Raw genomic sequence first — 113,219 nt, 5'->3', positions numbered from 1 at the left:
AAAAATAAATTGAAGAAAAATATTCAAATTACTTTTCAGTGAATTCTTTTCCTATGAATCAAAGTCTTCAGTAATTTTGGATGATTTAAAAAAAAAATTGAAGAAAAAATTTAAATTACTTTCCAATAAATTCTGTTCTTATGAATCAAAACATTCATTAATTTTGGATGCATTTTGGATCTAAAAATAAATTGAAGAAAAATATTCAAATTACTTTTCAGTGAATTCTTTTCCTATGAATCAAAGTCTTCAGTAATTTTGGATGATTTAAAAAAAAATTGAAAAAAAATATTCAAATTACTTTTCAGTGAATTCTTTTCCTATGAACCAAAACATTCATTAATTTTGGATGAATTTTGGATCTTAAAAAAAAAATTGAAGAAAAATATTCAAATTACTTTCCAACGAATTCTTTTTCTATGAATCAAAATATTCATTATTTTTGGATGTTCTCAACAAAAAAATTGAAGAAAAATATTAAAATTACTTTCCAATAAATTCTATTCTTATGAATCAAAACATTCATTAATTTTGGATGAATTTCGGATCAAAAAAAAAGTTAAGAAAAATATTCAAATTTCTTTCCAACGAATTCTTTTCTTATGAATCTTCTTTTTGAAGGTTTTAAAAAAATTGAAGAAAAATATTAAAATTACTTTCCAGTGAATTCTTTTCTTATAAGTCAAAGTATTTATAAATTATTGGAAGATTTAAAAAAAAAAAATAAAAAAAAATTAAAATTACTTTCCAATAAATTCTGTTCTTATAAATCAAAACATTCATTAATTTTGGATGAATTTCGGATCAGAAAAAAATTGAAGAAAAATATTAAAATTACTTTCCAGGGAATTATTTTATTATGAAACAAAAAATTCATAAATTAATTTTTTAAATTCTTAAAAAAAAATTAAAAAATATATTAAAATTCTCTTTTGAATTTTTTTATGAATCAAAACATTCATTAATTTTGGATAAATTTTAAATCTAAAAAAAAAAATTAAGAAAAATTGTAAACTTCTCTTTCCACTAAATTCATTCTCCATTCAAAGTATTCTTTTGTTGATATCTTCATTATTAGATTTTTTAATGTGAAAAAATTATTCTAATTCAATCACTTTTAGTAATCATAAGTATCCAGTGATATTCTAAACTAAAATAGGCTTTCATTTATTTCTGTGTATGTCGATTATTTATAATTGAATTATAATTTATCTATCCCACATCTAAACTATTTGTATTTAGTCATCTGTTAAAACAAAGATATTTAGTATATGTATATTAATTAATGGCATTTATAAATAGTAATTATTATTATTTTTGTTTGTTTTTAATTAATGCCCCAAAGCCTAAAAGAACATACCTTATATGAATTATTAAAGAAAAATATATGTATTTTTGTAAACCAAGAAAAAAAATAAAAATGAATAAAAAATTATAAAATAATTAAACAATGGGTGTATAATTTTTTTTTTTTCGTATACCTCTTCAAAGTATGCCGGACAGGGTTTTAAGTCCTGGAAGAATTTTAAATACAGGAACATTCGTTTTTTTTTTTTAATTGCCACAAATTTATAACCAAGATCCTCAAAACCCTGATTCTGTATTTTTATTTATTCTTTACTTTCATGTATTTATTTATTACCAGAAAGTACTCGCAACTTCGTCAGCGAAAAGTCAATCTTAAATATTTTAGATTCGTTCCATAAATTTGAGTTAGGCCTTTTTAGTACTCAAAAGACACAAATCGTTCAGTTTGACCAAATTTTTTAATTAAAACTTCATACATCGTGGTACATTTTGAGACTCCCAAGCAAAGAATAATAGGAAAATGTTTACCTCGTACACAAAAAGTCTCCAAAATATCTTTCATTTTGAAGTTTGCCGAGGAGGATATTGACAAAACCATTGCACAATGGACTCACGTACAATTCTTCTGGCCAAAACGATTTCAACGTTTCTATATGTCAACCTTAGAAAGCAACAGAGACCCTAATATCAAATTTCAGCTCTTGAATTTCCCCCATTAACAAATTTAGTATCATTTGATACAATTATGGTACGCGTATTCAAAACCAGCTTCCTCTCTCGACCACAGACACCAAGAATGACATCCATATCAAATTTAAGAATTCTAGCTCTATCCCTTAGCCCAATTCAAAACTTTTCGAACAATTATAGTACGCATTTTCAAAACAATCACCATACCTCAACCCCAGATACCAACAGTGACCTCAATATCAAATTTCAGGATTTCAGCTCTTTGATTTCCCCCCTTAAACAATTTAATACCATTTAGTACAATTATACTACGCATATCCAAATCTATCTCTTTCTCTTTGCCATATACACCAACAAATTTCGGAATTTAAGTTCTATCCCTTCACCCAATACCCGATTGAGTACCACTTAGTATTTTTCGTTCAATTGTTGTACACATTTCTAAACCCATCACCAAATCTAAGAATTTGAGGATTTCAGGTCTATTCCTGCTCCCAATACCAACATTTAGTACCATTTAGTACTTTACCTACAATTTCCGAAACCACCTCACATTTCCAGATACCAACAGACACATTTATATCAAATTTCAGGACTTTTGCTCCATCCCCTCCCCCAATACCCAATTGAGTACCACTTAGTATTTTTTGAACAAATAACCACAAACTCAAATATTGGCATCTATATCAAATTTCAGGACTTCAGCTCTATTCTTCCACACAATATCAAATTTAGTACTTTTCCTACAATTATTGTACGTATTTCCAAAATCACCTCCATATCTCAATTTAAGATACCAACAAGGACCTTAATATCAAATTTGAGGATTTCAAATCACTTCACTTCACTCAATACATTATTCAATACCATTTAGTACATTTATAGTACACATTTCCAAAACCACCTCTATATCTTTACCACACACATCAACAGTGATATCTATACAATCTTTAGGATTTTAGCTCTATTTCTTTACCCAACACAAATTTTAGCGCTATTTAGTACATTTCGTACAATTACAGTACACATTTCCAAGACCACCTCCATATCATAATTCCAGATATCAAATTTCAGGATCTCAGCCCCATCCCTTCACCCAATACCAAATTTAGTACTATTCAGTACATTTCGCACAAATATAGGACGCAATTCCAAACCACCTCCAAATCACAAACACAGATACTATCAGTAATCTAAATATCAAATTTAAGAATTATACCTCTATCCCTTCACCCAATACTAAATATAGTACCATCCAGTACTTTTCGTGCCTACACATTTTCGAAACCACCTCTATATGCCAAGGCAACACATAGAGCGACCCTAATACAAAATTTCGAACTACAAGTTTTATCTGTTCATCCAATATTGAAAATTGAATCAAATATAGTACTATTTAGTACTTTTCGTGCTCTTGTGGTACACATTTTCAAAACCACCTCTGTATCACAAAGGTGACCCCAATAAAAAAATTTCAAAATGCCATCTCCATCCGTTGCCCCTAAAGGAAACTGTTACAAATTTTATTACCATTAAGGACAATTCGCACAATTTTGAGAATTTTATCTAAGTCCCTTCACCCAATACCAAACATAGTAACATTTAGTACTTTTAGTACAAATATAGTACACATCTCCAAAAACATCTTCATGTATCAAACTTTCTTTCCAACCTTGATTCTCCTACCAAATCTCAAGACCACTATCGGTTCACATTATACCAAATAGTACCATTTTAAAATTTAAGTACCATTTTAGAACTTTTCGTAACCTTAAAGTTCGAACTTCTTAATACGTCTGTAGTACATCTATCCTGCAATACATCGGTGACACTTATAGCTAATTTCCGATTTCTAGCTCATTTCCTTTGTTAAATACAAAGTATTTAAATTTTAGTACTTTTCGTACTCTTTAAGTACGAATTTCCAAAAAACCAAGGCTTATCACATGCCTACTCATCAAGACTGACCCCCGTGCAAAATTTCAAAATTCTAGCTTCACTCTTTATACCCTACACCACAAGGTGGTCAGGGTATTATGTCTTTGTGCATTTGTTTGTAACAGGCAAAAGGAAACGAGATAGACCCATAGTTCATTTTGATGATCTGCATAGAATCACATTCTGAGTCGATTTATGCATGTCCGTCCGTCCGTCCGTCCGTCCGCCTGTCCGTCTGTCCATTTTTTTGTAAACAAAGTACAGTTCGCATTTATTGTCCTATCCAGACGAAATTTTGCACAAATCATTTGTTTGGCCCAAGAACGAACCCTATTGAAATTGGATAATCGGTCAAAATTTAGATATAGCTCCCATACATATCTTCGTCCGATTTGCCTTTTATTGTGCACCAAACGTGTAATATCAGTCCAAATAGTATGGAATTTTGCACGTACGATCAGATTGGACCTCAAAATAAGTATGCCAAATTTGATCGAAATCGGTTCAGATATAGCTATAGCTCCCATATATATTGTTCATCCGATTTGTTATTTTTGTCCTCCGCAGCCGTAATATGCACTCTGTAACAACAATATTTGGGAAAATATATCAAATACAGCTCAGAAATACATTTGCTAAATTTTATCGAGATCGGTTCAGATTTGGATATAGCTCCCATATATAATTTCGCCCGATTTACCTTTGATTGTGCATCAAACGTGTAATATTTGCCCAAATGGGATGAAATTTGGCACTTATGGCCGAATTGTCAAGTCGATTTTTCAACACAGATATGTTAAATATCGTAGTTGTTACGAAATATGCAGGTCTAATCCCATGTTTATTGTTCTTAAAAATTGCCCAAAATTTTGCACTTTTCAAAATTTTCAAATTTTTTAGTTTAATTTTTTAAGTTTAAATTACTTAAAATTTTAAAATATTTTTAAATTTCCAAACTCTTCCTTATTTCCCACAACATTTTTTTTCTATTTAGTTTGGAAAAGTTGTTTCTATCTCTACCAAATTCTTTTCTCATTGAGAAATCCAAATTCCCAAGCTGATATGGGATCTTTAATGGTTTGCATTCAAAAAATTAACCATTTAATGGGGGTAAAGCAACCTTAAGGCACAGGTATGCATTAGTAGTGAAAAGAGACTTTCTCGCCTTGCAAAATAGAGAGAGAATACGTGCGATTTGTTTATACTTTTTCGTTCGTGGCTACCCATAGGTGGGGTAAAGTAAACTGCATTAACCGTTATTTCTCTTATTTCCATTTATTTGTTAAACTCTTATGCATTAAAATACTCATATTAACTAATTTTGAACAAGATTCTCATAGTGAGTATATAACTGTTATTACTCTCCATATTTTAATTACCGTAAATTCTCACATTTCGTGAGTGTAATTATTCACTAAGCAAATGGAAATATCAGTAACGCCCGCCACCTTTAGACGACTGCCGATCGTATTTGTGTCAAGTTGTGGTGGTGCAACGGTTATTGACACACTGTCAAGGTCATTCGTTCCTCAATCGCTAATAACTGAAGCTTGTAAATAATAAAAATACCGTTAGTCAAACTAAGGCAAGAGAAACGTGAGATCTATTCGAAAGCTTTTTTCGGTAAAAAAAAGCACCTACCGTTGAAGGGAAAACAATATTTTCATAAAAGTTATTATAACGAAATTTTTTGCCTTCAAATAAAATAAAGCGGAGCGTATTAATAACCAACCATGGCTAATCTAGGCAATAAACTAATGGATCGCGATAAACATTTATTATTTGCCGCATTTTTATTAATGGGTAAGTTTAATTTTTTCTTTTTTTATAACCTACGCCATATGATGGAGGGTATAAATAGTCACTTTGTAGTTTCGTTCATCAGGTCTTCACAAAAAATATACCTATCTTTGATACAAAAAAAATAATAGATCATTCTATATATGGAAAGTGTTTTGAAAGGAATTTCTGCATTTTATGAACGCAGGTCGTAAAAGTTTAATAATGATTTCTTGTTAGGTTAAGAAAGTTATCGGTTTTACAAAATGATCTTGCCCTTGAATGTTTAAACTGAAAACATTTCTTTATAAATGCATATTTCCATTAATAAAATTTGAATTTCGTAAAATTGAAATCGATTTTGATTTTTCTTTTTAATGGACTTAGGTCATTTTGTACGTTATTCTAAAAATATCTTGTTTACATTACACGTGTAATATACCGGTTTGTTTACTTTCCAAGCAGACATGAGCACTATAACCATCGTCTCTCCCTCTCTCTCTTTCTTCCAAAAACAATGCTCACGTGTTTCCTGCGACGACAGTCTACAAAGGGCACAAACATCAGAAACAACAAGTACAACCCCCATTTAAAAAACAATGCTTTGTCGACAGTGATGCCAACTAGGCGTTTTTATACCCTAAAACACATAGTGGTAAGGGTATTATGTTTTTGTGCATTTATTTGTAACCTTGAGAAGGAAGCGAGGTGGACCCATAGTTACTTTTGAGGATCTTCATAGAATCAATTTCTGAGTCGATTTACGCTTGTCAGTCCGGCAGTCCATGTATTTTTATGAACAAAATGCAGATCTAATTTATTGTCCAATTGAGATGAAATTTTCCAAATAATATTTGGACGAATACAAGGACGAACCCTATTGAAATTGGCGAACATCGGTCCAAGTTTAGATATAGATCCCATATATATCTTAACAGATTTGGGGTTAATTGTGCACCAAATGGCCAATATCAGCCCAAATGACCTGATTTTGGCATCTTCAACGGAAATCAGTCTAGAAGTAAGTACTTAAAATTTTTGTGAAAATCGGTTCAAATATAACTATAGCTACCATATATATGTTTCATCCGATTTGGTGTTTAAGTGCCACACATGCGTAATATGCACTTCCTAAAATTAATATTCGGTACCAGAGATCAGATATAGCCCACAAATGCCTCTGTGAAATTTCATCGAGATCACATCAGATTTGGATATAGCTGCCATATATACCTTTATCCGATATCAGGTTTATTGTGCACAAAATGGCCAATGTTAGCCTAAAATGAACTAAATTTTGGCACTTCCGACGGAATTCAGCCCAGAAAAAAGTACTTCAAATTTTGGTGAAAATCGGTTCAAATATAGCTATAGCGCTCTTATATATGTTTCATCCGATTTGGTGTCCATCACATGCCTAGTATGCACAAAGCAAGATTAATATTCGTTACCAGAAATACCTCTGTTAAATTTTATCGAGATCGGAACAGATTTGGATATAGCTCCCATATATACTTTTATCCGATATCAGGTTTATTGTACACCAAATGGCTAATATCAGCTCAAATGGACTGCATTTTGGAACTTCCGACGGATTTCAGCCCAGAAGAAAGTAGTTGAATTGAATATATTTTTTCATATTTAACCGAATTTTTCCATTTGGTGTAACTCGGCTCGGATTAACTATTGCTTTAATAAATATTTTTAAATATAATTCTTGTCGAGGTCGTATCATGCACTAGAGGTACAGATTCGATTCACACTCCAATTTGGCAGACAAGCCAAAAACAATTTTGAAAACAACGGGCAGAATTGTGAGTTTCTTCCGCTTTTAAGACGAAACCTTGTCCTATTAATACCATAGTATGGACGGTATATTAAATCTGTCATTCCATTTGTAACACCTCGAAATATAAATTTAAGGCCCAACAATATTCTTGATTAGCATTTAATTCTTTGTAGATTAAGCGATGTATGTCCGTCTATGTAAATCACTCTAGTTTTCAAACGAAATGATGTAGGTTGATACAATTTTACTCAGTCGCTCCGCAGGACTTTTGGTATTGAAAATGGGCCATATAGGTCCACGTTTTGGTATAGCTCCCATATAACTGTTCCCATTATGTAAAAAACATTCTTGCATAGAACTATCAATATAGGTCTAACTTGTGATATAGTCCCAATAGAACTGTACCTCCAGATAATCGGTATTTTGATGATTTGTCACACCTTTATCGGAAATGTTTCAAATTTGGAGTTTGAAGATTCTAATAGGTACTAAAACCTGTAATAGGAAATCTCTCAAACAGACCACGTCTTCGTATAGGTCACATACTCGTATGACGGTACCTCCCTATGATTGCTATTTCAGTGACTTTAACGACATTATTTATTGGAACTGTTTCATATTTCATATTTGAAGTTCGTAATGGTTACTACAGTCTATGACATAAAATTGCCTATGCGGGCATAGGTCTTCGTATAGCCCCCTTATAACTCCACCACTCTAAATTCGGTATTTAGATGATTTTAGCGATATTATTTACTAGAATTGTTTTAAGTTTAGTATTTTACTTTCCTATCGGATACTATACACAGTAACCTAACCTATACTTCAGAATAAGGTATCAGAATTTTGGCTGATTTATTCTTTGCCTCAAAACTGGCCCTTACTATCCGGTAAGGTGAAAAAAGTTGTGTCTATCAAAAAACAATACTGCAAAAAATTATCATAAGCCAAAAATCGACAATTCAATATCGATTTTTCACCAATGTAGGACAGGTGTTTACTCTCTATGTTTTTTGGCAGAGCCTAGAATAAATACAATTTGTACAAAATTACAATGATAAGTAGCCATTAAAAATATATATTTATTCTGCTGTGGAAGAAGTGGATTGAGGATTACAATCATCTAAATTCAGTCATACAACTCAAGCATTTATGGAGACAACTTTTTGTATGAAAGTTAATTTTTATGAAAAAGAAAGTAAAATGTCAAATTATATCCGGAACCTATACAGATATTGTTAAATTATCAGAACTCGAGAGGGTTCTTCTCTAATACTAAATTATATTTTAGTTCATTGAAAAAGAATTAACAATGGTATCAATTTCTTCATAACACCTAAAATCTGGCGGTGGCTAGATTTATGATACATGGATCTACCTTTATTTTTAATGGGATAAAATTCAGGATCCGGAATATCAAATTAAGGGCAATTTCGTTGAGAAGACGGGCGGTATTATTTAATGGCGGTAACACCTGGATTGATGTTACCAATTTTTTTTTGAATAAAGAAAAGAAGTAAAAAGAAAATTTTCCACAAAAACATAAATAACCAAATAACTTTATATGGGCTTCCTATATCAATTTCTTTGGTTATGTTCGTTATTTAAATTGAGGGACGGACATGGTTTTGCTGATCAAGAATACTAATTCTTTTTTGGATCTAAAATTATTGTTTTAATAAATTATGTCCTCCATTGTATAATAGAGAATGAAAAAACACAGTCAATTTAATTGATTTTTGTAAGTGTGACAGTAGTGAGTACGACTTTCTATAGTTGCGGATTGACATCACTGCATAAACACTATAGTGCTCTCTCGTAGATAGATGAGAGAACAAAACGTCTACCATCTCTCTTATAAGTTTTTAAATAAAAACTGCTACTGACGATGGAGGCTCGAATGGCAATAGAAACAACAAAGAAGGAAATAGAAAACAAAACAAAAAACATTACACACAGTCTTTCTTTAGTTACTGTATTCATTGTTTTCATGTTTTGGTGTGTATTTCATAGAGTAGTGATGTGTTTTCTATTTTTTGAAGTTCACAATGAACTCAAGTGAAATCAGGCACAAAATTAGTAATAATTGAAGACGATATTATTAAAAACATATTAAATGAAATAATTGATTACGGTATACAAAGCACCAGAGTTTTGGAAATTGTTGCTGAAAAGTCCATTCAAATACGTGCGGAGAAAATGTCAGCCAAAAGGCAACAATAACCATTGTCATGGGGCATGACTGACGACAACTGGCTGGCATTACAGTGAGGAACAAAAGAAAGTGTATAGTGGTGTATAATTGATTTCTGTGTATGACGTTCGTCCCAAATCTTACGTGTCAAGTTTTAATTTAAATCTGCATTTAAAGTTGTCTACCAATAATTTTCTAATGAAATCAAAATTGGACTACACCTCTGAAATGTTGCGGCTCAAGCCATTAAATGGTTTTCCACGTAAGTACCTCCAAGGCGTTGCTAACAACCATAAGTAAAGGACATAACTTAGTCGGGGTTTAATATAAGATGACCTACAGCACTATATCTATTTAGTAGAGCCAAAAGTAACAAATGTATTATAAATTTTGTGAAGTTAAATTTGAATAAAAAACAGCAAGGAAAAGTCAAGAGTCGGGCGGGCCAGACTATATGATACCCTACACCACTATGCGTATTTAGTAGAGCTCCCGTAACAAAAAAGTTTATTGGGAATTTATGTGAATTAGGTTATACCAACTATGAACCTTATTTGAATGCGTATCATGGTTTTAGAGTGGTCACAATTTGGGAACTATATCCAAATCTGAATCGATTTTCAACTAATTTGTCGGAGGCTTTTGTTCAGGATGCGTAATATAACAGTACGTTTACATATAAAGGGGTTAACCCACTGGATTTCGGATTAAACTTGTCATATCCATTACTTAAAGTAGGTTAACCCTACAAAAAGCTATAACATAAACATAGCATAACTTCGATAAGAATTATATTAAAAAATATTTATTGCAGAAATAGATATACCGGACCGAGTTTTGAGCAAATGGAAAAATTCGGTTGAATATGAAAAAATCTATCAAATTTGGCCTGATATTAAATATATGGGGCACAATAACCGTAAAAACTGATGAATATGTGTATCGAAGGTACATAAAAATCTCAACTGATCTCGATAAAATTTGACGGAGGTATTTCTAACGATATATGGTACCAAATATCATTGTTGCCAAATGCATATAACGAATGTGATCTGATACCAAATATCATTCTCGTGGAGTGCATATTACGAATGTGTGGGACTTAAACACCAAATCGTATGAAACTTATATGGGAGCTATAGCTAAATATGAATCTGTTATTACCAAATTTGATGTACTTGCTTCTAAGCTATATTCGGTCGGATGTGTCAAAATTCAGGTCATTTGGACTGATATTGGCCATTTGGTGGGCAATTAACCCGAAATCGGTTGAAGATATATATGGGAGCTATATCCAAAACCGGACCGATCTTGATGAAATTCAACAGAGGTATATCTGGGCTGTATCTGATATCTGGTACCAAATATCTTAGTTTTCTTTTGTATACTAGGAATGTGAGGAACTTAAAACTCCAAACCGGATGCACCAATTTTCACCAAATTTGAAGCACTTGTTTCTAGGATGAATTCAGTCGGATGAGCCAATATTCAGTTCATTTGGGCTGAGATTAGCTATTTGGTGCACAATAAACCTGATATCGAATACAGATATATATGGGAGCTATATCCAAATCTGATCCGATCCAATCTTGCTTTGGACTGATATTGTCCATTTGGTGGACAATTAACCCGAAATCGGTTGAAGATATATATGGATAAAGATATCTGAACCGATCCTGAAAACATTTTAGGAACTTATTTCTGAGCTGAATCTGATATCTGGTACCAAATATCATTCTTGTGGAGTGCATATTACACATGTGAGGCACTTAAAACCCCAAATCGGATGAAACATATGTATATATGGGAGCTATAGCTACATCTGAACCAATTTTTACCAAAATTTGAAGTACTTGCTTCTAGGATAAATTTCGTCGAGTGTGCCAAAAATGTAGGTCATTTGGACTGATATTAGCAATTTGTTGCACAATAAACCTGATATCGGATGCAGATATATATGGGTGCTATATCCAAATCTGTTCCATTCTCGATAAAACTTAAGGCACTTATTTCTGATCTGTATCTGATATCTGGTACCAAATATCATTGTTTTCGAATGCATTTTACGCATGTGAGGGACTTTAAACTCCAAACCGGATGAAATATATATATGAGAGCTATTGCTATATCTGAACCGGTATACGGGGTCAGCGTAAAATTCTAAGTCGATAAGCGATGTCTGTCTGACAGTAGGCAGGTTAAGTTCATAAATGTTTCATATGGATCCACGTTTTCGAATAACCCCCTATACAATAATATTTCCTAATATTCGTTAATTTGATTATTTAAGCGACACCGGAATTGTTTCAAAATTCGTATTCGAAGTTTGAAATCGGCACTACAACCTATGACAGAATAGTCTACATATAACGGTGCCTCCCTTTATTCGGTATTTTAATGATTTCAACGATATTATTGGCCGGAATTGTTTCAAATTTCGTACTTGAAAGTCTTATTGGATACTACAGCCTATAATTGTGTAAGCACGTCCACGTCTTTGTATAGCTCCCATATAACGGTATCTCCCGATATTTGGTATTTTAATGATTTTAGTGACACTCGTCACCGGAATTGTTTTAAATTTCATATTTGAAGTTCGGAATCAGTACTACAGCCTATGGCTGAAATTACTTACGCAAGTCCACGTCTTTGTATAGCTCCTCTATAACGGTTTTCATTTAAGCCGTATTTTTCGAGGGATTTTTTTTAAAACTTTTCAAGGTTCTTCCAAATGGTGCAGGATATTAAATGTTCGGCCCTGCCGAATTGTTTATTAATTTTTTTATAACATCTCGAGTACCGGAAAATTTGACCTATATATTAATATATATATATATATATATATATATATATATATATATATATATATATATATATATATATATATATATATATATATATATATATATATATATATATATATATATATATATGTCATAGGGAAGCTTATGAAAAAGTCTATCCCGTTAGTGATAGGGCTATCTTACCTACCACGATCCTTTTTCTCAAAAAAATATTTTTTTTTAAATGTCAAAATAACACCTCTTATTGGAAACACTTAAACAAAACTAATGTGAGGGCACATAGGCAGCATGGAATAATGGCTAGGCATAATAATGTCAAATTATAAGTGGAAATGACGGCAGGATTCGAATGCAGTTCTGGTATCCCTTTATGATATGTCTCAAAATATGTCATGCGAAGTACCACACCTTATGTGGCGTTTCCACTGCACTTGATTCGCTCTCTATTCGTTGTTTGACCCTTAACTATGAAAAAACTACCTAATTCTTCACACAAAATTTGCTGAGCGAACACTCATATTTGTACGTTGTTCAAATCAAATCACTCTCAGAACAACGAAAAAATATGTCCCATCCCTAACAAATGAGAGCATTTATCGAAAAATTATGAATGAAAGCTACAATGTTGAATGGCGTATGTACATTCAAACGAAAGTACATTTTGCTTTCTCTCTCATTCGTGGTACGCATTTTGTCCACGAGTTGAAATTTCCACAGAAAACTGCAAACAAAAGAGGCAATATTTTCAAAATGTTTGTATCGACAGAAAAAATTTTTGACAAGTGTCTCTCCAGCAGAATTTAAAAATAGAAAAATACAAAAATATGTTCAAAATGTCAATATTTACACAAAAAGTTGAAAACATCAATGAAAATTGTAAAATTAATGATATCATTATTCTTTGGAAGAAAAACAATAATTTCTTCCATTCATATTAGTGAGAATTTTATGTATTTTTGTATAAATTGCCATTCAAATCAACAAACAAAATTTGTGAAAAATGGAATTATTTTACTATGAATTACGAATCGTGCCGTATGAACGGGTTAATTCGTGTACCTAATTCTGAGAGCGAACAACGTTGTTCGGTTTCCAATGGAAACATGCTATTAAAGCCTAAAATATCGGAAATTGTGTTATCCAATACATAAAATAATGTTATCTCTCTCTAGGTATAATAATCAGATATATAGTTATCAGTCTCTTTAAATGCATGATATATTCATTACAAGGTACGGAAAACAGATTGAATATAAAAAAGCCAACTCTGTAGCTAGAGTCCTGGAATCGCAAACATGTAGGAACAAATTTTTATTTTGAAAGGGATCAGAGAACTTTTACATGCCAAAATACCCAGTATTTGCTGATCTAAAAGATAATTCGGCCGAGCGGAATAACATGAGTATGGGTTGGAAAGCCAATGGGAAGCAGTAAAAATATTCATGAGGCAGAAGAAAAATTCTTTTAAAACGCTAATTAACATCCAGTAGGCGTACAATAACCTTTCTATAGCTTCTATGTGTGTCTTTAAAACCCTAATGAAAAATACTTCCATTGAAATTATTTCAAGTTAAAGGTCAAGTGACTTGGGTTCCTTTGCATTGCAACTAACGATATTTGCGGTCACTTGCACCTTGTCGATTTTATGCCCATTCGCCTAGTCACTTGTATGGGATATAATTTAATAAAATCTTTACCCACATACACACAGAATATAACATCCACGTTTTATGTTTTCTACCTCTCTTTTTTCAGCATTATTGCATTCTCTCAATGCTGCTACCACCGTCAAATTTCCAAAATTAGTCAATGAAACAGCTGAGGCATCGAATGTCTCACGTTATGAATACACAGTCGATGGTAGGGCGGCCACCGCCAGTCGTTTGGGTGCAGCTGGAAAGGACATTGCGACACATCTCAATATGTCGACAAGGAGCGGCGAAAGTGCAACAAATCTTACAGCTTTAACCTGGGCTCATGCTGTCAATAGCCAAAAGGAGCTAACGGATGCATTGCAGAGTAAGTAAAAGAAAATGTGATAAGCGAGAATGTGTCGAAAATTCTAAAAAAGTGAAAACTATAAAAGTGTAATATGTTGTGGTATTAATTAGTGGCGTATTCTTAAAATTGAAAAGTGGAATATAACAAGTACAATTGTATCAGTCAGTTTTGCCGATAGATGTATACCCCCATCCTTGAGTTATGATTATTCAAACTGCTGACACCTATGGGGGAGCTTCCGAAGCAGTTGGCCAATATAAATCAATTCGCTCTTCCCGTTTTTTGAGCTTCATGGATACTCAACATTTTGAACCTTTGTAGGGGAGGTACCAGAGGGAGTGAACCGATCTTCACACCAGACTTTGGTTTAATAACAAGTAAAAATGCTGTAAGTTGGCCGGGCCGAACTTACCCTCCCTCCACCATTTGGAACGAATTTGGCAATTTTCAAAAAAATAAAATCAGTTGAAAATTCCGTTAACATCTTAAAAATGCTGAATAAAGCCGTTATACGACGATGTGGATCTGCATAGGCAAGTTTTGCCATAATCCATTACAATATACAAATGTGAAACTTAAAAAAATCGGTTAATAATGAAGCTAAAATCGTCATAATACCGAATATCGGGAGGTGCCGTTATCTGGGAGCCACAAAAAGTCGTTGGTCTGCACAGACAGTTTTCTGTCATAGGCTGTAGTATCCATTACGAACTTAAAATACCAAATTTGACACAATTTCGGTGAATAATGCCGCTAAAATAATCAAAGTACCGAATATCAGGGGGTTCCGTTTTATGGGGGCTATACGAAGACGTGGACCTGCACAGACAATTTTCTGTCTTAGGCTGTAGTATCCATTAGGAACTTCAAATACCAAATTAGAAACAATTCGGGTGAATAATGTCGCTAAAATCATCAAAATACCGAATATCGGGAGGTGCCGTTACATGGGGCCTATACCAAAACGTGGACCTACAATGGCCCATATGGTTGAAGACATAAAAATTTCCTGGTATCGAAAGCATTTCTGGATGGATGTTTGAAACCACAGAGTTAGAGACAAACTCTATGTCAAGTTTTTCTCAACGTTGGTGGCAGAGCCTCTCTCTCTTCCAAAATCTGAAAAACTCTTGAATAGTTTCAGGTGACTATTTCGAATTTTCTATCACGACTAGGATTCACTCTCTCACTTATTTGCGTGGAATCCCAGTCAATTAATTTCTAGCAAATTTTACCGAACTCTTATAGCCTCGGAGTGTTCTTAATCGCTCCGGTTGGAAGATTGACTCATAGATCTCCTTCTGGAGAACTTTAGAGTTCCCTTTAAGAGTTTCAGTCCCTGAGTCCGACTCTATAGGAGACGGTAATGTTAGGCACCCTTTCGCTTAGATAACCTAGGTTAGGTTAAAGGACGCGCAACCTGTTGGCAATCGTTTCACTCGGTTGGTCTATTGTGTTCATCCTAATGAAGAAAGTGGAAGAAAGAAAAGAATGGTGGAAAAAAGTGAAGATATTACTGGTAGGAGTTATAGTTATAAGGATGATCCGCGGCGGGACATCTTGTCGTGTCGCCTTTAGCCACTTCTGGCTAATTGAAGAATTACTATAGGGTCAGTGTTAGAGAATGAAGGCAAATCATGTGACACTTGTTCCCCCACCAACCTGTGTCTCACGGTAATGAGTGCTGGATAGTGGCGGAGTAAATGTTCGATCGTCTTAATTCTTCTTTGTATTGACAGATTCTACAGTAGTCAATAACGTCGATTTCGAGGTCATTGCCCTCAGCTTACAGTGACCTGTGATGATACCCACACACAAGTTTTAAATCAGGTTTCGACAAGGATAGTAGCGACATTGTTGTCTTCTCCGAAAGTGTGGGCCAGATTCTTTTGGAGATGTTGCCTCCCCTTTCGTCCAGCCAATTTCGTTGAATTCTCCCATTTCGTCCAGCCAATTTTGTTGAATTCTGTCAGAGTAGTGTCTATGAATTAGCTGTAGAAAGTGGCACAGAGGTGGTTCGACCGAGTTCTCAACTTCAATGATACCTGATTCGGACCCTTGTATATCAGTCTTGTTGCCTGGAATATTATAGTGACCAGAAACCCAACAGAGCTTGTGTCTTGCCGTTGGGGGATGGAATAATCGGCTATACCGACACGAGACCTTCCCACCCATGTATATGGGCAGATCTCTTCGTCGGCAGCAGACATGGGGCGACACTTTTAAAATTTCTTCGAATTCGCGAACTACCTTCAAGTTCTTTTTGATGTACTTGATTTTTTAGATGTTGCCTCCTTGGTTCGATTCTCTCGATTGCCTCTTGCCGCTGGAGGATTGATTGACTCATCAGCTTAATTTCACGTATGACTCTCCTCGACCTATTCACCCCCATTCGATGAAGTGAATAAAAAAAATACTGCTATGCATTATACCCATATTGTCCACCCACCCGTATAATATCATCAAACCCTCTTGAACGAAGGACATGGCCAACCGGTCTCCAATATCAATTGGTCGATTTATTGACAAACTTAAAATTAACATTGGAATAAATTTGACTTGAACTTTAAATTGAATAACAATGGACTAACTGATTGAAAGACGTATGTCTATCAGATTTTCAGTGGAATCAATGGATTCTAACTTGGTGATCAAAAGTAAAAATTAACTTAGTTTTTTCTAACTTCATATTCTATTCTTTAAGTAGGCGATATAAATTCATAATTAAATTTACTTTCCACATAATTTAGGTGACATTGATATGATTGAGGCTGATATAGTTATGGGCAAGATTAATAATACCGGTCCGGATATGCCTGTGATGGCTCATCCTCCCGCCAATAGCTCCGATATATCCCTGGATTCATTTCTACAACAAATCAAAATTTACAATGATGAGAATGCAGAGAAAATGAAGGGAGTGAAATTGGACTTTAAGTCGATTGAGGTATTTGAGGGGGCCCTGAAGACACTGGAGGCAAAAATACCCGAGGTGAGTAACACAATTTGCAAACAACACTCATTCTTATTCCCAATTCATATTCATCTTTCTTCCCCTAAGATGACTTATCCCATATGGCTGAATGCGGATATCATTAGTGGACCGGTAAATCAAAACAATACCATACCCGTGGATCCGCAACGTTTTTTTGCTGGCTCATCACAATTCCCTCAAGCCGTGCTATCGATTGGATGGACAACACGATGGTCTTCGGATTACAATAACGGCTCGTATACACACCAAGAAATAGATGCAATGGTGGTGGCTATTAGAACCAATAATGTCACCGAAACGGGACAGCCAATAACATTCCCGGTAAGGGCTGGCATTGCTGCCAATAGCCAGGAAGAATTGCACCATTTAGTGAAAGCTGTCAATGGCACGAATAACAGCACTCTGACCATATGGTCATCTCAAAATGATTACGTAGATGTTGCCAAGCTACGAGAATTGATTTTTTCATTTGGCTTTGATCGTGTATACTTAGATGTACCCGAAGAGCTGTCAAGTCAATTGAATTTGGGACGAACGGAGAATGGTGGTGGTGGAAATGATGGTAATGGTGGTTCAGGTAATGGTGCCGCTACGAGCAGCCCGGCGTTGACGTCTTTGGTGAATTTCAGTTTAATTAGTGCTGGTCTTTATTTGTTTAGTTTGTATTGGGATAAAATTCGTCTCTAAAGTTCGAAGACGGAACTATGATATGAATTTAACGACGTGACTAATCTACCTACTCTATGACGATTTTTAATGACAATATGTGTATGTAATAAAAATTAATTTAAAAAAACTAAATTTGCATCGCATTTAATGACATTAAAATTTTTTAGAATATCAGCCGATCGAATGATAAGGTAAACAGGTCACATTCACAATATAATGGGGTTAAACAAATGTAACTATAGAACTATCGAAATCAAGAAAATTGGCTATGTAGATCCGAATAAAATTGAATGATTTGGTCAATGGTTGGATTAAATCCATTGCAAATTTCAGATCATAAAATTAGCTTCGAAATAGAAAGTAGGAAATAAATTCCAAATGTTTGGTAATCATGTGGCGTTACAATACCTGAAATATCTGAAGCCTTTTTCAGACGAAGATTCTTGTGCTCTGCAATCTGATCTAATCCCAGTCGATTGTCTACCGTTTGATGAGACTGCTAAACCACCAATAAGCTATAATGTCAACTGCTTCAAAAAGTCTGTCATCGAAGAAGCTGGAAAAAAAGGTCACTTTGAAACCGTTTGCAGGATTTCTAAGGAACATCTGGTCGCTAATCCCTTCTATCATTTAGTAGGTCTAATTTAAGAATTGCGCTAAGCATACTGACTGGCCACTGCAACATTAGATTTCTAACCTCAAGATGGGAAAACAATGTTCCCAACTACTATAAACTAAGTGAAGTGAAGTCCCTTATCCAACAAAAACATAGGCCATTTGGCAGGTGAGAGAAAAATTTCCGACATTTAGAGGTAAAACCGATATGGAGATATCACACCAACTTGGGAACTCCCTGTTTCACTCTACGGGCTTTGGACTTCTTTTTCCGGAATTCAACGTACGACTGGCGCCCACACATGTAGTAGATTATCCAATGTTTCAAACTTAGCCGGTAGGTTGCACTCCTTTATCAGTGTGGCGAGATTGACGGTATCAAAAGCCTTTGATTGGTCAAAGACTACTAACACTGTTCTATGATACGGCTAGTTCAGGCTGAGTCCTCGAATGATATGTGTGGATATGGCGTGGAATGCTGTTGTGAATAGAATCCATTTTGATGGTCGGCAACTGCATAGCTTCCTCTATTGATGGAGTGGAGTAAAGCTTCAAGTCTTCGCTGCAGGCGCAACATCGAAATGGGCCGTGTGATTCGTCTTTGCTGGTATCCTTGCATAGCTACAGTAGCAGGACATCGCTGCCTATTTTCAAGCTTCGAAAGCTATGTGAGTGGTTACCGACAGGTTGAGGACTTAAGTGAGATAATTGACTCGGTTTTAACATTACACTGACTTAGCGTTTCGGATGACATTCGCAACTACACCCATTGTAAATTGTGTTGGTATCTCCCCGACGGAAAGATACGACGTAGTAATCTTCGCTTCGACCTATCGCTCTAGGTTGCTCGAAAAATTGTCGATTAAAATGCCACTGATATTTTACCATCCTTTATCTCAGGGTTCGAAGGCGCTTAAACCGTTACCCATCGCTTCCAATGTTGCAAAACTTCAGATGGTCTAGCCCCTTATTCTCTTATGATGCTACAACTGAGTTCAACTGTCAATTCACTGATCCTGAGATCAGAAGGGCTGGAACGACTGCAGCTTTGACGATGCCTCGGAAAATTGTTTCTGTAACTCGAGCATCAGAAGGTTACAGCTATAAATCGGCGGGATATAGACATTAGGTACTTGTAACTCGGTAGGTCCATTCCTGACTGCTACCCCAAACATTCCACGTATGGGTCGCCAGAGGCTAGATCAAGCGAGCTAGACCTGTATTCAATAGAATGGTGTAACAGGAACACTAATTCCCCACCTCCGCTTCTGGTGTGATCCTTCCTCAGTACGTTGTAACCATAGCAACGTTGTAGGCTGCAATTTTCATTCAGCTTGGTTTCATAAATTCCACTATCTCATTAATTTTGCCTCGGAGTCGGTTGAAATTGAATTGAAAGAACGATGCACAATTTCGATTTGGGACAGCAACATGTGGCGTTAGAGTTCCATACTCCGACGACGCCTCTGATGAGGACGACATAATCCCTTCCGCTATAGTCTCACAAACGCCTTAGTCCGGAACAGTTCTTAAAGAGCAGCCATTCTCTACATCCATTACATCGCGCCGAAACAGATCTGTGGTGGATGACGCTCAGACACACCGAGCAAAGTACGGGATTTTCCACAATCCCGGCACGGAGCAATAAAATCCGGAGCAAGCATTCCGGGATATACTGCTCCCAATGCTGACAGCAGCCGCTGGTCGAAACTGGAATGTTGCTGTTTCAGGTCAATCCAGTATCGTAGAACCCGCTGCTGTGGGATTGTGGCTGCAATTGTCATTAAGATTGGTATCCTCTACCACTACGATTAAAATATTCCTCCGATTTATTCCACTATCCTATCTATTTTGCCCCGGAGTCCGTTTCAACTAAATGCAAGAACGATGCACAATCCGAATTTGGAACAGCAACATTCGGGAGACTACATTGGAGTTCCGTGCTCCGACGAAGACTCAGATGAGGACGACGGAAGTGTGGACTCGAGAAACCTGAGTTTGGAAAGCTTTTAACAACAACACAATTGAACTAGTATTGGATACAATTATTGGACAAATTTAAAATAATAAATAACTTTAAATGCAAATATGTCAAAATTTCCTTTTCAATGTCCAATAGAGCCCAAGTGTTTCAAGTCCATTATTGATTTTCAATGTAGTTTCGTTAATCATATTTATTATTTAAAAAAATAAATTCCTTTGGGTTATTGTTGTGTATACAAATTATAAACAGTGTTAAAAATTAGTAACTTAATATGACTTATATTAAACTTTTATAAATAAAAGCCAGTTTATACAGATCAATAAAATGAGGAAAACGATAATATTAATATGACTAAAGTTTAACTTTTGCTTAGAAGCACCAGTATATTTTGTTGGAAGCAATTTTCAAGGGCTTTCTAATGTTAGTAGAAATTTAGGAAAAAGGAAATTAAAATAGGTAATACCATTTTAGACAAATTTCCGTCACAGCAAACCAAAAGTTAGGTAACAAATTTGGCAGCCGAAAACTCAATTAAAACTGTACAAAAATCGAAAATTAAACGGGGACCATAAGGATCTCCTGGTTTGTTTTTAGACGACTAAACCAAAATTTAATAATTACTTTATGGAGGAGCTTCAAAGCCAATGTATACCAGATTTAAAAAATGCATAAAGAGAGCAAAATTAAAAATATCTGAACTTATTGTAAGGTTAGTGAATACGAAATAATACGTAATGGTGGATGCTCTAAATCAACATCTCGGAATTCATGGGTAAAGGATAAAATATAAAAACTAAACACTGTAGCAATAACCCATTCTGAGATCGAGCTGATGACATGGAAATACCAACCGCCATCCGAGGGATACCTTTTGTTTGGGAAATAAATTGAATCATTTTTTTAAAAAAATGTAGAAAATAAAAATAGAATTTATTCCAACTTACCACTTTCTGGGATTTGAGCCTTTGAAGAGAATATGCGACATAATGCCGGTTACGGCCAGCAGTATAAATAGAATCGTGCAACACACAGACATACCCAATCTTAAATGGGCATTCGGCTTGGTGCCGGCTATTGGATAGATCATGTACGAAATCAATGCCTGCATCCAAAAGTATAGAGTGCCAAAGCCGAAGCAACAGAATGCACCAATGAAATGGACCACTCGAACATTGGTCTCCTGGAAGTTGCCCACAATGCTAATGCCCAGGCATGAGATAAAACCAAACCACACCGCTATACGATTATAGCGTAACAAATTATTACCCAAATCAGGATGGTGTTCAAAGAGTTGTAATATTTGGCGATAACGTATATAGATTGTAATGCCCACTGAAAAAAAAAACAATATTTTCACAATTAGTTGTTAATGAATCATGGCACCATAAAATTTTCGAGGGGAATCCCACTCCACCCGCATACTCACATAATACACTGCCAATATTTATCATTTGTCCAAATACACAACTCTCCGGTGAATAGGTGGCCGCATCACTGATATAGGGTACGGTGGGTACAACATGACCTTGCACTACTGCCGCTATGTAACTGCAAAAAAAAAAAGAACCGAAAAATATGTTAACAACAATTTACTAATTTTTCAGTATCCATTAAAAAACAACAACAAAAAACCACAACGCAAAAAAGTCAATCATCATCCTCCCATTCGTGAAACACCAAAACTTACGTTCCCAGAAACGTAACTTGAAATATTAGAAAAACAGCAACTGGTATCAAATAAACTTTAGACATTTCTTATCCTGGCCCCGCGATGCGATAAGAAATAAAAAAACTATCCGCTGCAGTTTGTTACTCTATCGCCGATTTACAACAAATAAAATAATTAAATTTCTTGCAAATGCAGCTCTTTGTTTATGTTTGTTTTCTATTTTACCCCTTCAGGGAGAGAGCGATAGAGAGAATGAGATTTGTTTCATTTGTCAGTGCTGTCAATTTGGCGTTATTTTTAAAATGGTTGTTAGTGGGTGACGGAGTGCAACGTACGTAATGGTAACTTAAGGAACGTATACGTTACACAATTACAATTTACGTTCTATTTTCAAAATTAATCTGTTAGCCGGCATACAAGTAATTCTATGGAAAAACATTTCATGAAATTAAAGTAATTTCATAAAATAAATGACATTAAACTGTTAGGAAAACACTTTGTATAAAATAATTTGATTTAAATGTCTTTTTTTAATAAATTTGTACTTTGGTAATTTAAACCAGTAAAGAAAAGTCAAAAGTCGTGCGAGGCCGGCTATATGATACCCTACACCACTGTGCATATTTAGTAGAGCTCCCGCAACAAAATAATTTATTTGAAGTATATCGCACCACCCATCAACATTTGGCTTTAGAGCAGTTATAGTTTGGTTTCAGGGTGAACTAATATATGGGAGGCATATCCTGAAATCCTGTTAAAATTATTCCACTGACAGCTCATTATATTGTTTATAAGCATACAAAAGCATTTTCGTGAGAATTTTTCAGAAAAAAGGTAATTTTTGATGGAATTCAAGCGTGATAGTGCGATTTCTTTATATTTGTCTGGAAAGCCACAAGTGGCTATCGCTAAAGCACTCCAGCATTTAAATGTGAATAAATCTTTTGTGTCTCGTACCATCGCTCGTTATCGTGTTACTGGAAGCGTAGACCGATGTCAAGGAAGTAGACGGAAGAAAACAGAAACATCAGCAGAAATGGTTCGAAAAGTAAAGAAGTGACTTGATCGAAACCCGCGTCGCAGAGGCCGAATAATGGCTCGTGAGCTGAACATAACGCAAGATTTCATTTGGCAAATATTGAAAAATGAGCTCGGGGTTAAGCCATTGAAATTCCAAAAAGTTCAAGAACTTACATCGCAACAGAAAGAAAATAGACTCAAAAGAGCTAAAGAGTAGCTTCGCTTGGCCGAAAGTGGTGAACGGCCGAATTAGGTTTTCTCCGATGAGAAACATTCGTTGTCCAGCAGTTTATAAACAAAATGATGATCGTCTTTACTTGCCAAAGAGGTTAGCTGAAGATGTGCACCTTCGGTTGGCCACCAGAAATCAAGCACCGGCCATGGTGATGGTGTGGGCCGCCATAACAACCGATGGTCGCTCTCCGCTCGTATTAATCGACCGTGGCATCAGAAAAAATGCCGAATATTATCGCGGAAATATTCTGGAGGGTGTATTAAAGCCTTGGGCATGCAAACATTTTGGCAGCAGACCTTGGACCTTCCAACAGGACTCAGCACCATCGCACTCAGCACGCGCCACCCAAGAGTGGTTACAAAATGAGGTTCCTCGCTTCCTTTCCAGCTCACAATGACTACCAAAATCTCCGGATACCAATCCGTTGGACTATTGTGTCTTGAGTATTTTGGAAAGCAAGGTTGGTACTAAAAAATACCAAAGTGTCGTTCACCTCAAGCATGCGCTTCGCCGGGAATGGATCAAAATACCGCAGAGCAACATTCGGGCAGCGTGTAACGGTTTCATTGGCCGTTTGAAGGCCATAATTCCTGCCAAAGGTGACCAATTCCAATAAATCTAAATTTATTCTAAAATTTTATGCTATTTCCGATATTTTTTGCTTTCATTCAAAAATTTTTTTGAAAAAATGTAAAAATTATGGCGTTTGACTTTGTTGCAGTTTTTTTTATCTCACCCTGTATATATGTGAGCTATAGCTAGATCTGAATCGATTTTCTCCAAATTACATATACTTGCTTCTAGACTGAATTCGGTCGGATGTACTAAAATTCAGGACTTGTTACAATCCCTGATATGGCGGCGCTAGAATGGACCATCCGACTGGCTTGCGTGCTCAGGGCCTCGGTTCTCAACCATCCATATCTAACACCTCAGGGCGAACATACATTTTTCTTTGAAGAGACAAACAAACAACATAAATAAAATTTAGAAGCAAGATAACTGTTTTGATAAAGGGATATTGAGATTTTTATCCCTACATTCGCCCGCCCTTCCATGGTTTCCAAGTCTCCACTTTAAAATTTACTGGAAACCCCACAAGACACTCACACTCACCTCATCACCTTACTCCAAGGGAAACCCCCCCGCTTACTAACAGATCACCACATATTTCTTTCACGAACCAAACATTAAAACATTTATTTTATAAAAGGTTTCTTAAAACTAATTTCGTTTTTTTCTAATTGTTTAATCTTTCTCTTTTTTTTTTTTTAACGGAATATCTAACACCAGTTTAGCGAGAGACTATTGCTTTTTATTCACGCAAATTTTATTACCAAATGCCTACCCTAAGAGAGCTCGCTTAAGATGGTTATTCCTGGGCCAAAATGAACAATTCTAATACCCGACCTCTCTGAAATCGCACACAAACTTGTGATTACTATCCTGGCGTTAAAAATCCTTACAGTTGAAATCACTTAAACTCTAGGACATACACAAAGACAACACAATTTTAACACTAAATACATATACGTTGTTTAATGGTTAATTAATTATTAAAATTTAGGCTTGTTTGACAATTGCATCTTAATTGATGTCTTTTTTTAAAAACATTAAAATTTTCTTCTTTTCTTGTTTTGCAGGAAACCGCCGACGCACTCTTAGCCCCTTTGTTATATATCTTATAAAATTCAAATTCTAAGGGTTACCTTGCGCTCCAGCCTTGAATGTGTGGCAATTGGTAATACCTTAACCCCGATGCACACTGACTAATCCAAACCAACGCACAGGTATCGTAGTGACTGGCAATTGGTGGATAAGGCTGACACTACCGGCACTTCAATTTTTCTATAGAAAGGATGATGATGCGGGTGATGCTTCCTAGTAATTTGCTGCCACAACCCCAAAATTACGGTAGAAATACTGGGTGAAAGACGAATCACTGGCCCCACTTCTGGAATACCTGAGGCCAGTAATGTTGGTGATTATGTTCAGGAAATTCTATGGCACAACAAACTTGGTAAGTAATATTCATTAATTTTTCCCATGATTTCAACAACTTACTTTGGTCGTTATTCCCATAAAATAAATATAAAAACAAACAACAACCAACTGTCTTTTCATTTAAAAATTGCGGCACAAACACTTTCAAATTACTTCCACTTCAAAGTTTAAGCCGGCACTCAATGGCGGTTACTGCACAAATCAACCCGCTCTTTGCTGCATCGTGCCTTTTATAGGACATTGAAATTTCCACCATTTTCCCCAACTTTCCACGACATTTTTGATAACATACACATCTAAGAACCAATATTACTTTGTTTACATCTACATTGACGATACTACCCTCACTAAATGGCCGACTATCAGCGTTGATAAAACCAGTACTGAATTTTACACTGAACAATAACCCATTTCGCTTTGATATGGCAACGCTTGCCGTTTCCCCTTTCCATTCAGTTTTTCGATTCACATGATGCACAAGTGCATCCAACATGTTAATACAATTTCCTACGTCTTTTCTGGTATTGCCCGCAGCGCAATTCTTTTCCGGGTATGTATTTATTCCCTTAATAATAATAGTATTTTTTCTCTTTTTTTTTGGTGCGCCGCCACTAACTTTGAACATCGCCGCCCTCAACTGACCCGCCCACAAAACATCGACCATTGCTGAGGATATTTCGCAAGGGACGATGTGCGTGACACCAATTTCCTAACGTGGGGAACTCCCACACCCTGGAGTCTCCATGCCGGGCCTGGATTCTATAAAAAAAGGTAAATTTCATATTGCATTAGGGATAACTCATTCACCTTATCGCATACATTGTAGTACACACATACTACGCTGCCAGTATTTACGACAGCGAACCCTATCGGTACTAATAAGCTTTGATTGGCAATGCGAACATATCTTCCTGAATGAATGGAGAAGAAGAAGGAGAATTATTTTTTTCTTTTACATTCGTTTCGATTGATCGAAACATATTTAACCTCATTTTAAAATATTTATAACTTACTGTTTTCTTCTCGTAATATTTTCAGATTTATTCTCCTTAGGAGACTTTTGGCCTTATATTGGTTGCGTAAGTATAAATGCCATTCATTACTAGTTTTTAAATACTTGTATAAACATTTCTTTGTTACAGGTATGGATGTTGGAGGTCAGTCCGTCCACGGACACACACAAGTTAACATTATTTATTCTTGCCACCAATGATCGAATTTGCTGCTACAAGGGCGTGTGTGCTTTCCACATTTCATGATCGCCACACCCAAAGGAGATCAGCCCACGAAACAGGATGCCGATTCTTTGTTGTGGATGTGTTATGGTTTTTTTCGTGTGTTACAATATGCAGTCTATCCGTTTAGTAATGCCCTTATTATACCCTCAGCCATATGATTAGTTTCCGGACATTTGGCACGATAACTCTCGAAAGGTATATCCGATTTCGTCCAAACTTGGTACATCGTAATATTATTATCAAACTTAGATCAAGACGGGCAATATCGGTCCACTCCTTCTAGTACCTCCCTCACATAGGGTCACATCACCCCTATTAATGGAATCAAGTAAGCGGAACTTATCAAACTTGATGAATGTTTCTCTCAACCAGGTGTTTGATGTGAATAAGGCATTTATCGGACCACTCCGGGTACCTCCAAATTTCAAATTTTGATTACCAATTATTTGATTTTCTTTGACATTTACAGGTCCCAATGTTCGTACCAGTATCTGGCAAAGTGGAAAATTATGGCATATCTTTTATAAAAAGCAGGAAGAAGTACATGTAGTCCAAATCTGGCGTGTTATAATATTTATATCAGAATAAGCTATGGAATGAGCAATATTGCTTGACACTTTCGGAACGTCCCTCATAATTGGTCAGCATACTAGAAGGACCATCCTGAGCTGAGGGTATATATCAGTCGGCAAAACCAACAAGGCGATACTCCCGTGGACACAACCTTTTCTTTATTTTGATTGCCGAGAAAAAAAAAAACAGACGATGTATCCCACATAGCCCAAGGAAATTCTTCGGGTAAGTTATACCTTTGTAGATGATAATAAATTATGACACGGACCGGAATTCTTCAAAAAGATTGGAAATAATGCACCGCCAAGAGGTTAATGAACCAAGATGCAAAAGCATTTCACCACCCCAACAGGGATATCTTCATACCAAGAATTAGGGAAAAGTGCAATATTGGGTACAGAGTTTGTGGAAGAAAAGGAATGAAATAATGAAAGTTTTTAAAAAAATGTGTTTTAATTTCTGATACCTTATCACTTAGCCATTTCAAAAAAAAAAGAATGTTTGCCCACTTAGTGGGAAATCCTTTCCAATGCTGTTGAGGCATTCACAAACAGTGCCCATATAATTCAAATGAATTGTTTAAATTATACCCAACTTAAGTTTTTATATTGGTTTGTTCTGCATTTCCGCATAAAAAATATGGTGTACTAGTGATATCTATGGGGAAGGTGAGGAAAGTTGATACTATTTTCATTTCAAATTATACAATTTACATATCGACTATCTCGCTCATTACTTCAAAATTCGATCGAGTCGTACTGTATCGTCGATATAGGGCATCTTTTAAAGAAGGCCAATCCTTCACTACACCGGTCTTAATCTGTAACCAGTACCACTCATAAGCGCTGCCCGAGAGTAAAGACTGGAACTCGGCAAAGATTTCTTCCCATGACACCCTGTATTGGTTTTTTAGGTATTCGAGTCGAAACACGAAATCTTCAACAGACATGCCAGACTGATTACCATCGAATCTCAACTTGAATTTCTCAACTTTACTTGTTCTATCCAAATTGGGACCGTGATTTGCAAACATCATATTATTCGGTTGCATCTCTGGATGTCTGTTGGTTTCGATTATGGGAGGTGGATTTGGAAACGAAAATGGGATATTGTTAGGTTGATTGTTCAGAGCGTTTGTGCCAATATTCAAATTCTTTACTATGTCTCCTAATTTCCCAATGGCTTCATACACTTTTTTCATTTCCATTCCTATACACTCCTGCACTAGTGGCCTTAAATTTATTTCAGCATTGGTTACTCCGGCATCTACCATTTCCCTTAAAACATTGTTCATATCGTCATTAGCTGGCGTGGAACTATGAGAAGAACTAGTCGGGTTACCATTAGGAAGCATATTGTAAGTATTCGAATTGGGGTTAGGAGTAGCGTTAATAGTCTGGGACATATCAATTATAGATGGATTATTAACAGGAGGTGGATTTACCATTGTGCCAATCTTATCCTTTTTCCTATATTTCGGCAATGTTTGCACCGATATTCTACTAGCATCAAAGGACGCCGTGCGGTTTCTTTTGCTTCGACGATTTGTTTCAAATAAGTTTTCTTCACTCATTGGCAAATGCTTACGATTCTACCAATCTTTGAATGAAAACTTTGAATTCTTTTACGTTTTCCAATAATATTGTTTACAAAAAATTAATAAAAAAGACGAAAATTATACTTTACAAAAAAAATAATATATCTATATATGAAGTTATCAAGAATTTAGTCACACTAAAAAAAAAACAATTTCTAATTTCAAACAGAACAATTTCTAACGTCTAGGGGTTCTCCTTGCGATGGGTTGTGAGGTGTGTGTCTAAATAATTATATATATATATATATATATTTTTTTTTTTTAAATGTCCTTTCGGTTATCAAAACAGTTAAATACGAACACTAACAAAACACATATTTTTTTGAATTTTTCTTTCGACTGTGTCTTTACGGCAATTTCCCTTCTGTCTGAAAGAAAAAAGATCTCGTAAACGGGAGAACAACCAACATCTGCTTTTGTTCACATACACGTTGTCCATTTCCCCTAGTCGAAATTCCTAACTATTGCAGCTACTTATTAGAATCAAAACACAAAAGACAGGTCATTCACAATACATTCATTGTTACACACTAGACGAACAAGTTATTGCATCGACCGTTCTTATTATTATGGAAGTATTATACTAAATATCCTATTTTACCTTAAAACTAATATTGCACATTAACATGTTTTCAATAACAAAAACATGGCTCAATATCAGTCAGGTCCCAGGATATTGCTATAATACTTATTACTATTACTTTTCCCTATGGTCTATTTTTATTGCACGTAGGTGGTATTGCACAAAAATTATCCTATCTCAGTTCTAAATGAACTTAATTTTTTTTTATTTTGGGCGCCATCTGTTACAATCCCTGATATGGCGGCGCTAGAATGGACCATCCGACTGGCTTGCGTGCTCAGGGCCTCGGTTCTCAACCATCCATATCTAACACCTCAGGGCGAACATACATTTTTCTTTGAAGAGACAAACAAACAACATAAATAAAATTTAGAAGCAAGATAACTGTTTTGATAAAGGGATATTGAGATTTTTATCCCTACATTCGCCCGCCCTTCCATGGTTTCCAAGTCTCCACTTTAAAATTTACTGGAAACCCCACAAGACACTCACACTCACCTCATCACCTTACTCCAAGGGAAACCCCCCCGCTTACTAACAGATCACCACATATTTCTTTCACGAACCAAACATTAAAACATTTATTTTATAAAAGGTTTCTTAAAACTAATTTCGTTTTTGTTGAGAATTGAATCAAATATTGTACTTTAGCATAAAACACTTTGTCCAATATTATTAACATAATCTTAATAGGCTTTGATATCAATATGTTTGTTGTCAAATATGTATTCTCAGTTTTTTCAGTTCAATAAACGAATTCAATTATAACAGGTTATGGGCCTTAGTCACGTTTGAAAAAAATATTCGGCAAAACAAAATAGATACATTTTTTAATATTGAAAACTAGTGACGTTTGTGAAAAAAAATTAAAATGGCTGGTAATAACATAGCTTTTCCGCTAGAAAGATTGCGTGGACGCGAAAACTTTGATGTTTGGAAGAGGCAAGCGCAATCATATCTGGTCATTAAAGGGTGCTGGAAGGCATGTGTTGATAATACCGCTGATGCTGAATTGAATGCGAGAGCTTTAGCCGAGATAACATTGATGATTGAACCAGACAATTACGGCCACATTGCAACTTCAACTACCGCGAAAAATGCCTGGAGTGCATTGATGAATGCGTACGAAGATACGGGCCTTACCAGAAAAGTTGAATTGCTGAAGCAATTTGTGAACATCAAGCTACAGAACTATGGATCCATTCAGGAATACGTCAATGACATCGTTATAGTGGCTATTAAAGTGAAAAATGCTGGCTTAAACATTGACGATGAGTTGACTGCATCTCTAATGTTAGCTGGATTAACGGATGACTTTAAACCGCTTGTGATGGCCGTGGAAAATACCAAGGAGAAATTGACGGTGGATAAGGTGAAGAATGTTCTACTTCAAGATGCGAAATTCGATCGAGCTCCAGAAAAAGAATCGGCGTTACAATCTAAAGGTATCAAGAAAGGTAAGAAGCAAATCAAATGCTACAATTGCAGTGGACTTGGACACATCTCAAGAAATTGTCCCAGCAAATTGAAGCCAAATGACAATGGAGCTACAAGGAAGCATGAAAAGAAGTCGGATGTTTTATTTGCTACAACTACCGATGTGAGCGCGTGTGCAAAAGCTACGGAATCCACTTCAAGTTCAGATTGTTTAAATGCCTGGTACGTTGATAGTGGAGCAAGCAACCACATGACGAATGAGAAGAACCACATGTACAACATCCGTGATGTTTTTAATAAAAAGGTGATTATTGCGAATAAGCATGAACTCGTAGTGGACTCCATTGGATATGTTGATATTGAAGTTGGCTCTGGAAAAAATAAGAGATGTGTTACAATCAAAGACGTGGAGTATGTTCCAGATTTGTGTACCAACTTACTCTCCGTTCGACAAATGGCTAAGAATGGAAAAAGGGTGACTTTTGAAGGTGAAAAATGCCGCATTTCTGATAAAAATGGACGTGTTATAGCAACGGCAACTGCGCAGAATCAATTGTACCGGTTAGAATGCAATTCGAAAGAGGAAAAGGGTAAAGCTTTTACCATGGCCAATGATTTCAATTTGTGGCACCGAAGGATGGGGCATATCTGTAATGCGAAACTGGGTGATGTCAAGAGCGCAAATGTTGGCATAAATTTTGGCAAAGAATGTTCTGAACCATGTGTTGTCTGCGTGAAGGGAAAGCAAACCCGAAAAGTGAGTAGAGAAGTCGGTACTCAAGCCAAAGAGCTATTGGAAATTATTCATTCGGATGTTGTTGGTCCACTAAAAGAAAGTTCGTTCTCGGGAGCTCGTTTTTTGTTGACATTTGTGGATGACTACTCAAGAAAACTGTTTGTCTATCCAATCAAGAAAAAGTCTGAGGTATTTCCGAAATTTTTAGAATTCAAGGCTTTAGTGGAAAACCAGTGTTCTAAAAAAATCAAGATTCTACGATCGGATAATGGGGGTGAGTACACCGGCAAACATTTTTCTGAATTCTTGGAAAAAAGTGGAATAATACATCAAAAAACATGTCCATATACACCCGAGCAAAATGGTGTAGCCGAGCGAATAAATAGGACGATTATAGAAAGGGTAAGATGTATGCTTATCGACAGTGGATTAGATCAACGTTTTTGGGCAGAAGCTGCTTCTACCGCATCGTACTTGATAAATAGAGTGCCATGCCGAGGAAATGAAGGATGTCCCGAAGAACTATGGTCGGGTCGAAAACCAAATTTGAAGCATCTTAGAGTCTTCGGATGTCCAGCTTTGGTCCATGTACCAAAACAACGAAGATCTAAAATTGATCCAAAGTCATTAGAATGTATCATGGTTGGATACAGCACGGAAAGTAAAGCGTATCGATTATTTGATCCAAGTGATCAAAAAATAATTGTTAGCCGTGACGTGGTATTTCTTGAAAATGTTCACTCAAACATTGAAACGCCATCTTCTAATCTGTACAATCCTTTGCTAATTCAATCTCCAGATGAAGAAATGGATAATGTTTTGAACCAAACAGTGAATAATGTATCAACGAATATGGAGTCAACCGAATTGGATGGCAATAATGTAATTCAAAATGAGCCTCGTAGTGATTCTGAAACTGATAGTGAGTTTTTGGATCCAGAATGTTTTGATAACAATGGCTATGTGGACCCAAATGATGAAGAATGGGAACCAAATCAATGTAATTCACGACCAATACCAACGTCTGAAAATATTAGAAGATCAGAAAGGATAGCAAACCGTAATCAACGATCAACGGCATTTTCTGCAATAGAATATGTTTCTTCAGACCCCCAGACTATAAAACAGGCAATGTCGTCTGAAGATTCTGAACATTGGAAAAAAGCCATGCAAGATGAAATGAATTCTTTGAAAGTCAATAATACTTGGACTTTGGTTCAACTTCCTGAAGGATGCAAAGCTCTGAAGTCAAAATGGGTGTTCAAGACCAAGCAAGATTCCAATGGAAACACGTTGCGATGGAAAGCAAGACTAGTCGCAAAGGGATTTACACAGACTGAAGGTATCGATTATATGGAAACATTCTCTCCAGTTGTTCGGTATGAATCAATAAGGTATTTAGCAGCATTGGCAGCAAAATATGACATGAAGATTCATCAGATGGATGCCGTTAGCGCTTATTTAAACGGGATTTTAAAAGAAACCATATATATGGAACAACCCGAAGGTTTCCGTGATGCTTCTAATAAAGTCTGTAAGCTTAACAGATCCATATACGGCTTGAAACAATCTGGGAGAGTATGGAATGAAACCATAAACAAGGAACTTATCGATATGGGTTTTGTACAAGGAGAAGTGGATCAATGCGTATATTCAAAGGTGACAGATGAAAAGAAGATTTATATTGCAATATACGTAGATGATGTAATTATATTCTCCAATGACGAAAACGAAATAAATTCTGTCAAGAATACACTTTCAAGAACATTTAAAATGAAAGACATGGGGGAAGTGTCTAATGTTCTTGGTATGACAATATCCCGAACTGAAGATGGAATCAAAATTGATCAGTCTAAGTACATATCAGATGTATTGACACGTTTCGGAATGAATGACTGTAACCCTTCCTCAACTCCAATGGACTATAATAAGAAGTTATACGAAAGTATGTCCCCTAAAACCGAAGTTGAAAAGGAAAAAATGTCGAAAACACCGTATATGGAAGCTATTGGGTGCTTGTTGTACGCTGCTCAGGTTTCGCGCCCTGATATATACTATGCTGTGAATATCCTGAGCCGATTCGGAATAAATCCTGGTAGAGCGCATTGGGAAGCTGTAAAAAGAATAATGCGTTATCTCAAAGGAACTATAGAACAAGGGCTCATCTATAAGAAAAATTTAGAAGAAGATATTACCGGCTATTGCGATGCAGATTGGGCTGGAAGTTTGGACGACCGCCATTCGACAACTGGTTATGTCTTTATTTTTCAATCAGCAGCAATATCCTGGTCCACAAAAAGACAAAAAACGGTGGCACTATCTTCAACGGAAGCTGAGTTCATGGCAATAACTGCAGCTATACAGGAGTCTGTTTGGTTGAAACGACTAGAAAAAGAACTCAATCCCAACAACAATGTCAACATGGTTTTGTATTGTGATAACAAAGGAGCTATACAAGTGGCTACAAATAACAAGTATTCGTCAAGGACAAAGCATGTGGATATTAAAGCCAAATTTATCAAACAGAAAATTGACAACAATGAAATATCTTTGAAGTATCTTTCAACAAAAGAAATGGTTGCTGACGTTTTTACCAAGGCAGTAACTCCACAGAAGTTGGAATATTTTAAAGGAGTTTTTGGCATTGCTTAGTTTCCAACTTGTATTGTTTTGTAATTATAATGTAAGAAATATTTAATTCAGGTAGAGTGTTGAGAATTGAATCAAATATTGTACTTTAGCATAAAACACTTTGTCCAATATTATTAACATAATCTTAATAGGCTTTGATATCAATATGTTTGTTGTCAAATATGTATTCTCAGTTTTTTCAGTTCAATAAACGAATTCAATTATAACAGTTTTTTTCTAATTGTTTAATCTTTCTCTTTTTTTTTTTTTAACGGAATATCTAACACCAGTTTAGCGAGAGACTATTGCTTTTTATTCACGCAAATTTTATTACCAAATGCCTACCCTAAGAGAGCTCGCTTAAGATGGTTATTCCTGGGCCAAAATGAACAATTCTAATACCCGACCTCTCTGAAATCGCACACAAACTTGTGATTACTATCCTGGCGTTAAAAATCCTTACAGTTGAAATCACTTAAACTCTAGGACATACACAAAGACAACACAATTTTAACACTAAATACATATACGTTGTTTAATGGTTAATTAATTATTAAAATTTAGGCTTGTTTGACAATTGCATCTTAATTGATGTCTTTTTTTAAAAACATTAAAATTTTCTTCTTTTCTTGTTTTGCAGGAAACCGCCGACGCACTCTTAGCCCCTTTGTTATATATCTTATAAAATTCAAATTCTAAGGGTTACCTTGCGCTCCAGCCTTGAATGTGTGGCAATTGGTAATACCTTAACCCCGATGCACACTGACTAATCCAAACCAACGCACAGGTATCGTAGTGACTGGCAATTGGTGGATAAGGCTGACACTACCGGCACTTCAATTTTTCTATAGAAAGGATGATGATGCGGGTGATGCTTCCTAGTAATTTGCTGCCACAACCCCAAAATTACGGTAGAAATACTGGGTGAAAGACGAATCACTGGCCCCACTTCTGGAATACCTGAGGCCAGTAATGTTGGTGATTATGTTCAGGAAATTCTATGGCACAACAAACTTGGTAAGTAATATTCATTAATTTTTCCCATGATTTCAACAACTTACTTTGGTCGTTATTCCCATAAAATAAATATAAAAACAAACAACAACCAACTGTCTTTTCATTTAAAAATTGCGGCACAAACACTTTCAAATTACTTCCACTTCAAAGTTTAAGCCGGCACTCAATGGCGGTTACTGCACAAATCAACCCGCTCTTTGCTGCATCGTGCCTTTTATAGGACATTGAAATTTCCACCATTTTCCCCAACTTTCCACGACATTTTTGATAACATACACATCTAAGAACCAATATTACTTTGTTTACATCTACATTGACGATACTACCCTCACTAAATGGCCGACTATCAGCGTTGATAAAACCAGTACTGAATTTTACACTGAACAATAACCCATTTCGCTTTGATATGGCAACGCTTGCCGTTTCCCCTTTCCATTCAGTTTTTCGATTCACATGATGCACAAGTGCATCCAACATGTTAATACAATTTCCTACGTCTTTTCTGGTATTGCCCGCAGCGCAATTCTTTTCCGGGTATGTATTTATTCCCTTAATAATAATAGTATTTTTTCTCTTTTTTTTTGGTGCGCCGCCACTAACTTTGAACATCGCCGCCCTCAACTGACCCGCCCACGCAACAGACTTTAGGACTGATATTAGCCATTTGGTTTATAATTAACCCGAAATCGGTTGAAGATATATATGGGACCTATATCCAAATCTGAACCGATCTTAATAAAATTTGGCAGAGATATTTCTGGGCTGTATCTAGTAACTGGTACCAAAGATCATTGTTGTGGAATGCATATTACGCTTGTGAGGGACTTTGAACTACAAATCGAGGGACTTAAAACCCCAAATCGGATGAAACATATACAGGGTTGCCTATATTCGACGGACCCATCTGGCAACGCCATAACTTTTGACAGAGATGTCACATCGCGTAATGACATACCGCGTTTGAAGCGTCAGTCCAAGCAGGTTTTTACCATGAGCGCTCTGAAATAGTTGAAATTCACATTCAACAGAAAAAGTCAATAGTGAAAACTCAACGTGCTTTTAAAACATTAAAAAATGTGAGAAGTGCGCCTTCTAAGGGACCGTAAATAAGCAAACTTGCCGTTTTTTATGCCACTGAAAATCCTCAGGATTTTCGCATAACAAAACATGGGTCCGTCGAATATGGGCAACCCTGTATATGGGAGCTATAGCTATATCTGAACCGATTTTCTCCAAATTTGATTTACTTGCTTGTGATTGAATTCGGTGGGATGTACCAAAATAGAGAAATCGGTTGAAGGTATGTGGGAGCTTTATCTAAATCTGATCCGATTATTATTTTTTACACGAACTTCTATCTGTTTTACCCGAAGATCTGTCTATGGTATACATTTCAAACACAGACTCCAACATAATTGTATTTTTTCCCATTTTCTTCGGAATTTAACACCTTTTTCTGGTTGCGCCTCTACTTGCACGTTTACGTTGCATTTACGTGTACGTAAACGGTACGTACGCATGTTACTAGTTTCACTAATCACGATTTGATTTTGCAAAAACAATTGTTGAATTTGCATTAGCGGCTGATGATGGGTGATAGGAGAACTCGAATTGTCATTCAAAGATAAATAAACGTTGGTTGGCTGCTGAAAAGAATACACGTATAGCCGGGAGAGAGGCTAGTGAACCCTACAACATACCAGACGTGCTGTTTTAAGTTTCTATTAAAAATTATTTAAAAAAAGTTAGAATCATAAGAAAAAGACCTCCAAATTGCATAATTTTGCAATGGAGGATCCCGATTCTCTTCCCCCCGACATGGAGTTTGATGTCACGGAAGAGATCGCATCAACCTCCAAACAATTGCCGGCTTTTGCAAACTCCACTAGTATGCAAGAAAACAAGACAAAACAGAACGAACGCAAGAGACTGCGCCTAGAAAGTGCAATATCATCAATAAATGTATCGGATCTGGCTGAGAAATTAACCAACTACAACCCGCAGGACCAAAACAAATTTGGCATTTTGGGGGCATTGGCAGACATTGACATTTCCACACCTGTCAGCAATCCGACCACAACCAAAATCAATGTTCCTCCAAAACCAAAAATCTCTTGGTGCCCACCGATTTTTACATACAATGTCAACATAAACTCTCTAGTAGAGTCATTACGTGCCGCATCCCCACAGTGCAATTTTAAAATTAAAAATATAAATAAAAACAAAAGTAACTTGTACTTTGCAGATTCTAAAGTTCATGCCTCAATGATGGATCTTTTAAAGTCAAAAAATATTCAGTCATACTCTTTCACACCCAAGGATCAAAAGCAGACATCCCTGATAATCCGAAACCTCTTCTCTCTAACTGAACCAGAAGCAATTAAAAACGAACTAGATCAGTTAGTTCCTGAAACAGTGGCCAGTGTCTCAAAATTTAGAACACCGACATCAATTAAAAACAACACTGATACGGGTCTTTTCTTAGTTTGCTTATTGCCAGGAAAGAAGTTTGGCGAAATTTCACATATTCGCCAACTGCAATACCAATCCATAATCTGGGAGAAACCCAAAAAAAGGGATACCTTTGTCCAATGCCGAAGATGTCAAGGGCACGGACATATAGCACGTAATTGCAATTGCTCTTACAGATGCGTTAAATGTAAAGACAAACATCTTCCTGGAGAATGTAAACGGTCCAAGACAGACACCTCGGAACCTTACTGTGTTAATTGCGAAAAAACAGGTCATCCCGCCAACTGGCGAGGATGTCCCTCCTATAAAAAATATGCCTCCGACAGGAAAAAAAAGATGGCAGTAGCATTAGAAAACAGAGCTCTAGCTCAAAACAATGTATCAAAAGCATTAAACACATCCAAATATTCACCGGAAAAAACTTTTTCAAACTTATTTAAAAGTGTCACATCTATTCCCCAAGATTCAACCAAAAAACCACAAATAATTCAAGACTTCCTTAAGCTAGCAAATCTTTTTTTGGAACCTGAAGAGCTGACCTTAGAGCAAGAAATTCAAATATTCCTAACAGAATATAAAAACTTGTCAAAAACCGAAGCAAAAAAACAATTTTTAATGCTTCTTAATAAAGTTAAATTGAATTATGGACCATAGATCACTAAAATTTCTTACTTTCAATGTACGATCCCTTGTGGATAGAAGTCGACAAATAGAATTAAAAAACACACTACTTCACAATAACATCGATATAGCATTCATCCAGGAATGTCATCTCAGATCCAACATGCGTGTCAAAATAAGTGGATACACTTTTGTCTACGATAATTCTCCCACTGGAGTTGCAATTTTCATCAAGGACTCAATTCAATTCAAGAGAGTTTCCGTTCCGGCCACTGGCATTAATACGACACTTATAGAAATCTCATCTAACAATTCAACAAAAAAATACCTTCTGGGATCGGTATATATCCCGTGCAGTTATCCTGTACAGCGCCTCGATCTTGATCTGAATACATTACTTCAGTTATCTAGCAACTTTGATGGTTTCATCTTTGGAGGGGACTTAAACTCCAAAAGTCCAACATGGGGCGACTCCTACGAAAACTCAAATGGAAGAGTCTTGAGGTCCTGGTTATCAGATAATTCCATGGATGTCATCAGGATATGCGATACTAGCCCATCGTATCCAAGTGGTACCTCTTACCTGGATCATTTCCTACTCAGCAACCATTTAATCAACAGTAGAAATCCTAACTATTCTATATCCACTAGACCCACTTTCTCGGATCATTTCCCCATTAAGTTAGACCTAAAACTAGATCATTTAAACATCGATTTGACGCCTCCGCAATTCTTCACATCTTATAAAAACACTAATTGGCATAACTTTCGTCAGGACATAGACGTTATCTCACGTCAAATAATGCCTTCCATCAATAGGAACCTGACCAATGACGAGATTGATACCACTCTAAACGATTTTAAGAGTCATTTTTCCAACATCCATGAAATACACTCCGAAAAATTTAAAATAGAGGATAGGAGCCTACCATACTCGGACAAAATCAAGAAAATCCTACAAATTAAACATCAATGGCAACGAAATCTCAAAAAAATCTTCCATCGTTCAGGCAACAGGACAAGCCGTGAGTACTCCATTCTTTCTAATCAAATTCAGCTCTTGAAAATAATAATAAAGGAGCTAGTCAAAATAGAAACAGCCCAAATATTTAATGATAGATTGAAAAAAATCAAACCTAGTCCGTCCGCCTTTAAAGAAATATACCGATTTACAGGAAGCAATAAATCATCTTTCTGCCGTCAGATCAACCATGCTAACAACACTATTACAAACAGTAACGAGATTGCAGATCATTTTAAGAATTTTTATTCCACCATATTTGAAGGCTCAACAACACTTCCTGCCTCAGATGAGCATAATTCTACGCTATTAACATGTATCAACTCAACATCAACTCATATATATTCATTCGATGAAAATTTTAATTCTCTCCACAATCCAGACACATACCACTTTACTTCATCTGAAAATATAAAAAACATTATTTTCAACATCAATTCAAAAAAATCTAGCGGCCCTGATGAAATCTCAAACTTTATAATCAAGAGATTTCCAGAATCCACAATTAATTTACTCACGTGCCTTTTCAATAATTGCATTAACAACGGATACTTTCCCAAACAATGGAAAGTTGCCAAAATCATACCCATCAAGAAGAAAACAACAAATTGCAACGTTGATGACTTTCGCCCAATTTCCCTTTTGTCAAATATTGGTAAAATACTGGAAGTAGTGCTGAAAGAAAAATTAAACAATGAATTAACTATTGATCCAATATCAAACTACCAATTTGGCTTCAAATCTGGACATTCCACTCAGCACGCACTTCTCAAGTTTCATAACGACGTAACAACAAACTTAAGGAGTCAATCATGCACAGTTGCAATATCATTGGATATACAAAAAGCGTTTGACTCAGTGTCTCACCTCGGTATTTTGTTCAAATTAATTCAACTTGGAGTAGATCCATTTATTATAAAAATGCTAAAGAGTTTCTTCACTTCTCGTAAATTTATGGTTCAGATCCGGAATACATCATCATCCTTGGGCCATGTAAATAGCGGCGTTCCTCAAGGTAGTATCTTGGCACCATACCTTTTTAACCTGTTTCTTCATGACTTTCCACACATGTATCAACATTCCAAAGCAATCCTGTATGCAGATGATTGCATAATCTACGCACATAATCCTTCGCCAGCCATTGCCCTGAGTGTTGCTTCAGAACACCTACACATAATCAACAACTTTTATAAACAATGGGGTATTAAAATAAATGCCGCTAAATCGGTAGCCATATGCATACGTAATGCGTCGGGCAAATGCCCACGAAAAGTTGTACCAGAAAGCAAGCAATTAAAATTGTCTTTAGAAGGAGTAGAAATTCCTTTCAGCACATCCTTAAAGTACCTTGGTGTAACATTCAATCATCTCCTAAAATTCAACGACCATGCTCGTTCCATCATGCAAAAAGTTAAAGGTATATTAGCGAGTTTTTCAAACATCCTTAACAGCAATTATTTACCTCAAAACACCAAGCTGCTCCTATATAAGGTGGCAATTAGATCTATCCTAACATACGCATTTCCAATCTGGTTTCCTATTTCCCCAATAGTTGCCAACGAATTGGAAATCCTGGAAAGAAAGGTCTTAAGAAAATGCACAAACAAATATTATCAATCTCATCACAAAAAATTCTCCAATACTTACATATACAAAATCTCTAATGTTGTGCCATTTTGTAAGTACGCCCAACAACTTCAAAGGAAGTTTGTAGAGAAATTGGCTACTCACGAAAACCATATTGTAAGCGAAATCCACGAAATCGAGAAAAATATATCCTGGTCAGATTCGTCATATCTGTCTACCGTGGGTATTCTCAACGAACCTACTGAAGATGTCGCAGATGACTATACCTTACCACGCTTCTACATTAAATCAGTACCTGGAACCCACAGAGGTTAATCAGTAAAATTAGTTAATTATAATAATTCATTATTTGTTACAAAATATATACACTTTTACTTTTAAGCAGCCTATACTGTAGATCTCTCTTTATGAGAATTCGATTTATTAGCTGAGAACTTACTGTGATATTCAAAGAATAAGAAATTTTTATGTATAATTACACATTCTGTGTAAGAGCACTGACTGTCACTCCGTTTTGATGTCATATTTTGTTAACTAGTTTTAAGATTTTGTTAATTATTTATTTATTATACACAGTCATTAGCACTGTTAGTTACAGTTGAGGCCGGGAGCAAGCCTTATATACTTCATTCATTGTTTACATTTTGTGTAATGATTTCACAATTCGCATGTAGCATATTATACACTTTCATTGTACGTTAGAATAAGACAACAATAGTTCTAACAGTCTCAATTCATGTTAATCGTTCACTTTGTATTTAAATGTACCATCGAAAAGAAGAAGACTCAATAAAGTAACTTACTTACTTACTTACTTACTTGGTTGGCTGCTGTCACACATGCTTTGCTTGGTGTGTTCGGTATCGATTTTCTTTTATTTTTGTGCGGTGGCTGGCAGTCTGTGCGTTAACTGGTGGTTATAAAATGTAATTTGCAACATGTAAACAAGAAGCTATAAATAAGTGATTCAACTAAATATAGAAACAAGTGAAGAAATTGCGTGAAGAAAATCTTAAAAAAATCTTACTTAACAAAGAATAAAATCAAAAATTAAATGTCAAGAACGACTACAAAATAAATAAGTGTGCTTTGAATTTAAAGCCAAATACAAAATTAGCCGACATAACAAAAAATAATCCCAACACAACTCGCAAATATTGTTGCATTAATTGCAAGTGGGTGTTTTTCTATTCCATTCTGTTTTTTTTGCCACAAAACCAATTAAAATTTCAATGTCAACAAATCCCCCAAAAGAATCAACCAACCAACCTTCCCATCAAATTTGTTGCAAAGCCTAAAAAAGAATCAATCAAAGGAAATTATCTGTGTGTATTCAGTGAAGTGTGAGAGGGGTAAGTGCAGTAAATAATGCAATCAATGAAAGAGTTGCTGCTGAGGAGGAGCAAGGGCAGGGGTTTACGTGGTCAACAACAAATGCGTGATGAGCAATAATCAAATGAAGATAAATAAGTTATCGAAATGTGAACAATTCTTGGGCATCAAAGCAAAGGCAGCGTAGCATGTGTTTGTTGTTATTGATTGGTGAGCATGGTAATAAAGAGAGAGAGAGAAACAAATTTTGGGGGGCTTCAACAGCGAGAGAGTTTGTTTTGATGCCGGTAAAGCCAGTGTGGTCAATTTGGTGATAGTTTGAACGTCAATCACAGCTGTTAACAATGGGTTAGGGAGCGCTTTTCCAATAAAACCGAAAGAAAATATAAAAATATATAAAAAATAATAAGTGAAGCAATTAACAGGCACTTGTTTGTTGTTGTGAAAAAAATAATACAAGAGAATAATTGAGATGGTTCATTCACATAAAAAATATGAGGTGTCCATTTGCCAATTTCTAGAGGAGCGCTTAAAAGAGGTGAAAATAAAAAAACAATTAAATTAAACTCACTTCTTTCCGGCAAACTTAATACCCGTGAATTGGGCCATACGAGAAATGTCGGTAAGAAGAAGTGTTGTCAATGTGGCTATTTTTTATACCCTCCACCATTCTATGAAACTCCTCGAAATATTCATAATAGACCCTACAAAGTATATATATTCTGGATCAACGTACAATTCTAAGATGACCTAGCAATATCCGTCTGTCTGACTGTCTGTTGTAACGAATTGAGAAAGAAGTCGAAAATTTTGCATACATGCATAGTTTACCATTAGGCAGGTTAACTTCGTAAATGAGCCACGTTTTCGTATAGGCCTCATATAACGGTACCTTCCGATATTCGGTATTTTCATAATTTTTTGCGACATTATTTACCGGAATTATTTCAAATTTAATATTTAAAGTTCGTAATGGGTACTACAGCCTATGACAAACATTTTTGTATGCAGATTCACGTCTTCGTATAGCCCCCATAAAACGATACCTGCCGATATTCCGTATTTTGATGATTTCAACAACATTATTCACTGGAATCCTTTCAAATTTCGTATTGGAAGATCTTGATGGGTACTACAACCTATGGCAAACATGTTTGTATGCAGGTGAACGTCTTCGTATAGTCCCAATATAATTGTAGCTCTCGATATTCAGTATTTTCATGATTTTATCGAGATTATTTACCGGAATCATTTCAAACTTCGACATGGAAAATCTTAATGGGTACTACAACCTATGGCAAAATTTTTTGTATGCAGGTTAACGTCTTCGTATAGTTCCAATATAATTGTACCTCCCTATATTCGGTATTTTCATGATTTTAGCGACATTATTTACCGGAATCGTTTCGAATTTTATATTTGAAAATCTTAAATCTTTAATCTAAATTTTTTTTCAGAATGGAAGCAAACAAGTAAAAAAGCAGCTAAGTTCGGCCGGGTTTTGGCATTTGTACCCTCCACCAAACGGAGGGAAGTTAAAAAATTAAAAAAAAAAATCCATCGAAAAATACCTATCAAATCAAAACCTTTATAGGGAGGTTATACGAAGAATTGGTGCTGGATAAGTAATTTTTGGCATAGACTGTAGTAACAATTCCGAAATTCAAATACGAAAATTGACTTAATTCCGGTGAATAATCAAAATACCGAAGAAAAGGAGGTACAGTTGTATGGGGGCGATATATAAAGACGTGGACCAGCATAGACAGTTTTCCGTTATAGGCTGTAGTACCCATTTCAAACTTCAAATGCGAAATTTGACGCAATTCCGGTGTCGGGAAAATCCTGGAAATAACGAATATTCCGGATATGGATCTATATAGTATAGACAATTCTCTTCCAGGAGGTAAAGTACTCAAAGGGAACTCCTTGTGTGGATTTTCAGACAATTCCATTGAAAAATGTGGCTTAAATCATCAAAATACCGAATATCGGGGGGCACTATTGTATGGGGGCTATACGATATCTTGGACCTATGTAGAAAATTCTATTTGGGGGCGTAAAGTACTGACAGGGGCATAATTAAATTAAAAAATGCGTCTGAAATCATCAATATACCCTCCAAACTATGTACGGTTGAGGGTATAAAAAATAAGAGATTCGTGTATCGGCGCTTTGAAAAATTATATTGCAGAGTAGTCTTATTAGAGAGAGAAAACCAAGGCAAGTTATGCTTGATCATTTTAAAACTTTTATTACAGATACCCCGATTACAACGAATTATTTTTTTCGTGGGGAAATATACGATTATTCGTAAACATATCCGGGTCAAACCGAACCGATAAAAATAACCCCACTATATGATTACATTTCCAAAACTTTCGAATTTAACCCACATTGTATAAATTAACTGGATAAAACACGTATTTTTTATGCGTACTTTCGGGCCGAATAACCGGGTATGTACCCAAGTACAATTACTTTGCCGTAGTCTGGTTAAAAATGCATACCTGTGATTCTTTTAAGATTTAGATTAAAGACTGCTTGAAATCCTTGCATTAAAGATTATTTTGGCCGAAATTGTAGTAAAATCCTCAAAAAGGATTGAGACATTCAAAAAAATAGTGGCCATAAGGTATGTTCAAATACCATTAAAGAATTTGGCTACAATCTTTACATTACCGATTATAAAGAGGTACGTTTATATGGGGGCTATACAAATCCGTGGACCTGTAAAAACCACATCCTGTCCAATAGATTGAAATCCACTAAGAAGCTCTAATATTAAATTACAACCAATTCCGTTTTCAAAATTGGCTACAGTCGTCAAAATAATATCGGATATCGGGAGGTACCACAATATCGAATATCGGGAGGTACCATTCTATGGGGCTATATGAAATCGTGGGCCGATATAACCCAATTCCAATCTAATAAAAATTGCAGGCTAACATAGGCATGACTAACATTTTAGTCATATAGGTCGATCTCTTCGAAGTTGGAAGAAATGGTCGATAATCTGGCCCACAAATAATTGTCAACATCGGTTAAATTTCTGGAATAGTCCCATACAACGCTCCTCCAACTGAATTCTGCTCAATTTTATGGTTTGGGTTCGTAAGAATAGAATATGAAAAAGGTTCTAGCATAAAATTACTCTGTGACATTACTTGCTGCTAGATCTACTAGTGTTGACATAATCTCATCTCTCCTGTTTCGAATTGCCCTTCACCTGCATGCGATAGCGTTTGTTCTGTTTTGCTTTGTGTGTGTGTGTCTCTAGTGACCATAACAACAATTAGTTGGGATGTCACTCAAATTCCGGCACCAAACCCCACCAAGCATCCCCACTACATCTTGCTGGTCACTCTAGTAAAAGGGGGACTTCGTAGTGGCAAAATGCATTTTTATTGAATGAAAATTCTCTTCGCTCTGCTTTATGACCAAAAACATGCTATTGGCATCAACTACAGAAGGATGACCTCTTTATTTATTTTTTTTTTTTGAAATTACTAAACTGTTGAGAAATTATTTCAAGTATTTTATTCAAGATATGTGTCGATCGATAATGACAATTGTGTGCTACGTATCGGTCGCCTTGTTAAGTGGGCGGTAATTGCATGTGTATTAATTAATTAATTATTGCAAGACAGAGGGGTATGGGTAAATGTTACGGGTATAAAATGCAATAAATTTATTACAGAAAGTAAGAGGGAATAGAGATTTGTCAGACGAAACCTTATTAAAATGGAACTTTTAGGGACTTTACGGAAAGCCAGCTGTCTGTTGTAGGACAATTGATGAAATGTTCAATCGAGTCTGAAATTCGAATGTAAGGCCACGTCTACAATGAAAACTCCATCATGATCCATTTGCCGAATACATTTTTCACGATTTAGGTGTTAAATGCAAATATTTATTTATTTGTACTGTAACATGACTCTACCTACACTCATCGACTTAATAATCCATTATCGGATTATAACCTACACCACAAGTTGGTCAAGTATTTATGTCTTTGTGCATTCCATCCATATGAAATTTTGTTTGGGTTATTTGTTTTACCCAAGGACGAATCTTTTTGGAATTGGAGATAATCGGTCAAAATTTAGATATAGCTCCCATATATATCTTCGTCCGATTTACATTTATTGTGCACTAAACGTGTAATATTAGCAAAAATGGGATGGAATTTGGCACTTTCGACCAAATTGAGCCTAGAAACAAGTATGTTAAATTTGGTAAAAATCGATTCAGATAAAGCTATAGTTCCCATATATATTTTTCATGCGATCTGTTATATTTTTATTTGTGATATGAAGCTGTACTAAGTATGCAAAGGGTATCTTAAATGATTTTAATACTTTCTTTACTGGTTTTATATTATTAACTGGCCTTTTTCTATTAATAATTCGTCCTTTTTCTATTAATCTTAAATATTTAGGTCGCAATTCGTTAGACCCAACTGTACCAACATAATTATATTTGTTCGCCAACATTACCCGAAATTGGGTGCCATGTGTTGCTGCTTTTGTTTATTGTTCCCAAGATTGCATCATGTCTGATGAATATGCCAATACATCAGCATAAATTGGCAAGGTAGATACTTCGCAACTGTAATTGGAATCAATTCAAGGCTATATTTAAATGTTGTATTCAAATGACATGGAATTAATTGAATTTATTTGCTCCTTTACGTTGAGAATTTATGATAATATCTCTTTAATTTGATCTTTATGTTCCATAATAGCCCTACGTGCCATTTTGACCGATATTTAGCCTGAAAGTGTAAAGCTTCGATAATGCATTTCACATGCAACTGGGTACTACATCCATATCAAACCTATCAATCTTTAGTTTTTTTCTTTCGGCTTCAAAGAACTGATATTACTTAAAAGTAGAAAAATAAGTTTTATAGGATTGAAACTAAGAGGCGGAGTTGAAATTCAAGCACATAGCAAAAATGTTCTTGAATTTTTAACGGTTTCGTCTTTGCATTAAAACTGGAAAAATTTTCACAGTTTTTTAAAGAATTTTAACCGTTAAGAAGAACCTTTCATGTTCATGCGGCGCAGTTATTTAGTTATGAGATCTTAGGTATGTTTTCGTAGCTGTTAATTTGTTCGAACCTGACTCTTTTGACCTTGAAGTTGAAGTTTTATGGATTGTTAGGATCACAATTTTCGTTCTGTATAACAAGAGCTATAGTCTTCTTAATCTTGTTAAAATCAAAATTCTAAATGGTTTGCATGATATGAGACAGTCAAAACGATTTATTTGATATCAAGGCCCCTTACATTTTTAAACGCCAGCAAAGTCGTTGGGGTAGGGAAAAATGGCGAGACACCTGTCATCTCCTTTTTGGACTTCTATCATGCTGCGAAGTGTAGAGCATAGTGTAATTTTACCAATATTTTTTTAGTATTTAGAGAGCAAAACCATCCTACAAGTCTGACGATAAAAAATCAACTCCCATCACCGTAACTGTTTTGAAAAGTTGACTCTGTCAAACAGCCACTATTTTAAAAATTGTCCTCATCAGTCAAGAACAATTTTTAATGGTATTCCAAATCATGTTCATCCATTCCGCTCCACCATACTGTTGCAACTTCGTCATTCCGTTTGTAACTCCTCCATATACTCATGTCAGACCCAACAAAGTTCTTATATTGTTGATCAGCGATGTATGTCTGTCTGTTATAATCGGGAGATATCGTTATATGTACCTTTATACGCGATTACCTTCATACGCGACATATTAACAAAATAAATTACGACATTTGAAATAATTCCGGTAAAAAAAATCAAATCTTCAAAATACCAACTATTGGGAGGTACCGTTTTATGGGGACTATACCAAAACGTGGACCTATACATACAATGTTTCGCAACACGAACTAGGACCCATTCTGGCCCACAAATACAATTTTTAAGACAAATCAGTAAAAAATGTGGTAAAAACCATCAAAATACCGAATATCGAATGTATGGGGGCTATACCAAATCGTGGACCCACACATGCAATGTTTCGCCACAGGAGCTGGAACCCATTATGACCAACAAATACCAATTTTTAGACAAATCCGTGAAAAAATGTGGCAAAAATAATCAAAATACCGACTATCGGGAGGTACGGGGGGCTATACTAAAACGTGGACCTATACATGCAATGTTTTGCCACACACACAGGAACGCGTTATGACCTACAAATACCGATTTTCAGACAAATCCGTGAAAAAATGTGGCATAAATCATCAAAATACCCAATATGGGAGGACTATACCAGAACGTGGACCGATATATCTCATTTTCAATACCAACCATCCACAATAAAAATTGCTCTGCTAAATTTTCTTCGTCAAATAATGAGGGTTGTATCGCGATTTCAACAGACAGATGGACAGACGGACATCGTTAAATCCACTTAGAATTTTATGCTGATTATGAATATATATATACATTATGGGGTCTACGACGAATATTTAAGGTTGTTACAAACGGAATGACAAAGTTAATATACCCTCCTTTCCAAGGTGGTGGGTATAAAAATCGGGTATGAAGGTCCTCACCTTCGTTTAGCCCCCATATATCTCCCTATATTGGGTATTTTGATGATTTTAGCGGTAGTACTCGTATTCACCAGCATTGCTCAAATTTCGTAAATTAAGTTTGTAATGGGTTCTACAGCCTATGACAAAAGACTACTTATCAAGGAAATCGTCGTCGTAAAGCCTTTTTTAGGGGTTTCATTTGAGATGTATTTTTTTTACATTTTTTTTTAAATTTTCATGTTCTTTCAAAATGGTGGAGGACATTGAAAGTCGGGCCCGACCGAACTTAGCTGCTTTTTTACTTATGACATTAGAGACATTAAAAACTGGAATTTTTTTAAATTTCGTATTTAAAGTTCGTAATGTGTACTACAGCCTATGATTTACGTATGCAGGTCCACACCTTCGTTGTTTTAATGATTTTAGAGACATTATTCACCGGAATTGTTTATATTTTATATATTTTAAGTTCGCAATACATCAACCTATTGCTAAAAATGCCCATGCTTTGTATACCTGTCATACAACGGTACCTACTGTTGCGGTATTTTGTGACATTATTCAATGGAATTGTTTTTAATTTCGTATTTGAAAGTCCTGGTGGGTACTACAGCCTATGACAAAAAATTGCATATATGTATCCCCGTCTTTGTGTAGCCCTCATACAACGGTTTTCATTTAAACGGTATTTTTCGGCGAAATTTTCTTTCATTCATATAATTTTACAAGTTCCTTCCAAATGCTGGAGGGTAATATAGTTGGACCCGGCCGAACTTAGCTGCTTTTTAACCTGTTATTCTTTATGTCACTAACTTGATCCAAAAATTTATCAATTTCATATTGCAGTCTGACTAGGTTTTTCCTAAGGAAGAACTTCATTAAACTTCGATCGAGTTCGGAGACGTGCAATAAATTAATTTTGCAAATAAAATGATCAACATAATAAGCGAAGGAAACGCTCCATACAAATTACACTTGCCACATCGTAACGTTAAGATAAGACTCAGATCCATTTATGTATCAGTAAATTATTTAACATCTCTCATCAAAGTTCGCACATTACAATATATTGGTCTGTTTTAAGGATGCACAGCTACACGGGAGTCGGAAGCTGTGTCTCTAAAAGACTTCTTTTGTGTTCTTCCTGGGAAGATTAAAGAAGGGATGAAAAGAAAGCAAAGATATAGGATGTAGAGATGATGCAAAGAAAGGGGATGTAGAGATGTGTTTTGACTTGGGTTATGTGCCCAGCCAGGGATTTTTACTAACGTTATATAGTTTAAAATTGGGATATGTAATTAAATCAAAGCTCAGATTTGCTTGTTTTTAGTGGCGAGTGAAACTGAAGAGGTCGCATTTATTATTTGATTGAGATGAAATTTTCCAAAAAATATTTGTTTGGCCCAAGGACGAACCCTATTTAAATTGATGAGAATCGGTTCAAATTTAGATATAGCTCCCATATATATCTTGAACCAATTTCGGCTTAATTGTGCACCAAATGGCCAAAATCTGCCCAATTTATTAAATTTAGGGAAAATCGGTTCAGATATATCTGTAGCTCTCATATATATGTTTCATCCAATTTGGTGTTTAGGTCCCTCACATTCGTGATATGCACTCCACAAGAACGATATTTGACAACACATATCTTTTGAGCTCGGAAATACCTTTGCTAAATTTTATCGACATCGGCTTAGATTTTTAAATAGCTCCCATACATATCCTTTATCCGATTTCAGGTTTATTATTCAAATTACGGCTAATATCAGCCCAAATGTAGTGAATGCCGGGACGTAAGTTTCCATGTGGTGGAACTCGGCTCCGATATATTTATATTTTTTATTAATACAATACTTCTCGAAGTAGTATCATGCACTATACAGCAATTTTATTTGGTATAAAAGATAAAAATGTCTCCGAGAAATTTGGTGATAATCGATTCAGAATTGGATATGCTGGCCTGATATTACTTCCCTCTGAAACCAAATTATAACTGCTCTAAAGGCAAAGGTTGGTAGGTGGTATGATCTACTTCAAATAAATTCTTTTATTACGGGAGGTCTACTAAGTATACATAATGGTGTAGGGTATCATATAGTCGACCCCGTCCAACTTTTGACTTTTCCTTACTGATTTTTGATCCTGTCATTTTATCCTGTATGTGATATTCGTATTTTTTGTAGAATGATATTTCATCACTCTTGATTTAAAAAAGATCTCCAAGTTATAAATTGAAAAAAAAAAAAAACATATTCAGACTCCTCTGAATCTCTTTATACATTTCCCTCTGAAAGATAAACTACAAGACGCCAATTCTTGTTGATCGTCTCATTCTTTTAATTTTTAGCCAATTTAGTTTTTCACTTCGAAAACAACAAAATTTTGTGATCGAAGGCAATGCTAACTAGACATATCGATCGTTGATGTTTAGAATAGATAAACATAGAAGAGATCGGCAGAAAATCGTAATTGATTTGCATCTTCGATACGATGCATCACAGGAAGGAACAATAACAAACGTGTCTGTCCCATAAGTCCCCCTTTTGTCTAGGAGGCATGCGTTCGCGCGCTCTCACTCTTCTCACATTCATTTAGAGAATCCGAATCTAACAAAAGAGACGGAATAAAAATTCGAAAAGAATTAAATCTTGGGGCTGTGCCACATTTAAAATAGATTGATTCAGTTGCATTTGCATTTTTTAACATTTCGGTTGTGTCACAGCGAAAAGACGACGGGACGACGGTGAAAAAATTTTCGAATGAAAAATTGCGATACGAAAAATAACTAAATTTCATATTTATACTGTGTTTCGAATTCTTGCGAGCGAACGACCAATGTTTTGGAATTTATGTTTACGAATTTTCAGAAAAAAATCTCTAATTGAATGAATTGAAAAACAGAAGATAAAGAAAAATTTATTTAAAATAAAAATAAAATTTTCAACATTTATTTTGGTAGAAAACTAAATTGAAAGTGGAGCAAAGTGAATTGAAAGATAATGGCCCCGATAAGTGAAAAAAGAATGTCAAACCAAGCACAGCAACAACAAGGCGACATTATAATACCAACAACACCAACAATGCAATTGAGTCATCAACAGCAGCAACACCACCACCAGCAGCAGCATCACCATAATCATCATCACCATCACCACCAGAGCAGTCACCATCATCACCACCACCATGCCAAGGAGAATGCCTCTGCGGCTGCAGCGTTACGCAGCAATGGCATAGTTGTGGCCAGCCCCAATGTCAAGGGTTTGGAAATAAAAGATTTTCATGAATCTTGGCTGGAGGAGATGGAAGTGTACAAGGATATGATGCAGGGTCAGAAGCAGAAACATGTGCCGCCACCTCAATTGCTTGGTTCGCACAATCATGCCCATACACCGCAAGGCTGCCAAATAGATGTTGTGGCGGTTAATACTCATCATCATCACCATCAGAATCAACAACAACACAATTCAAGTGCCAATAAAATGTCGTCACATCCGATGGCATCAACAAATACAACTGCATCCAACAACAACAAGTCAACATCGTCTGAGACAAATACAACAGCCACCAGTGGCCGTGCAAATATTGTTACCAATGGAAATGTCAAACGTCGAAATGTGAGCGACAACAAAAACACGAGAGTGAAAGTAACCCCAACATTGGCAGCATCTGCTGACACAGCGACAAAGCATGCGAAATCTCAAGCATCCGGTGGACATCAGGTAAGTTGTGTGACTATTTTAGATATTGCATTTATGTTTATTGTTGAAGGATTACGGAATGTTGTTATTGTTTTTTGATTGTTTAATTTTAAAATAACCCAATTTGTTAGAGATGTTTACCAGATCTTGGAAATTAATTCATTTCCCCACACAGAAACTCATCCTTAAACGACCTTTTAGATATTGACGGTTAAAGAAAGTTGAATATTATAATTGTGCATAGAAAACCTAGGGGTCTTCCTCTGTCCATAGAAGACCTACAGACCTTCTTCTGTCCATAAAATAACCCCAGGTCTTTTACTGTCCATGGTAGATCTGGGGGTCTTTTACTGCTCATAGGATACCCATAGGTCTTTTACTGTCCATAAAAGACTCTAAGGTATTCTACTTCCAAAATAGACCGAGAAGAAGGCCAAGAGTAGACCTAGAGATCCATAGAAAGTCTATAGCCGTTTTATTGTCCATGGAAGATCTAAAGGTCTTCTATTGTCCATAAAAGGTCAAGAGGGCCCTATTGTCCATTGAAGACCTAGAGATCTTCTATTGTGCATAGAAGGCCCTCAAGTCTTCTTCTGTCCATAGAAGGCCTAGAGATCTTTTACTGTCCATAAAAGATATACACAGATGACCTAGAGGTCCATAAAAGACCCTCAGGTTCTACTGTCCAAAAGAGACCGAGAGGTTTTCTACTATCCATAGAAGACTCAGATGTATTTTGAGGTCCGTGGAAGTCCTAGAGGACTATAGAAGACCCAAGATCCTACTTTCCATTGAAGGCCAAGAGTAAACCTAGAGGTCGATAGAAGGTGTAGAGGTCTACTATTGCTCATAAGAGGTCATCTATTGTCCACAGATTTATGTTGTCCATAAAAAGCCTAGAAGTATTCTACTATCCATAGTCCACAGAAGACCAAGAGGTCTTATACTATACCTAGAGGACCTAGAGGTTTCTACTGGCTATAGATAGCACAGACGTCTTCTACTGGCTATAGAAGACCTAGAGGTCTTCTATTGCCTATAGAAGGCCTGGCTACAAAAGCCGAGATGTCTTTTTATACCCCCCACCATACTATGGAGGGTATATTAACTTTGTCATTCCGTTTGTAACTCCTCGAAATACTCATGTCAGACCCAACAAAATATATATATTCTTGATCAGCGTAAAATTCTAAGTCGATTTAGCGATGTCCGTCTGTCTGTTGTAATCACGCTATCTTTCGAATGAATTGAGATAGATGGCTAAAATTTTGCACACATGTTTATTTTTCCAGTAGGCAGGTTAAGTTCGTAAATGGGCCATGTAGGTCCACGTTTTCATATAGCTCCCATATAACGGTAACCCCCCTATATTCGGTATTTTGATGATTTTAGCGACGTTATTCACTGAAATTGTTTCAAATTTGGTATTTGAAGTTCCAACTGGATACTACACCTTAAGACTGAAAATTGTCTGTGCAGGTCCACGTCTTCGTATAGCCCCATATAACGGCACCTCGCTATGTTCGGTATTTTGATGATTTTAGCGACATTATTAACCGGAATTGTTTAAAATTTGGTATTGTCGGTGCGGGTCCAGTTTCGAATTTGAATATGGCAATGGCTTATGACAAACAATGCATATGTATGTCCACGTCGTATAGACCCCAATATAACGGCTATATTCGGTATTTTTAAAATTTTAACAGAATTTTTTAAGGATTTTATTTTTTGAAAATTTCCAAATTCGTTGCAAATGGTGGAGGGTATTAAAAGTTCGGCCCGGCCGAATTTACTGCTTTTTAACTTGTTTTAGTTATAGAAGACCAAGAGGTCTTCCGCTGGCTATAGAAGACCTAGAGGTCTTCCACTGGCTATAGAAGACCTAGAGGTCTTCTATTGGCTATAGAAGAACTAGAGGTCTTCTATTGGCTGTGGAATATCTAGAGTTCTTCTATTGGCTATAGAACACCTAGAGGTCTTCTACTGGCTATAGAACACCTAGAGGTCTACTGGCCATAGGAGACCTAAGTTAGTATTTCATAGAAGGGCTGCAGGAATTCGATCTAGTGTGACCCTTATTGGAACCCTCCGAATGCTTTTATCTGAATATTTATGCCCTGCACCGCATAGTGGTAAGGGTATTATGTCTTTGTGCATTTGTTTGTAACATGGAGAAGTAAGTGAGATAAACCAATAGTTACTTTTGAGGATCTTCATAGAATCACTTTCTGAGTCGATTTATGCATGTCTGCCCGTCCATCCATCCATGCATTTTTGTGAACAAAATGCAGGTCGCATTTATTATCGAATTGAGATGACATTTTCCAAACAATATTTGTTTGGCTCAATGACGAACCCTTTTGAAATTGGTTATGATCGAATCAGATTTAGATATAGCTCCCATATACCTTCAACCGATTTCGCGTTAATTGTGCACTACATGGCCAATATCAGTCCAAATGACCTGAATTTTGGCACATCCGACCGAATTCAGTCTAGAAGCAAGTACATCAGATTTGGAGAAAATCGGTTTAGATATAGCTATAGCTCCCATATATATGTTTTATCCGATTTTGGGTTTTAAGTCCCACACATTCGTAATATGCACTCCATAAGAATGATATTTGGTACCAGATATTTTATAGAGCTCGGAAATACCTCTGCCAAATTTTATCAAGATCGGTTCAGATTTGTATATAGCTTCTTCAACCGATTTCGGGTTAATTGCCCACCAAATGGCCAATATCAGTCCAAATGACCTGAATTTCGGCACAACCGACCGAATCTGTATTCTAGAAGCAAGTACTTCAAATTTGGAGAGAATCGCTTCAGATATAGCTTCAGCTCCCATATATATGTTTCATCCGATTTGGCCTTTAAGTCCCTCACAATCGTAATATACATTCGATACCAATTATACTTGGTACCAGATATCTTATAGAGCGCAGAAAATTTAGTGAAAATCGGTTCAGAATTGGATATGCTTCACATATATTAGTTCCTTCCAAAAAAAATTATAACTGCCCTAAGGCTAAATGTTGATAGGTGGTATGATCCACTTCTACTATATATGCACTGTGGTGTAGGCCATAACATAGTCGACCTTCCCCGACAATTGACTTTTCCTTACTGGTTCTCGTTTTAGGTTGAATCTAGACTTTGGAAAAAGCATCCCTTGAGTCTCTAAAGACGACAGAAAACATGTACCTAATATCCCATTGAGAAGGAATTTTTATAGATAAGTTAGGGAGCATCTTTGAAGTCCTAAAACTGTATCAAATAAAACAACACAAATTTATCCCAAACTAATCTCGAATTGTGATTAACATTTTCCCAATAATTGTACGTTTTTCTTTATTTAACGTTTCCCACATGGACCTGCCTGTTGATTGAATCGCTGCCAAAAAACACACACACCCACCCATACAAACACCACCCCTCATGTGCATAATTGTTCCTACTCGTTTTGCTTTTACTAATCATCTAAAGTTGCAATTAAAGAGACCACGAGAAGAAACGCCTACGAAAAAGGCGGGAAGTGGCAAAATTTCCTCCCCAAACGCCAATAACTCTAGTCATCCTAATGCCAAGCGTTCGGGTCACAGTACAAACGATACATCGAATGCCGTTCCTACATCCGCGGTCATGGCCAAACCAAATGCCAATGCCAACACTGCTCCACAAAGTCCTAGTAAAGTAAAAAATGTAATGACGGGATCAAATTCTAAAGTCACAACTGCTGAAAACACTGTTAGTAATAAGAATAGCTTAAATGCTGCAACTGCTTATACACCCGCCAACGCTGCCATGCCTTCATCTCCTTTTCCATCCGCATCGTTAACCCCGAGTCCCAAGAATAATGCCAAAATCATTGTCAATCAATTCCATGCCAGTAGCCTGCTTAATGGTCAGCAATTGGAGGAAAAAGAGAAAATACTAACCCTGAATGGCTTGAAACCCAGCAAAGCCACTGCAGCATCTGCTTATGAGGCCAGCTTTTATGCAGCCAATTATTTGAATGCTGATAAGGCACACAATAACATTTCTAATGGTATGCCAGCTATGCGTTCTTCTAACCAAGGTGAGACTGGTACTACTGGTAGTAATTTCGTTGGTGTCTCTTTAGCTAATCAAGGAATCAATGGTGGTGCCAAAAAGCACGATGGAAGTGAGTATGCCGATGATGATGATCCAAGTGCAGGTAATATTGAAAAATATTCAAAGTGTTAATATAGTCGTGAAATTATTATTATTTTTTCCAGCCATCGATGATGTCAATCCCGATACGGACAGTGATTTTGAGGAGGACTATGTTGGAGAGCCATTCCATTTGGAGGAGGATGGTGATGAAACGCTGCAAAGCAAAACAAGTCAGTAAAAGGAAAAAACAACAAAGATTTGAAATAAAAAAAATCCATAACTCTTTTCAGAGCCTTATGTCTACTACACCCCCACAACAATACTTTCGCCAAGTCTTTTCCCCAATGTTGCACCCTATCTGAACTATTCATCCCATGCCGAGCGAGGACCACCCATGCCAGCCCAATTGCATAAAATTCTTAAATGGAAACTGAGTATAGCAATGCCCAAAATCGTCAAGAGAGTTGTTCTCAATTCAGGATTTCGCATCATCAAAAGTGAGTTGGATTTTAGAATTTGAACAAGGAAGTCTGTATAAAAATGGTCTTCTTTAACAGATACAACCGATTGGATGGCCGTTTGGGAAAAGCACATGAAAAGCCCCGGCTTTCGAACAATCCGTTCTCATCAGAAATACAATCACATGCCTGGCTCATTTCGCATTGGACGCAAGGACAGCATGTGGCGTAGCATCAATGATAAAATGAAGAAATTCGGCAAAAAGGAATTTGGATTTATGCAAAAGTGAGTGAGTTTTGGGAAAATAGAAAAAAGTGGAGGGGAAAGGACTTAGGTTTCTTTATAGACAACCAGAAACCATTTCCAGTCATGTCGAAAAGAGACATTTTTCAGACAACCCAGGAGGAAGAATGAATTTAGGAAAGAATAAAAATATTGAAAACCTAAAGGATTTTTTATGTACTGGGTAAAAAGTCGATGAAGGACATAAAGTCCTTAAATAGACGGGATATAGAATCCTTTTAAATATAGATTTTCTTTCCTACCATATCTGAAAATTAGTATTTTAATAGACAGTCCTAAAGGTAACATTTTTCTAGACAAGGTGAAAGGAATAAGTGCTTTTCTAGACGAAGTAAACAATTTTGAGTTTTTTTCCTAAAAGAGGTAAAAGAAAGGAGTCCATTTCTAAACGAGCGATGGAGTCGGAAGAGAAGAGTCTAGTTAAACTAAAAGAAGAGAGTCATTTTCTACACTAGTAGAAAGGAAAAAAATCATTTTCGCGTTGAGCAGCTAAGGGGAATGAGTCTTTTTCCCAGACGAACTGAATAAAGAGGAGAATATTACTGCAACAATTGAAACAAAGAGAATTTTTCAATCCCACGGCAGCGGGTTCTACGACACCGGATTGACCCGAAACAACAACACTCCAGTTTCGGCCAGCGGCTGCCAACCCAGTGTATACATGTTCGTGTTTGTTTATTTTTCTGTTTTGGGAGCAGCACATCCCGGAATGCTTGCTCCGGATTCTTTTGGTCCGTGCCGGGCTTGAGGAAAACCCCGGACCATGGTTCTGTACGGTTTGCCAAAACACCATCCACCATAGATCAGTCTCGGTGCGATGTAATGGATGCAGAGGATGGGTGCATTTTAGAAATTGTTCCGGTTTAACCCGGTTGCGAGACTATAGCGATAGGGACTATGTTGCTTCGTGCTGCACCAACGTAGTCCCCAGTGAGTCCACGACCTCGTCGTCAACTTCCGAGTCGTCGTCGGAGTATGGAACTCCCCCGCAGTCTCCAGAACAGCAACCTTTACCGCAGCACTTAACGCCACATGTTGCTGTTCCAATTCCGGACAATGCATCGTTCTTGCAGTTCAATTGCAACGGACTCCGAGGTAAAATTGATGAGATAGTGGATTTTATGAATCGGAGGAATATCAAGATCGCAGCGGTGCAGGAAACCAAGCTCAATGAAAATTGTAGCTTACAACGTTGCAATGGTTACAACGTATTGAGGAAAGATCGCACCAGAAGTGGAGGTGGGGGATTAGCGTTCCTGATACACCATTCTGTTCAATACAGACCTATCTCGCTTGAGCTAGTCTCTAGTGACCCGTACATGGAGTGTATGGGGGTAGCAGTCAAGTGTGGTACTGCCGAGGTAGAGGTGCTTAATGTGTATATCCCGCCGGTTAATAGCTGTGAACCGCGTTACTTGCCTAATATAAGCCCACTTTTGGAAGGCAATAACCGCCTGGTACTAGGGGACTTCAATGCCCACCATGAGTTGGGGCATTCCGTCCTAGGTAATGACCAGAGGGGATCAGCGTTGGCAGAGCAGATTGACTGCTCCACATTTTGCACGGTAAACGAGGATGCCCCCACCCGAATAAGAGGAGAGTGTCACAGTTCGCCAGACTTAACCATCGTGTCACCCGGTCTGATAAATGACGTGACTTGGCAACCCGTCATTTCTCTTGGCTCAGACCATCTCCCGATAATCGTCTCCATCAGCAGATCGCCCGATTTCATAACCTCTGAACGCCGCACTTTCCTTAACCATGGGAAAGCCCACTGGCCCGAGTTCAGAGAGTTCACCAACCTTCGCTTCAGAGAACTGCCCAATCCTTCTGATGTTCGGGTAGCTGAAAGGATTTTCCGGGACATCATCAAAGCTGCAGCCGCTCGCTATATACCTGCTGGTCGAATACCCGAAGTAAGACCAAATTTCCCAGCAGAGGCAGCGGGATTAGCGAATGAGCGTGATGAGCTCCGACGTACCAACCCTACTGATCCCAGAGTCAGTGAACTGACAGTGGAAGTCAACCGGTTGGTACAGGAGCATAAGCGGAAAAAGTGGCTAGACCATCTGAAGTGTTGCAACATCGGAACCGATTTGAGTAAACTGTGGGTAACGGTAAAGTCACTCTCGAACCCTGGGAAAAAGGATGATAGGACAGCAGTCACATTTAACGACGTAACTGTGACTGATCCGAAGAGGTGCGCTGGCTGTTTTAACCGCCAATTTGTCGAGCACCCCGAGAGTGATAGGGCGAGGCGAAGAGTACTACGTCGTATAAGAGCTCTTCCCGCCGAGGATGTACCTCCACAGTTTACGATGGGTGATGTTGCGAATGTCATCCGAAACGCTAAGTCATCTAAAGCGTTGGGCCCGGACGGAATATCAATGGTAATGTTGAAGCAACTGGATACGCCGGGAGTTGAGTATTTAACCAAAGTCCTTAACTTGTCGTTAGCCACCCACATAGTTCCCGAAGCCTGGAAAATGGGCAGGGTGGTCCCGCTACTGAAGCCTGGCAAGGATGCCAGCAAAGGCGAATCATACAGGCCAATTTCGCTTTTGTCGCCAGTAGCAAAGACTCTCGAGGCCTTACTCCTCCCCAGTATCAGAGGAAGCTATTCAGTTGCTAACCATCAACACGGTTTCCGTCCACTACATAGCACTACAACAGCATTGCACGCCATATCCACACATATCAGTCGAGGACTCAACCAGAACAGGCCGTGCCACAGAACAGTAGTGGTGGCTCTCGACCTATCAAAGGCCTTTGATACGGTCAACCATGCCACGCTGTTCGAGGACGTTGAGAACACTACCCTCCGGCCAAGTTTGAAACGTTGGATAGTCAACTATATGTGTGGACGCCAGTCGTACGTGGAATTCCGGAATAAGAAGTCCAAGCCTCGTAGAGTGAAACAGGGAGTTCCCCAAGGTGGGGTGATATCTCCGGAACTGTTTAACCTCTACCTTTCCGGAATTCCGCGCCCTCCAGACGGCATCGAGATCGTAACTTATGCGGATGATTGTACGATCATGGCGTCGGGTCCTGTAGTTGATGACATATGTGTCAGGGTGAATAATTATCTCGCGGAGCTTGCCGCCTTCTTCCACGCGAGGAATATGAAAATATCCGCCACTAAATCGACGGCCACACTATTTACCACATGGACTGCGGAGATGAGAACACAGCTGAATGTGCAGGTCGAGGGGCATATAATTCCGACCACCAACTACCCCAAAATTCTTGGGGTCACATTCGATAGCATGTTCAAGTCTTCCGCGCAAGCCACAGCTATTTGCGATAAAATGAAAAGTAGGAACAAGGTCCTCAAGGCGCTAGCCGGCAGCACTTGGGGTGCGGATAAAGAAACCTTGTTGACCTCTTATAAAGCGATAGGTCGGTCTGTGGTTAGCTATGCGGCTCCAGTGTGGTCGGCGAATACAAGTGCAACGCAGTGGAAATGTATTCAGACCTGCCAGAATGCCGCCCTGAGAACTGCAACAGGGTGCCTCCTCATGACGCCTGTGGACCACTTACATGAGGAGACGAAGGTTCTTCCCTTACGTCAGCATAATCATATGCTTTCGTTGCAGTACCTGCTTGGGTGTTATCGCGGGAGTCACCCTAACCACCATATGGTGGATAGAACTCCCCCACCCAGGCGTGTCAGGAAGGACCTGCACGATCTAGAGAGAGAGGTCCAGCGATATAAGAGAGAGCCTCTAGATCATGAAGCCTATCAAGCAGGTCTGAATAGCATTCATACTGATGCAGTCGCAGAGGTAGTCAATAATTACAGTATGAATGCCATACTCGGAGTCCAGCTGAAGAACGTCGGCTGCCTAGGCAAACCAGGGTAGTTTTGGCCCAACTACGTTCAGGATGGTGCAGCCGTCTCAATTCGTATTGGGCACGAATTGATGAGGATGTGCGGAACGCCTGCCCAGCGTGTGATACAGGCCCGCACAACACGCTGCATTTGTTTAATTGTCCTGCCAAGCCTACCCAACTCCGTCCAGAGGATCTATGGCTACAGCCCATAAAGGTAGCAGAATTCCTAAACCTGGACATTGAGGAAGAACCAGATTAGTCGGAAAAAACAACAGAACGTGTAAAACTGCTACAACAACAACAACAACAAGAGAATTTTTCCTAAATGAGTTGAAAGAAGAGAGTTGTTTTAAGGGCAAGCTGAAATAACTTTTTATTCGATAATCTGAAAGAAGAAGGATTTTTCAAAAGAGAATAGAGAAAGTTGTTTCATCCAGAAAGAGAGCCTTTTCTTGAACGACCTGAAAGGCGGACTTATCAAAACGATTTAAAACAGGAAAGAGTATTTTCCGACACTAGCAGAAAATAAAGCATTTTCTTAGACAAGCTGAAATGAGAGACTTTTTTTAGACGAGCTGGACGAGAGAATTGGAAGTATTTTTCTTGAACTAGCTGGACAGAGGTTCTTTCTCATAGACTAGGTGAAAGAGGTCCGAGCTGAAACGAGTCATTATACTGACGAAAAGAATGCGAATCCTATTTTAGACCAGCTGATGAAAAGCACTTTCGTAAGTGAACAAAAAGCAAGTCTTTTATAGAGGTGAAAATAATATTTATACCCTACACCACAAGGTGGTCAGGGTAGTATGTCTTTGTGCATTTGTTTGTAACAGGCAAAAGGAAACGAGATAGATCCATAGTTTATTTTTATGATCTGCATAGAATCACATTCTGAGTCGATTTATGCATGTCCGTTCGTCTGTTCGACCGTCCGTCCGTCTGTCCAAGTATTTTTGTGAACAAAGTACAGTTCGCATTTATTTCCTGTTCCAGATGAAATTTTGCACACATCATTTGTTTGGTCCAAGGACGAACCCTATTGAAGTTGGAGATAATCGGTAAAAATTTCGATATAGCTCCCATATATATCTTCGTCCGATTTGCTTTTATTGTGCACCAAACGTGTAATATGAGCCCGAATAGTATGGAGTTTTGCACATACAGCCAAATTAGGCCTGAAAATAAGTATGCAAAATTTGATCGAAATCGGTTCAGATATAGCTATAGCTCCAATATATATTGTTCATCCGATTTGTTATTTTTGTCCTCCGCTGGCTTAATATGTACTCTTTAACAACAATATTTGGGGAAATATATCAAATACAGCTCAGAAATATCTTTGTTAAATTTTATCGAGATCGGTTCGGATTTGGATATATCTCCCATATATAACTTCGTCCGATTTACTTTTTATTGCGCACCAAACGTCTAATATTTGCCCAAATGGGATGAAATTTGGCACTTACGACCGAATTGAGCCTAGAAGCTAGTATGTCAAATATGGTGAAGATCGGTTCAGATTTGGATATAGCTCCCATATATATCAAATGGGCAATAAAAGTCCGAATATAAAAGATATAAATGCTTCGGCATATTTAGTCTATGATTGAATTCTCCCATAAGAACTTTTAATTGTTATGTGTGGAGTTTTACTAAATTAGCAAAGTGGTGTAGGGTATCATAAAGTCGGCTCCGCCCGACTTTAATACTTTCTTTACTGATTTAAATATAAATTATCAGAAAATAGACATGTTATAAGAAGAAATATGCTATATGAGGTAGAAGAAAGATTCTTTTCCCAGATGAGGAAAAGTTTTTTCCATAGATTCAGTAAAGAGTAGAATTTTCTCGTACTGGGTCGCTTCCTGGACGACCGGAAAGGTGTATTTTTAGGTATAACGAAAGGATGAGGTCTTTTCCTAGACGAGGGTAAAGAATGAGTTCTCGTCATATAAATGGTGAAAGGAAAGGGGGTATTCTTAGACGAAACAGGATGTCTTTTCAAAAATGGGTGTCTTTTTGGGGGCATTCATCAACAATTTGAAATTTGAGACTTTTAAGGAGTATTCGATACAGAGCGTTATTTTTATAGACTACTTGAAATAGGCTGACTCAAGCTGTCTTTTCTTAGATCACCTGATTTTGGAAGGTTTTTCCATAGACAAGCTGAAACACTGAGAGTCTCCTTATAGAAGATCTGAAATAAGGAGTCTTTTGCTAGACGAGCTGAAACTTATACATGCTGAAACGGAGAGTTTTTAATAGACTAGCTACGACAGAGAGTCTTTTATAGAGCAGCTGTCTCAGGGAGTCAGACGATCTATGCCTTTACCCACGCGAGCTAAAAGGATTTTTTAGAGACATACATTAAGGAGGAATTTTCGCAGAAAGAAAGAAAGACTTTCTTCAAGGAAAAAGCCTTTTTTAAGCTCGTACGCGCAAAACTGGAAAGGCAGTCCTTTTATAAACAGCCGGAGTGTTTCCATAGACTAGTTGAAAAAATAGTCTTCATAGACCAGCTGAAACAGAGACCTATTTCATACCTAAGTTAAATGGTGTCATTTAATGGACAACCTAATCCTTTTGCTGGAAACCTGAAAGTATTTTAGAAGTCTTTGTATATGAGCTCATATGACAGTCTTTTAGGCGAGCTCTTAAAAAGTCCCTTTGAGACTAGATTTAGACTTGCTAAAGGGTATTTTAAGAGAATCAAAATTTAGTGGACGAACTGAAATGGAGATAACCATAACGGTTCGTACTCGAAGGCAGTGTTTTTGGGTTACAGAACAAATGTCCTTTTCGACGACCTAAATAGTGCGTATAAGGAAGAACTAAAGCTAGTCTTATTCACATATGATCTGGAGGGAGATATGCTATTATATTTTATTTTTTATAAAAGATCAGAAGGAAGTATTAATATATAAAGCGATGTGAGTATTTATGGACTAGCTGAAGGAGTCTTACTAGACAAGCTGAAGGGAACCTTTGTAGACGAGGTGAAGGGTATCCTTATGGAGCCTTTCTAGACGAGATAAAGAAGTATTTATGGACAAGTTTAAGGTGGCATTTTTAGACGAACTGAAGGGGAAAAGGGAATCTTTTAGACGAGCTGATGTGAGGTATTCTAGACAAGCTGAAGGGAATCTTTATAGGCGAGTTGAAGGCAACCTTTTTAGGTAGTCTTTTTATACGAACAAAAAGGAGTATTTTAGACAAGCCGAATGGAATATTTATAGACGTCTAGGTGGCAGTATTTGTAATGATCTAAAAAAAAACATTGTTCAGTAATCCTCAAAATTACTCTTTGTGTCGTTAAGAACAGATTTTAAGTACACTATTTAGGAGTCTTTTTGCATTTATTTTAAAAGCTTTTTAAACCAAACTTGTAAAGATTCACAAAATCCAGAATCCATTATTTACAATCTGGCCATAGTAAATTTCAAGTTTTTCATAAAATAATATTTTTTGTGTTTTTTGTTTTTTACTTCCAGATCCTATGTCATGCCTGAGGAGTTGGAGCTGTTGAGAAAAGCATGGCCCAGAAATGTGGCACGTCGCACCAAATGGATTGTAAAGCCACCGGCAAGTGCACGAGGAACCGGCATAAGTATTGTAAATAAATGGTCACAATTTCCCAAAGATTTACCATTAGTTGTACAAAAGTAAGTCACCAATAAATAATGAAATAAGAATTCCCCTATAACATTTTAAATTGTCCTTCCAGATACATTGAACGTCCCCTGCTTATAAACGACAATAAGTTTGATATGCGTATCTATGTTGTGTTGACCTCAATCAATCCATTGCGCCTGTACATGTACAAAGATGGTTTGGCTCGTTTTGCTTCCGGCAAGTGCTTTGCAATTTGTCTATTGTCCAGAAATGTATAATGATGTGCTCTTCTATTTTCAGTTAAATACAGTTCCGAATTGAATAGCCTAGACGATGTGTGTATGCATCTAACCAATTATAGCATTAATAAATTCTCCGAAAGTTATGACAAAAATGAAGATGTCAATGCGTGTCAGGGTCACAAGTGGACCCTGCAATCGTTGTGGTCATGTCTGGAGGAACGTGGTGTGAACACCAAACGCCTATGGGCCACCTTGCGTAATTTGGTGATCAAAGCCTTGATTAGCGGTGAGGCGGGCCTTAATCGAATGTATCGCCAGAATGTAAATTTCCGTTACAACTGTTTTGAATTGTTTGGTTTCGATGTGCTGCTGGATGAGAACTTGGTGCCATGGCTGTTGGAGATAAATATTTCACCTTCATTACATTCAGATTTGCCATTAGATTTACACGTCAAGGGACCACTGATACAGGCGGTCTTAAACACTGCCCTCTATCAGGTGCCACCCAAACTCAACGAAAAACAGCAAAAAGATATTTTGGAAGAGCTGAAGCTGGAGGGTCCGTTGTGCTTCGATAGACGTCTGTTTACCACATGCCTGCGTAATGAAGAAATTCGTAAACATAATCAATTTACCAATCGTTCTATCGAAGTGCGGGAGGATTATTTGGATGCCATCTTGGAACATTTATTACCCGATGATGTTCGTTGTTTGCTGTTAAGTGAAGATGAATTGAATCGTTGCAGTCCATTGGAGCGAATATTTCCAACACCAAATACCTTCAATTATTTGAAATTTGTTGATAATCCTCGTTACTATAATCGTCTGCTCGATGCCTGGGAACATCGCTATGGCCACTGTCGTGAGAAGGGTATTGAGTTGCTGAGACAATATTGCCGGGATAATTATCACCTGATAGTGGCCGAAGCTGCTTTTGAAAAGGTATGTACATTAAATATTTATAAAATTATAGATATATGGACTTGATGTGGAGATCTGAGTAAATATGAAAACCTTTTAAAGCTCTTCAGGAATTTAAGATAAGCTTGTGTAAAATAGTGGAAGAAAGTTTTAAGAGAAAGTTTTAAGAGACTCAGAAGACACTTTTCTGAAATGAGGAGAAAGGAATCCCTATAGACGACCAGAATCATGTGTTTATGGAAGACCCGAAGTCAGTATGTATAGACATTAGCATTTCTGGATGGTAAGCCTTTCTATAGCCGTGTCGAAGGTAGTTTTTCTTTAGGGAGATTTTCAAGAGAATTAGCAGCGAGAATTTTTATAGACGAATGGAGGAGAGTCTTAAGATATGAGTCGTGAAGTGTTTTTGATTCGTCGAAGGATGTCGGTCTCACAGGGGGTATTTAAAGACGAAGTGTGACGCAATTTCTGTAGACTAGCTGAAGGGATTCTTTTTAATCGAGTTGTAGGTCCAGGTGATCTGAAGGGAGTTTTTCCAAACGATCTGAAGGGAGTCTTTTCAGATGATAAGAGAGAGTCTTTCCAGACGATCTGAGGGGAGTCTTTCCAGACGATCTGAAGGAAATCTCTCTCAGCTAAGTGAAGTGAGTCTTTCTAAACGACCTCCAGCTCGTCTATAAAGACGACCTTCAGCTCGTCTATAAAGACGACCTTCACAGCTCGTCTATAAAGACGACCTTCACAGCTCGTCTATAAAGACGACCTTCACAGCTCGTCTATAAAGACGACCTTCACAGCTCGTCTATAAAGACGACCTTCACAGCTCGTCTATAAAGACGACCTTCACAGCTCGTCTATAAAGACGACCTTCACAGCTCGTCTATAAAGACGACCTTCACAGCTCGTCTATAAAGACGACTTTCACAGCTCGTCTATAAAGACGACCTTCACAGCTCGTCTATAAAGACGACCTTCACAGCTCGTCTATAAAGACGACCTTGAGCTTGTCTATATAAAGACGACTTTCATAGCTAGTCTTTAAAGACGACGACCTTCACAGCTAGTCTTTAAAGACGACGACCTTCACAGCTCGTCTATAAAGACGACCTTCACAGCTCCTCTATAAATTCGACGACCCTCACAGCTCTCTATAAATTCGACGACCTTCACAACTCGTCTATAAATTCGACGACCTTCACAGCTCCTCTCTAAATTCGACGACCTTCACAGCTCGTCTACAAATTCGACGACCTTCACAGCTCGTCTATAAAGACGACCTTCACAGCTCGTCTATAAAGACGACCTTCACAGCTCGTCTATAAAGACGACCTTCACAGCTCGTCTATAAAGACGACCTTCACAGCTCGTCAATAAAGACGACCTTCACAGCTCGTCAATAAAGACGACGTCCTTCAGCTCTTCTATAACGACGACCTTCAAGGCTTCGAGTATAGCTCGATTTCCTCTGCTGAAGTCGGAGTCCGGAAAGAAAATGTGCTACTGTTCTGAATGACAAAAATTAATACAAAATCAGATTTTAGACACCAGCTAAAGACACAGATTTCCATCGAGGCCGGGATAGGATGGCATGAAAGTGGGCATACAACCATGGATCTTTTAAGATTTCAAGAGCACCGTCGTAATCTAATATCCGCGATGATTTAAGACGTCTAAATCTTTTAAATATTATTTACATATTCTTTTGTTTTTTGTTGCCAGGAACCCAAAAACCATGTAACGGAGATTGATGTTATGCATGTAAAGAAAGAAGAACCCAAACCCGATGATGCCAACGTAACAGACGACGCTATACCAATTCCTGTTTTAAATTTTAATGCAGCGGATATGCCAAAAGATGCCATAGAAAAAACTTCAAAGCAAAATTCAAATATTTTGAATAATAATACTGCTACTAATGCTTCAACAACAAATACTCTCAACACTACCAATATTACTGTCCAAACCAATGAAGCGGTGATGCAACCAAAAGATGCCTCGAATTCAACGAAAGTGAATCCTCATCAGCCTGCGAATCAAAAGGAAATGCCAGCCACTTTCCCCGTTAAGGTACCAAATAAGACGAAACAATATGTAAGTCGTTTCCATAACTATTTTGGATTTTGAATTTGAATTGTTGCAATTTTTTATTTGATTTTTTTAGGAAACTACAACAGAACGTAAACTTAAGACTGATATTAAAGCTTCATAATGTTAGGCGTTGTTTAGTCAACCACTACTACTACTGCTACAATTACAACTGAACAAATTCTGTAGTATATTGAATTTATTTTTAAAAAAATGTTTAATCCAACATTTAGCTGAAACCGACAACAGAACTAACTCAAAATTCATTTGCAATGGCGACACCAAACAGTCGATGTTGCAAATGAAATAAATTATTGATAATAAAAATTTTTAAATAAAAAAAATGAATACTTATAAAAATTTGGTTGAAGTGGTAAGTGTTGAAGAGAGATCTTAAGTGAAGTTGGGTTCGTGTTCTTTCTTATTTTACTTTTGTATTAAAATTTTGAATATTTTGAATATTAGTTTTCTAAATAAGGCTGGTAAATTACTCACCATTTTTATTGTTGAAACAACAGCTTAAAACTTGAATTTCCAAACACTCCCGAATCAAACCGAAGGTTGCAAATACCTTTTATTACGAATGTCTTTCCATAACCGACATTAACGACGAAAAACACCCGAACCCGACAAGAATATTTTTATAACACAAACTGCCTGATTTTTGATACCTTATTTTAATTTACGAACAAATATACACAAACATACTAAATTTTTAATCCGAATTATTGTTTTTTTTTTTTTTTTTTTTTTTTTTTGTGAAATATTTCTATAATACTTTGATAATTTCCCTATAAAGGCAAAATAGGGTACGCGCAATCGAGAATGTCACCACTTTTATTTTTACGAAAGCCAACGGAAGGCGCCTTTTTATGAAGCTCTTCCAATCGGAATACACACGCACAAACGATTTTTGATAATATCAAATAAAAATTATTGAATATTTTGTGATTAACTATTAGCGATTTCAATATGACCCGAATATATCAGCGAAAAACACCCGAACCCGACAAGAATATTTTTATAACACAAATTGTTTATATTTTATACCTTTTTTTAATTTACGATCAAATAAATAAAAATTTACTAAATTTTTAACTGAATAACTCGCGATTTGGCAATGAAAACCCGTATTATTGCTTTTTTGTGAAATATTTCCTTTACACTTTTGATAATTTCCCTTTGAAGGTAAAATAGGGTACGCGCAATCGAAAATGTCACCACCTTTTTATTAAGAAAGCCAACGGTTGGCGCCTTTTTATGAAGCTCTTCCAATTAGAATACACACACAATATTACATGAAAATATTGAATATCTTGTGATTTAACTATTAACGATTTGAATATGACCCGAATATATTAGCTTCATTTTGCTTTTCAACACTTTTCTTTATATTTTCATCACTGATTCTTTATTTTTATCGATTTTATTATGGAAGCATCAGAATTCACAATAGCTCCAACGAACGCGACAAGAAAACTGAAAAATGGCAAACATGACAGAAAGAGGAAATTCATATGCTCATTGCTCCTCTTTAATTCACACTCTCCCACAGAGATTAATAATTAGGGCACATGCAATCGAAAATATCATTTTCTTTAAGACTGCAAACAAATGGCGCCTTTTTTGTAAGACTTTTGGCGAAGCCACCATATTTACACACACACACGACACATAGAAGCGACCACTTAACAACTTTCACAAATTATTCAATATCTTGTAATTTATTGCACTAAATTTAAATGAAATATGTAATTAAGACCGACAACACTGTATTTGATTAATTTTCTGCAACGTATTGACAAAATTTATTTTATTTAACTAATTATTGCTACAATTTGATAATCACTTACAATTACGACCGCTTTGAATGGACTCGACGAAACGACTGAGTACGGCGGATATGAAAGCTAATCTCTATTAAAGGAAATAGCCATTGCTTTTTTGTTATTCTCATTAGATCACATTTCTCTTTGAGAGTTAGATAAATAGGGCACACGAAATCGATAATGTCAATTGGAAACGGATGGCGCCTTTTTGCAAAGTTCTTACACATGCACATATTTTATCGCGAAAATTAACGAAAATATTGCACAAAAGAAACTGACAAATGTTTTGTACAATGAACATGTATTCTTGCAGTTTGTTGTTTTTGTCGGTCACTGTTTGTTTAGCACTCACTTCCTCTTTAAATCAGTTTTCTCTTTGAGAGATGGCAAAATAGGGTGCACACATTCGAAAATGTGTTAATTTCTTATGCGAATGCAACAATGCATTTGGCGCCTTTTTTGCAAAGCTCTTCCAATAAGCACATGCATACACACACAAACGTTCATAGAGAAAGAAAATGTTAACAACACCACAAAAACCAACTTATATCTTAAAATTTAATAGTTTATATGATCGAAACGATTATATTGATACCGAAAATACACTATTTATGTAATTATTTGACTATTTCGCGACATTCATATTATTTTAAGCGATTTTGGATGGAGCCACGAGAATACACGACCACACAAATTGAACACGACACGAGAACTAACTGAAATGAAAGATTGGCTCAACTGTCGTGAGAAAGAGAGAAGGTTTTATTGCAAATATGGGATATTAAAGGAGAAATGGAAGATGACAAATGCTTAAAAGGGCCCAGAGATGGCAATTTTAATACTTCAAAAAGCAGATGAAGAAAACTGTTTAGGGTAGTATAACATTTTTAATCCATACATTAAAAGTGAAAAAATTAAAATATATTCACACAATTTTAACAGACTTCTTTTCAATATTAGTATTGAGACAAGATTAATTTAAATTTTTATTTAGAAAATATAATAAAGTAAGTAAAGATTCCTATTAGTATTTATACGGAATCAAAAAAAAAAAAAAAATAGTAAAACTTACTGGCGAAAGGGAAATAGGGATTAGTGGTGGAAACATAAAAAAAATTTAAACAGACAAATTTGCTCGATTAAGATATATATACATGGTTTCTAAGTTTTAATTGGTTAATATCTTTTATTTTTCAAAATTTCAACCAACATTAGATCTAGAGTAAAGACGGAATATGTAGGTCAGCTGAATCTGCTAAATCTTTCAAAAACGGTCAACATTTTCAAAAATCTGACTTCTCATAGAAGTACATGCATGTATTCCCACGTAATTTGCTAAATTTTCAAAAATATATATTTGGCATAGAACGGAGGGAGATCCAATTTAATTGAAACTTCGCACATATTAATTAATTAATTTAATTTTGGTGCGAAAATGGACAGTATAACAATAATCCTCTGAATAATCATTGCTGTATTCAATGAGTAGGGGTTAGTTTATATGTTAGGACCAAATTTCATTACATTTCAGATTGTTTTGAAAATATAAAATCCTGCAGAATGTAGGTTGATGTTTTCAGGTAAGTCCCACGATAACTAGTCCGATTCTCAGTTGAAAGACCCGTTTTGACATAAGTCTATTTTTGTATTGCAGACCGATTTTTTATATTTTAATAGTCCATCCATATTTACCAGCTAAAGTGTAGGTAATGGAATATGATAAAATTTTTCGAATGAAGGGAGATACTGTTATATGTGGGCTATACGAAGACGTGGATCTGCATACACAATTTTCTGTCATAGGTTGTAGTGCCCATTACGAACTTTAAATATGAAAATTGAAACAACTCCGCTGAGTAATTTCGCTTAAGACATCAAAATACAGAATATCGGGAGATATCGTTGCATGCATTTTTTACCATAGGCTGTAGTACTCATTAAGATCTTCAAATACGAAATTTGAAACAATTTCAGTCTATATTGTTTTTAAAATCATAAAAATACTGAATATTGGGAGGTACCGTTTTATGGGGGCTATACGAAAATCTGGACCGACATGTCCTATTTGCGAACTTAAACTGCCTACTGCCAAAGATTCGTTTGAAAGATAGCGAGTTTACAACAGACACGCGGACAGATTGACAGGCATCACTTAATCGACGTATAATTTTACACTGATGCAGAATCTATGTATATACTTTGTAGGGTTAATCATGAGTATTTCCATTCTCTGGAGGGTATAACAAGCAAAAAAAAAAAAAAAAAAAGCAAACAAGTTCGGCCAAGCCGAACTTTTAATACTCTCTACCATTTAGAAGTAACTTGTAATATTTCAAAAAAAAAAAAAAAAAAATCCGTCGAGAGATGAAAACTGTTATATAGGGGGTATACGAACACACGGTAATTTTTGGTTATTAACTGTAGTATCGATTCCGAACGTCGATTACGAAATTTGAAACAATTCCGGTGAATATTGTCGCTTATATCAAAAAGTACCGAATAAAGGGAGTTACCGTTAGAGAGATATAGGTAGACCAACCTAGACAAATTTCTGTCATAGGTTGTAGTACCCATTACGAACTTCAAATATGACATTTAAAACAACTCCGGTGAATAATGTCGCTAAAATCATTCAAATGCCGAATATCGGGAGGTATCCTTACATGGAGGCTATACGAACATGTGGGCTTGTATGTGTAATTTTGTCATAGGCTGTGGTACTCATTAAGATCTTCAAACAGAAAATTTGAAACAATTCCACTAAATAATGACGCTAAATTCATCAAAATACCGAATATTGGGATGTACCATTATATGGGGGCTATTCGAAAACGTGGACCAATATGTCCCATTTGTGAACTTAATTTGTCTACTGGCAAAATATGTGTGCAAAATTTTAGCCTTTTATCTCAATTGGTTCAAAAGATCACCACGGACAGACGGACACTGCTAAATCGATTTAACGCTGATCTGGAATATATATACTTTGTTTGGTCTGGCATTAGCATTTCGAAGAGTTACAAACGGACTGAAAAAGTTAATATGCCCTCCATAGAATGGTGGAGGTATAAAAGATATAAAAAACAACTGGGTCTCAAGTAAAATACATACATTTTAAAATGTAATTGCTGAATTAAAACGTCCGTCCCTGGTTCAAATTGCATCAAATGTCATCTCTCACCCATTAAATGTCATCAACGACTTCGCCAATTTCATATTCCAATTAGTTTCCTCGTCGTGTTCATTTCGTTCGGTCGTGAATTCCGGTGCTCCGTTAAAAATATGTAAAATAAGTGGTTTATGCATCAAAAATTTATAAAAAGTATTTTAAAACTAGATTTGTGTGATGAATTAATGTTTAAATGCAAGAAATAGTGCGGAAAAGTAATAAAAAGTTGGTAAAATAAAGAAATTAATTTGCTTTATGTGTAGCTGTTCGGTTTTCTTCGTCTTTAAATGAGTGTGTGTGAGTTTTGTAGAATAATGTTGCTCTCCTTGCCAATAGAATGCATTTGTGACATTTTCGATTTTGCGATCCCTATTTATCTATGAAAGAGAGTTGTGTGTAAAATAGAAATGTGATGTTCGTTTGTCGGCGATATTCGCAGTAACATACAACTGATATGAAAAGCTTTCCGTTTCCGGGTCGTTCCTCCACCAAAATCTGATCTCTCGCGTATCTTCTAATGATTTAGCAAATATGGAAATACATTCAGTTATATTGTCATATTCATTTAGTTCATCTAAACGTACGTCTCTGGTTCTAATTGCATCAAATGCAAATCCCATTAAAAGTCATCAGAAGCTTTGCAAAATTCCAATCAGTCTTTTCGTCGTGTTAATTTCGTTCGGTCGCGAATTCCGGTGCTCCGTTAAAAATATACGAAACAAGTGGTGTACGCATCAACAATTTATATAAAGTGCAATAAAATGAAACCTGGGTTATGAATTAATGTTTAAATACAACATATTGTGCGGAAAAGTAATAAAAAGTTGATAAAATAAAGAAATTAATTTGCCTTATGTGTAGCTGTTCGGTTTTCATTCTCTATAAATGAGAGTGTGTGAGTTTTGCCGAACAATGTTGTTCTCCTTGCCTATAGAATGCATTTGTGACATTTTCGATTGTGCGAACCCTGTTTATCCATTAGAGTATTAGAGAGAGGGAGAGAGAGAGTTGTGTGTAAATGAGAAATGTGTTGTTCGGTTGCTGCGATATTCGCAGTAACATGCAACTGATATGAAGAGCTTTCCGTTTCCGGATCGTTCCTCAATCTTTCCAATCTGTGGTGACTTGGCAAAAATGGATATACACTCAGTTATTTCGTCATATTCATTTAGGTAATGTAATGTGCACTGCTAAAATTGTAAAAAAAATATTAAAGAAATGAAAAAAATGTTGTCATAATAATTTGAAACTTGTAAAATATAAATGTTTTCTCTTAAAGATTGTGTGAAAAAAATTTTAAATTGAATCGCTACTACTTTTTGTTTGCATTTGAATATGTGTATGTATGTGCTTAGTCTTCAAGCTTAACGAAAAAGGCACCAATCGAGTAACTGAATAATCAAAACAACTATTTATCTGTAAGAGCGAATCGTGTGCCTTAACATCAAACGTTTTCCGTGTCCGCTCAGTTTCTAGACAAGTGTTGTCTCTTTCGCACCAATCAAAGGCCTTGCTAATACCTAAATCAAAGAAATAATTTCGTCGTTTTAAATTGCGGTTCTGTTTAGGAAAACGGTTATGTCGTGATCTTGTCGTATGTGTTGGCATTTGTCTATGTTTCCTCATGAAATCGTGCCTATGTGTATGTATAAGGGAAAAAATTTATGTTTTATCAAAAAAAAAAAAAAAAAAAAAAATAAATAAATAAAATAAATAAAAAATAAATATGATAATAGTTTTGAAAATATAATTCTGGTTCGAGCAAAAATTGTTCATTCCGTCGGCGAAATATATTTCCGGTTCCGTTGCAAATAAATGTTGTGGTGAATTGTGTTGTTCTGTCAGAAGTGTGAAAGAAATAAAAATACCAGCAAAAATGTGTCAAAAGCAATTGGAAAATAAAAAAAATATAAAAAAATTCTTTTGGGAATAGTGTGCGCTATAAAGAAAGTTGTGAGCAAATTTTACAGCAGAAGAAGTTAGAATTTTTATAATAAGGTAAGAATTCACAAGTATCTAAAAATTTTGTCCTATTCAAAACTTAAGTATATATGTATATTTTCCGGCAAATTGTCTTTTGGATATTTTGTATTTTGAAATTTCTTATCCTTCCTTGTCTGATATTTGTTATTCTGAGAAAATTAACCTATTTTACGATAGAATTGCCTGCAATAATGCATTTAGAAGCACTCCTTGAAAAACGTTAAATTTAGGCACATTCTTCGATTTTTATGTGAGAATGTGCGCATAACAGTTCATTTTTATTTTCTTGAAAATATGTTCAAATCAATTTGGGTTTCTTACACAGTAGATTTGAATTTATAAACTACGTTTATAACTTAGCCTGCAAAATTAGCTGAGAGACATCTGTCGGGAACAGAAAATTTTATATTCCAATGTTTAAGGTTAGGGTAAATGCTACAAACCACTTTTAATAGTTAGTTACGAATTGAATTGTAGCAGAGACACATACCACAGCAGCATGCCCCGCTATCTAGTGGTGTTTTATGAGACTGGTTTAATTTCAAATATTAACCGCTAATTCGCATTGCCAACTATTAATATTTTATTTAACCCATTAATTGGTAAACACTTTTTGTTATAAAATCTGTAAAGTTTGTGGAATAAAAATAACAAAAACAATACTAAAAATATATGTATTGTAGTTTTTTTTATATAAAGCTAATTTCAAGAAAGATTTATATTTCAGTGCATGCTAATTGTAATTAATTGCATTCCTGCAGAAAAAATTAATTGGATTATGGAATTTTAAAGGCCTCCATACGGAAACCCCCTTTATGCATATCGGGGTTTCTTAATGAAGCCAACATTTGATGCTAAGCTGGTTTTATATAATTTAGAAATCTAAAGCATAATAGTTACAAGTTGTATACCCTTCACCTTGGAAAGGGGATGTTTTTAATTTGTCATTCCAAATACTCGTCGCAGGCCCAAAGACAAATTATATATACGAGTATTCATGATCTATATAAAATTCTAAGTCGATTCAAGTCCATATCACTTGACGTAGATATTTGACAAATTTTAGTATAATATTTTGCATTGTGCCCAGGATTATGGGAATTGAAATTGAGGTATTTCGGTTAACGTTTTCCGTATTTTGATGATTTATTTAATTAGAGTTTTGTAGTGGGTTCTACTTCCTTTGACATAACATTGTTCATATAGGACCACGTCTTCTTATAGCCCACTACATCTATCGGATTTGTTAATTTTTTTGTTTATGATATTTCGAGGATTTTTATTTCATAAATGGCCTTCGGCCAAAAAAATCAAAATTTAAACAACAAATTTCGTTAGTATATCACCAAGAGGATAATAGATATATATTGTCAAAACTTGGCACAAGATAAAATCGTTCCACTTTTTTTGGAATCTCTTCCATAATTTTTTGAATAGTAACTCTCAAAAAATTTTCGATAATAATATTCAAATATTTTTTGCTACCGTTAGATCGGATATGAAGAAGGGATTTGTCGGTTATTTTTCAGCCAGATACCAAAATGGGGTTTACTTCAAAACAATTATTTCCTTATTTCCACTGTAGTCTGTGAAAAAATCGCTGTAGCTTCCGAACGAAATGAAGTAAAATGATAAAGTTTTACTAAAAATTATGTTAGGTCTGCAGGAGTTTTGGTATTGAAAATAAACTATATAAGTCCATGTCTTTTTTTGGGTGTTTTACTCACAACTTTTAACCTGAATTTGTTGAACATTGGCGGCACGTATAACCATTATGTGAGACACATCCTTTGCATAGAACTGTCAATATAGGTCCAAGTTTTGGTATAGTCCCCCTATATAGCTGTACCTCCAGATATTCGGTATTTTGATGATTTGTGCCACACTTTCTACCTAAATCGTTTCAAAATTTGGAATTTGAAGTTTCTAAAGGGTACTAAATCCTATGATAGAACATTGCCGCACAGGTCCACGTTTTCGTATAGCCCCCATATAACGCTACGACATTATTCACCGGAATAGTTTCAAGTTTCGTAGTAGTAGTGCCAATGGCAAAAATTGCAAATACAGTCCCACGTCGTCGTATAGGCCCCTGCATAACGATAACGCTCTATATTCGGTATTTTTATTTTTTAGCAGCATTTTTCAACTGATTTTTTTTTTGAAAATTTGCAATGGTGAAGGTTATTCAAAGTTCGTCCCGGCCGCACATTTCAATATTTTTCTTTCAAAATATTTTAAAAACACGTTATTATTTAAGCCGTTTTTAGTTAAAAAAGTAAGGATTTAGTTTTGAAAATACTAAGGCTAGAATTTTACATAATTATGCAGTTTTTGCTAAATTTTGCTCATACCAAACTAAGGACGTCTCTTATCCCAAATAAGATTTCTCTATCAGGAATATTTAATCTTGATCAGAATAATATTCTAAGACGATGTCCGTCTTTTGCCATCGCTCTACCTTCGGAAGGAATAAGGATAAGGAAGTTGGTATTTGTACACATGCGGCCTTGGTCTGTTCGCAGGATAAGTTCGAAGAGCGATATCGGTATATCTACGTATCTAATCCTCATATAGCTGTACTGCCCGACATTCAATATTGTGACTATTTGACGCCTTTTCTCAACTAAATTGTTTGAAATTTAGTACTTGAAGTTCGTAATGGGTATCAACCCCTCATGTAGGAAATTATCTACATAAGTGCACGTTTTCGAAAAGTTTTCATATAAAGCAGTACCTGCCGATTTTGGATACTTTGATGATGTTAATGTTATTTTTATTCCCTCCATCATACATAGTATGGAGGGTATATTTAGTTCGTCATTCCATTTGTAACTCATCATTTTTTGTCTACAGTCAGGTCAAGTTCGAAGATGACCTATGTCGGTCAACGTTTTCGTATTGACCCCATATAATTGTACCTTCCCATATTCGGTATTTTGACAATTTTAGCCACACTTTCTAACGCAATAGTCTAAAGTTCGGTACTTATAGTTTATATTGGGGTCCGTCTCCTGTGGCAGAACTTTGTCTTTATGTATAGATCCACTTTTTCCTATAGTCACCATATAATTGTACCTCCCGATATTCGAAATTTTGATGATTTTGCCACATTTTCAAAAGAAATATTGTACAATTTGGTATTTAGAGTTTGTATTGGGATTTACCTCCTGTGGTATAATATTGTCCATATAGGTCCACGTTTCCCTAAAAGCCCCCATATGAAGGTATCTCTTGATATTCGATATTTTGACGATTTTAGCCACACTTTCTAACGGAATAGTTTCAAATTTGGTATTAAGAGTACATATGTTCTAAATTCTGTGTTAGGACAATGTCTATGTAGGTCCACGTTTTCCTTTTGATAAGTTTAGGCTCAGTTTCTAGCAGCATAGTTAAAATTCGATATTTAGAGTTCATATTGGATTTTTTATCCTTTAGAAGATCATTGTTTATATTTGTCCACGTTTTCCTGTAGCCCCCATATAAAGGTACTTCCCGATATTCGGTATTTTAACGATTTAAGCCACATTTTCTAACGGAATTACTTGAATTACGGAATTACTGCCTATTTTGACAAATTTCTATATAAGTCAAAGATTTTCTAGGGGCTTTATATTATCCTCCCGATTTTTGGTATTTTGATGACTGAAGCCAACACACAATTACACAATTGTTTGAAAATTGGATGGGATGTTCCCAAAAACAAAAGTGACTGGAATTTCGACATTTACAGACATATTTTTACATGACTTACTTTTCAAGTTTTAGAGATTATAAAAAGCTCGATCCGTCCGAACTTAACTGCTTCTATACTTGCTAGTAATAAACTTTACATAATTTGATTTGAAGATATTTTTTTAAGTAGCTCGTAGCTAACATGTAGTCGAATAAACTATATTTTAAAATAATGTACATATATCCTTTTAATTGAGACACATTTTACTCGTAATTTACAATCCTTTTCTCTCATATTAATATTATTTGTCTTCTTTACCTCGTTATGTGTGTGTCCTTTCTTATCGGTCTAATGGAATTTTATTATCACCATTACATCGGTATTCAGTTTTTTTTTTCGAAAACAAAACATTGTGGCGCATCTTCAAAAGGACATCAGAGACTTGCAAAAACAAAACATCCATTAATGGTAGAGAGTGAGATAAAGAGAGAGCAGAAAGGATAACAAATAAGAGAAATCTATACTTTAACTATATTGTAGTTGAAGATTTTTTTTGCTACTCACCAAGCTTATCATAAATCTATGAAGAAGAGTAGCTTCGTAAGACAAAACAAAACAATCAAAAGGACTGAAAATGCCGACTTGATTGGTGATTGTCCTTTTTTAAAGGGCACTGTGCGGCATGTGAACATGAACTCAAAGGATCTGGCTGCCCTGTTATCATCGATAACACACAGTGGCAGGCGTTAATGTGCCTTAATGAAGTGTTGCTCCTGAGGTCTGGGCTTAGGCATTGTGTGTGTTCCTGCCACTCTCAAAGGAGAGAGGCACGATTGCATTTAATGTCTGTTACTAACTAAATACTTAGTTGGTACTAATGATACTTCTTAGTTTAGGTAGTTCGGTTGCCTTTGGAGATTAATCAGTGCAGATTAGAGTGACAAGCAAACTAGCTTGCTGACATAATGGGAGTATTGAAAGTGATGTTTCAATTTATTTGTTTGAAATGAAATGGCCTGGCTCCGAGGAATTTATGTGGGTGGCCGTCCAGTTTTTTTTTTTTTTTTGAAAATAAATCTGTATTTTTTCATATTTTTTTTGTAATAATAAAAAATGACCTAATCTTATCAATACAGAGGACATAATAAATATCATTAGCAGCCATTAACAAGGGTGGTCTTCTTTCGAATAGAAAGTAAGCCGTCATTTTACCACAATTCCCACAGGACATACAAAAATAAATAAATAAAATAAATATAATTATAAAGAATGGAATAATTCTTTTACCTTCAACATTCATTGGTAATTCCCATAATGTTCTCCCCAGATTAACAAGGAACATATAAAAAATGTAGTAAAATAAGACAAAATAATGAAGGGTTGTCCAATTCTCCTCAAGCTATTCAAATGCAGGGTGAGATAGAAAAAAACTACAACAAAGTCAAACGCCATAATTTTTACATTTTTTTTAAATTTTATTGAATGAATGCAAAAAATGTCGGAAATAGCATCAATTTTTAGAATATGTTTAGATTTGTTCGAATTGGTAACCTTTGGCACGAATTCAAAGAATTCAAACGGCCAATGAAACCGTCAAACGCTGCCCAAATGTTGCTCTGCGGTATTTTGACCCATTCCCGGCGAAGCGCTTGCTTGAGGTGATCGATACTTTGGTATTTTTTAGTGCCAACCTTGCTTTCCAAAATACTCCAGACACAATAGTCCAACGGTTTGCTATCCGGAGATTTTGGTGGCCATTGTGCGCTGGAAATGAAGCGAAGAACCTCATGTTGTAACCATTCTTGGATGGTGCATGCTGAGTGCGATGGTGCTGATTCCTGTTGGAATGTCCTTGGCCAAAATTTTGTGTGTCCAGCGCTTTAATACACCCTCCAGAATATTTTCGCGATAATATTCGGCATTTTTCTTGATACCAAGGTCGATTAATACGAGCGGAGAGCGACCATCGGATGTTATGGCAGCCAACCTTGCTTTCCAAAATACTCCACACTCAATAGTCCAACGGATTGGTATCCGGAGATTTTGGTGGCCATTGTGCGTTGGAAATGAAACAAGGAACCTCATTTTGTAACCATTCTTGAGTGGCGCGTGCTGAGTGCGATTGTGATGAGTTCTGTTGGAATGTCCAAGGTGTGCGGCCAAAATGTTTGCGTGCCCAAGGAATTAATACACCCTCCAAAATATTTCCGAGAAAATATTCGGCATTTATTCTGATGCCACGGTCAATTAATACGAGCGGAGAGCGATCATCGGATGTTATGGCGGCCCACACCATCACCATGGCCGGTACTTGAGTTCTGGTGGCCAACCGAAGGTGCACACTTTCAGCTGACCTCTTTGGCAAGTAAACACGATCATTTTGTTTGTTTACCAACTCCTGGAGAACGAATGTTTTTCCCATCGGAGAAAACCAAATTCGGTAGTTCACCACTTTTGGCCAAGCGAAACAACTCTTTAGCTTTTTTGAGTCTATTTTCTTTCTGTTGCGGTGTAAGTTCTTGCACTTTTTGGAATTTCAATGTCTTTACCCCGAGCTCATTTTTCAATATTTTGCCGAATGGAATATTGCGAAGTTTTCAACTCACGAGCCATTTTTCGGTCTCAGCGACGCGTGTTTCGATCAAGTCGCTTCTTTACTTTTCGAACCATTTTTGCTGATGTTACTGTTTTCTTCCATCCACTTCCTTGACGTCGGGATACGCTACCAGTATCACGGTAACGAACGATGGTACGAGACACAAAAGATTTATTCACATTTAAATGCTGGAGTGCTCTAACGATCGTCACTTGTGGTTTTCCAGCCAAATATAAAGAAATCACACGCTCTTCACGTTTGACTTCCATCACGAATAACTTTTTTTCTGGAAAATTGTCACCTAAATGCTTTTGTCCGCTTGTAAACTGGAATAATTTTAACAGCTGTCGGACGAGTGGCTTAGAAATGACAGCAGTCTGAAGTTGGTAGCAGTTTTTTTTTCATCTCACTCTGTATACAATATATAAAAAAGAGCTCCTTAATGTTTGGGCATTATCCTTCGATTTGATTCAAATATTTTTTTTCAAAATTCTTGAGCAGCACCAACCATACTTGCATGTCAAGATGATCCTTGACCATTTGTTGGACTAATGACATGGAAAAAACTAAATAAATAATACACTAATTTTTCAACTTATTAAATTGTTAGTTTGAAAATAAACAAATTACCGGAAACTCTTCCATGCCACCCACAGCCCCTGCATATTTAGCCAGGGTGAGGAGAGGGCTGAATAAACCGCAGCACAGAGTCACACTATAATTATTTAACAAAACCACGAAACAATGTGCGCGGAGAAGGGGTGGTGATTGGAGAGCGTGTAGTGGGTGATAGATTGGTGTGAGTTGCAGTTTAGAATTTTAATTTTATTCTTCGTTTTAAATTTTCCGTTCGGTCAATAGACTAACGCTGCGGTGGGCAACATTGTGTACGGGGAAATGATATCAGGAGATTTGAGGATAAAGCAAGGAATATCTATTCCACAAAACTGACACTAATTGATTTTATAGTCCTTGAAAAAATATTTTAAGAGTCTCAACAAATGTAAAATAAAACTCTTAAAATAGCTAGACTCTAAAAAATAGCGTGCAAATTCCAGACTCTTCAAAAAGTCTGGTAAGTTGCAATGTCAAATATATATTCTACAAAATACTCAATATAACACCTTCAAAATTATTTTGAAAAGCTTCGCTATGATATCTTTTAGATATACTGAAAAACCAACACTATTAAAAAAAATAACAAATGAAAAAATTCCACGAATTCCCGAGAAAAATATTAGAATACTAGAGCGGAAATATTTTGGAAGATTCAGCTAATTTTTCTCAGGAATATCCACGATGACAATGTCCACGAGAGAGATTTATTCTGAATCTCAAAAATATATAAAAAATTTAGTCTCAGATCTCCCAAGAAAAAATTTAAAAAAATTTATAAATTCTAAACAATTCGTTGAGAACCCTCCCCCCCCTTCTGAAAATTTATGCTGACTTATATTAAAATATTCTAGTAATACTCATTGAGAAATCTAAAAAAAAATCCGAGGTGAAAGACTTTAAAAATATTTTTAAAAATCCGCTGTGAGGGCCTTCAAGTAATTCTTAAAATAGTCTTCTTCGTGTGGTCCCTTCAAAAATGTTTAGAAAAAAACCAACTTAGATTCCTCAAAAAATTCTCACAGAAAGGCATACAAAAATTCACGCTGAGTGACTTTTAAAAATGTTAAAAAAAAAAACACTGTGATAACCTTGAAACCCTTTGCCGAGGGCCCTCTAATAGTATTGACATAAAATATTTAAAGAATAGAATAATTGTTTCACCTTCAACATTTATTGGTAGTTCCCATAATGTTCTCCCCAGATTAACAAAGGAACATAATTTCTTGAGATAGTACAGGGCAAGATAACAAAAACTGCAACAAAGTCAAAAGCCATAATTTTTACATTTTTTGATTTAATTAAATGAAAGCTAAAAATGTCGGAAATAGCATCAAATTTTAGAAAAAATTCACGCTGAGTGACTTTTAAAAATGTTAAAAAAAAAACACTATGATAACCTTGGAATCCATTTGCTGAAGGCCCTCTAATAGTATTGTGGAAAATCTTTCTGCGGATCCTTAAAAATATTCTTTTTTTTTAATGTATAAATATCGATCTGATGAGAAAGCTTTTCAAAAATTATTCTGAAAAATTTACGTTGACCCCTGGAAAAATAATCTGAGAAGTCCAGGTTAAAACTCCTGCAACCATATTCCAAAAATGTTCTCTAGCAAATTTATTTAGAAATACTTGGAAAATATAACGTATCCGAAAAATTAACGCTAAAAATCTTTCTGCGGACCCTCGACAATTTGGAACAAATTTGGCTATTTTCAAAAAAAAAAAAAAAATCCGTTAAAAATTCTGTTAAAATCTTAAATATGCCGAATGTAGCGCTTATATTAGGTTCTATACGAGGATGTGGACCTGCATGAGCAACTTTTGTCATAAGCTATTACAATATTCAAATGCGAAACTTGGAAAAAGAATCTGCTTATAATATAGCTAAAATCGTCAAAAAAACGTGGACCTGCACATACAACTTTCTATCATAGGCTGCAGCATCCATTACGAACTTCAAATAACAAATTTGAGAAAATTCCGGTGAATAATGTCGCTATAATCATCAAAAGACCGAATATCGGGAGGTGCCGTTATATGGGAGCTATACGATGGCGTGGACCTGCACAGACAATTTTCTGTCTTAGGCTGTAGTATTTATTACGAACTTCAAATACCAAATTTGAAAAAATTCCGGTGAATAATGTCGCTAAAATCATCAAAATACCGAATATCGGAAGGTACCGTAATATGGTTCTATACCAAAACGAGGACTTACATGGCCCATTTTCAATACCAGAAGTCCTACAGACATAACATACATTTGAGTAAAATTTTATCAATCTATTTCATTTCGTTCGGAAGCTAGAGTGACATAGCTAAATCGACATAGAAATTTATGCTAATCAAGAATATATATACTTTGTGGCCTCTAAAATGTATATTTCGAGGTGTTACAAACGGAATGACAAACTTAATATACCCTCCATACTATGTTGGAGGGTATAAAAATCTCTTTCCTGCTAAAAATTCTCTTAAAAATCCACTCTAAATGAATTCATTCATTCATTTCCTTCAGAAAATTATGTTAACAAATCAGTGATTTAACCATCAGAAAATATCCTTAAAAACCCATGATTATAGCTCTGGCAATTCATAAAACTCAAGTTATAGCTCTGAAATAATTTTCAAAAAAATGCGTAATTTTTTGATTGAAAAAATTCACGATTTTAGCTCTAAAAAAAGCTTGAAACTCCACGATTATATCCTCATATATAAATAATATTCTTAAAAAAAAACTTAGGATTGGTCCTTCAGAAAATATTTAAAAAAATCCGCAATTAAAGCTTTGAAAAAAATTAAAAAAATCCATGATAAAGCCCTGAAAAATCCTCAAAGAATCGACGGTTGTAACTCTCAACATTTCTTTAAAAAAAAAAAAAAAAAAAAAGCAGAAAAAAATCGTCTGTTTTTGCAATGTAATTTCTTTAAAATTTTAAAGCTCGAAAAAATTAATATTCACGATTATAGCTCTCAAATAAATCTTAAAATCCTTTATTATAACTCTGCAAAATATTCTTAAAAATTCTACGACTATATCCATAAATATATCTCTAATCACATTGCAGAATTAATTATCGGGTATAGCTGCATGAAAAAAAAATGTCACCATGACACTATTTTCGAAAAGAATTTGAATGTTTGGAAACAAACTTTCTTTTATTCTCCAGAAGGTTTTCAAGAAATATATTCCACAACAATACCCAGGGTGTTGGAAAATTGAGTTTCCAAATGCATTATATCCCTCCAATATTTACTATTTTGATAAATGTTTGTTATTCATTGTCCTAGCATTGTAGTACAGCTTTATCCTCATCAGTCCCCCTTCAAACTTTAACTTCATCTTTTCTACCCCTGCACCCCCCTCAATCCGCTTCAAATTCAAGCATTTATTCAATAAAATATTAGCTGTTAGCAATACAATTACCACAATTTTAACGCTTTTACTTTGTTATTATTTTCTAAACACACACATACACATACGATACATATCAACAACAAAAACACGAGTACTTGAACCACCAACAACCGAAATCCCAAGAGATTGTAATGCCTTACCCAAACGTATTGTTAAGAGCATTGATAAGAGGAAAAGCCATGGCAATGCGTTGTCGTCTGCGTCTGCGAAAGCAGGAAATCCAACTCCAAAGGATTATTCCGTGCTTTTATTTATTTACAAGCATCGAAAGTGAGCTAATGATCTAAATTGGCATTTCATTTCAATTCCCCTGGAAATATTTCAATGTCCGCCCGCCGCCTGTTACGTTTTTCAACAAACATCAGAACAGGATGTTGAATTCCTCTTTTTGAGGGGGGAAGCAAGCACAAGCACTAGGATGTTAGATATATCAAAATATTTGTTGAGTTGTTGGACATTTATAAACATTTGAAAAGAATTTATTTATTATCTCTTTTTAGAAAATTGAAAATGAACCCAGAGAGTTGTGGTCTTGGATTTTTTAATATATTTTAAAGGACTAAGTGGGTTATAATCCTTGATTTTTTTTCAAAATATTTTTTATATTTACTATCAGAGCTATAACCATGGATGTTTGTAGAAATTTCTCATGGACTCTAAAGGCGCATATTTTGTTAGATTTGTTTAAATTGTTTTGTACAAAAAACGGGGCGAAAAAGGATGATTTTTAGAAATATATTTAAAAGAATACAGAAGCTTGTATTATTTGTAATAAAACATCCAGCTATAAACGTGTATTATTCGAAACATTTTTTATAGAACTATCACAGCTATAGACGTGGAATTCCATTTTCGAGAATTATCTAAGCGTGGGTTTTCAGTATTTTTTTTAATATCAAATCCTTAAACGTGCATTTCCATAATTTTGTTAAGGAGAGAAGAACTACAATCTTCAGTTTTTCGAGACTATCAAAACTATAAACGTAGATATATATATTTTTTTTTGAATATTTGTTCAGATTCCAGAAGAGCCTCAATTGTAGTTTTTTAGTTTAATTTTTAATGATTGGATTTTTTAATATTTTTCCAAAGACCAGTAGAACTTGTATTTTAAAAGGAATATTTTTCAAAGATCAGAGCCATAACTGTAGTTTTTTCAACGATTTTTAAGAACATTTTTGGATCGGCAGAGCCAGAAGTTTTATTTGTAAGAATATTTTTTCAAAGGCTAGTATCCCCAGAGTCGTGGATTCTTGTGAATATTTTCTCAAGGATTTTTAAGATTAAGATTTTAAGGATCCAGATCCAGAAGCGTTCTTTTTAAGTATATTTTTACAAGAGGTGTCGATTTTAAGAATTTTCTTTTGATGGATTTTTAAGAATATTTTTGTTTCAAGAACCAGCGGAGCCAGAGGCTTGAAGAGCCTCAAATGTAATTGTATTAGATTTATTTTTTACTGATTGGATTTTTTTTAAATATTTTTGCAAGGACCAGTTTAAGGCGTATTTTTTTGAAGACCAGCTGCATAAAGGATTTTTTAAAGGATTTTTTAGACCATTTTTAAGGATCAGCAGAGCCAAAAGCTTATTTAAGAATATTTTTTTCAAAGATGAGCAGACCAGCGGGCATTTTTATGAATTTTTTCTAATGAATTGTTAAGAATAATTTTTTCAAGGACAACCTGATTCCGAAGCGCGTTTCTAAAGTATATTTTTACAAAAGGCTTAGATTTATAGAATTTTATTTTAAAAATTTTTAAGAATATTTTTTTCAAGGGCCAGCGGGGCCAGGGGCTTGGATTATTAAGAATATTTTTCAAGGGTTTTTAAAAATATATTCAAGGATGAATTTTGAAGAATATTTTCGAGAGGCGTGGATTTTCAAGAATATTTATTCAAGGGTGAATTTTGAAAAATATTTTCCAGAGGGGTGAATTTTTAAGAAATATTATTCAAGGCGAATTTTAAAGAATATTTTTTCAGAGGCGTGGATTTTTAAGAATTTTTTTTTCAAGGATTTTTAAGAATATTTATTCAAGGATGAATTTTGAAGAATATATAATATAATATCCAGAGGCGTGGATTCTTAAGAATAATTTTTCAAGGACGATGTGAATTTTTAAAAATAGTTTTCAAGGATGAATTTTAAAGAATATTTTCCAGAGGCATGGATTTTAAAGAACATTTTTTCAAGGGCGACGTGAATTTTTAAAATAGTTTTCAAGGATGAATTTTAAAGAATATTTTCCAGAGGCGTGGATTTTTAAGAATATTTTTTCAAGGACGATGTGAATTTTTAAAAATAGTTTTCAAGGATGAATTTTAAAGAATATTTTCCAGAGGCGTGGATTTTTAAGAATATTTATTCAAGGATTTTTAAAAAATATTAATTCAAGGATGAATTTTGAAGAATATTTTCCAGAGTCGTGGATTTTTAAGAATATTTTTTCAAGGGTGAATTTTGAAAAATATTTTCCAGAGGGGTGAATTTTTAAGAAATATTATTCAAGGTGAATTTTGAAAAATATTTTCCAGAGGGGTGAATTTTTAAGAAATATTATTCAAGGTGAATTTTGAAGAATGTTTTTCAGAGGCGTAGATTTTTAAGAATATTTTTTCAAAGGATTTTTAAGAATTTTTATTTAAGGGTGAATTTTGAAGAATATTTTCGATAGGAGTGGATTTTTAAGAATATGTTTTCAAAGATTTGTAAGAATATTTGTGGAAGGACAACGTAGATTTTTAAGTATTAAGTATATTTTTGTAAGGATACTTAAAAATGTTTTTTTTGACGAACATTTTTCTGGGGGACTATTAAGTCTATGAACTTGAGGTCTATTAGAGCATTATGGTTGATTTTTTTTATAAATACTTTCTTATGGATTATTGGAACTCCACTGCAATGTGGAGGATTCATTAAATTTGTGATTCCCGACTATGTTTAGGTATAGTCCTCAAGGTGTATCCAAGTTTTGTTTTTTTTTTATGTTTCGGATGTCCAACCAGATGAGCTGTAAATTGACATTTAAGGTTCTTTTTGGGTAGAATTTTTCTCAGCTGAAAATACCCAATTTAGCATTTGTAGCCATTTAACCGATGTCATGATTTTCGGTTTCTGTCATTTTCTATTCAACTCAGCTTTAATTTAGCATTTCGGGTTCATTATAAATTGTTAAATGCAGGATTATCTAAATTTTAGGGATTTAGAGGACAACCGATTTGACCATAAATTACGTTTTCGCATGATTTTTATTACCCTCGAAATATACATTGTATACTCCACAAATTATATATATTCCTGATCAGAATATGCGTTTGTGGAAATCACTCTAGCTGTCGAACGGAATGAGTAAGTTGATAAAATTGTACTCAGATGAGTTTTTGGTCTGCATTATTTTTGGTATTGAAATGGGATGTATAGGTCCACGTGTTTTTTATAGCACCCCAATTACTGTACCACAAGATATTCCTCATTTTAATGATTTGTGTCATAGTTTTTACCGGAAATGTTTCAAATTTCATATTTGAAGTACCTAATAGGTACTACAGCCTATGACAGAAAATTGCACATGAAGGTCCGGGTCTTCGTATATCCCTATATAACCATACCTCCCTATATTCGATATTTAGATGATTATAGCGACATTATCCACAGGGAATGTTTCCTTTTCATATTTCAATATTCTAATGGCCTATGACAAAAATTATCTATGCTGGTCCAAGTTTTCGTATGGGGCCCAAGATAAAGGTAACCCCTTATGTTCGGTATTTTAATGATTTTAAGAGCAGTTTTCAACGGATTTTTTTTTTTGAAAATTCGCAAATTCCTTCCAAATGGTGCAGAGTATTCAAAGGTCGGCCTGGCCAAACTTACTGCTTTTGAATATACATATTGAGGTTGAGGAACTATATGCTGTGAGGGTAATATAGGGTCTATTTTTCATGTACAAGCAGAGCTATAAGATTTAATACTTTATGAATATTTTTCTTTGGGACAGCTGAGCTAAATAGTGGAATATTTTCTAGAGGATTATCAGAGTCCTGAAACAACATTGTCAAAATCATTTCTTCGCCCTTCAGCAGGCTGATAATTGTGAGATTTTTTTTGGAATATTTTTTCATAAATTTTCAAAGCTACACTAAGGATTTTTCAAATACATTTATCAAGGACTATAAGGACTAGAATTATGAAATTTGAATGCTTTTTCATTGACCAATAAAAAAATAAACTTAATTTTTTCTAAAAATATTTTTTAGTGCCACTGACATGCCACCTCTGTTCTCCTTTGTCTCTTTTGTAAAGATAATTATTTCTTTGAAACCAAAAATAATAAGAACAATTTATAATTGAGAAAGAAAAAAAAAAACTACTAGAGTAATTTTCAACAATAGCAAGTGTGCGGTGGCGAGCTGTGAAAGTATGAGTGGGCACTTCCAAGCTATTGAGCTTACGGTGTGAATGTATGAAATAAGGACTTGCGCCACAACAAAACGAAAACACATTGAACTCATCTTTCCGTGTGGATTTTCCGACGTATAAGAAATGGGCCACCACCTCCTTTCCCCCTCCTCACATACCGTACAACCACTTTCTTGTGGAGTTGCGCTAATAGCATTTAACTTGTTTAAAATATGTGAAATAAAAAAAAGGAAAATAAAAATATCATGCATGGCATGTTGTGCTGGTCACATATGGAAATGTTCGCATCGGGTCATCAGTGTCATCAATAATTGTATCCTTTTGGAGCGTTGTATTCTTTTTTTGCCTTCATTCTTTTGAAATTCTAAAAACCATCATATAATAGCATGAACACAATAACACTGATGTTTGTAAATGTTTTACCCTGGCCAGAGTGTTGTATTGTATAATTTTAATAAATAGACGGGACACCCCGTCCCGGTGAGGGTTGTGGGGGGTGGTGGGAGAGCTTTACAGTGTGGAAAGTTTCCTTCGTTTTCGTATTTATTTTTTCAAATTGCTTTCTCATTAAAAGCAAAGCGGACTTTATTTTTTCCCAATCACCTGTGTGTTTTTACAGGATATCAGAGGTCATCCTTTTATTATAGGCAAATGATATCCTTTGTGACATTGTTGGCTGGCTGGTTGGCTGTAGAATTATTAACTCCTTAATGGAAAAGTGAGTCAAAATATTTGAATGGTTGTTTGGAAAACAGGATGTCTTATTGTTTTATAATATGGCAAAATAAAGTAGGAAAAAATAACGACAACAGCAACAAGGAGACGGGTTTTTGGTGGATCACAAAAAAATATCACATATCCTTGGGAATTAGACACATGTGAGCCATGGTTATGTGAGACCATATGTGTTTCCCCCCCTCAATTCAATGCATGGTGAGGTTGATGATGATGATGGTTATTATGAGGACACATATGTGAGCCCACTACCTAGGCTGGGCTGGCAGCCAGCTTGTCTACTCATATCTAGATATCACAGAAAAAATCCCTTTTGTGTCACATAAAAAGTAGGCGTGCTGCTAATTAGTTTTCAAATTATAACCCCTCTCCCCTAGGTCTCCAGGAAACCCTTTTTACTCTTGCCTTTCAACATTTTTGCATGTGTGCTGTTACACATACGCATTCGCTTCTGTCTGTGTGCATATATGTGTTCGGATTATTTAATCACATGTGAATGAGGTAAAATGATCTCGAAAATCTTTTAATCAAAATCTAATGGCAAACCCTTGCCTCCTGAAATCTGTGATGAGTTACAGAACACCGGCCCATTTCGAAAAAAACACCAACAATGCTAAAAAATAAGAGGCGTTCTTTGACAATAGCTAAGGGCTCATGTTTACCAAAAGGTGCCGAATTTACCAATATTTTCAAAATTCTAAACACCATTCGATCTCTGATAGCGAAAAAAAAGTATTGAATTTTCAAGGCCTTCAATGCGGCATAATTCAAAGACCTTGGTTTTGAAATGAAAACAGAAATTAGTTAGATACCCACATGCCGCCACGGAGGGTAAAGTGCAAAAAAAGAAGAGAACACCATTGTCAAGAGTTTTTTTTCACAAAAAAATACCAAATCTTTCCATCTCCAAGCCATGTGATTCCCTTTTCAATCACAGATCAATTCATTGCCAACCTTACCTTTTAACAAATTGATTGCGATTATCTGTAATCAGATATGTAAAGATCTGTTCAATGCCTCCAAAACTCTTAAAGAAAAAACAACAAATGAACAGGTCTTTTGTGCGATTTTCCACTCTCTGCCATTCCTTCTCTCTCTCCCTCCATTAAGGCTTTGATGTAATACAAGATTTCTTTTCTAACCTAAGCATGTGTGTTGCGTAATATAATCCAGGTTTACATTAGGATTTTTTTTCTCTTTTTTGAAAAAAAAAAAAAACAGATGAAAGGTTTGTATCCCCCTTTTTTTTGCTAATGGGTTAGCTAGAAATGCGAAGAGAAAAGAGTACACGACAAGGATAATGCATGATTAGTTGGTTTTGAGAGGGGAAAAAACTTCACAAGAAAGGTGTAAATAATCCATGTGTTTTCTTTGGAGATAAAGATCGGCAAATTTTCTTTCATTTCGTAATGATTCTATTTTTTAGAAAATTATTAACCCATAATTTTGGGGATATTAGATATGTTATTGTTTAGGCAGCTGTTTGGCGAGAAAAAACACCTTTAATGCCTAAAAAAGAAGACATCATTTTGAGAGGAATTTTTTTCGGCTCATGACAACTTTGTTTTTTAAGAATATCGGCTAAAGAGAACATCAGCCGATTTATGCAGTAAATATAGATCTAAAACATATTGCAAAAATAAATCCAGATTGCATGGAAATTATATTAATACAGAAAAGGGAGCTTCAGAGAGCTTCATGAATAATATATAATTTATTATATGACTAGCTGAACCCAGTGCGGTTCGCTTCCCTTGTGCTTTTATATTCATTAAACATTTTATGCACCAATATTATGTGTTTTTTTAAAAAAAATTAAACAAATCCAAGAATTTAAGAAACCAATTTATAATCGTAGCCTCAAGTAAATTGGTGTGTAGTCTTATTACTATTAGCCTAGTACCATACCAATGGCGTGGTGGGTCCACATTTCTTAATAAAATAATATCCGAATCTGAACCGATTCCAATATAAATTGACAAATTTATTTGTACCAAATTCCGTCACACATTGTAAATTTGACTGAAATTAGAGATAAAATGTGTTTGGTAGATCAAATACAAGAAATCGATCGGAAACATATATGAGAGCTATATCCAAATCTGAACCGATTTCTGTATAATTTGGCAAATTTATTGTTGTTCCAAATTCTGTTTCACATTCCAAATTGGTTGCATTTGTAATCAATTAACAGATATGTTCTTACAAAATCTAAATTTTTGGAGATACCTCCGATTCTGAATTTCAAAAATGTATATAGCCTATGTTACTTTCGGTCGATGCTGTAGTATATTTGAACTTTTTCAGGAAAACAAAAAAAAGTAAAAAGCAGTTACGTTCGGCCAGGTAAAACATTTTATACCCTCCACCACTTACAAAGAACTTGAGAATTTTCAAAAAATTCCGAAAAATATCTCTCAATTGAAACCCGTTATATGGGGGCTATACGAAGACGTGGTCCTGCAAAAGCAAGCTTTTGTCATAGTATAAAGTATTCATTAAGACCTTAAAGTACGAAGTTTGAAAAAAATACCCTCCACCTTAGGGTAATGGAAATATTAGAACCAATTATGACCCACTAATACCAAATTTTAGACATATTCGTGGGAAAATGTGGCAAAAATCATCAAAATACCGCTACCGCTATATAGGGCTATACAAAAACGAGGACCTATACATGCAATGTTTCGCCAAAGGAGCTAGAACGCATTATGACCTGCAACTACCAATTTTCAGAGAAATTCGTGAAAAAATGTGGCAAAAATCATCAAAATACCGAAGCTCGGAAGATACCGGTATATGGACCCATTATGACCTACAAATACCAATTTTTAGACAAATCCATGAACAAATGTGGCAAAAATCGTCAAAATACCGAATATCGGGAGGTACCGTTATATGGGGGCTATACCAAAACGCGGACCTATACATGCAAAGTTTCGCCACCGGAGCTAGAACCCACTGTGATCAACAAATACCAATTTTTAGACAAATCCATAATAAAATGTGGCAAAAATCGTCAAAATACCGAATATCAGGGGGTACCGTTATATAGGAGCTATACCAAAGCGTGGACCCATACATACAATATTTCGCCATATGAACTAGGACCCATTATGACCTACAAATACCAATTTTCAGACAAATCCGTAAAAAAATGTGGCAAATATAATCAAAATACCGAACATCGGGAGGTACCATTATATGGGGATTATACCAAAACGTGGACCGATATATCTCATTTTCAATATCAACCATCCTAGACACAATATAAATTATTCTGCTAAATTTTGACGCTCTACGTCAAATAATGTGGCCTGTATCGGGATTTCAACAGACAGACAGACGGACATCGTTAAATCGGCTTAGAATTGTATGCTGATTATGAATATATATACACTATGGGGTCTACGACGAATATTTAGGGATGTTACAAGGTGGAGGGTATACAAATCCTGTTAACAATGTCGCTAAAATCTTCAAAATACCGAATATTGGAAGCTGTTGATGGGTTCTAGTACACATTAGGACCTTCAAATACGAAATTTAAAACAATTCCGTTGAATAACGTCGCTAATACAAATTATTATACAGGGTGAGATAAAAAAAAACTGCACCAAAGTCAAACGCCATAATATTAACATTTTTTTTTAAATTTCTTGAATGAAAGCAAAAAATGTCGGAAATAGCATCAAATTTAAGAATAAGTTTAGATTTGTTCGAATTGGTCTCCTTTGGCACGAATTATGGCCTTCAAACGGCCAATGAAACCGTCACACGCTGCCCGAATGTTGCTCTGCGGTATTTTGGCACATTCCCGGCGAAGCGCTTGCTTGAGGTATTTTTTAGTGCCAACCTTGCTTTCCAAAATACTCCAGACACAATAGTCCAACGGATTGGTATCCTGAGATTTTGATGGCCATTGTAAGCTGGAAATGAAGCGTGGAACCTCATTTTGTAACCATTCTTGGTTGAGTGCGATGGTGCTGAGTCCTGTTGGAATGTCCAAGGTCTGCGGCCAAAATGTTTGCGTGCCCAAGGCTTTAATACACCCTCCAGAATATTTTCCCAATAATATTCGGCATTTATTCTGATGCCACGGTCGATTAAAACGAGCGGAGAGCGACCATCCGTTGTTATGGCGGCCCACACAATCACCATGGCCGGCGCTTAAGTTCTGGTGGGCAACCGAAGGTGCATATTTTCAGCTGACCTCTTTGGCAAGTAAACACTATAATTTTGTTTATTTACAAACGGCTGGACAACGAATGTTTTCTCATCGGAGAAAACCAAATTCGGCGGTTCACCACTTTCGCCAAGCGAAGCAACTCTTTAGCAGGAGAGCTCTAACGATAGCCACTTGTGGTTTTCCAGCCAAATATAAAGAAATCACACTATCACGCTTAAATTCCGTCAGCTGTCGGACGAGTGGCTTAGAAATGACAGCAGTCTGAAGTTGGTTGCTGTTTTTCCATCTTACCCTGTACTTCGATATTGAAAAGTACTGAAAAAGGTATTTTTCGTATGAGGAGGTCCCTTTTTTCTCTTGGGTAGACCCACTATATATTTACAGACAATTCACAGGTGGATATTTTTTGCTAGAATATCTATACTAAACATGTTGAAGTCTTATAAATCAAAGTATATAAATGAATAACAAATATATGCTACATGTAGAAAAACTTGTATCTAGGGAAGATTCACGTGGGAATCTAAGCTAAAGCACTTATGATCTCTTGTTACGAAACAAATGTACTTCTGTTAACAAAAAAATTTGGTGACAAAAAATCTTATTTCGATGAAATAAAACTTTGAGGACAATGGCTCCGGTCCATTATGCCATGTGATTTGATCCAGTTATATTTTCTTGTAGAAAGTGGGCGAGTTTTGTGTCATCTCTTGTATTTGCTGTCCCCGAAATAAATCCCCTCCATTTCAATACAGCCTCAGCAGCAGCAGCAGACGAATTAGGCAAATTACCCAACAAAAAAATATTCACCATTTGCTTAGCTTTGGGGTGCCCATTATGGCCAGGTAGCACACAAATATTTATATGTAAGCAATTATTGAGCTCCAGCCATGAATTCGATATCACAAAAGAATTGTCATCGGTTTTATGGCCGGAGGGGGCATTGTTTCCATTCATATTTAAATTTTTGTGGACATTTTTCAAACAGTTTTAGTCCAACAGCGATTCCATTGGAAATTATGCTAAATTTGTATTTGATTGAAGTTAAAGCTGGACGGACGGACGCCCGCTCGCTCATAAATTAAAAGATATTCAAATGCATTGATGAAAGGAGCGAGTGTTTGACCGTTGTTTTAGTTTTTCTAATCATAATGTGTTGATGTCTTCATCGTCATCAGCATCGGCATCATACGTTTGGGCCATGTTTTGGAAATGTTGAGTTTGTTTTCCACCTCGTTTTTGTGTGATTTTTTTTGAGACAAAATAGTGGCAACAAAAGCCACTGTATGATGTCTTAAACGTATAAATAAAAAAGAAAACCGGCAATAGGATTTAAATAAGATATTCGAACTTCTATTGATCAGCACTAATGTACCAGGTCGTCGCAGTGTGAAGCCATCATCGCTCAGCTAGCCATCCAGTCAGTCAGTCAGTCAGTCAGTCAGCCATTCAATTGATGTTGATGAACTGATAAGCCTATTTAAGCCTTATGTTGTCACCAAGATTTTGTTTTTTTTGGTTGTTTACACCACCGGCCATAAATCGTTGCAGTCGGTGGCTGGCCGCTCACCAATGGCTCAAAATGGAATTGATATCCATCCAATTGAATGCGTAGCTCTTTAATCGCTCGTAAATGTATTTCTTTAGTCATCTACACCGCCTGTGTTTTTTTCTTTCTTTAAATAATGTTATGTTAATAGGAAGAGTTTTGGTTTATATGGTTAATTGTTGTTTAATATAAAAATTAACTTTTCAAAATTAGTTCCCATAGGAGAGTTATAAATAAAATTGTATAGGTATCTGAGGACATTGCTCCTCAATTTGCCAGTTTGCTATTCCTCGTCTGTCTGTCTATCCGTCTCTGGAAATAACTATAGCTTCCAAACAAATTGAGGTCGGTTGATAAAATTTTACTCAAATCTGTGTTTGGTCTGAGCTATACGTGGACCTACGTTTAGGTATATCCCCTATATAATGGTACCTTCCAATCTAGATGATTTTAGCGACATTGTTTACCGGAATTGTTTCAAATTTCGTAGTGAAAGTTCTTAATGAGTACTACCGTCTGTGATAGAAAATTGGCTATGCAGGTCCACGTCTTCGTATAGCCTCTTATAAGGATACATCGTTATATTCGGTATTTTATTGATTTCAGCGAGATTATTCGCCGCAATTGTTTCAAATTTCGTATTTAAACTTCGTAATGGGTACTACAACCTTTGACAGAAAATTTTCTCTTCAGGTCCAGGTCTTCGTACAGCCACCATATAACGGAACCTTCCTATATTCTATATTTTGCGACATTATTCACCGGAATTATTTCAAGTTTCGTATTGGAATATTGTAATGGCCTATGACAACAATTGCTTCTGCAGGTCCACGTCTTCGTATAGACCCTATATAACGGTATTTTTATACCCTCAGCCATATGGCGAGAGATTTGATACGGTTAAAATGTGCCCAGTCGAAATAACGGTTTTAGACCCTGGGTCTCTTTGGATAAATCCGTTTCAGGACATTTGGAGTTGATTTTGCGATGTCCGTCCGTCTGTCTGGCTGACTGGAGCGTACGAAGGGAGTATCCGATTTGGTCCAAACTAGATCGAGTTCGAAGATGGGCAATATCGGTCCACTCCTTTCACACTTCCACTCCACAAAAAGTTGAAATTTTCAAAAAATATATTTTCTGCACAGAAAGAGAAAGCATAGTTCGTTTTTGCTCTAATTTTGCTAATCTTAATATTTGCGTCAGTGCTAGATCAGGTGAGAAAATCGACAATATCGTCCACTCCATCAAGTACCTCCCTCACAAAGAGTCACAATTTTGAATAATTACAACTCTTATAAAATGTGATGTAGGAGTCCAATTGTCTTCAAATTTCAGGCATCCCAATGATTTTATTAACCCAAGGTCTGGTGTTATGATGGAATACATCGGTTTACTCCTTCTGGTATGTTTTTTGTAACCAAAACGATTATAAAATCCGAAATAAGAATCAGGTTCTTTTTATATTTCACGCATCCCATTATTTCTACTAACACAAGATCTGTTGTGAAGATAGGATATATCGGTCCACTACTTCTGGTACCTTCCCCGCAAAGGCTCAAAATTTTGAATATCCATGAAGCTCATAAAAAGCGAAATTACCATCCGATTCCACTCCATACTTGGTATATCTCAATATTTCCATTAGCACTAGATCTCTTATAAAAATGGTAGAGATCGGACCATTTCGTTTGCTACCTGCCCCACATCGGGTTCAAGATTCTGAAAAACAAAATGCTCAAAGAAATAAGCATCCAACTCTCTTCAAATTTCGCACATAAAAAACTTTTTGGCTAATACAAGTTCGGAATTTTGAAATTGATCTGTTGTGAAGATGATATATATCTGCGGATAAATACCCATATGATATTGGGGTAAATACCTTATACTCTTTTTAAATATTTTTTAAAGGATTAAAAGGACTCCCAGAGAAATAATTGTGCATTTTCACCCTATAAATTAGCAGAAAAAAGGTTAGCATAACTAGTAATGATAACTATTTCTCTATTTCAGACCCTGCAAGAATATACTAGGTTTGCAAATTTTTTCGAAACCATATTAATAAAAAATATACATTCTGTCAATTCTGGATATTATTACTTTTCAAGATCATAAGCTTCATAGTTTACCGAAGAGCTTATTAGTTAAAGTCTTGCACAATGGTTCTACATCCAATTTTTCTGGTCAATACTATTTCAACGTCTTTTCATAATTAGAATTGTCCACCACCATATCTAAATTCTAGAAAACAGAAGTGGCCTCCATAAAAAATTTCAGGATTCAAGCTCGATTCATTCACAAGAGCAAATATAGCATCATTTAGTACTTTTCGAAAAATCATGGTACGCATTCCACCATTTTTCTCAAAACTATATACCAACAATGGCCAATATATCAAATTTCAGAATTCCAACTCTATCCTAAGACCAAATCCCAAATTTATTTTCATACTTTCTCGTATAGTTATACTAGCCACCTTCTTCTCTCCACCCTAGACATCTGCAGTGACCTCGATACTATATTTCAGAATTTCATCTCTATCCCAACATTTTTTGCCTTTTTGAATTTTTTTATGTTTATAGTACGCGTTTCGAAACCCATCTCCATATCTTAACTACAGACACCAACAGTGACATTCATATCAAATTTCAGGATTCCAGCTCTATTCCCAATACTTAATTTAATACCACCTAGTACTTTTCGAAAAATTATAGTACGCGTTTCGAAAACCATATCCGTATATTAAGCACAGACACTAACAGTGACATCTACATCAAACTTCAGGATCTTAGTTCTATTTCTTCACCCAATACCTAATTTATTACTTCTCCAACGATTATAGTACACATTTCCGAAAACACATCTATGTTTCAATCGCAGATACCAAGAGATACCTCAATATGAAATTTCGGATTCCAGCTACATCTGAATACCCAATTTAGTACCACTTAGTACTTTCCGAACAATTATAGTTCAAATTTCAAAAACCACCTCCCTATCTCATTTGCAGATACCAACTGACACCTCAATATCAAATTTAGGGATTCCAGTCCTATCTCATCACCCAACACCAAATACAGTACCATTCTGCACTTTTCTTACAATTATAGCACATATTTCCCAAACCACTTCTATATGTCCAGGCTACACGTGAACAGTGACGCTAATACCAAATTTCAGATTTCAAGCACTACCTGTTCATCCATTACCAAATTGTACAAAATAGAGTACTGGTTCGTACAAATATGAGAATTTCAGCCCTTTACTCATTACATAAGTTTCGTATATTATAGTACACATTTCCGAAACCACCTCCATATGTGCAGGCTATACATGTACAACGACCCTAATACCTAATTTTAGATTTCTGTTCACCCAGTACCAAATTTAGTACCATTTAGTAATTTTCGTACACATTTCCAAAACCAACTTTAATTTTAAACCTACCACCAACAGGGATCCCAATACCAAAACATCCCAAAACATCTAACTGTTCCAAATTTAGTACCATTTAGTACAGTTCGTACACTTAGTACACATTTTCACAACAACCTTACATCTCAAATTTACTTTCCGAACTTGATTCTCATACCAAATTACAAGTTTTTATCTCTATCCGTTCACATAATACCAAACCGTACCGTTTTTAAAATTTTGTACATTTTTACAACTTTTCGTTACCTCGTCGTATTTACAAAACCCCTTGAATACATCTTTCCTGTAGTCCATCAGTAACTCTCATTCCAAATTTCAGAATTCTAGCTCATTTGTTCAATACATAGTTTTACATTTTTTAGTAAATTTTAGTACTTTTCGTACCCTTTAGTACAAATTTCCAGCCTTATCACACGCCTACGCACCAAGATTGACCCTCGTGCAACATTTCAAGTTTCTAGGTTCAGGCGTTTCGTCTAGGCGTTGATTCGCAGTCAGTTAGTTATTTCACTACTTTTATCCAATAATCAGAAAACTTATTTATCCAATCAAAAAAAAAAAAAAACTGTCTCAATTTGTTGTAAAATAATTTCCCCCCCCCTTCCAAAAAATGTGCCGAATTAATAAAGAAATCAAATCAGAAATAAAATGTCTTATTTATGTTAATGTATTTGACATTTCGTATTTATTTTGATGTCATTTATTTCTTTGTTTCGCTTCGTTTTTCTTTCTTTTGGTTTTTTTTTTGAATCATAAACTAACCCTCTATCTTGATCGCCATTCAAAATAGTCGTCGACGATTGCCGCTGGTCACCTCGAAAACCGATCAACTATTTTTAATGTGTTACAATATTTTTACCTTTTTTTCGCTGTTTTGTTGTTGTTGTAAAATTTGTTGTTTTTATCGCTGTCACATTGTATGGGCTTAATGGATAGCGGCAGCTTCTTATCGACACTTTGGTTGATTTTTACGACGACTATGCAAATTATATGGATCAATACATACAGACAGATATGGTGATACGGCATGCGGCTGTAGACGTTGTTGCTGCTGCCATGGAAAATAAACTCTAGGTTTTATTATGGTAATGGGTATCGGGGTCCACAATATGGACTATCATCAGGGTAATGATCATTGCTACAATGTCGCAAAAACAAAAGATGAGACAGGAATTAGGTAATATTTACCACACTTGGACCTAGGACCTTTTTTAAATTTGCTCACAAGTGAGGTTTTAGGTCAAAATACAGGGAGAATCATGTCTTAAGTACCCTGGCAATATTTGGTGAGATATTGGAATTGAGACCCCAAATTATCAAAGTTAGCATTTGAAATGTGTACACTCGTATGATAAATCAATAAAAAAATGTAGAGTGACTGAGAAGATTTTTTTAGGATATTCAGACAGAATGCCGACAAATGTTCTTATATTTTCAAGTGACAATATTTAGACAATTGGCAGTTGTGATTATTATCTTAGATTATACAATGGCGCCCAATATCTTCCTGAAATATCATAATTCCTGAATTTTTATACCATACACTATTCTTTGGAAAGGATTATAAAGTTTTTAATACCTCAAAAATTTGATCGGATTATCATATCTCGAGGAGTATTATTAAATTGTAATTGTTCTGCAGATCGCAATTTTGTGATATAGGTATTGGTGACAGATCTATGGGGATTATTCGATAGATTTTTAAAATGGAAACTATAAGGTGAGATGAAAAAAACTGCAATCAACTTCAGACTCCTGTCATTTCTAAACCACTCGTCCGACAGCTGTTAAAATTATTCCAGTGACAGCTAATTATATTGTTTACAAGCGTACAAAAGCATTTTGGTGAGAATTTTCCAGAAAAAAAGTTATTCGTGATGGAATTCAAGCGTGATAGTGTGATTTCTTTATATTTGACAGGAAAACCACAAGTAACTATCGTTAGAGCACTCCAGCATTAAAATATGAATAAATCTTTTGCGTCTAGTTCCATCGCTCGTTACCGCGATACTGGTAGTGTAGCCCGACGTCAAGGAAGTGGACGAAATAAAACAGCAACATCAGCAGAAATGTTTCGAAAAGTAAAGAAGGGACTTGATCGAAACACGCGTAGCAGTGGCCGAAAAATGGCTCCTGAGCCGAACATATCGCAATATTCCATTCGGCAAATATTGAAAACTGAGCTCGGGGTAAAGCCATTAAAATTCCCAAAAAGTCCAAGAACTTACACCGTAACAGAAAGAAAACAGAGCTTAAAAGTAGCTTTGCTTGTCCAGCAGTTTGTAAACAAACAAAATGATCGTGTTTACTTGCCAAAGAGGTCAGCTGAGAATGTGCACCTTCGGTTGGCCACCTGAACTCAAGCGCCGGCCATGGTGATATTGTGGACCGCTCTCCGCTCGTACTAATCGACCGTGGCCTCAGAATAAATGCCGAATATTATCGCGAAAATATTCTCGAGGGTACGCAAACTTTTTGGCCGCAGACCTTGGACATTCCAACTGGACTCAGCGCCATCGCACTCAGCACGCGCCACCCAAGAATGGTTATAAAATAAGGTTTCTCGCTTCATTTCCAGCGCATAATGGCCACCAACATCTCCGGATAGCAATCCGTTGGACTCTTGTGTCTCGAGTATTTTGGAAACAAGGTTGGTACTAAAAATACCAAAGTGTCGATCACCCCAAGCAAGCGCATCGCCAGGAATGGGACAAAATACCGCAGAGCAACATTCGGGCAGCGTGTGATTCTTGATCTGCGTAATATTCTACGTCGATTTGGCCATGCTCGTCTGTCTGTTTGTGCGTCTGTCGGTTCTAATCACACTATCTTTCGAACGAATTGAGATAGAAGGCTAAAATTTTGCACACATGTTTATTTTTTCAGTAGACAGGTTAAGTTCGTAAATGTACGTTTTCATATAGCCCCCACATAACGGTACCTCCCGATATTCGGTGTTTTTGTATTTGAAGTTCGAGATGGATACTATAGCCTAAGACAGAAAACTGTCTGTGTAGGTCCACGTCTTCGTATAGCCCCCATATAACGGTACCTCCCTATATTCGGTATTTTGATGATTTTAGCGTCATTATTCACCGGAATTGTTTCGAATTACGTATTTAGAGCTCGTAATGGGAACTACAGTCTCCGACAGAAAATTGTCTATGCAGGTCCAGGTCTTCGTATAGGCCCCACATACCAGTACCTCCCTATATTCGGTATTTTGACGAGTCTAGGTACAATACCCACCGAAATAGTTAGAGGCGCGTATTTGAAGTTCGTAATGGATGCAACAGCCTATGGCAGAAAATTGTCTATGCTGGTTCAGGTCTTCGCACAGATGCATATAACGCTACGATATTTTGATGATTTAAGATACATTATTTACCGTTTATTTCATGTTTCGAATTTGAATATGGTAATGACTTATGACAAACAAGGCCCATGTAGGTCCACATCGTATAGACACAAACGGCTATATTCGGTATTTTTAAAATTTTAACAGAATTTTTTAAATATCCAAATAGTGGAGGGTATTCAAAGTTCGGCCCGGCCGAACTAACAGCTTTTTAACTTGTTTTTATCTCACCCTATATATAAGATATGTGAAAAATGTGAAAATATGCGTGAGGTACCAGATATAGTCGACCGAAGTCTTCCATTATCCAATACAAAAAAAAAACAAAAAAAATAATATTGTTATGGGCAACGTTACAAGAAAATCGAACATTTATGTCGAATTTAATGCGAAATCATGTTTTCCATATTCATCTCAGGTTTCTGGTTGAGAGAAATATTTGAATCTGGCAAGTTGTAAAGAACCGCCGACTTGTTTCGCAAGTTATGGCAGATAAAAGTATTGAAAATTGTAACTTCTTGTGGATGAGGTAGCAGAAGGGGTTCGCAGAAATATATCACCTTCACAACAGATATTGTGTTAGTAGAAATCTTTGTTTGTGTGAAATTTGAAGAGAGTTGGATGATTATTTCGCTTTCTTTGAGCGTTTTTTTAAACTTGAACCCTATGTAGGGGGAGGTTCCAGGAGAATTTTTCCGATCTCCACCATCTTTATAACAGATATTGTGTTAATGGAAATATTAAGATGTACCAAGTCTGAATGGAATCGAATGTTAATTTCGCGTTTTAAGGGCTTTATGGATATTTAAAATTTTGACCCTTTGTGGGGGAGATACCAGAAGGAGTGGACCGATATATACTATCTTCCCAGAAGATCTTGTGTTAGTAGAAATATTGGAATGCGTGAAATTTGAAGAGCATCAGATGCTTATTTCTAGATCTACGAGCTTCATGGTTATTCCAAATTCTGACCCTCTGTGGGGGGAGGTACCAGAAGGAGTAGACCAATATACTCCATCTTCACAGCAGATCTAGTGTTAGAAGAAATAATGGGATGTGTGAAATATGAAGAGAGCCGGATACTTATTTCGGATTTTATAATCGTATTTGTTATTCAAAATTTTGAACCCTTGTGGGGTAAGAAATGGACCGACATATTCCGTCTTCACACCAGACCTTGGGTCAATGAAAATATTGTGATGTGTGCAATTTGAAGACAATCGAACTCTTAGATCAAATTTTATAAGATTTATAACTATTCAAAATTTTGACCTTTTGTGTGGGAGGTACTTGATGGAGTGGACCGATATTGTCCATTTTCTCACACGACCTAGCACTGAGTATTGAGTTTTGCAAAGTTGGAGCAAAATCGGATAATCCTTTCTCTATCTGCGCAAAAAAATATATTTTTTGAAAATTTCTGCCTTTTGTGGGGGTTGTACCAGAAGGAGTGGTCCGATATTGTTCATCTCCGAATACGATCTAAGTTTGATGATAATATTACGATGTACCAAGTTTGGACCAAATCGTATACTCCGTTCGAGAGTAATCGTGCGCACCAGCCAGGAAGAGAGATGGACGGGCAGTCATCGCCTTTTGTGGGTGTGGTACCAGAAGGAGTGGACCGATATTGTTCATCTCCTAACTCGATCTAAGTTTGATGATAATATTACGATGAACCAAGTTTGGACCACATCGGATACTCCGTTCGAGAGTAACGGCACCAGCCAGGAAGAGAGATGGACGGGCGGTCATTGCTAGATCGACTCCAATTGTCCTGAAACGGATTTGTTCCAAAAAACCTAGGGTCTTAAATCGTTGTTTTTTGTCTCTAGCCATATGGCTGAGGGTATAAAAATTGTCCAATAATTACATCTAGGACCATAGTGCAGCGTTGGGAAATATTCACTTCCAATATCAAATTTTCAAAAAATATTTTAAAACGCTTAGATTCACTGACATTTAAATCATCCCATTTGTCAACCATTTTTCCCCATTGTTAAAAGTCGTGGTGGTTAATGGACCACTTTCAAAATGCCTTTTAAATGCTATTTATACCTCTTTCGCTTTCCTACTCCCATTTTGGTTGACCAGTTGGTTGCCCTTTGTTCCAAACGGGTGATATTATATTAGGTGTTGGTGTCACTTCGATCACATCACTTTGTTTGGTTTTTTGTTAAAATCTTAAAATGTTTTTCTTTTTGTTTTTCCCCCTATTGACGAAAAAACGGAGTGTTATGCTGTCGTCACTGTTGTTATCGCGGTCATTGTCATGTCATTGAATGTCCCGTTTCGGTTTTTGGGGAAGTGGTCCAACGAAGTTGATGTTGTTTGTTGCTACGATGCTGATTGTATTAACTATAATAATTATGGGGTACAACGGTGCGGCATTGAATTCGGTACAAAAAGCTGGGCTGAGCTGAGGTTCACACCATGTAAAAGTGAGCGGCGGAATGCTTCCAAAACATGGCTAAATGGAAAGAGCGTAGATGGACGGACATGACTTAAATTGGTGCATCTTAATTTGGTTTGTTTGGATGTTGTTTTGTTTCGGATTGTTTGGTGCATGAGCCCAAGTCCGATCCCCCTCTCTCTCACCATTTTCTATTCTTATGTCCGACAAGGGGTTGGGGGTTTTTAATCTTCAGGTGTGTAATCATTTGTGCTTTTCTTGTGTTGTCAACATATCAACCAGGCATCCAGTCAGCCAGCCAGCTATCCAGTCAGACGTTATTGTTGTTTTGTTATTTAGAGGCTACTCCATGAGGAAATTATGCTAAAGCCAAGCGACAATGGTTTCAAAAAATGTTGGGCGGCTCGTTTGATCGGCATCGGATATTATTTTGTGTTATTAAGACTACTACTAGGAAGGGGGGAGGGAGAGAGAACAAGAAGAAGAAATATAATCATATTCATAAAGACAGTAGATATGAATGCATCACAGTCCTCCGAATGCAGCAGTGCAAAGCTGGCGGACAGACAGTCAAACCGACATACCTAAATCCAGATAAATGCTGCAGCCAGTCCGCCACTGCATTAGCATCAGTCCAAATAAAGACATCATCAGGCAATCAAAGGTAAAGTCACTGGGGAGTCACAAAAAAAAAAAAAGTGGTCAAAGCCATGCTCGAATGTCGGTTGCAATGTCCGCCGTTTTGGTAGGCACCAAATCTGCTGCAACGTCCAGTTTTAATAATTATGGCTTTTAATCTTTTTTTCTCGTTTGGTTTTGTCATTTTTCATTGGACATCGGGAGACATTGGACAAATGGAAATGAAATCATTTACGATTCAATACAAACATTTCATATCACATTCACACACACATACATATTCGCGGGTATAGTAACTGGAGGTTAATATGTGGTTTAGTGATGTGCTTTACGGAGTCGGATTTGTTTTTTTGATGGCGGTTTCTTTTTTTGTAAGGAAATCTTATAGAAGAGATCCTATTTCCAGAAGACCAATTGAAAATTTTTCGTACATATACATGGTGAGATAAAAAAACTGCAAAAAAGTCAAACGCCATAATTTTTACATTTTTTTTTAAATTTTATTGAATGAAAGCAAAAAATTTCGGAAATAGCAACAAATTTTAGAATAAGTTTAGATTGGTTCGAATTAGTCAACTTTGGCACAAATTATGGCCTTCAAACGGCCAATGTAACCTTCACACGCTGCCCGAATTTTGTTCTGCGGTATTTTGGTCCATTCCCGACGAAGCGCTTGCTTGATGTGATCGACACTATGGTATTTTTTAGTGCCAACCTTGCTTTCCAAAATACACCAGACACAATAGTCCAATGGATTGGTATCCGGAGATTTTGGTAGCCATTGTGCGCTGGAAATGAAGCGAGGAACCATTCTTGGGTGGAGTGTGCTGAGTGCGATGGTGCTGAATCCTGTTGGAATGTCTATGGTCTGCGGCTAAAATGTTTGCGTGCCCAAGACTTTAATACACCCTCCAGAATATTTTCGCGATAATATTCGGCATTTATTCTGAGGCCACGGTCGATTAATACGAGCAGAGAGCGACCATCGGCTGTTAAGGTGGCCCATACAATCACTATGGCCGGCGCTTGAGTTCTGGTGGCCAACCGAAGGTGCACATTTTCAGCTGACCTCTTTGACAAGTAAAGACGATCATTTTGTTTATTTACAAACAGGTGGACAACGAATGTTTTCTAATCGAAGAAAACCAAATTTGGCAGTTCACCAATTTCGGCCAAGCGAAGCTACTCTTTAGCTCTTTTGAGACTATTTTCTTTCTGTTGCGGTGTAAGTTCTTGTATTTTTTGGAATTTCAATACCTCGGGGTAATCATTTTTCAATATTTGTGGAAAGGAATATTGCGATATGTTCAGCTCACAAGCCATTTTTCGGCCACTGCAACGTGGGTTTCGATCACGTCGCTTCTTTACTTTTCAAACCATTTCTGCTGCTGATGTTGCTGTTTTCTTCCGTCCACTTCCTTGACGTCGGGCTACGCTACCAGTATGACGGTAACGAGCAATGGTACGAGTCACAAACGATTTATTCACATTTAAATGCTGGAGGGTTCTAACGATAGCCACTTGTGGTTTTCCAGCCAAATATAAAGAAATCACACTATCACGTTTGAATTCCATCGCGAATAACATTTTTTCTGGAAAATTCTCACCAAAATGCTTTTGTACGCTTATGAATAATATGACGAGCTGTCACTGGAATAATTTTAACAGCTATCGGACGAGTGGCTTAGAAATGACAGCAGTCACAAGTTGTTGCAGTTTTTCATCTCACTCTGTACATGTATAATATACCCCATGCCAAATTTGTAGCTCTATCCGTTTGCTAAATACAATGATTTAATTTCGCCCTAAGCCATATGGCTACCATGTTATACGACAAAAACGTGCCTCAACGAAATAACGATTTTAGACCCTAGGTCTCTTTGGACCAAATCCGTTTCAGGATCTTTGCAGTGGATATAACGATGTCCGTCTGTCTATCTGGCTGGCTGGTGCGCAAAACCAAACTTGGTACATTGTAATATTATTATCAAACTTAGATCGAGTTCGGAGATGGGCAATATCGGTTCACGCTTTCTTGTGCTTAGAAATTTTCAATAAAATATTTTACTACACAGTGAGGAGTAAGGATAATCCGATTTTGCCCCAACTTTGCATATCTTAATATTTACCTCAGTGCTAGGTCAGGTGTGAAAATGGTTAATATAGGTCCACTCCATCAAGTACCACCTCCAAAAGGGTTAATATTTTGAATAATTATAACTCTTACAAAATATGAAGTAAGAGTCTGATTGTCTTCAAATTACGCACATTACAATATTTTTAGTAATCCAAGGTCTGGTGCTAAGAAAAAAAATATTTTTGCCCAGAAAGAGAAACCATAATCCGAATTTGCTCCAAATTTGTAAATCCTAATATTTCAGGTGCTAAAATGGAATATATCGGTCCACTCCTTCTGGTTCCTCCCCAACAAAAGGTCGAAATTTTGAATACCAATAAACTCATAAAACGCGAAATAAACATATGATTCCGTTTAGACTTGGCACTGTAAAAAAAACGGTAGAAATCGGACCATTCCTTCTGGTACCTCCCCCACAAAGGGTCAACATTTTGATTAAACACAACGATTATAAAATCCAAAATTAGTATCCGTTACTCTTCATATTTCACTCATCCCATTATTTCTACTAACACACTGGTATGAAGATGGGGTATATTAGTCCTCTCCTTCTGGTGCCTTCTTCACAGAGGGTTAACATTTATCTACGAAGCTCATAAAACGCGGAATTAACATCCGATTCTATTAAGACTTGGTACATTTCAATATTTCCATCGACACAAGATCTGTTATAAAGATGGTAGAGATCTTACCATTCCTTCTGGTACCTCCCCCACAAAGGGTCAACGTTTTGATTAAACACAACGATTATAAAATCAAAAATTAGTATCCGTTACTCTTCATATTTCACACATCCAATTATTTCTACTAACACAAGATCTGCTATGAAGATGGGATATATCAGTCCACTACTTCTGGTGCCTCCTTCAAAGAGGGTTACAATTTTGAATGTCTACGAAGCTCATAAAACGCGAAATTAACATCCGATTCTATTCAGACTTGGTACATTTCAATATTTCCATCGACACAAGATCTGTTATAAAGATGGTGGATATCGCACTATTTCTTCCGGTACCTCCCCCACATAGGGTTCTAGATTTTGAAAAACAAAACGCTCAAAGAAAGCGCGATAAGCATACAACTCTCTTCAAATTTCACACACACAAACATTTTCGCTAACACAATATCTGTCGTGAAGATAATATATATCCGGGAACACCTTCTGGTACCTTACCCACAAAGGGCCACACATTTCAATAGGATTATCTGTCATAACTTGAGCAACAGAAGTCAAAATATATTTAAATAATCGAATATTGGCTGAGGGTATACAGCTGTTGGCAAAATCGACTGATACTTTTTAACTTGATTTTACTACCTTTGTTCGAATTTTGAAAAAGCCCGCCTTATCTCAGTAATAATGCAAATGTTCAAGATTTTAGCGGCGGTGAACCATCCAGTCTTATCTCACTCTACTCTTTCACATATATAGATGGCTCACAGAAAGCCTTTCTATCATAAACGAAATTTAAGGGTCAACATTTTTCTTAAATTTAAGACCTATTATTAAATTAATATATGGATTCCATATTGAGGTTCTTTATACCCTACACCACAAGGTGGTCAGGATATTATGTCTTTGTGCATTTGTTTGTAACAGGCAACAGGAAACGAGATAGACCCATAGTTCCTTTTGATGATCTGCATAGAATCACTTTCTGAGTTGATTTATGCATGTCAGTCCGTCTGTCCGTCCGTCCGTCTGTCCATGTATTCTTGTGAACAAAATGCAGGTCGCATTTATTATCCGATTGAGATGAAATTTTTCACAAATCATTTGATTGACCCAAGAACAAACCCTATTGAAATTTGTGAAAATCGCTCCAAATTTAGATATAGCTCCCATATATATCTTCGTTCGATTTGCCTTTAATTGAGCACCAAACGTTTAATATCAGCCCAAATAGTATGGAATTTTGCACATACAATCAAATTAGGCCGGAAAATAAGTATGCCAAATTTGAAATCGGTTCAGATATAGCTATAGCTCCCATATATATTGTTCATCCGATTTGTTATTTTTGTCCTCCACAGCCGTAATATGCACTCTGTAACAACAATATTTGGGGAAATATATCAAATGCAGCTCAGAAATATCTTTGCTAAATTTTATCGAGATCGGTTCGGATTTAGATATATTTCCCATATATAACTTCGTCCAATTAATCTTTTATTGTGCACCAAACGTCTAATATTTACTAAAATGGGATGAAATTTGGCACTTACGACCGAATTGAGTCTAGAAGCTAGTATGTCAAATTTGGTGAAGATCGGTTTAGAAATAGCTATAGCTCTCATATATATTGTTCATCCGATTTGTTTTATTGGTTACCCAGTAATATGCACTCAGTAACAACGATATTCAGGGAAATATATCAAATTTTATCGAGATCGGTTCAGATTTGGATATAGCTCCCGTAGGGTATCATCATTAAGTCGGCCCCGCCCGACTTTAAGACTTTCTTTACTGTTTTTTTTTTCAGTTATCTCCTATTTCCTGACCCGGGTTTACTGTTTATTTTTTTTGCATTAATTCGCCATGACCCGGATTTCGGATTTTTTTTTGTTTCACTAAATCTTATCATTCCAAAAATTAATACGCATAATTTTCTGTTTCCAGGCATTTCTTACAACTCCATTAATGTGGTAAGTAGTGGGATTTTGTTTGTTGACTCCAAATGCCACCATTCAGAGTGGATGATTGTCGGCATCAGCATCATTGCCCATCAGGCTATCATAAATGAGAGGAGTGTCAGTGGCATCAACCACCAAGGCACAGTGATTCGAAACAAAAATGTTTTAAAAAAAATAGGAAGGAAATAATTGATATTTCGATATCATATTGGAGTTTTCAATATTGTATTTAAAATTTGACAAATTTGTAAAAATTTCCCAAAGCGTGGTTCCGCCCCTGAAATATCTTCCAATATTAATTAATTTTCGCATCACTGTGCACTGCAGCATTCCTGACAATTACTATTCTTTGATTTCCATCTTCTTAGCTGCATGTTGGCTGCTGCAAACAGCATCTATAGAATCGGAATCTCAAAACTTATTGTTATTGTTACGAATATTAACAATTTTGTCATTTGATTGTTGCCGGTTGGTTGGTTGGCTGGCTGGCTGTTGGAATGACTAGCTGCCTTTTGGGATGCTAAGTCTCTTGAATGTCGCCGCCGCCGCCGCCGTGGATTTTATGTGATCTTTGTTAAATTATGTTGTATTTAATCGGTTTCTGACGATTCGATACGGTTCGTTTTGAGAGATACGTTTTTATTTGTTGTTGTTATTTCAATACGTTTTTTGTTCGGTTTGTTTTTGTTATTAATGTTACCTTAATAAGTCGTAGATTGGCATTATTGTCGTTCTGGGTTGGGATTTTTTCTTATTTTCCTCCAATGATGATGATGGTGAAGTTCTTTTCTCAATTCCAACCAAGTATGCCAACCTATTCTCTGTTGAGATGATTTTTTTATTAAGAATTTTTTTCTTTTCCTTTTGTTTAATAACATTATTAAAATTTTTATGCAGATTTTATGTAAACAGGTTTGAAGAATGTTTGCTTATTTTGGGGATCAAAATCCCTCTCAAAGTGTGTGAAATTTTTATCTTTGCGTTTAATTTTTTTTGGGGGGAAATCCTATTTATGGATCTATTTGACAAGTTTGTCACATATTTTTTTTTGCTTTTGTCTTTAAAGGGTATTAGAAAAAGTGTCAACGTTTTGACTAGGATTTTTTGGGGGAGCGTCTTCAGAGAACTACGAATTAGTGTCTCTAACACCAATTGACAAAGGGATTTAAGGTAGTTTAACCCATTGCGGGGAGGTGTTCATAAAAATTAAATATTATTTTTATATCAAGATCAGTGATTTTTTTAATATTGGTGTTATGAAAATTATAGTTTTATTTTAAAACTCTCGGTCATATGGCTACAGAAGGTATAAATCATTTGATACGGCCAAAACGTGTCTCATTGGAATAACGATTTTAGACCCAAGGTCTCTGGAGCAAATCCGTTTCAGGATATATAGAGTCTTGTAGTCTAGGGATGCCCATCCATATGTCTCTCAAGCTGGCTGATGCGCGCAAAACTCTCGAAGGGAGTATCCAAACTCGGTACATCGTCAAACGTAGATATAGTTCAAAGATGGGCAACATCGGTCCACTCTCTCCACCAAAAGACAACAATTTCAGAGAAAAAACTACAAGAAAAAGGAGAGCATTAAACATTGCGCAAGCTTTGCAAGTAACCCATATCGGGTTACTTCATTAAGTACATCCCCCACAAAGAGTCAAAATTTTGAATAATTGTAACACTTATAAAATTTTGAAATAGGAGTCCGATTTACTTCAAATTTCGACAATCTCAATATTTATGCCAACACAAGATCTTGTATAAAAATTGGATATATCGCTCTTCTCTTTTCGATACCTCCCCCACAAAGGGTCTACATTTTGAATAACCAAAAAGCTCAAAAAATGTGAAATATGCCCTTATACTTTTCGAATATCAGACATTCCAATATTTTTATTAAAAAAATATCTGGTATTGTGTTACCTGGAAATAAGCATCCGATTCTCTGTAAATTTCAAACATCCTAATATTTTTATAAAAAACAGATTTGGATAAAGGATGAAATAGGTCACTCCCTCTGGTACCTCCCAC

General features: G+C 36.0%; 3 protein-coding genes and 1 long non-coding RNA gene across 15 annotated transcripts; 2 read left to right on the top strand and 2 right to left on the bottom strand.

The window, feature by feature from the left end:
* Nucleotides 1-5,384: 5,384 nt before the first annotated feature.
* On the top strand, nucleotides 5,385-18,299 carry LOC101891731 (protein FAM151B). Of its 2 annotated transcripts, none has more exons than XM_005191848.4 (4): nucleotides 5,385-5,739; nucleotides 14,258-14,521; nucleotides 17,254-17,495; nucleotides 17,565-18,299. In XM_005191848.4, the coding sequence occupies exons 1-4, from the start codon at nucleotides 5,670-5,672 to the stop codon at nucleotides 18,183-18,185; spliced, it is 1,197 nt and encodes a 398-aa protein (XP_005191905.2). In that variant the 5' UTR covers nucleotides 5,385-5,669; the 3' UTR covers nucleotides 18,186-18,299. The 2 variants fall into 2 exon arrangements, with proteins under 2 accessions (XP_005191905.2, XP_019895288.2); XM_020039729.2 differs by lacking the exon at nucleotides 5,385-5,739 and adding an exon at nucleotides 9,486-9,960.
* Nucleotides 18,300-20,941: 2,642 nt separating this feature from the next.
* LOC101896146 (DNA damage-regulated autophagy modulator protein 1) lies at nucleotides 20,942-22,684 on the bottom strand. Its single transcript, XM_005175243.4, has 4 exons — nucleotides 22,454-22,684; nucleotides 22,193-22,314; nucleotides 21,711-22,098; nucleotides 20,942-21,634 (listed from the first exon to the last, which is right to left on the bottom strand). Exons 1-4 carry the CDS (start codon nucleotides 22,516-22,518, stop codon nucleotides 21,466-21,468), a joined length of 744 nt encoding a protein of 247 aa, XP_005175300.1. The 5' UTR covers nucleotides 22,519-22,684; the 3' UTR covers nucleotides 20,942-21,465.
* Nucleotides 22,685-24,860: 2,176 nt separating this feature from the next.
* On the bottom strand, nucleotides 24,861-25,893 carry LOC101891386 (uncharacterized). Its single transcript, XR_225438.4, has 2 exons — nucleotides 25,755-25,893; nucleotides 24,861-25,691 (listed from the first exon to the last, which is right to left on the bottom strand). It is a non-coding gene; the product is annotated as an uncharacterized LOC101891386 (long non-coding RNA).
* A 257-nt stretch (nucleotides 25,894-26,150) lies between these two features.
* On the top strand, nucleotides 26,151-68,702 carry LOC101894992 (tubulin monoglutamylase TTLL4). Of its 11 annotated transcripts, none has more exons than XM_059121143.1 (18): nucleotides 26,151-26,215; nucleotides 26,274-26,465; nucleotides 26,733-26,773; nucleotides 26,837-27,019; nucleotides 27,083-27,127; nucleotides 27,182-27,343; nucleotides 27,402-27,730; nucleotides 35,130-35,506; nucleotides 52,053-52,812; nucleotides 56,281-56,992; nucleotides 57,054-57,161; nucleotides 57,222-57,428; nucleotides 57,489-57,675; nucleotides 65,019-65,189; nucleotides 65,252-65,376; nucleotides 65,440-66,323; nucleotides 68,022-68,393; nucleotides 68,464-68,702. In XM_059121143.1, exons 9-18 carry the CDS (start codon nucleotides 52,093-52,095, stop codon nucleotides 68,509-68,511), a joined length of 3,534 nt encoding a protein of 1,177 aa, XP_058977126.1. In that variant the 5' UTR covers nucleotides 26,151-26,215; nucleotides 26,274-26,465; nucleotides 26,733-26,773; nucleotides 26,837-27,019; nucleotides 27,083-27,127; nucleotides 27,182-27,343; nucleotides 27,402-27,730; nucleotides 35,130-35,506; nucleotides 52,053-52,092; the 3' UTR covers nucleotides 68,512-68,702. The 11 variants fall into 11 exon arrangements, 9 of the variants coding, with proteins under 9 accessions (XP_058977126.1, XP_058977133.1, XP_058977128.1 ...); XM_059121150.1 differs by having other exon boundaries at nucleotides 27,083-27,343; nucleotides 56,281-56,842; nucleotides 56,918-56,992; XM_059121145.1 differs by having other exon boundaries at nucleotides 27,083-27,304.
* Nucleotides 68,703-113,219: the final 44,517 nt, after the last annotated feature.

The sequence above is a fragment of the Musca domestica genome, unplaced genomic scaffold, assembly GCF_030504385.1.
Source record: "Musca domestica strain aabys unplaced genomic scaffold, Musca_domestica.polishedcontigs.V.1.1 19, whole genome shotgun sequence".
In the NCBI taxonomy this organism is placed as follows: domain Eukaryota; kingdom Metazoa; phylum Arthropoda; class Insecta; order Diptera; family Muscidae; genus Musca; species Musca domestica.
Note: the sequence above shows the minus strand (reverse complement) of the source record. Positions and strands in the feature narration are given on the sequence as shown.

What these genes read in the sequence shown, in the direction of transcription:
- LOC101896146 (XM_005175243.4), bottom strand. Translation starts at nt 22,518, where the DNA reads ATGTCTAAAGTTTATTTGATACCAGTTGCTGTTTTTCTAATATTTCAA. An exon ending in AAATATTGGCAGTGTATTAT is followed by an intron (nt 22,099 to 22,192) that starts GTGAGTATGCGG and finishes TTTTTTTTTCAG; the next exon opens with TGGGCATTACAATCTATATA. An exon ending in GGCTCAAATCCCAGAAAGTG is followed by an intron (nt 21,635 to 21,710) that starts GTAAGTTGGAAT and finishes CCCAAACAAAAG; the next exon opens with GTATCCCTCGGATGGCGGTT.
- LOC101894992 (XM_059121143.1), top strand. Translation starts at nt 52,093, where the DNA reads ATGGCCCCGATAAGTGAAAAAAGAATGTCAAACCAAGCACAGCAACAA. An exon ending in AAGCATCCGGTGGACATCAG is followed by an intron (nt 52,813 to 56,280) that starts GTAAGTTGTGTG and finishes AATCATCTAAAG; the next exon opens with TTGCAATTAAAGAGACCACG. An exon ending in AACGCTGCAAAGCAAAACAA is followed by an intron (nt 57,162 to 57,221) that starts GTCAGTAAAAGG and finishes AACTCTTTTCAG; the next exon opens with AGCCTTATGTCTACTACACC.
- LOC101891731 (XM_005191848.4), top strand. Translation starts at nt 5,670, where the DNA reads ATGGCTAATCTAGGCAATAAACTAATGGATCGCGATAAACATTTATTA. An exon ending in GCTAACGGATGCATTGCAGA is followed by an intron (nt 14,522 to 17,253) that starts GTAAGTAAAAGA and finishes CACATAATTTAG; the next exon opens with GTGACATTGATATGATTGAG. An exon ending in TGGAGGCAAAAATACCCGAG is followed by an intron (nt 17,496 to 17,564) that starts GTGAGTAACACA and finishes TCTTCCCCTAAG; the next exon opens with ATGACTTATCCCATATGGCT.